The sequence below is a fragment of the Lactuca saligna genome, chromosome 8, assembly GCF_052625555.1.
Source record: "Lactuca saligna cultivar CGN05327 chromosome 8, ASM5262555v1, whole genome shotgun sequence".
NCBI classification, from domain to species: Eukaryota; Viridiplantae; Streptophyta; class Magnoliopsida; order Asterales; family Asteraceae; genus Lactuca; species Lactuca saligna.
The window spans coordinates 69,716,799-69,860,977 of record NC_136424.1 but is presented as its reverse complement, the minus strand read 5'-3'; the positions used below and the strand labels follow the sequence as shown (position 1 = coordinate 69,860,977).

The window sequence follows — 144,179 nt, the reverse complement described above, 5'->3', positions numbered from 1 at the left end:
ATAGAGTCCGAGATTGCACAGACTTAGAATGAATATTAGAGGTAAAATGGAAGAAGATCTTAGAGGACATATTTTAAACAGATTTTTAGGTTCCGAGACGAAAAGTGCCAGATCTCATACAGGGGTAAGAGGTGAAGGCTCATTACCATTTTGGACTTAAAGTTTGAGGTGAACTCCATAGCACACTTTTTGAGATAGATTCTGAGGTGAGATCTAAGCAAAGTACCAATGTAACTATATTGGTCATATAAACTTCAAAGGATAAGGTGAATTGCACAAATTAAACTGGAAGAAGAAGTTAGACAAAAAGATACATAAAATGATCCTATATTCTCCGAGAGGAATTGATTCAAAAATGAGAGAGATTTTGACTTCGGAATTAATTTACTTTCCAATGTTTCCATTAGAGAGTACAAGCCTCTTAGAAGAATTGAGGATCAAGCAACATCATAACCATTTTGTTCAAAAAACCATTAAATTTGGTTTCGTCTAATGCCTTAGTAAAGACATCAACAATTTCATTGTCAGATGAAATAAAAATAAGTTTAATGTTTCCTTTTAAAATATGATATTTAATGAAATGGTACCGAATATCAATGTGCTTAATCATGGAGTGTTGAATTCGATTGTGAGAAATCACAATGGCACATTGAGAGTCATAGTAGATTGGAATTTATTGAAATCGATAACCGTAGTCCAGAAGCTATGATTTCATCCAAAGAACTTGAGAACCGCAAATAGCAGTAGTAATGTATTCTGCTTTGGCTGTTGAAAGTGCAATCCATTTCTGTTTCTTGGATGACCAGCTACCAAATCTTCCACCAAAAAATTGACAGCTACCAGAGGTGCTTTTTCTGTCCAATAGAAGACCACCATAATTTGAATTGGAGTAATCTTGTATGAGGAAACTCTTACTTGTTGGGTACCAGATTCCGAGACTCTTTGTACCTTTGAGGTATCGAAATATTTGCTTCACAGCCAAAAGATGAGACATCTTTGGATTGAACTGAAATATGGCACACAAACATGTAGAAAACCTGATGTTCGGATGGCCTGTTCTTAGGTAGAGTAACGATCCAGTCATTCCTTTGTACTTCTTTTCATCAACAGCAACACCTGATGGGTCCGAAAAGATCTTGTTTCTGATACCCATAGGTACCTTTGTAGAGGTACAAGTGTCCATTGAGTATTTCTTAAGGAGCTCGGAAATGTATTTTTCTAGGTGAATAAAGATTCCTCGATTGGTTTGTTTGACTTGGAGACCAAAGAATAAACTTAGTTCATGATTCATACTCATTTGGAATCGACTAATCATAAGTTTGGCAAAATCATCAACCATTAATGAATCCATAGATCCAAAAATTATATCGTCAACATATATTTGGACAAGCATGAGGTGATTTCCATTTGATCTTCGGAATAGGGTAGGATCAAGAATTACTCTTTGAAAATTGGAACGCTTTATAAAATTGGTAAGAGTCCCATACTAGGTGTGTGGAGCTTTCTTGAGGCTATACACAGCTTTTCAGAGTTTGTAGCAATGGTTCGGATAAGAAAGATGATGAGTTATTAGCATAACATCAATCCTATAGTGTACATGCAACCTTAATTGCTTTGATCTAGGTTTTTCTAAGTAAACATATAACATTAAATTCCAAAGCAATAAACCCTAATTGACTAGCATATAACAATCAAATTGACATATAAAATAGGGTTTAGATCTTACCTTGATTTTTATGTAGCAATAACAATCACAAACCTTCTTGATCTTGACTCTTGAAAGCTTAGCCCTCAAATGTTGTACCTCTAATGGACTCACAAACACCATGAGCAACAATGACTTAGAAGAGGGAGGAGGAGCACCAAAACATCCAAGATCTTCTAGAGAAAGCTTAGCCATGTTTTTGGAATCCCTAGGGGTCTTTTTATACTTGTGTGGGCTACTAGGGTTCCAGGTGAAAACCCTAATTCTATGCTTAGGCCTTAAGCAACCCATGGAGTCCCTCTAGAAAGTGAGTCCCTCTAGAAAGCCCTTAGACAAAACTCATGTTGGCTTCCCATAGATTTCGTCCAATGCCCTTTCCATTAGGAATCCATAGCCCAATTTTCAACTATCATATAATTGCAATATCAGTCCCATTTATTTAATTAATCTTTTTAAATCACAAAATTAATTCTTGGCTAATATTAATTAACAATATGATTTCTCTTTTAATATATTATTCATATAATATATTAATAAATCATAATTAATCCTCTTTCTCCTAATTCATCCTATCAGTTGCTATGGTGAAGGCAACCCAAAAGGACCATGCTCATAATCGGGTCAAGTACATACCAAAATAGTTATGGGATTAGACACCTAATCCAACAGTCTCCCACTTGGATAAGTCTAATAACTATTTTTTATATGACTTCAGAACCTGATTAGCAATTGTAGCTTTCAAAAGCCACTGTCAACTCTGATCTTATTAGTAATGAGTCCTTTAGATAAAGGAACATATATTCCTCCATTCTAGATATCGTATGAACTGAGACATGGATTATAATCATTCTCTATGTTCATGTGTTGTTTCTCGATTTCCGATTTAAGACGGCTGACAACAGACTACAATTGAACACATCAACTTAGTCCCGGCTTGGCCAAGCGCTTAGGGTGTCATCACTAAATCATAGAGGGGGCCACAAATATTGCTTTTATCCCACTTTGGGTAAAAAGAATGGATAAACTTCAAATCAAATGCTCGCTTATACCTACTCATCAAATCACACACAACAATATGTTTTATAACACCAAGTTATTGGTGCGTTTACATATTAACAATGTGCAACCAACTTGTAAATTACAACTCAAACGTCTCCATTTCAAGAACATAAGATATTATCATCTCACATATCACCCGTGATAAAATCCATGAAGTGATTCAAGTGAGCGTTGGTTTAATCCAATACTCAATTCTTATTTCAGGAATATTCATGAACACTGCAACAGACTTTTGCTATGTCTAAAATGCTTCAGACAATCTACAGTCGGATTCATGACAGTCTAGCTTCATTACCTACTTCCAAAGTATTTATCAACTGTGGATGGTTTGAATAATCTTATTATTCAGGAAGTCAAAACATGCAAAGTGAAACACAATAATAATCGAATCTAATATGGCCCCAAACTTCTGAGTATAAATAAAACACCTTTATTTAATCACCATATTAATTACTCGTTATTCATTATATAATGTTTCGGATAATCAACTTATTACTTGAATTATAACAATAGTTGTCCCATGCTCCAAGCATGCACACTCTATTATCCTATGGTCCATACTTTGTGAAATAGATCAATTGAAAATATTTCCAATGATGCTCATTTCACAACTCCTAATCCTTAACGTTGGTGTAAGAATACAAGATTCTCGTCGCTACTAGAATATGTTATATTCTGACATTTTATGCAACGATCCCTTTGTAATGTCACATCATCAAAGCCACCAAGACTTTGCCAATGATATTACAAAGTGCTCCATTGGAGATTGCTACAAGGCAATTCCATAGATATGAAGTCTCACATTCAAAGTACATTCCTTTGAACATCCCTCTTGCATAAAAGTTTCTAATCTAGACATAGATTCTTGATATCCAACTCCCAATATGGAAAATTTTCCATATTTTCCATACGACAACTTGTTATTAATAGAATCATATCTAATCATAATAATATCATTATGGTCCATTTGTTACTATACTTCTAACTGCCCACAAGTGACCAATCTTTGGCGAACCTTAGATTGTCCTTGACAATTGTTTAATTAATTCAGTCAAATTCGGTTCTAGTCCTTTTTCCCTCTTAATGCCCTAGGCATTTTGAAAATTTTAGAACGTTCGAATATTACAGCATATGCAATCGATCCTATACCGGAAGCGTATGGGACACGATTCATAACAAAAAACATGATACTTTACCAGTTTCTTGCAATAATGCTGCCATATATAGAATGCCCCTATTTTAACCCTTTTCAACAAATCATTCTTATATGTCTTTTGGCTAGTTTCAATTAAAATTTCTCGATCTATGCTTTTAGATTTGAAATGAAGCATAATATTCTCTCCCTTAATTATAGCAAAACAACTTTTCAACCCCTACAACTTTGCAAAGTGAAACTTTTGTTTTCTATAATTAATAATGTTAACTTGAAACACTTAAAATAATACTCATGCTCCCACTAACATGATAATTATATCCATACTAGCATAATATTTATGCTCCCACTAGCTTTGACATGTATCCAGAAAACAATTGGACTTCTAGGAATCAATACTTATTGATTTCCAAATTTCATATTTCTAATATGATATGCTTCGATAAGCCTTTATCTAAGCTTCTCAAACTCATACACCTTTCCTTAGACAGCTCACATATGTGTCTAAACTATTTCAGAACCTACAACAGTAAGTCCCTAATATTCAGACTTATTGCCATTTCTCACAATTCGAACTATGAAGAGGGATGCCATAATCATAATCGAATTTGAGAACGAAAATATCACAATTGCTATCTCCTTAAAATCTCTCTTAGTGAAAGCGTTTCCTCACAATCATTTTCATGAAGCGGAGAGAACCTTATCACTTAGATTTTATGGTGTATGTGTTCTTATCCATGTGAATTTGTCATAACCATAATCATAAGAAAAGGTTTAAGACAAATCCAAACTCATACGGACTGAACTTGTTCATTCTTTAATTTCTTGCCATAAAGGGTCCCACTATTGCTTCCAAGTTATTTAGCAGCTCACCTATACTAGTCAATGTACTTTCATTGAACAAGGTGTTTGCCTTTATGTAGTCTATTGAGAACTCGTAGAACTCATATGCATAAGTAACTTTATTGGAATGGCACAGAAACAAGAATATGTCAACACGATAGGTTACAAACCTCAAGTCGTGTGCTAGTGTCTAATAGGTTTAGTTTCGATTAGTTCTTGAACCTTTTCAAGATTATTTAGACTCCTACTAACCTCTTGACATATAAGATTCTCTTGTCAAGAAACATTTCTTGACAAACAAATATTCAAGAGTTAGTGAGCATTCTGATCAAGACAAACACTACACACAATTGGTCTTAGTTAGTATTTGTCTTATCAAAGACATCACAACTTACCAATTTCAAACGTGCAAGAGTAAGAAAAACATTTTTCTACTCCATATTTGATGAGTGTGTTAAAAATTTCTTAAGATGTGTCACTCAAGTCACAATCTTGGATTATGACTCTAAGACTTGATTTTGGAACGAAGTATGATTCACCTTTTAATTTAACCATTTCAATAATTTCATATTCCTCTTCCTAGTCACACTAGTGCACTAAGGTGCCCTTAGAGGATCAATTGTGATATGGTTTCATAATCAATAAGACGATAATAAAACATGATACTAAAGTACTCTCCCTTCTTTTTAGATTGGAGAAACTTTTATCTTTCTGCCTAATTGATTCTTCTTATTCGTTCTGTCATTCATTGAAACTTTTCAATTATTTAGAATTATACTTAATCTTGTAAGCATAACCACATTAACTAGACTTTTAGTAAATCATGACGAATAATCTTATTGTTATTTGTGGTGGACTTGACCAGTGCACAACAATGCATACCAGATCTCCTTAGTCTTTCACTTAACTCACATACTTATGTGAACAAGGAATTAATCTTAATTTTCTAAATACCAAGATTTCCATACATCACATGACTCAAATCATATGATTCCAAGCTTCTATCCAATTGAAACTTAGGCGATGGGAATCTTTCCTTACTTAGAAAATTTCAACACTACCATAAATAACATAGCTAAGAATCACATCCACTTAATATTGTTTATAATAGAAACACACAAGCATCAATTTTCACAAATGACATTGCAATGAGATATAAATAAGACAAAACTCAAAATTTATTTTATTTGTAAAAGGTGCGGAAAACATGTCCTTACAATGCAAATTTGAATAAAAATTATGCTATTACATATTCCTAAGCAATCTATCATAACTCTAAGTGACAGCTCAAAAATCCGGTCATCGAATCGTGCGATCGAAATCCATTTCTTCGCGATCAGACTCAACTCACTTGTTCCTTTAAGCCTCCTTTCTTTTCTTCGATCCTACAAAAGATCAAAACGTAATCATATCACATCAGTATTTAGAATCTAAAATAGAAAACTTAATAGAGTTAGATAGTGGATTTTACCTAAAGCAGAGTCATACATCTTGACTCTCCTATCTCTTAGATCTCTCAGGTAGTCAGGTCATCTTCATAACCAATGCCCCCTCTTTTGGCAGTAGAAACATATGGATTCTTCTGAAATGGTACACGAGACTATCTCAAACTCAACCTTTCTATTGCGTAGAGAAAACTTTTATGGACTTCCAATGTTGTCATTTCCCTTATAAGGTTGGGATATTGATTTATCAGAAAATTTTACTCGAGCAGTGCGCCAAATCATTGTTGATTCAGCAACAATAAGCAAATAAGTCAAATCAATGAGGGTCACGTCGTGGTCCATCACATAGTACTCTCTAATGAACTCACTATATGATTCAGGAAGTGACTGAAGAACCAAGTTAACAGCCAACTTCCTTGAGACATCGACACCCAACATTCTTAATCTATCAATATGCAACTTCATATCCAATACATAAGCACATACAAACTTTCCATCTTCGTGTTTGTTTGCCAACAGGGCTTGAGTGACCATGAACTTTTCAAGTCTTCCAACACGTGGGTCGAGGAGAATTATTGGACGAGGTGGAGGAAGCGAAGAATGATTTCCATTTCCACAATCCACTTGTGAAACATCATCTCCAAGCGAAAAACTTTTTCCAACGGATTCAGGAAGATCATAGTTGATAGACTTTGACGTCTACAAAACGGGAGAAATTCAAGTTAGTTGATAAAATCCTCAATACAACGCTCAAATGAAATATTAAGGCTAGGATCCAACAAAATATACTACAATTTGGAAAAGGGATGCCGTACTCCAAATTGCAGAACATTTGAAGGTAGGTAAATGACAATTTACCAATTTCCACCATGAAAAACGAAAATTGAAAATTTGGTTTTAAATGAATTGAAACCCCTAGATCCTTTGAGATTCATTGAACTTTACAATGGCATGTTTAAATCTCAATTGTACCCTTCAAGTTTGTGATTCGGATGCCGAAGATCACAAACAATGTGTGGATAACCATGCAAATTAGCTTGGTACTCCCGAAGATGCATATCACTTAATCAATGTGTCAGTTAACCACACACGCTCCATTGATCTATGATAATCTACGAGCTACCCATTGCAATCCTTCATTGGTCCCATATTAGTGTGTCGGTTAACCACACATGCTCCACTAAAGACCAACAAGGTGCAATGTGCAATTTCACGGATTAGCACCAACTCCACATTTTTCCTAAAGTAACTAAGATTTGAGAATTTGTAAAAGTGTTTGTGTACTTCGTATTTCAATATACTTATAATGGAAGGTTGTTTCCTATCCTACCCATTCAGCTAACGACCCTCCACTAGTCAAGACTGTGGTGGGCAAGAGTGGATACCCATTCAATTGCCATTTTATAGGCAATTTCCTTAAACACCCTTTATAGACCAACTTCGTGAATAAGGTCTACTAACAGTAAGACTGACATTTAGTTATACATATATAATATTAAACTTTTAATTATATATAGTATAAGGGTGTATTTTATACTTTTAAAATACTAGGTGGTCTAATTTAATAAAATTATACCTTTAATTTAATTAAACACAAACCATATCATTATGGATTTATTAACTCTCTTTTAATTATACACTTAGTTAATTTAATAAAACCATAAGAGTGTAATTTGAACTTTTCGAAATACTAGGGTTTTTAGAATTTAATATTTCAAAATTAAGACCTTTTAATTAAATTTTAAATTCCAAACTTGAGGACATGTTTTGAAACCTTTCAAAACATTAGCGTTTAACTATTTAAATTTCAAAACTAAAGCCTTTAAGTTCTAATTTAAACTATAAAATCTAAGGGTGTAAATTGAAACTTTTTCAAACTTACTAGGTCAAATATTTCACTTATACTAATCCGATATTATCCATATTTAACCAAATCCATCAATTTTGACGAGGATAACCATTCCAAACTTAAAAAATCAGATTTTGGCAAGAAAAACAAGTTTTGGCAATTATCCGCAACAAAATACGGCAGGAAAATCGAAAATCCCGGCACCAGAGCCCTGGACTCGTCAAGTCAACAATGGAACTCATCGAGTAGGACCTACTCGGCGAGTCCATTCATGGACTCGGTGAGTCTGCCAGTCAGAATGAGAAAATTTTCGATTTTCTTGATCTTTGGTGGTTCACTTTTGCATCTATTCACTAGAAAAACGACCTAGGCTTTGATACTACTGATGGATTCTTAGCATAACATCAATCCTATGGTGTACATGAAACCTTAATTGCTTTGATCTAGGTTTTTCTAAATAAACATACAACATTAAATACCAAATCAATAAACCCTAATTGACTAGCATATAACAATCAAACTGACATATAAACTAGGGTTTAGATCTTACCTTGATTGTTATGTAGCAATAACAATCACAAACCTTCTTGATCTTGACTCTTGAAAACTTAGTGCCTCAAATGTTGCACCTCTAATGGAGTCACAAACACCATGAGCAACAAGATGACTTAGAAAAGGGAGGAGGAGCACCAAAATGTCCAAGATCTTCTAGAGAAAGCTTAGCCATGTTTTTGGGTGCCCTAGGGGTCTTTTTAAACTTGTATGGGCTGCTAGGGTTTCAGGTGAAAATCCGAATTCTCTGCTTAAGCCTTAAGCAACCCATGGAGTCCTTCTAGAACGCCATTGGATGAAACTCATATGGGCTTCCCATAGATTTTGTCCAATGCCCTTTCCATTAGGAATCCATAGCCCAATTTTCAACTATCATATAATTGCAATATCAGTCCCCTTTATTTAATTAATCTCTTTTAACCACAAAATTAATTCTTAATTAATTCTTGACTAATATTAATTAAACAATATGATTTATATTTTAATATATTATTAATATAATATATTAATAAATCATAATTATTCCTCTTTCTCCTTAATTCATCCTATCAGTTACTATGGTGAAGGAAACCCAAAAGGACCATGCTCATAATCGGGTCAAGTGCATACCAAAATAGTTATGGGCTTAGACACCTAATATAATAGAAGATTGACACACTTAGGATGGAGATACACTTTAGTATCCAATTCACCATTAAGAAAGGCACTTTTGACGTCTATCTGGTAAACCTTTAAGCCTTTATGAGCTGCATAAGCAAGAAAGATTCTGATGGCTTCAAAGCGAGCAACTGGAGCATAGGTCTCCTCATAGTCAAGTCCTTAAATCTGAGTGAAGCCTTTGGCCACCAATCTTGCCTTGTTTCGAATGATTACTACAGAATCGTCTAGCTTTTTTCGGAAAACCCATCTTGTGCCAACAATAGGGTGATCCTAAGGAGGAGGGATGAGACTCCATACTTCATTTATGCCAAATTTTGCCAACTCTTCTTGCATGGTTGTAATCCATTCGGCATGTTCTAATGCTTTCTTGATGGATTTTGGCTCAACAATTGAGATGAATGCCTAGAAATTACATTCATTTTGGATGTAGTGGCAGAGTGAGTTTGTACACCGGCGTTGAGATTTCCTATAACTTGGTTCGGAGGATGATCTTTTTCCAGATATGTAGTCTCGGAATCTCTTGTGCAGCTGATGATCTGATATCTACGATAGGATTATGTTGCTCCCCCTGAACAACTTGAATTTAAGGATAATGATCACCCTTAACTTCTGAACCGGAGATATCAACATTCTCTTCATTCGGAAAGTCAAAGAAGTCAGCATCACCATCATTGTGGGTTGCAATAGGATCGAATTCAGCAAACTGATCCGTTGCATCTTGGAATCCATCAACATTTGATTCAAGAGAGGAAGAACCATCCTCCCCCTCAAACTGAGAAGGTTGAAATGGATCAGAATCAAAATTGAGGAAAGGAGGCGGTTGGACCAGAAACATTTTGAGAAACTTAAGCTAAAGTTGAGGACGATCTTGATCGAGATTCCGAATCAAGAGTTGTTTCTGATTGTTCGAACAAGGTTTTAAAGTTAACCTCATGAATGAATTCAGTATTCATACATCCTGGTGCTGGAGAATCGAACTCCATGATGTGGGTTATGACATGAGTTGGGCCAGAATTCTGAACATAATTGTCATCAAAGGTGATATTAAAACTTTCTTCAAGAGCACAAGCTCAATGATTCAAGACTCGGTAAGCTTTTGATTTTGCTGAGTATACAAGGAAAACTGCTTCATCAGTTTTAGGTTGAAATTGCGTGAGCTGATCATATTGTTTTTGATAAAGCACCTACAGCCAAAGACTTGTAAAAATGAGATACTCAGCTTACGACCATTCATTGCTTTATACGGTATCATGTTGAGGCATCGATTGATGATGCCTCGATTCTGAATGAAGCAAGCAATGGACATGACTTTGGCCTAGATATAAAGTGGAAGATTTGCGAAATTGAGCATTGATCGAGTAGCTTCATCTAGTGTTCTGTTGCGTCTTTTTATCACACCATTTTGTTGTGGGGTGTAGGGAGCTTAGAAATTATGGTCAATATCCTTGTCGGTGAGGAATTTCTCAATGGTGACAATCGTAAACTCCGAACCATTATCACTTCGGATTTGTCGCACCGGTAGTTTGATCATAACTTCAATTCCTTCGATGAATTTGATGAGTTCAAAGGTTGTCTCAGATTTCAACCTGAGGAAGAAGACCCAAGTGAACCTTGTAAAATCATCCACAATCACAAGAATTTACTTTTTATGATGTAGACTTTCTACAGTGGAAGGTCCACAAAGATCAATATGAATGAGTTCTAATGGTTCCGAAATAGATTTTCTATGATGACAGGATGACCTTTCTTAGACTACTTACACAATCACACACAATGCCCAAATGATCATTTTCAAACTTGAGGAGTGGCAGACCTCTAACCATTTCACTGGAAACAAGATCATTCATATATTGGAAGTTTAAGTGAGAAAGCCTCTGATGCCATAACCAACGTATGTCAGGAACAGCTTTTCAGAGTAGACAAAGTTGAGGTTTGCCAATGATCATGTTGATGTCTAGAGGATATATATTCTTGTTGTGATTAGATTTGATGAGACGTTCTTTCTGGTCTTTTTTCATAACGTAGTTATCAACTCGACGATTTGCATCAATAAGTTTAGCCACACTAATCAGGTTATGCTTCATGTCAGCTACGTATGCCACTTTTGAGATAGAGAAGTTTCCATTGGTGAGGATGCCATAACCTCGGATCTGAGAGTTGGAGTTGTTGTCAAATGTCACATATCCAACATTTGGTGAGAGTTTAAGATCATGCATAAAATCTTTCCGACCCATCATGTGCATGAAACAAGCGCTATCAATATACCATATTGTATCTTGTTCCGAAGCACAGAGTGCCTGCAAAAATTAGTGAATTTTGGAGTTTTTAGGCTCCGAGTTAGGTTTTGGGACATGGGCACGGGCTTTTTACTTATGTTGTGACTTTTGAGCAACATATGTCTCATAGGGCTTGTTCCAAGATCCTTTTGGAAAGAAACAGAAAGCCATGGTTTTTTCATTAATCCATAAATCATATTCAACAACAAGGTGTTTCGGAACAACGTTTCTCAGACCAACAGTTTTTGGAGCTATAGGAATCACAATGCTACTTGGAGTTGTAGTTTCTTTTTTGATATTTCTAACTTTCCACTCAAATTTTTGTTTCAAATCATTAGAAGATTCTTGAGTAATAGTGTTTTTGGCAACTCATTCTTTGGTTGCTACTTTTGATGGCAAAATTGATTCTGAAAGTTGTTGTGGTTTAAACATCGTAGCATCATATTTAGCAATGAACACTATAGAAACTGACCGAGAAGAGATAGTATTGGTAAGATGAGAACCAACAGACTTTTTTAGAATGGGAATGAAAACTTTTTTTGAGCTACCGAAGTTGGAGGATTAGAAGGCCTTTTAATAATCTTAACAGGCACAAAGGTGTTGTGGTTCCTAGTGAATGGGTTCACAGTCCGAGATACTTTCTTCTTAGAATTCTTAATGAATCTGGAATCATGTCTTGACCTAATTTCCTTTTTAAGGGAATTTTTTGCTTCTATCTTAGGATCAACAACATCTTTATATTTAACGAAGGTTTCTTCCTGGAGTCAGATGATGACTTGGAAGTTTGGCCTACAGGTGGGTTGTTAAACTTAGGTGTGATTGGTACTAAGGTGGTTTTTGAAATCACTTGAGAATAGGAAACACAAGAATCAGATGAGTATTCTACTATGATTTCTTATTCAACGTCACTATCAACAGATGCCTAGACAAAATCTGGTTTATCTGAGTCTGGTCTAATTGTCTCCAGAATTATTTCCTCAATGACACAATTCTTAAGAGGACTATGGTTTGGAACTTAAACTACAGTATGGGTGATGCTCGGGAGGGATTCCAAGGTCTGATTTAGGACCAGGGGTATCAGAGGCAGGATAGGTGTGGAATCAGTACACTTGACAACTATTGGTTGAAACTCAAGAATTAGGGATGAAAATCGGTCCAAGGTCTCAAGAAGGGGTGACAATGATGAGATAGGGGTATCCGAATATGTGTGGTTCAAAATGTCTCCCATAAAAGTTAATCTCGTAAATCCTTCAAGGGACAAGCAATCGGTTTCGGAAACACACTTCTGAGACCAAGTGCTTTGGACCAAGGATGACAAAAATTATGAGTTATCTGTTCATTAGCTTCACGAATGTCTATGGCATGAAGTAAAGCATTGTTTTTTTCATTTAGATGGTTGTTATCAGAAATTAAAACATTTATTTCAGAATAAGTGATTTCACATTTTTCTTTAATAATGATACATTCATCTTGTGACATTACAAGTTCATGTTCTATTGACTCTATGTTAAGCTTCCTATCCTTAAAACGTAATTTAAGACGACTCAGTTCACTTTACATCTTCTCATTGGCTTCTATGGTAGACTCATAGGCTTTATAAATGATATTAATATCTGATTGGATCTAGGTTAGATATGGTTCACAAAGAGATCAATCAAATTTATTATCAGTAATCATAGATTTTACCTGTTGAACGATGCTTCGACCTGGTGGATCGTTGGTAGCCATGTAGCAGTAATTTGGCTCAGCATCTTCATCATCTCTTTCTGATCCAGATGACCATTAGCCTTCATCACATTCGATTGTTTGTCTAGCCATAATACACATGCTTCTACTAGTACTCACATCATCTTCATCTCCAGATAACCAATATCCTTCCACATCTCTCGACACAGTGGTAACAAATGCTTTCTCTCTAGCAGCCATCTCTTGGGCTCGACGTGCATTGTATGCAGAGTCCTTGATCTTAGGTTTTTATGGCAATTCAGCCAAAAAGTCTCTGGCATAGTGATTTGCATGACCACACTTGTGACAAACGATCTTTGGTTTTTCTAACCTCGGAATCTCGTGGGGTTCCGCAGGATGATGTGGTGTAAAGATGTTGGGTTTATAAGCAGGTGGATTTTTTGAAGTTTTGGGAAATGGTTAGGGATTACTTTGATGAGGAGCTTGGAAACGGTTGTGATATGGTTTGTGAGTGGGATTGAAAGGATGCTTATATTTCATGGAAAGTAAAGCAAACTCTTGTTGAAAGTGAAGTTCGGAGTCCATTGCTTCAGGGTCAAGGTCTCCATCAAACTGATAGTTTGAACTAGTAGGAGCAGGTAAAGTAAGTCAAGAGGGTTGAACAAGAAAGATAGATGGGATAGTGGATTTGAAAGGGTCCAAAACAAAGGGGTTTGATGCATGAGGATCAAAAGAACTAACAAGAGAAAGAGGGCCTCCTGAGAGTTCTCTCAATGTTTGAGCAACATTTGATTCATTTCCTTAAAGTTCATCAAAAATTTGGTGAAGCTTTAGCTTCTTCAGAGACCTATTACTCTGAAGACACGATACTACATTTCCCCATCCTTTACCAAGACTATTGATAAATTTGAGATTGTATTCCAGCGGAGGTCGCACAATCCCTTGAGATGTCATGTTGTTGACTATAATTTGGTCTCTGTTGGAGGCTAAGGTAACAAACTCACCTGGAGTTGTGTGAAAGTATTGAACTCGTTCACGACCGAGGTCAACCGTTTCTCCTTCATATTTTCTTATCCCTCGAACAGGTCTTGGATAGTGTCCCAAATCTCTGTAGCAGATTTTCACAAGTTAATATCCTCAAATAGAGAAGGAGGAACACCAAACATCATCTTTGAAAATGAAACTTGGTCTACATGTAGTTTCTCTAAGTCGGCAGCAGTGAGAAGTGCATGACGTTGTCTGACCAGAACATGTGGACCTTCTTTCATAGATCTCCAAATTTCTTCACCTTTTTCCTTAGCAAGTAAGAACCTTTCCATTCTGACTTTCCACTGATCATACTCTTCAACAACTAGTAATGGGGCACGAGAAGGGCAACCCATGCAACTTGCTATTTTTATTGAATACATTTGTTGAGATTGAGGAGCATCCATTGAAGTTAAGATATTAGAGCAGAAGTGGAATATCGAAGAACTTTTATCTTGAACACAGAGATGACTGAAAAACCAAGGTAATTTCAAATCAACTATAATATGTTCTTATGGATTCAAAGGGCAACTACTCAAGCTTTGATAAAAATTGTGAGAACAAGTAATCAATGCGCTAGGACAAGGTTTGAAAACTCAACCTTCAGTGGATCTTTAAGATCAATGTCTGCTCTTAATTAATGGTTTCAGCCGAATCTGGTAATACCAGTTAGGACTTGAAGAGAAGATTCAACAAAGTACTCAATATTAAATGAATTAAACTATGAGTATAATCAATGTAAATACATTTAATGAACAAGAAGAATGTTGTGAAAGATCTTTATTTGAGAGGAAAGTGAAAGTGAAACAAAGAGAATTTTTTCTATCTTTGGAGTAACAATGCTTGTTTTTCTTTTCACTCAAATCACTCCTTAAATAGGCTAAGGAGGAACATCATACAAATTGGAAACATTCCTAGGACTAGATAATAATCAGTCACTGACAATATGATTATCTAAAAGATACATGAAGGAAAGTCCTATGAAACGTTACATCGATAATAAGACAAGAAACATTAAACGCTGGAATAGACTGTGGATCTCGGAACTGCCTTCCATCTCGAAATGATCTCCATCTCAAACTCCATATCTATCACGGACTTCACTAATCTCGGAATCAGCTGAATTCGGATCTTCATTACTTGTGATTGCTAGAGGTTCACTTTTTATGTTTCAACAACATCCAGTTTTCACGACCAAAAATTTTTCATTTTATTTAAAGTAAAACTTCCTAATTATAAAACCATTCTAAGAAAACCATTTGTTCCTAATTATAACTATTAAAAATCAGAGTATTATCATGAACGTGAAATCATCAATGTTGTTGATGAGTGTGTCCAGTCCCGCCTTCGCCTTCCCATAGCCACCGATGATACCTGAAACAATAAACGGTTGGGTAAGCATAAAGCTTAGTGAGTTCCCCCAAAATACCCCTTATGATAAACATAAAAGCATGCATAATGGCCCACAACCTCCCAGTTGAAATGCCCAGGACCAATAAGTCCTTGGACTTGATTGCCAACATGAAACGGGTCGAATCAACCACCGGGATGGAATACCCAAGGTTTGTTGGCCTACCACCTCAACCCAACCACTCTTCCTAAGCCTTCGTGCCTACGACTTACAGTCGGCCTGCACCGAGTATCTTGGACTACAACACAAAGCAGTGCCACCTTAACCCAATACTACCATATGTCGACATATAAACAATCAGGATCAAGTAGGCACATAATACAAGCAAACAGCAATCATACAGCTCACTACCGCCTACTGGTCCTCTCATAGCACACAATCCTGCTACCATCAAACCTCCATGAAACGCGTAACCATAAGTACCTAGATTAGATAACCACCCGAAGAGATGATCCTACTCTAGAAACACAACCAAACAAGGAACAAGCAAGAAAGTCTGGACCAATAAGTACAGTTAGACACACAAATCTAACAAATCACTACAACATAGCAACATCCTATATACCAGGATACAGTTCTAACAGATCACTACAACATAGTAACATCATATATACCATGATACATATATAACTGATCACTATAACATAGCAACATACTAAGTACCAACAATCCAAGGAATACATGATCGTATATACTCAGAGTCGATATAGACACCCAGACAGGTGATCCTACTCTAGAGCCACAACCAAACAAGGAACAGGCAATAAAGCCAAGATCAAGAGTCATCAAGCTATCCAAAATGACTATATGTAGTCCCTATGTCATCCTTCTACTAAAGGATAACCAAAACTAGTAGGTCGGCATTGGTGCCTTCGACCTATAGGTATAATGAGGCAAAACTCACCTGAAATGAAGAAACCCGATAAACCGAGACGTGTTTCTCTTTTTGCACTGCGTGCTCCCACGAATCCACTAATCACCAAGAACCAAGTAAAAACTTAATCAACAGTTCAAAACTCTCAAGTTTGACATAAATACAAACTTGGTCAAATTTCAACGATCAATGAAAGTCAACAAAGTTAATGTAACATTCGAAAATATTGGTATGTTTCCTTTAACCCCCTTTATGCAAAAACCCTTCATTTTTGGTCCCTAACTCAGTACGTGGGGCGTACCCTATGGGTACGATGAGCACACTGGCTCTCCGATGGATCATGGATGCACCTACATACGTTGGGCGTACGTGGGAGAATGACGGGCGTACTCCGATCAGCTAGAAACCCAAATGTTTAGGGTTTACCCCTATCATACTACATACCATACAATAAACATACTTCCAGGCATATATGGGTGTCTGACCTACCCTGCTGAGCATATCTGGGTGCTCAACCTACCCTTGTCATGCATACCGGGGTGCCCGACCTACCCCTGTCAAGCATATCTTGGTGCTCCCCTACCAGGCATATCTGGGTGCCCGACCTACCCTCTGGTTTATTTCAACCGGTTACGGGGACTATTTCACCCCTGCCACTACCACATAATAACATATCATAAACATACTTGTAGGCATATATAGGGTGCCCAACCTATCCATGTCAAGCATATCTAGGTGCTCAACCTACCATCCGGTTTAGCTCAACCGGCTACGGGGTCTAACCTACCCCTACTACCCTTATCACATAACATCATAGCATACTAGCACATATATCATAACAGATACTAGCATACCATAAAATTATCACAAAGACAAACATCTAAACTATAATTAACTACTAGTAGACCGACATTGGTGCCTTAGACCCACTTCCACTGGAAGGTAACTCACCTCACACTGTTGAAGTCCATTGCAAGAAATCCTTAGCTGCCGCCCTTGAAACTCCCCGAGCTGTTAACAGCATAATATCACCCAATTAGCAACTGGGTCTCAAACCCTGATCCATAATCCAAATATTAGGGTAAAATAACCATTATACCCCTGACCAACAAAACCCATAGCTAAGACCCAAGTCCAAAACCAATAAGGTTCAAAACCATAAAATCCAAAAAAGCCCAATATATGGCCCAATTTCCAATTGGGCCTAACCCTTACATGGAACTACTCTTTAGAACCTATTACATACTTCATAGCCCTACAGGGTTTGGTCAAAGTCAATGTCCCGAGTTGACTCAACGCACCGAGTTGACCCATCAACTCGTCAAGTTCCATAACTCATAAAACTCAGAAAGCTCAATCCAAATCGCCGAGTACTTTCACAACTCGTCAAGTTCCTCCTGTCCATAGTATCAAGACTTCTCGCTTTAACTCATCGAGTCCTTCCTTGAAATCGTCGGGTTTCCCAATCTTCAAAGCCTCAAAAACTTAGCCAACTCACCGAGTCATCTCCTAGACTAACTGAGTTTGCTCAATAACAAGAGAAGGTTGGGGCCACGATCCAACTCATCGAGTTCTTTCATGAACTTGCCGAGTTCTTCCTTATGACAGAATCGAGAATATTAGTTACAATTAAGGAGATAAAATAGGAAGAAAAATAGGATGAGAGAAGTTGTAGAAATTAAAAAAGATAACATTATCAAACGTTTAGAGAATAAATAAAATATCTTCAAAGAGTTAAAAGAAAAATAAGTGAAAGACAAGGAAGAAGATCCCCTTCCACTAGAGAAGTGATGCTAGCTATCGGAGAGCAACGACCCTTCCCTATCTCACATTTCCTGTCGCCTACCTTCACCCAACCATTATCGCTGCAACATGTATGCATTCTTCTTCGTTAGTGGTTGTATTTTTTTTTCTTTTGAGGATTAGATTTATGATGTTTATATTTATTTTCTTTTATCTGTTACAATGTTTAGATGAACACAAAACAAGTAATGTCATAATAGAGTCATTGTGACCTTAGGCTTTAGGACCTCCAATGACTTGTGTGTCTTAATTGTTGTTTGTTTTTTCTAAAAAAAAAAACATTGACCACTTATTGATGCGCCACGCAGCACACGTGCAACACTTGGTCATTCGAAGCTGTTTGTTTTCCAGAAGACTTCTAACTTAAAAATTGTTGCGCATGTGATGTGTGACACATCACTAGACCATCTGCTTCAAACATCTTCACACCTTACTTTAACTTATTGCAGCTGTCTACAGACGTTAAAAAACAAACAGATTTTTTATTACACGTTGTAGCCGTTTGGTCCACCTCTTCTGCTACAGAGGGCTGCAGAGGTGGTTCGCAGACTTCATATATTTTCGCTTCAAAAAAACAAACAACACCTTAATGTCTTATGTTTATTATATTTGTTTATAATGAGATTTGTAATATTGGTAAAATTACTAAGGTCTCCCAAAGTGCATCTCAATTGAATTTATTTTTTATTTTTTACTTTTTTATGTTATACATTTTCTTTATATTCTAATTTTTAGTTAATGTTATCATTTGTGTTTTATTATTTAATTAGTTTTCAATAGAAACTTTTAATATAAGTGTAATATTTTACTTAATTGTATAATTTATATTACTATATTTATATTTATATTATTAATTCCTATTAGTGTACCAAATTATATGAACAAGATACATATGTATAATACCAAATTATATGAACAAGATACATATGTATATATATAATCGTAAATCCATTACTTTCTTACCTATTGATATATTATTACATATATCTTTTCTAATAAATGAATGTTTTTTTTTTTTTTTTTGTCATTTGTCATACTCTCATTCAATTTGTCAAATATCATTTTATTGTTATTTTGAATTAATTTCTTTTTCCACATATCATTTTATGGGTTTTTTCCATTTTATTAAATTTCACATAATATTTTAATATAATAATTGCAATAAATATAGTAATAAATAGATATTAATTTCTATTTTGACATTTATATTTAACTTTTTTATTTTAAATTAACTCATGTGATACATGGGATCTCACAACTAGTTATATAAAACATTAATTTTTCATGAACCACATAAATATTTTATTGTTAGCGGTGATATTTGTTTTAATAAAAAATATCATACAAGTTTAATTGCATTACGTATATTTTATTACAACAATATTGTTTTATATTTATGGATTTCAAAAAAGATTTATCGGAAATTACTTCCTTCCTTTGCCGAAAACTCATTAAAACCATGAGACTGAGACGAATTACGCTTAGAAATCTCAAATTTCTCACCATCACCCCACAATGCATACGCACCTTCTCCATGCACCTCTTCATCCCCAATCTCCAACTCCTCATCACTTAATCTAAGAGGCATAAAGACCCTAATCCCAACACAAATTAAACTAGTTACAACAACATTCCACCCCACCACAAATAATATTCCTAATAACTGAATCCACATTTGATTGAACCCAGCCCGAACCTGGCCCATTTTCAACCCATAAACAAGCCCAACATAATGTTGCCACCCGTCTGTTATGTCGAAGAAAAGACGATTTAGCCTTGGCTCTGCAAAAAAGCCCGTTAGAATGCCACCTAACGACCCCGCCACCGCATGAGTGTGGAAAACTGCCATGGTGTCGTCGATTTGTTTTAGTAGGGAGACTTTCTTGTGTACCACCATCATTGTGAACCATGGTATGCTACCCGATAATATTCCCATTATTATTGCCGCCCAACCTTGCACCACTCCTGTCAATAAATCAGTATTAGTATCAGTATCGACATAAATAAAAGTATCCGTATCAAGTATTAGTATCTCTTCTGTATCATATCATAGGTAACTACCTGCGGCTGGGGTGATGCATACTAGACCGGTGATCATGCCTTGTGTGGCGCCAATAACCGATGGTTTTTCAAAGAACACGATATCGAGCATGAGCCACGTCAGCAAGCTTGTGGCAGCACACACGTGCGTGTTAAGCACCGCTAGAGATGCATCCCTACTTGCCATGTAAGGATCGCCTCCGTTGAACCCGGTCCACCCCATCCATAGTAGGCCCGCCCCTAGAAGCATTAACAATATGTTGTTGGGTGGAAACCTCTCCCTGTCCTTACTTTCCCTTGGTCCCACCTATATCACCACATCATAAAATCTCAGAACATTCACTACAACAAAGCAATCGATTTTGTAGTTGATTGAATACGAAGTTATATATATACCCAATACGCGGCAGTGAAACCAGCAACTCCAGAAGAAAGATGAATGACATAACCACCGGAATAATCAATAATACCTTTCTTGGCCAACCATCCATCAGGACACCATATACTATACGCACCAACAGTATAGGAACACGTCAGCCAAACCGGAACAAACAACATCCACGCATAAAAATTCATCCGCCCCAACAAAGCTCCGGCGATCAAAATCAACGTGATCGCCGCAAAAACAAACTGAAAAAAGATCATCGTCGCATTTGGCAACTTCCCGGAAAATGCTCTTTCGACTAAGTAGCTAGCACGCAGTGACGCGACGCTTGGTCTTCCTAAAAAAGGTAGAAACTTTTCTGAACCAAAAGACATCTGGTACCCCCACCCGACCCAACATACTAAGACTGCCGCAAACGCGAAAAGGGCCATGAAACATGAGTTTACGGCCCATTTCTTTTTCACGATGCTGCCGTATAATATGACTAACCCTGGTACGCTTTGGAGGCCGACCATTGTGGCGGCGGTCATTTGCCATGCGTTGTCGCCTTTGCTCATCCATTCTGGGCTCGAATCATAGGGCGTGAGATTTGGTGGAAGCTTGAACGACATATTCTTTGAATTTTAGATTAAAGTATCAGAGTTATGTGTTTCGGATTCTAGAGAATATATATAGTTCAGGAAAATGTGAACTTACTATAATGCCTCTGTGTGGTGTGTGTTTTGGATGTTGATATGGATAAAAGAGTAGGGGTGAAAGTGGAAATTTGAAGAGCAAGAAAAGCGATAGGAGATATGATGTTTTGGGTGTGAGTTGTTCGGTTGTTTGCATTTGATGAGAACGGAGACGCCAAAGCCCGAAAGATGTGGATGTATTCAATTGTCAATTGTAGGCTAAGAAATCAATGAATCTTTGATGCCCTTTGTATAAAATATTGTTTGATGGAAACAAATAAGATACTATTAATGTTTCTTAAATATGTTAAAACGGTATATTGTGTAGTTTTCCGCTGACATAGGGATCCTTAGTGGAATCTCTAGTTATATGATTATGCCATCACATTAAAAATTGCTAAAGATGCATCAACAAACGGCCAACAAAACTCCTTAACATAGGGATCGATATTCGATAGCTGGAATATCCACTTTCATGTCAATACACTTTAAACAGAAACAAACCACATATAAATGTGACATGAAACTTTTGTTACACTTTAAACAGAAACAAACCACAAGCGTCTTGAAGTTTAAACCGAAAACAAGGCATCATATCATATCATACAAACCAAAATGCAACTCAGACTTGAACCATCTCACAAGACTTAGATTGGTTGACCTTTGGGGACAATTTGGTCCTTGAGCCACATGTAAATAGGGATCATGGCATAGTAACCACTAGCCATCACACCCACAAGAAACCGGGCTAGGAACACAAGCGGGTTCACCGGCTTCCTCAACTCCTCTACTTTGGGGCCCAGCTGCAACGGAATTATTTTCAGTGGTATAATCGGGTAGATTTTTCAAAGCTTACAAATTTATGCAATAAACCTTTTCATTTTTACCAATCTATCCGATATAATTACAATTCTTTTCCAATATAGTAAAATATTGCATCTTTTGGTCCAAAAACGAAACCTTTTTGCATAAATTGGCATTACCTGCAACAGTGAATCCCCTGATACGGGTTTGACTCCGGTAACAGAGCAGCCGATGATAAGACCATGGCGACGGACCCCACGATACCATTTTGGGCCAATCCTTGTGATCTTGACATCTTTGAATCCAGCCTTTTCGAACCACTCGATGTACTCTTCCTCCTTTGGAAACAGCATAAACATGTCTGCAAAGAAACGAGACAACCAATAGGTTGGATATACAGGCCCGATTATACATGCCTTTCCTCCTATCTTTAGAACCCTGTATGCTTCTTTGATGCCTCGTTGTGGGTCAGGCCAGTACTCAATGCTGCAATCAAATAAGAACAAAGTCATTTGGAAGGAATGGAACTGAAAATGGAATGGAATTCAATCTCGTTCCTTTGTTGTTTTCTGTTTGATTTGTGAATATGTGAAAGAAATTGGAATGTAAATTATGTTAAAACCAAGAATTTGTTTGTGTTTAATGATAGAAAATTTTGGTCTTTTATGAAAACAGTGTAAATTACAAGAACCTTAAATAAGGATCAAAATTGACAAAGCAAACTTTTTGAGACCAAACAAAAATACATGAGAAAACTTTTAAAGACTAAAATTGCAAAAATCATGTAATTTTTATCCTTATTTAAGGTTTTTGTAACGGTTTTGGTCCATTTTCCAAGTAAAATGATTAATTTTGGGACTAAATTTACAAAATCAATTATATTTGGGACCAAACCTAGACATTTTACTCGGGGGACCAACAACGTTACACGGACCTTAAATAAGGACCAAAATTGACAAAGAAAACTTTTTGGGACCAAAATTACTAGAGAACTTTTTGGAATGAAAATTGCAAAAACCATTTACACCCAAGTACTAAAATCATATTTCACTCTAGAAAAAATGAAATTTGGCACTCAATACTGACCATCCACCTTTAGGAATAATAAAATCCCTCAAACATGGATTTTGAAGTAATCTCCTGGAATTCAGTTCCATATGTTTGGCAATCAAATAATCTACATGTTATGGAATGGAATTCAAGATTCCATTTCTTTCGGAATCCAGCAAAATCCGCGAACCAAACACTCCGTTTAAGTTCCAATCAGTTTCCATTGTTTTATGTGTTTGTAAAATTCTAATTATTTAAAGAAGTAAGAGATAAAATAACAGTATAAGAATAATTTTCTCTTTACCCTTTGCTAGTATCAAATTGATTATTGGATCCATAAATAACCAAATAATCTAGGCAAAATGATCCAAAATGGCAACCAATAACACAAATATTAACCGTTAGATCATTGAAGTTTTAATTGTACCCAATTGACTTGCAAACTTTTTTTTTGTACTATATATCATTGTTACCGGTGATGGCTGGTTACCAACCCACATGGAGTCCACATCACCGATTGTGTACACGTAATTGATGGTATAATAAAATCGAAAAGAAAAGTTTGTTGGTCAATTGGATACACTTATATAAGTTTAGTGATTTAAAAAGCAAATAAAATGTTATTGGTTGCCATTTTATGATATTTTTATAAAAAATATTAAAAAAAAACTTTTAAACACAGTTTATATAACCAAAATCGTCGATTTTGCCTCAACTTACCGGTCTTAAAAATATTTAGACCATCCATAAGACAATTAAGATCCTTTCAACGAGAATTTTTCATTTTCTTCTAACTTTATTGTTAAACCCACATAACCATTTATAAGACTTAACAATTTATATGTAGTGGATTGTTTTGGAAAAGAAATAATATAATAAACAAAATAAATTTTAATATATTTGAATATATAATGCTTAAATTGTTGAGTCTTATAAATAGTTATATACGTTTAACAATGAAGTTAGAAGAAAACGGAAAATTATCGTTGAAAAAGATTTTGTCTTATGGCTCATCTAAATATTTTTAAGACAAGAAAGTTAAGGCAAAATCGAAAATTTTGAATATATAAATAGTGTTTAAAAGTTTTTTTAATATTTTCTATGAAAATGTTATAAAATAGCAAACAATAACATTTTATTTGCTTTTTAAGTTATTTCCAATTGACCAACCAACTTTTCTTTTTGGTTCTATTATACCATCGATTACGTGACATGAACTTCACGTGGTTGGTAACCGACTATTATGGGTATAAATGGTATAATAGAAAAAAAAAAAAAAATTACTAGACAATTGGATACAATTAAAACTTCAGTGAGAAAATTTGATGTTATTAGTTGCCATTTTAGATCATTTTCCCAATAATTTATGCGGAAGTAAGTTAAAAAAAATGAGTACGGGAACTTTATATCTCCTATTATAATAAAAGAGTACATTTTTTGGCATGTGGCGTCTCCTCAAGTCTTTCTAAGCAAAAATAAAGTACCAAATATACCCCTCAAACCTATTACAAGTTGAAGATTTGATTTTTGGAATTTGAATTTCAAATCATATGCATAAACTGGTTACTTTCCATGTTAATCCCTTCAAAATATTCGTCCCAAATCCCGATACCTTGAATCGCTATGGATTTGATTTTGAAATCCCTAACTCCCTTCTTCTTTGTCATTTTCATTCTTTTTTGACTTTGAGAAAGAGCTTAAGAAAGGACTATTTGATTTCTTGATTGGTAACTTCGATCTTGAAAGAGGTTAAGGTTTATAAACATTTGATGCAAAACATTTAGGTGAAGACAATGAAGTCGAAGAACTACTACAATCGTCTGGATATTGGAGTTGTGTTGCCTCTAGTAAACATGTTACGTTACTGGTAGATTTCCTCTATATTTAGTTTTTTTTTTTTTTTTTTTGAAGTTCAATATAATTTTAAGTATTTATCGTTTGTTTGTTTAGTTTGTGTTTCAAAATAATAATGCAAGCTAAGAAGAAAGCCCCTGTTGACTTGCAAATTGCAATGTATGATAAGTTTCTAATTTAGAGTGTAGTTGTAGGTCCAGGAGCAACCACAAAAGATGTTACCCCTGAAATGGTAAAAAGATGAATGAAAAATATTAAAATAATATTCGTAATTTAAAGCTTTTAGCTATTGTGGTCTTGTGTTTATAGGTCAGTAAGGAGGCATGGGAAGTTGTTGAAGCGTGCAAATTGAGAGTTATTTATCTTGCTCCTCTCCAAAGACCTTCACCGGTTCCATAAGCCGGTTTTTATACCTATTTTTTATGTATCGGCAACACCTACCATGTATTTATGCGTCCGTCCCTGAGAGTTATAAGCCGAAATTATGAGGCTGCTTGATTTGGAATCAATTGTTTAGGTGATTATCGACTATATTGTGATTGTTGAAGACCAGTAGTGACAACCTTTGGATGTGAGTATTGGACTCACTATGATTGCATGGTCCGTAAGAAAGTCAATTTGCTAATATTGTTATCATCATATAGTCACTAGAACTATTTATGTTTTTCATATACTAATTAAGGTTTCATTTGTTTCTTATTATTCTTTTAGTTTTATCTATTTTTTGTGTCTTTATGTCTATTGTTACATAAAAGTGCACTTATTAATGTGACATTTATTTTGTTAACTTGATTTCTACCTCTGAATAATGTTTTTTGCGATAATTGTCCTAAAACATTTAGTTTGCATCCAAATATGTATAAGGAACACTAAATGTATATTGCATCAAAGTCATGATTTTATCAAATATATGAACTTGCAACGCATAAATTAGATATTCATAACTATGTATATATTTATTTTAAAACAAAATTAGTAACTTACATACGGAACTTCTATCTTTGTAAATTAATAACTTCTTTTGTAAATATTTGATTAGTGGTTACGATTTCGAATTATGAATAATGTTTTTCTTTCTCAATCGTGGTTTCCAAGAGTTTAAACCTAGTAACAACTTATAGAACATACATCCATAAACCCCCAAAGATGATAAATTTTGAGAAAAATATACCTTCCGGCTGATACATATCTATCTGCATAATCTGTTTCAAAAGGAAGATCCTCAGCATCTCCCTCGATGATCTTGCATTCCGTCAATGGCTCCTTTTGCTTTGCTTTAGCAAGCTGATGTGGCGATTGATCCAAAATGGTAACATTCTTAGCATTAACATGTTTCACAATACCCAAAGTTGTGAAGCCGGTCCCACCACCAACATCCACCACTATCATATCGCGGCTATTGAGATCAACAGGTTCCAAGGCTTCATCTCTCATGTCTTCAGTATAATGACCCGGGTTGAACACATTATCATATGCAATTGAAAGAAACCTATAAAACCAAAACGCCTCTTTTTTGTGTTGGATGAACCTAGGCTGTGAAGCTGGCCTTGGTACAGACACACTGCACTTGGTTACAACTAGCCTCTTACTTATACCTCTCAAATTCGAATTCCCACTAGCCAGATTAATTTTCAGGAAAGACTTTCTGCCATGCAAATCTGACCCGTTAAACTCTAATCCGTTTGGGTATACTCTTCCTCTTATATTTGCGAGATTCTCAGCTCCACGCAGCATTGAAGAAGCCATTATTGCTCAACAAACAAAAAAACAGATTTTGAAAACTTGTGATTTTATGCTCAAACCACCAATTTCAAGATTTGAACGAGGCCCTGGAGGCAAAAACTTGTAAATGTGAGTTCATATTCACAAATTTGACGAATTTAACAAAAACCCGGATGGAAAAACTAGTAATTTCAAGTTTAAACTAAAAAAACTGCACAATACCCAGGTGGGAAATTGATTAAAATCCTGATCTTCTAAGGGGTTTAATTCAAGTTACTTGCATTCAGAACGGGACATTTGGGTTCGTGACAATTTGAAGAATTTTAAGAAAAGGGACTTACCAGTTGAGTTAAATCACGATTGATGATGAATGATCGAAAACAATTGATGAATGACGAAAAAGAGAAGCAGAACTTGTGGTGAGGAGAGTGGGAAGTTGTAGTCGGTGTTGGAGAGGAACAGGAGTATGGAGTATGGACATGGGAAATAATGCACAGCAGGAAGGGTAAGGTACTAAGGTAGACAATTCGCGGGAGAAACGAATTGATGTGGTGAATGCATTATCAAATCAAAATATATGGAGTAAATTTAGAAATGGTCCCTTTGGTTTGGTCCACTTTATGTGTTTGGTCCAACCTAAAGATTGATAGTAATCATGGTGAAGAAATTACATTACTGGTCCAGTTATTCGGTTTATTTATTTATTTATTTATTTATTTATTTATTTGTTTAAAATAGAATTTTAAATCATAAAAAGAATATGATTTTGGAAGGGAAATGCGTAAAGCTTAGATATGTAATCATGCAGTTAAAACAAATAAGATGGGGTTCTGTGGCGCAGATATGGATCATCCATACCAAAAATGAAAACAATATTTCAAACTGGTCCTTATCAACTTTTCAAATATCGTATTAAACATATAGAACAAACTATAAACAGTAGAACCCACATGGCTAATTTCTAAACCACCCATTTTGTTAAGGACAATAACCTCAAACGTCATCTTTGAAAGTGATGCAATTATGTGTGACGTATATCCGTAGAACGTAATATAGACTCAAAGATATATGATTGTATTCGAGAAGCTCCCAAGGAGCGTCATTTAAGTAGGGTTTTCTCTTTTCATTTTTTAATAAAACCAAACTCGGTTTTTTTTCTTCAATTTTTTTATGTTTTTAATTCATTTTTAACGTTGTTTATATTTTTGGATTATACCATTTTAAATCATATCATTTAAGTTTTAAAATATTTTGGATGATATTATCGTGGATCAAAAAACATTTTCAACCATATAATTCAGAATCATAATAATTATCAACCAAAATATTTTAAATCATAATATTTTAGATTATGCCATTTTTCATCATGGTATTTTGCATAGAATATATGTTCATAATATAATATAAAAAACCATTTAAATGACCATTTATTTAGAAAAGAGTAAATTACACGAATGGTCCCTATGGTTTAGGGTAATTTGCACGTTTGGTCCCTAACTTATTTTTTTAACTCGGAAGGTCCCTACTGTTTGTTTTTGTTACACGCTTGGTCCCTATCTTACCTAAAAAGTCTATTTTGCCCTTGATTTTTTAATTTATTTAAATAAACACACTCCTAACCCCACTCCACTCACCTTACCCTATCTATCCCATCATCTTTCCTTAATCAAATAATAGTCTTTTTAGGTAAGATAGGGACCAAACGCGTAACAAAAACAAATAGAAGGGACCAAACACGTAACAAAAACAAACAGTAAGGACCTTCCGAGTTAAAAAGGTAAGTTAGGGACCAGACGTGCAAATTACCTCAAACCATAGGGACCATTCGTGTAATTTACTCTTTAGAAAACAACATTTTCATCTTTTATTCTATAAAAATATGGACCTTTTAAAAAAATACAACACATCTTAACAGCAATATTTTTGAAATATTTTATTGAAAACTCATTAAAATGGTAAGATGAAGTTCCTCTTAACGTTTTTTTTTTTTTTTTTGAATTTTGAAGACCAAAAACGGTGATTGTCGAGGCCAACAAAATTAATAACCCTAAATATTACATACTAAAATAGTGTATAGTGGTAAAGTGATCATGTCCACGGAAATTGGTTCAATTTGAATCTCTATGGAAATCACTTGTTCAAGTACTTGTAAAACAAAAGTAAAAGTAAAATAAGGGGTTTCAATGTTTTTGATTGTTTGACAAAATTAAAACTAGCTAAAATGTAAATATGACAAATAAACAAGTAAAATATTTGATTTCAAGAGTAAATTACACGAATGGTCCCTGTGGTTTGGGGTAATTTGCATGCTTGGTCCCTAACTTTTTTTTTAACTCGGAAGGTCCCTATTGTTTGTTTTTGTTACATGCTTGGTCCCTAGAATTTGTTTTTGTTACACGTTTGGTCCCTATCTTACCTAAAAAGACTATTATTTAAATAGGAAAAATGGTGAGATAAGTAAGGTAATGTAAGGTGGGTATGGTTGGGGTGTGTTTATTTAAAAAAAATTAAAAAAATCAAGGGCAAAATAGTCTTTTTATGTAAGACATGGACCAAGTGCATAACAAAACCAAACAGTAGGGACCTTCCGAGTTAAAAAAATTAAGTTAGGGACCAAACGTGAAAATTACCCTAAACCATAGGGACCATTCGTGTAATTTACTCTAAATTCAATGAAGTGAAATTGGTTGATTTTGGGATACACCACATGGATAACATAGTTGACTTATCTTTAGACTAAAAGGAACAAAACTTGTGAATTGGTTTAACTTGGCTATAGCAATTAATAAGCACAAATTACCTCAACCCTTCTTAGATTTTAAAATGGTTAGAGGAGCTCTAACACATTCCCGTAATTAAAGACACAAAATCAATGAAGCATATAATCTTGTGAAAATCAATTAACTTTGAGTTCTAAGAGTTACCAAGTCCATAAGATAATCAAATGCTTACATTATCATTATGGAGGAAACATTCTCATGGTTTAAATGAAATGAAAACAAACATAGAAGCCATTTGTTTCTTACTACCTTCAAAGTCCATTACTTAACCAAGAAATTGATCAACAAAAATAAATATTTATTCATCCAAGCTAATGATCAAAGATAAACAAACATAACAAGATGTTCAACTAGAAAATATTTCCATAAACATAAAACACAAGATAGCATTTAGTCTTCAAAGTAACCAATCATCCATGGGATTAAAGCCTAATAAACCACATGAAAATCTAGCCAAGCATGGACAAAATAAAAGAAATACAAGAAAGTTTAGAAATATCAAACATTGTTCTAAGTGTAAGATGGAAAGAAATACCACCAATCTTCAAATTCTTCAAAGTGTTCTTGAGAGAAAAGATCAGGTTTTCTCCAAGTGATTATGTTGAAAAATGCTTCAAATCTCCAACAAAAAAGGGCTTCATTTCCGGATTCGAAAAGTTCCCAAAAGCTACCCACCAACCTTCCAAAAATAGATTCAACAAGTCAAAATTCGGGTTCACTTCAGCACCATTCATGCGAACTGCGTATGGATCCACGCAGATCGCATGGGTCTCGCTGATTACATGCCTTGGCCCATTAAAAATACAATCCAGCCCAATCTTCTAATTTACACTCAAGCCCACATGCACAAATCTTGAGAGCCCAATTGTGTTATTCCAAAGCCTCCAGTGATTCAATGCTCCTTCAACCTTTCGTAGTGAATAGTCTTAAGTAAATCCTGCAAAATAAGCTCAAAAGACTGGAAAGCACCCGGTAAAGGAAAAAAATAATAAAAAGAGAAAATATGCATGAAGCCTAACTAAAATGAGATGGTTTTAACTAAAAATAAACTATGAAAAAAAGTAATAAAAATGAAACTATCATATCACCCCAAGCTTGAACCTTACTTGTCCTTAAGTAAGACAAGACTAAAATGAACGTGGGATGAACTATCCTAAAAAGAAAAAGGAATGAACATCTTAGGTAGAAATTTACGACACACCCTTAAAATAAAAACAAATAATCCATTTTTAGGGTAAGAATTACTTTAAGTGACAAGCCTTTATTACCTTTCTAGCAAGGGATACATGTTGATCAAGATGCAAAACGAGCACTAGTATGGTTTATGTGACATGGTTTCGTGGTCCAATCTAGCCTACTAGCCATAAGAAAGTGTCCCTCGGTTAGAATGTTCCTTACTCCTCACAACTTTAACCCCATGTCAAGAAATAAAACCTAAAAAAATAACTCAGGCTAAAAATGGGAAGCAACGAGCTATGTACAAGGGTTGGCAAACCACAATCATCTAGAAAAGTAAGTGCTTCCACCAAAATAAGATCCATGTAGAGCAAAGAGTTGAGCATGTGATGAGTGAAGGGTGTCATCGTAGTTGCCAACAAAAATGATATCTAACTAGAAAAACATCAAACTAGAAACAAATTACATGAGCTAAAATCCGAAAAATGCTAAATATCTACAAAAGCAAACAAATTGATACAACTTCGTGGCCCGGCCTTTTCTTTTTTTTTTTATTGTATTTTTATTATTTTTTTTTTTTTGGATAACAAAACCCCAAAGACATGTTACAAATACAATAATTTAAGACACAAAGAGGAAAGCACTAAAAAATATAAAATTACATTCCCATTTTATGATTGCGATAAATCCGGTTTTTCAAAACCTTTTTTTACTAGACTTCTAAAGACTAGAACCAGCAAACATAAGGTTCAAATTTCACGAAAGATCAAATTTTGACTTCTCCAAACAAGTTGGTTACATATGAAATTTCACGTACACAAACTAACTAATAGACTTTATTGAAATTTTTGGTAAATTGATGCAAAATTTATTTCGAACGACACTTTTGAAACAATTTACTTTTGACTCACAAAACAAAATAAAACTGGGAAAAAGGGGTAATTGTATCTCTCTCTCTCTCTCTCTCTCTCTCTCTCTCTCTCTCTTTCTCTATCTCTCTTTTGCTGACTTTTTTGGTTTACCACAGGAGTTTTACAAGTATAGCTTGAAAATAAAAATACAAAACTATATACAACTATAAGCAGAATTTAAGTCTAAGTCAAACAAGAGGCCAAACGAGCACAACTACACCAAGGTTAATTCGAGATCAAGTGGGAAAAATGTGTCTAAATCATAAATTAATGAGATATTATGTGAATTGTAGCAGTTAGATACTAAAGATCTCAAAATAGCACAGTCTAGTTTTTATTCCTTTCTTTGGGGTTTGATTATAGCTTGTGAGGAAAATTCAGGTGAGGGACTAGTCAGCTCAAGGCTAAGTTGTCCCCCTACTTATGCCACACTTGACATAGGTCGGTTCGCGTTATGGTTGAGGTGGCGGACATAACGACGTCTTAAAGCAATGAACACCACCCCCAACTTCTTGTTAAGGGGCGTTTTGATGTAATACGTTGTAACGGGGAGGAGATGCAACAAAATTTATGATTGGTTCTTTTTCTTTCTTCCCTATGCTTTTCTTCTATTTTGGTTTCAGCTCAACGGCGTTATGGCTGAGAATACCACCCCCTTCTTAAATTCCTGAGGAGAAGAAGATGATGTGGCAACTATTGTGAATGAGTATGGTTGTGACCCATATCGAATGCTCTAAAGATCTCTTTTCAACTTTGATGGCATGTAACAGAGTTTTGGCTAAAATTTTCAATTTTGTCGACATATAACATGTTATGACTTAAATAATGATATTAGATATTTGGGCAATCAGGTTTTCTTCAGTTCTTAATTTATTTTGCAGAAAGCGGTCGAATTTGGTATTATTAATCTCACAAAAGGCAAGTCTCATTTCTCTTTTAACATATGCATTGAGTTTAATAGTAACTTGATTGTTTCTTGTCTATATTTGTTTTTAAAAAAAAATGTTAAATCTTGATTTAAGGAACGCAAGTCATTAAAGGTGAAAGAAGTGCAAAGTATTAAATATGAGATGATCATGGTTATGTCAAGCCAAAATAAAATTCTAAAGTAACAAATCTTAAATTCAATAGATAAGCACTTGTAATGCAGAATACATATTATACCTTCCAAATAAATAACCAAAACTAACATCATCCCCAAATAAATTACATTTTAACTAACATCAATACATTATGATTATAGTGTCTTGATTTTTAATTATACATTATAGAGACTCGGTTAATATATAGTCAATATTTTTATATTTGTATCGGTTTTGAACTACAAAAACTGTATTCAAATAATAAAAATGAAATGGAGCATATATGATGGTAATAATACAAAAAAAAAAACCTCAAGTTTGGTCTGATACAAAAAAATAGTCTAAAACTTATTTCTAAAAGCAACAAGAAATAACAACGAACTTTCAAAAAGAAATGAGAAATTGCAGTGAACTTTTCAAAATTATCAAGAATGTATAATATAGGATGATAATAATGCTAAAAAAAACACCGACTTTGGTCTAATGCGAAAAAAATAATTTTATATGAAAATAGGATTGCAGTATTACTAAAAGAACCTATATGTTTTTTATCTGATGCAAAAATGGTCGAAACATACTTCTAAATCGGCAAGAAATAGCAATGAACTTTTAATACATATTGAACAATCATTTAATATCTATATATAAATGATATAAATACTCAGCAGTTAAGACCATAGACCTTACTCAAACGCCTGCAAACGTCTTGAAGTAAGCATTCATTTTTCTATTATTTTATCATTATCATAAAATAAAATAAAAAGACATCAGCATGTGTTTAAATTGTTTAGTTCGTCTCATAATAACAAGTAAGTTGTGTGCCAATTATGTATTTTTGACATTTTCAATGAGTCACGGGTAATATCTAAATCGAGCAAACATAACTACTTTTTTATTTATTTGTTAGAGTTTCTTTATATTTAATATTGTAGGGAGTTAATGTGGTGCATTTAGAATAAACATAAATAAGTTGCTATTTTTTGAAATAAATAATTCTATTTTGCAATATAACCATGAAATAACAATGTATTTTGAAAGTACATTGTTAAATGTTGGATTATATTAGGGTTAGCTCAATATTTAAGCACCTTAAGTTCTAGGTGTGAGCCTCCCTTTCATCCTCCATTGCCTTAAACCCTAATTTCAAGTGGTAGCTTCATCCAAAAATGTTGTGAGCCTTGTATGTGCATTTTTGGTGGATTTTAGTGTATTTCCAAGAAGTGGTAACTTGGTGCAAGGTGGTGGTTCAAGGAAAGGCTTGTGGATCTGGACTCCGTGTTTCATTTTCAGCTCGTTGAAGGTAAAAAGTTCTTAACTTGATCATTAGAAGTTGAGATATATTATTATATGGGTTTTGGTTCCATTTTAACCTCATGAGCAAGGTTTAGTAGTTGGAGATCACTCTTAGCAGATCTGAGGTTATATGTTTATAAAAATGCTTGCTTGATGCTTAGATAAGGTCCATGCATGTTCTTAATTTGGTTTTAATGTATTAGAGTGGTTATTGGGTCCCTTTGGGTCATGCAAATGCATAAAGGTGCCGACTTTATGCATTAAGAGCTTTAGTTGGTGGTTCCTTGAAGTTTAGACGCAAAGTGCTTAATCAATTAAGTCATAAATGGAGTTTAGGGGATCTGTGGTTACGCCCCGCGTAACTAAAGGTATGACCAGCGTACCTTATTTTGGTCACGATCTAGGTTTCCTCGATTGTGCCCAGCTTAAGTTGAGTGTATGCCCCGCACGTGGTTCTGTGGGCTTTTGGGCTTGTTTAATGTTTGGCCTTCGGATTTGCGTTGGGTTTTATGTGTTGGGCTTTTGGTCAGAGTGATTTGAGAGTTTTGATACTTTTGGACATGTCTAGTTGGGCAAAGATTTTGTATTGGGCCTTGGTGGGCCTAATGGTTTTGGGCTTTAGTGGGCCCAGTGGGTTTGGAGCTTTGGGCCAGCAGAGAACTATTATTTGACAAGGAATTGTTGGGCTTTAGTGTAAGGGGCATGTGGGGTTGTGCCTAATTTGGAAAATTAGGCCATTAATGGGCTTTTGGATCTTATAGTTTTGGGCTTTGTTGGATTCAGGTTTGGGCTATAGTTTTGGTTCATGATGGGTCAGGGGTAAATGTAACGCCCGTAGATCCAGGTTCGTCAAATTAGAGACGATAAGCATCAAAAATGACTTTTTGATAGAATATTACTTAGAAGGATTAATCTTAACCAAGTATTAGTATATGTCACAAGGTTTCCGTGCATATAAAGAACGCCAAAATCCGAGTTATAACGAAGAAGTTATGACCTGTCGAAGTTTCGCGACAGGACCGGCATAACCCAGCGCGACCCAGCGCGACGTAAATAGTGAATTTAAGGTAGATAGATATCTATCCTTAGTGATCTAAACGAGAGTCGAATATTTGTTTGATAGTAGTCCAACGATAAAAAGACAAACGAAAACGGAGTTCAGATGAAGGAGTTATGAAGTTCGAACGGAGTTTTCCTGTCCCGTCCTACTAAAGATAATATATAAGTAATATGCTTATAATATATTAAAAATAAAGTCAAAATTAGCCAATGGAGTCTAAACAAGAGTTGTAGTGCATAATCTCACATTCGCGTCGATATAAAGAACGTCAAAAATGGAGTCCGTATGCGAAAGCTATGAATTTATGAAGTTCGGCGCACGTACACCAAAGTTGTGTCAGAGACCACAACGTGGCAAGCAGTGCCACGACGTAGCAGGTATTTCGACACCTTCGGGAGTCCCCCAGATGCAACTTGAGATGACGCATGCAATGACGACCAAGCCCGCGATGTGGCAAAAGGTGCCACGACGTGGCAAGGGCCAGTTTTGCCCTATAAATAGATTTGAAGGGCCAATCGAGTTTGGTTGCTCATTCTCTCATCCCTCACCCATATTACCTCGATTTACGTGCAAAGAAGTACCCCTAAAGCCCCGGTATCATCCCGAGACCCGAAGCGAGTCCCGAAGCCCGAAGATCCCGAGAAGAAAAGAGTTTCCGAGTCGAAGCTCTGCCTGCGAGGAGTCCGGTTTTTTGTGAAGGTCTTCCAGATCTACCGAAGAATACTACTTCTACAAGCCGTAGTGTTGTCTGATCATCTTCTGATCAAGTGAGTGTGTAGTTACTTTCTTCCAACACATAGATATGAAGTATCTCTATAAAATATGTGTTATGTGTTATATGTATATTATCTCGTTATTTGGAATGGGTAAGTGTGTGTGGTTGTTTCTATTAACACACATATATAAATTATACTCTATAAAATACGTGCTATGTGAATATATACTATTTCTCATGTGATATGAGTGTCGAAAGAATTTGTTATATAGGTTTTATGTTGTATATAAACAAATATATTTTATCTGAAAATATAATAGGTAGAACATGGGTAGATAGTGATATGTGATGAAATAAAAATGTTGAGATGCCTCGATGTCATTGTGATCCAGTCATCTAGCGGAATTTAGATAACGACCACAGACTCTTTCTAGACAGTCCCGTGGAACACTATCAGGCTCATAACCTGTAGGTGTTAATGAACTTGGGTGTTCATTTGTTGTATTCCATCCCCTCATGGTTGCCTTATTTGACTTATATTGTTGAGGAACCCCCGAAGCATGTGTTGTCGCCCCGATGAAATATTCTTAGACTAGGTCCCTTGTGTTAGTTGTCTTAGGGACATAAAGTGAGAATAACGGGAATGGGTAATTGGGTTATTATTGGTTAATGAAATTCAATATAATTTATTTATTGTGGGTCGAAAACCCTATATGCTCACCAGACTCTCAAGCCTGACCCACTCAGTTTTCTTTGCATTACAGGTAATGGCACAAGAGTATAAGTTGGTGGACTTGATGAGAGGTTTTGGATTATAGATCATTAGTTATAAATAACTGTTGTAATGTCTATTTTATATTGTTTATGCTTTTGGTCTGTATCGGAACATCGCATCCCGAGGTTTTTATTATGAATAAAAATACATTCTCTTTGATAAATGGTTATCATATTTTGTTTTAGGAACAAATTCTGCAACCGTTTTCTTTAAAAGATTTACTCTTATTTTATAAAACAAAGCATAAACAAATCGGTCTTTTATGGCCGTGAAATTGGGGATGTCATAGTAAAATGGTCATTTTACCCCAAGTTTGGATTATGGATCTTGGTTTGGAATTCATTTGCTAATGGGTTAGTGTTTAGGTAATTGTTAGTTGGGAAGTTTTCAAGGCAGCAGCTAGGGATTTCTTGCAGTGAGCTTCGGCATTTGAGGTGAGTCTCCTCACTGTTTGTATGGTTTGAAGGCACCAATGCCGGCCCATTTGGTTTATGTATTGTTGTAAGACCCGAGGGGGTTATCCCTTGGCATTATGTATGAAAGACCAGGAGGCAACTCCTGGCACACTGTAAGCAAGACCAGAGTCTGAACTCTGGCAATTATTAGTTAAGTAGCTATAGATTGTATGCTAGTTGTCTCTGTGATGTTTGAATGGAAGACCCAAAGGTGGCTCCTGGTACATGTATGTAAGACCCAGGGTTGTGGCCCCTGGCCTGGCAAGAAAGACCACAAGGTGGCTCGTGGTATAATGACAAGACTATGCGCGACACATAACACCTTTATTGATTATGATATATGAATGATATGTATGGCTCGCGATTATGTATGACCTGTATGGATCGTTGGATATGGATGGTATGTGGTATTTGGGGAACTCACTAAGCTTTGTTCTTACGGTTTTCAGTTTTTGTTTCAGGTACTCCAGTTTTCAAATAACGGGGCTAAGGACGATCACAGTGCATACACCCGTGTTTTCCGCAATACATGATCTTTGGGATTAGACTCTGATAATTGTTTTATTTGAAATTCTTTCCAATGTCTTGAACAAAGTTACAATAATGTTTTGGTTATATTAAAATGGAAATTTTACCTTGGATTTTTGGGTCGTTACAACCTAAAACATAAACTAAAAATCATAAGCACGAAGCTTGGTGAGTTTCTCAAAATACCGCATACCATACATACATAACAGTCAAAGAAAACATATTAGGTCTATTTCACCCCACCCCCCCCCCCTTCGGTTGGCTCCTCCCGATATGCAAGAGTTTCTACACAGGTGTAGGATCTGTTAGACAAGGTATTTCTCAGGTCGAGCAATTCGCCTTAGGGAGCCCCGATCCTGGTTGTGAGGAAGAAGGACGGGTCACATCGGATGTGTATAAATTGATGGGTGCTAAATAAAGTAATGGTGAAGAACCGTTACCCACTCCCAAGGATTAACGATCTCTTCGTCCAGCTTCAGGGAGCATCTTAGTTTTCCAAGATTGATTTGCAATCAGGCTACCATCAGACGAGAGTCAGAGACGAGGATGTTCAGAAGACCATGTTTCGAACTCACTATGGCCACTATGAGTTCGTGGTGATGCCATTTGGGCTCACCAATGCTCTTGTCGTGTTTATGGATCTCATGAACCGCGTATGCAAACCGATGTTGGATCGATCTGTGATAGTTTTTATTGATGATATCTTGGTTTATTCCAAGACGCAGGAGCAACACGAGGAGCACTTGCGAGAGGTGTTAGATACCCTGCAGAGGGAGAGTTTGTATGCCAAGTTCTCCAAGTGCGAGTTCTGGTTGCGCGAGGTGCAGTTTCTAGGGCACCTTGTCAACCAGAACGGTATTTTGGTCGACCCGGCCAAGGTGGAGGCCGTGAGATTGGGCTAGGAGAGTAAGCCCAGTTTCAACGACATGCCGATGTCGTCTTTCAACAGTACTGTTTTGTGCACTAGTATAGGGACATGATAGTCGGTGAATAATACCGAGAAACGAGAAGAATTGGGAAAGGCCTCGAAATTCCCCACCCCAATCGGTTTGAACTGCCTTGAGTTTCGATTGAGATTGTCTTTCAACCATGGCTATTGTAACATCCCAAAAATACAAGCCAAAAATTTCATTTTTAAATACATCATTATAAAACCAACAGTGTAATAAAACATCCGTAATATCATGTCATGTCAAAACCAGAGTAGAAATAATCAAACGTGTTATAATAAAATAATATCAGAGTGTAATCCCAAAGATCTCATGTGTGGAAAACCATAGTGTGATGCGCTGCAATCGAGCCAGCTCCTCTCCTTTGAAAACAAGTACCTGAAACCAAAACTGTAAACCGTAAGCACAAAGCTTAGTGAGTTCCCCCATCATACCAAATACCATACAATCACATAGCATACATACTGCCGGGCAATTCTGGGGTGCCCGACCTACCCGTGTCAAGCCATTCTGGGGTGCTGACCTACCCGTGTCAAGCCATTCTGGGGTGCTGACCTACCCGTGTCAAGCCATTCTGGGGTGCTGACCTACCTGTCGGTCCTAACAACCGACCCTCGGGGACTATTCCACCCCCTACTGCTACTATCACATATATCATAACATAAACATACTTTCAGACATATCTGGGGTGCCTGAACTACCCTTCGGTCCTAACAACCGAACACGGGGACTGGTCCCCTCATACTACCTCTATCGCATATAACATAACAAGCCAGCATGCAAACATATCATCACATATTGTCAGACGTATCTGGGGTGTCTGACTACCCTTCGGTCCTAACAACCGAACTCGACTACTATCACATACAACATATCATGCTAGCATATAACATATCAGGTAGTAGCAAACCTAGATGATATCACAAAGACAATCATCTATCATACGTCTCCTACTGGTGGGCCGGCATTGTGGCCTTAGACCCACTACTACTGAAAGGTAACTCACCTCACACTGCTGAAGTCCCGAAGACACAATCCCACACTTGTTGAAGTCCCGCAGACTCGACCCCAGCTGCTGGATGACAGATTCCCGAACTGTCAACACCAAAATAACACCCAATTAATAATTGGGTCCCAATACATAACCATAAGTACATTCTTTGGGTAATTACTACATCACCCCTAGCTTGGCTTATTCAAGCCCAAGGCCCAATCCATAGGCCCAAAGTCGACTAGGAATCAAAGCCTAACGCATGGCCCAATTTTCCAAATTAGGCCCAGGCCTATACATGGTCTTATTCTAAGGCCCAACATCATACAATCATTAAGGCCCAACTATGGTCCATCTATGGCCCAATTTTACAAATTGGGCCCAACCCCTTACATGGGACTTACCCTAGGCCCATTAAATCATTTTAGACCATATAATTATTCTTGGATGGCCTATTATTAATCCAATCATCAAGGCCCAATAGAAAGGCCCAACAATAAACCCAAATGAAATTAGGGTTTCACATAAAATGATGATTAGGGTTAAGTTTCCTACTTAACCCATTAAGGACTTAATCCATTAAGTCCATTATCGCTTAGATTAATCTTTGCCAACGCTTATTATTTAATATCTCAAGTTATTAAATAATTCTTGTGTGACCCGAATAATTATTAAAGTTAGGGTTTTAATGGCATTAGGGTTTTCCAATCCAAATATTAGCCCATTTATCAATTTGTTGGCCTTTTATGTTAATTAGGGCTTTATCGGGCCTATCAAGCCCACTAACATATTACTAAGCCCATTAGGGTTTTATTGGGTCCATTAGAGCCCCTTAAGCTTTGTTAGGCCCAATAGGGTTTCAAGGCCCGTTAGGGTTTTAGTCCTTTGTCTAATCATCCAAACGAGTCCAAACACCATCAAAGCACACCGCCACCCGACATGGCGGCCGGTGGCGACAGCCACCACCCTACGGTGGTGGTTTCGAGTTTCATTCCATTATTCTATTTTTGATACAAATTACAATGCTAAAAACTCAAATAAACACACACCCACACACTAAGATAAACACACACATATGGCGGCACATGGTGGCAGCCACCACCTCACGACGGTGGTGGTGGACTCTCCGGCCACACAAACACCCATACAACTCCAACGAAACTGGTAGCAGCAATTTCACACAAACATACTGTTGGATTAATGTCTAAGTCCATAACTATAATTGGTAAAACTTGACCCGACCCGGCATGGTCCATTTGGGTTGCATGGCATCATGCACTTGGATAGACTAAAATGAGAGAAATAACACTTAAGGTTTGTTAATATATTATAAGTTCTAATATATTAATAAGGTTATTTAATTAGTATTGATCAAGAATTAATTTGGAATTAATTAAGTGATCAAAAGGAGACTAATTAAATATATGGGTTGATTGTGTAAATCATTCATTCTTATATATGTGGGCTTGTGATCCAAGATTCCTTATGTTGGACTAAGTCCATGGGGTGACCCATGGATACTCCATGGAGGTTAAAATCCATGGAGCATAAGGAATGGGTAAAGTCATGAGTTACATGGTGTAACCCTAATAGCCACCATATAAAAGAAACCCATGGCTCAAGAAATCGTGACTATGTATGTGTGTGTATAAGGGCTAGACGATTTCATGAAGTGTTCTAATTTCTCTCTAAGTTATTCCAAGTGCTTATGGTGTTGTGTGAACCATTTGAGGTGTCACACTTGGGGCACTAGGCACTCAAGCTTCATGAAGACAAGCACTATCAAAGAGGTATGTATTCTATCTTGTTATATCCATTATTTTGTATGCTAGATTAGGATAATACCTTGGATGTTCATATTTGCATGTATAATAGAGAAAACATAGATCCAAGGTATTTAGGGTTGCATGTACACTTAGGAGTGTTAGAATGCTCATAACCCAACAGTGGTATCAGAGCCTAGGCTTGTTTTCTTGTTATACTTGCAATAGAAGCTGAAAAATCGAGTTTTGTTGCTGTCTACCCAGCAGACTCGCCGAGTCCATGAAGGGACTTGACGAGTCCAAGGCAAAATGCATCCAACTCGCCGAGTTGTGTTCATGCACTCGACGAGTTGGACCCCATACAGCATATCTTCGAGGTTTTTGGCCAGAAATGGACTAGGAACATTACCCTAAGTTGTTTTGAACTTATAAACTTGTTTTTTAATGTGGTAATGTTCATGCTAATCCATTTTCAAAGATAATTGTCAATAGATTCATGTTTTGTATTAGTTTAAAGGTTAGACTAATTACATGAAAAAGTTTGATTTGAATTATCTTGTTCTTATGAGTTTCTTAGATTAATTGAAAAGTTGAATGAAATAGTTGATTTCAATCCATTTTAATCTAAGAGTTGAGTATAAAATGTGTTTGTGTAACTTATCCTCAAGTTACATAAAGAGTCACATTAAAGACTCATAAAACTCATAAAGTTGGCAAAGGTTACAAAAATGAAGAGTCTCTTCATCAAATAAATATAAAAATAAAAAAAATAATGTAACCTTAATTAATTTCATAAGTTATAAAATAAAGAAAAAGTTAATTCTTTATTAGTTTAAAGTCTTCCATAATTTGTCCTCAAGTTATGGAACTTGAAGAGTTTTTGGATTAAAACTACTTTAAACACATAAGTTATGGAATTAATTAGTTTTGAATAGTTTCAAAACTTGCCCTCAAGTTTTGGAATTTGTAAAGTTTTCTCTTATGAATACTTTAATTCCAAGTTAGCCCTTAGAATTTTAAAAGTTAAAATTCAACCTTTATACTTTATAATATTATAAGTTAATAATATATATATATATATATATATATATATATATATATATATATATATATATATATATATGTATAAGAGTAAAGTCGGTCTTACCGCTAGTACGCCTCATTCACGAAGCCGTTCTATAAGGTGTGTATAAGGTTGTTGCCTATAAAATGGCAACTTAATGGGTGTCCACTCTCACCCACCGCTTGCTTGACTGGTGGAGGGTCGTTAGCCGAACGGGTTTGACATGACTATAATTCTCCCTTCATTAAAAGTATTAATGATAAATACTAAGTAACTAAACTCTTAATAATTCCCAATCTTAGTTACTTAGGAAAATGTGAATAAGGTGCTAATCCATGAAATTACACTTTGCACTTTGTTTAAGTCGGTTAGTGGAGCGTGTGTGGTTAACCGGCACACTAACTCGTATTTAACAAGGTAGGCAAAGGGTAACTTAATGTTTATCATAGTATCGATGGAGCGTGTGTGGTTAACCGGCACATCGATTGAGGGGTAAACACTTAAGGGTACCAAGTAATTTGCATGGTTACTTCACACCTTGTTTTGTGATCCTCGGCATCCCAATCACAAAACCTGAAGGGCACACTCGAGATTAAAACATGCCATTGAACAGTTCAATGAATCTCAAAAGATCTAGGAGTTTCAAATCCGATTAAAACCTAATAATACATTTCGTTTATCTTGGTGGAAATTGGTGAATCGTCATTCACCTACCTTCAAATTGTTTTATAGCTTGGATTACGGCATACCTCTTCTAAGTTATAAGATAGTTTGTTGGGTCCTAGCCTTAATATTTCATATTGGGTGTCATATTAAGGACTTTAGATCAACTATCTTGAATATCTCCCAAAAGATGTCTGGTTTAGACATTTATGATCTTCCCAAATCTCTTGAAACAAGCATTCCTAATGAAGATGATGTCCCATGGATATCATACTTCTTTCTCCTCCTCCAATTATTCTCCCTAACCCACAAGTTCTTGAAAAGTTTAAGATCACTCAAACCCTAATGGCAAGGCAAGGTCTAGGTGTGATCACATCTTGGAGATGTAGTCACATATTGACAAGCCAGGAGAGTTGGGTGTCAAAGTCTTGAGAAAGTTAGTGGCTCAACTACTTTCTAAGTCACATAGTGAGTTCTTTTGGAACACCTATGAAACAGACTATGACAAGACCCTTAATGATCTTATCTATTTGCTAAGATCAACTTCCTGAAACTTTATGGACATTGACAATAGTGACACAGGAAATCCAGAAAAAGCATTCTCTTCCCAATGGAAAGGGATCAGCCATAGTCAACTCGGTTTAACAAATGGTAAAGAGAAAAGCTAAGTCTGTGATAGTCCTGTGTACCATTATCAAAGGGTCCATATGTTTATATTGCCAAAGAAAGGGTCATTATTTGCGAAGCTGCCAAATTTACCTAAAGGTGTTAAAGTCAATAAGGTTGACTCTACTTCAGGTAAAGTCCACTACTCTAACTCTGTTAAGTTTCTATTCTGATATTCTTGATGCATGATGTGACTGGGTCACATGGTGACGTTTTAAGAATCAAAGAAAAGTGAAGAAACTTAAAGAAAGAATATGCTGAATCTGATCGCGTAGATGGATTTCTATCGCGTAGTTTGAAGATCGGATTCTTGAGCTAATTCTTAGGAGTTATGAGATATTGCTTAGGAATAGATAACAACAAGTTTCCATATGGGTTGTAAGGATAAGTTTTTCCGCATAGTTTTAAAATAAAAGAAAAATTTTGGTTTTATTTATTTTAAAATATCCTTACAATGGCATTTGAGGAAAAATTGTTGCTTATATGATTCCATTAATAGCAAGAGTGGAAATATGAAATTGATTCCTTCATTTGTGGTAATGTCTAAATTTACCAAATAAGGAAAGACTCTCATCATCCAAAGTCTCAATTGGACCGGGACTTGGAATCATGCGAGTTGTATAGCATGATGAATGAGAACTTTCAAGTATTGGAAAAAATTAAGACTAATTACTTATTCACATGGATGTGTGAGTCAAGTAATGGACTAAGGGATCGAGTACATAGTCATGTGCACTGATTAAGTCCACCATAAAAGATGTAAGGCTATTCCTCATAGTTTACTAAAGCTCAGTAAATATGATTATACTTACAAGCTTAAGTGTAACTCTGAGACATTGGAAAAGGTTTCAATGCATAGCAGAGCGGATAAGAAGAATCAAATTAGGCAGAAGGATAAAAGTTTCTCAAATCTGAAAAGATGGGAGAGTACTTTAGTATCAGCTTTGTGATCATCTTAATGATTAAGAAACCATATCAAAATTTGTTCTCTAAGAAATTCTTAGTGCATTCTTATGACTAAGAAGAAGGGATCTTGAAATTGTTGAAATGGTTAAATCAAGAAGATGAGTCATACTTCGTTCCAATACAAGTCTTAGAGTCATACTCCAAGATTGTAATTTGAGTGACATGTCTTAAAGAAGGTTTAAAAACACTTATCAAATGTAAGAGTAAAAGTTCTCTACTCTTGTACATTTGAAATTGGTAAGTTGTGATGTTTTGGATAAAACAAAGACCAACTTAGGCCAATTGTGTGAAGTGTTTGTCTTGATTAGAATCCACACTATCTCTTGGATGTTTGACAAGGGAGTCTTATAGTTCAAGAGGACAGTGGGAGTCTTAAAGGTCTTGAAATTCTCAAGAACTAATCAAGAATGAAACCTGAAGTTCTTCACTAGCACACGACTTGAGGTTTATAACCTATCGTGTTGACATATTCTATGCCCATTCTAGTTAAAGTTGGCTTTGCATATGAGTTCTTAGAGTTCTCAATGTGTTGCACAACAACTTGGAAGCAATGGTAGGCCCTTGAGCTGCCAGGTGGCAAGAAATTAAGATTGAGTTCAATCCATATGGTTTTGGATTTGTCATTATCCTTGTCTTGTGATTATGGTTTTGACAAATTCATATGGGTAGGAACTCATACACCATTAAATCTAAGTGTCATAAGGTTTCTCTCCGATTCATGAAAATGATGGTGAGGAAACACTTCCACTAAGTAGATTTTAGCTAGATAGCAATTGTGATCTCAAAGTCGTTAGTGGAGCGTGTGTGGTTTACCGGCACACTAACTTGGACTTGTGAGAAATGGAAAAGGTCAAAACGATCAAGACTATGATTACGGCATCCCTTTTAATAGTTCTTAAAATTGTTTTGACACACCCATAAGCTATCTAAGGAAGGTGTATGTTTTTGATAAAGTCTTATCAAAACAATCTAGTATCAGAAATCTGAACTTTGGTCAGAAAGTCAATAAAGTATTGATTTCTAGAAGTCGAGCTTTCTGAGTACATGTCAAAGCTAGTGGGAGCATAAGTGTTATGCTAATAATCATCATGTTAGTGGGAGCATGATAATTATGATAAGTATTGCAAGTTAGCAATGTTAATTATAAGAAAACAAAAGGTTTCAATTGGGAAAAAGTTGTTTTGCTATAATTAAGGGAGAGGAAATTATACTTCATCTCAAATCTATAAGCTTAGATCGTGAGGTTTTAATCATTTAGTCAAGGATATATATGAATTTCATGTTGGAATGGCTCAACATAAGGAAATTCTGTATATGGGTCCATTATTTGCGTTCTTAAATTTGATTATGATTACGGCATCCCTTTTCATAATCTGAATTATGAGAACTTGGCAAATTGAAATGGAAATGTTATAGCAAAAGACTGGTTTAGTCTTTATGTGAGACATCATGAATCGTGTCCCATATGCTTCGGATATAGGATCGATTACATGTGCTATATTCATCCTTTCTAAAATTTTCCAAATGCCTAGGGCATTACGAAGGGAAAAAGGTTTAGAACTGGATATGACTAAAAGGATTAAACAATTATCAAGGACAATCTAAGGTTTACCAAAGATTGGTTTCTCAAGGACAATTGGAAGTATATTGATAATTCTGGAAGGACCATATTGACATAATCTGTAAGGAGGCAACTCTTGTTCGGAAGTGATAGTCGAAATGGAATCTGGAAATGTTTCAAAGTTAGAATTTTCAATCTGTGTAAGATTAAGGAAACTTAATGCAAGAAGGATGGTTCCAAGGAGTTGATCTCCTTTGGAATGCTCTGTAATGATTGTTGTTAAGTCTTTCTGACTTTGTGCATAATCATTACAAGAGGATCGATGCATATAAGTTTAGAATCTAACAGATTTCAGTAAATTACATGAATTTGGAATTCTTGCATTTGCAGTAAGGATTTGGGAGTGTGAAAAGAGAATCATTGAAGTTATGTTCATTTGATCTAGTTCACAAAATAAAGATCATAGACAAACATATTATGCATACTTGGTGTATGGCATGACTAGTGTTTAGAAAAACATAGTGTACATGCTTGGAGCATGGGACAACTATTGTTTTAAATTCAAGAATAAAAGTTGATAGCTGAAACAGTATACAATGAATAATGTGTAATCATATGGTGATAAATAAAAGGTGTTTTATTTATGTTCATAGGTTTTGATACCATATTGGATTCAATTATTATTGTGTTTCACTTTGCATGTTTTGACTTCCCGAATAAACTAGGTTATTCTTCCGAAATGACTAAGTTATTCAAACCATCCACAGTCGGTCATATGTTGGAAGTAGATATGAATTAAGACTGTCATGGGTTGGCTTGTAGAGGTCTAAGATGTTGGACAAAGGGCTACAACACTCATGAGTGCTCATAAGTTCTGAGTATTGGATTCAACCCGCGCTCATTGGAATCACTTCATGGGTTTTATCACGAGTGATCATGAGACGATAATATCTTATATTCTTCAAACCTAGAGATATGAGTTGTTACTATGAGTTGATAGTACATTGATTACACGAAACGCATTGGTAACTCGATGTTATAAAACGTGTCTTTGTGTATGATTCAACAAGTAGTAGAACAAGCCATATGAGTCGAAGTTTATCCATTCCTTTTACCTTCGGGATAAAAGCGATATCTGTGGGCCCCTCAATGATTTGATGATGACAAATGGAAGTGCTCGGCCGGGCCAGGACTGATTTGATTTGTTCAATTAGTCAGTCGTCATAAATCGGAAATCGGGAAACAACTAATGGACAGAGAGAATGATTATAATCCATGTCTCAGTCCATATGATATCTAGAATGGAGGAATATATGATCCCTTATCTAATGGACAAGTCATTGACAAAGGTCAGAGTTCATCTACAAGATCAGAGTTCGACAGAAGCTTTTGAGAGCTACGATTGCTAGTCGGGTTTTGAAGTCATACTTGCAATAATAGTTTTAGACTTATCCAAGTGGGAGACTGTTGGATTAATGTCTAAGTCCATAACTATAATTGGTAAAACTTGACCCGACCCAGCATGGTCCATTTGGGTTGCATGGCATCATGCACTTGGATAGACTAAAATGAGAGAAATAACACTTAAGGTTTGTTAATATATTATAAGTTCTAATATATTAATAAGGTTATTTAATTAGTATTGATCAAGAATTAATTTGGAATTAATTAAGTGATCAAAAGGAGACTAATTAAATATATGGGTTGATTGTGTAAATCATTCATTCTTATATATGTGGGCTTGTGATCCAAGATTCCTTATGTTGGACTAAGTCCATGGGGTGACCCATGGATACTCCATGGAGGTTAAAATCCATGGAGCATAAGGAATGGGTAAAGTCATGAGTTACATGGTGTAACCCTAATAGCCACCATATAAAAGAAACCCATGGCTCAAGAAATCGTGACTATGTATGTGTGTGTATGAGGGCTAGATGATTTCATGAAGTGTTCTAATTTCTCTCTAAGTTATTCCAAGTGCTTATGGTGTTGTGTGAACCATTTGAGGTGTCACACTTGGGGCACTAGGCACTCAAGCTTCATGAAGACAAGCACTATCAAAGAGGTATGTATTCTATCTTGTTATATCCATTATTTTGTATGCTAGATTAGGATAATACCTTGGATGTTCATATTTGCATGTATAATAGAGAAAACATAGATCCAAGGTATTTAGGGTTGCATGTACACTTAGGAGTGTTAGAATGCTCATAACCCAACACATACACCCATAAACACACCCACAGCAACCTTTTACGGTGGCTAAGGGTGGCAGAAAAGGAACTAGCGGCGACAGCCACCATGGTTGGCAGCCATGGTGGTTTCCTCGGGTTTTCCGGCCAACCAGCACACACCAAAAGTATTGAAACGCGCACAAACCCACGGACAAAACACCCACCATACATATATACTTCGAACATGGAGGAGGATGACGGCGGCAATGAAAAGACCGATGAAACAAACCAGCGATTGCGACTGTGGTGCTCCGATTCTCGACTTCTTCTTCTCGTCAGAAAGCCAACAGCGACAGCAGCAAGGCGGCACGGGATGCGGCGGCGGATGAACAATGGAATAAGAGGGTGGTGCGGCGTCGGAAACTGAAGAGACGAGAGTAGTGGTCGCAACATCCCGATGAGTGGCAGCGACGATCCACAACAGCAACCTCCAACGACCTTGCTTACTTTCCGGCGTAGGGGAATTGGCTCCGGCGGCTGGAAGTTGAAGATGTGAGGGTGGCTGCTGGAGATCTTCCGATGATGGCGGCTGCCTTCATGCCAGGGTTAGGGTTATCATGCGATGGGTTTTATACTCCCGTAGCCCATCAAATGTTTCTCCATAACAACACCTTTGGTCCCTCCCTTTTCTTATTCTTTCAAAATGAGGCCATATTTTACCCTTTCTACCCTAACCTCGGAAATCCTTTTCAAATTCGACCCTTAAATTACCAAACAGCCCCATAGTCTTAATTACAACACAATCGACCTCTCCACCTCATTTCCTTTTTAAAATTAATTCCAAGTAATTACCACGAAGTCCCTGTCTTCATAAATATTTATAAAATGGTTCCCAAACACACACTATTAACCCCCGACTTATAGAAATGTGGAAATTAACTCCTCCAACCCAACACCCTGCATATAATTATTTATTTTAGGCTACCATTCGTTCATTAATTTATTTATTTAACTAATAAATAAACTGGGTTTTACAGCTATATAAGTTTTAAGTGTAGAAGACACATCATATTATTTTTGAGGAAATATCCACATAAAGCTAGAAAAGTGGTCGACATATAAGAGAAAATAATGGTGCCCTTCAGAAGATGGAACAGGTGTTGGTCCCCACACATCACAAAACACAAGATCAAGTATGTTGGAACTTTTAAAATTAGAAGAAAGCAAATGCAATTTAGATGATATCGCAATAGAACAAGAATCACAATCAAAAGTAGAACATTTATTCATTAATGGTAAATTTTATTTAGATAACATAGAGTTCAAAAGTTGGGGATGTGGATGCCCGAGTCTTTGATGCCATGTCTGGGAGGAAGCACGAATAGTAGAAAAAAGCAACTTTTGGAAGAGTTTGAATGTATGGTAGACGAATAGAGTAAAGCCCATAATTACTTGGACCCATGAGGAGGGTATTGTGTGTAAACATGTCCTTCACAGAAGAAAAAAAAATATAGTGAAATTCAAAATAGACATCGTTATCATGACAAAATGGTTGTAAATAAAGAAGGTTACGCTTGATTTCGAGACCATGAAGAATATTTGTCATTGAAAAAAATTTAGTTGGTGAATAAAGTTTTGAGGAACCAATGTGAAGAATGGGCAAGCCCTTACCATTGCCACATCGAAGATTGTCATTTCCATAGTATGGTTCAGAATTCCCAAATCCTGATAAATCTGAGGCAACATGGTAACCGGAACCCATGTCAGGAAGCCAGGAAGACGATGTTTGTGATCGATAATCAGCATAATTAGCTAATGGTTGTGACCATTTAAATGTTAATAGATCACGATTGGGACATTGAGACGGAATATGCCCAATACCGCACCTGTTACACGTGCCAAAAAACAGTGTTCTGGTTAGAAGCCCAAGGAAATTGACTACTATTATTACCTTCATTGTTTTGGTTTTTGTAATTGCTGTTCTGATTGTTATAATTGCCACGATTACTTCCTGCTGAATTGCGGTTTTGACCACGCTTATGATTGTTGTTGTTGCCCCTGTTAGCATAAACGGCATGAGCCAATCCTCCAGGTTGTGGTTGAACTTTAGACCAATTTGAGACAAAAGATTGGATAGGGCCTAAATTTGATCAGAAGAAGGAATAGGGATAACAGTATGTGGGGCAGCCATGTTGCAGCTGCTACCAGAATATGCAACAAAAGCTTGGACCGGAGTGACATCAGTGGGTGTTTTCTTCACCAAATATTCATGATCAACAAGTAAACTATGAAGTTTAGAAAACATTACAAGAGGATGTCGATGAAAGATGGTTGATTTGATACTGTTGAGTTCTTCACGGAGGCCTAAAATAACTAACATAACAATATCCTTGTCTTTCATTGGCTCACCAATATTGGCAAGCGCATCTGAGTATTCTTGAGCTCTAGTCAAGTATGCAGATGAAGTTTCATCACCCTTCATCTCAATTTTCAACAGTTGAGTCTTAAGGGTATACTCCCTAGAGGACGTATGAGGAACATAGGCACGTTCAAGGGATAGCCATATATCATGTGAGGTATTACCATGTACATGTTGAAAAGAGGCTACAAAAACAGTAGAGATGATCAACATCCTTACGTGGGCATCATTGGAAATCTTGACCATGTATTCTGGATTGATTTGTGGCTGTGGTACTCCGGTTTTTACTTTATCTGACATCGATGTTATTGGAGCATACATTGATGGACAAGTGTTGGAACCATCAACATAAACAAAAAGATTGTTGGTTATTAAAAAAGGTTAAATCATGTTTTTCCAAAAACCATAGTTTGTAGGAGACAAAGTGAAACCAAATTTCTGGGAATTATGGGTTGTTTTCTCAGCTGTGGCAAAAGCAATAAGGGGGCCATTGTATAGAACTGATCGAACTGTAGTGGAAGAATATAGATGATCGATGACTGCCTTGTGGTGGCAGTTGCTTGTATGCGGCGACCCTTTTTAGGGTTTTACAAGAAGAGGCTCTGATACCAAAATAATCTTTGGTAATCAGAATATTGTATTTAGTAATATGTGTTGTACAAGGAGGGATATAAATAGAACATATAATTACATTCTGATCCCTGTAGTATAGAAAATATATTAATTTGTCTAATATCGTGTTATTGTTGGTTTAAAAATGAAATTAGCTTGTTTTTGTCAAAAAAAAAAAAAAAACAAAAAACAAAAAACAAAACAACAAAACAACAACATAAAAGAAGCTACTAAGTTGATATTAGATGATTCCTGTTACAAAATTTTAGGATTAGAAAACAAAACGATCCACATAAGCAAAATAACGAAGAAAGAAACCAAAGCCACATCAGCAAAGTAGAGTCAGAGGCAAAATCATCCAACTTAGCAAAAACCAACAAACATTGGAATAGGATAGACCGACCCAAATATAGAGTTGTAGCTAAATGAAGTAGGGGTAGAACTGTCAAAAGGGGGCAACTATTATGCCTAAATTTATCAATTACGAGTTATTCTTTGTCCCTTTTCAATTAACTATTAACATTAAATTACACAAAAAATTAAGAAATGCACTAATAATGCTTAAATAATATTTATATCAATACATGCTTGCACATGTAGGGAAAAAAGAGCAACTAAGTCGATTAGAGAAAGAGTTGATGCTAAGATGAAGTAGAAATCAGATCCACAAGCTTCTCCCTACTCCAAGCTCCTTAGACTTCAAGCTTTCTTCACAAATTCACAAAAGACACTCTTTTAGACTCACAAACACAAGGGAGCGGTAAAGAACGGCTAGGGTTTCCTCCTCTGAGTAATGGGGTGATAAGGGAGGCCAAAGGATGCTATTTAATTACTTTAAATAGGGTACAAACCCTAAAAATTAGGGTTTTCCTCATTCAGCTCCTACTCGTCGAGTTGGGGTCCTCCAACTCGTCGAGTAGGCCTCATAAATCACGCGAATTGGCTACTCTCTACACGACGAGTTGGATCCTCCAACTCGTCGAGTATGCTTCCTTATTTGCAATAAAATCCCTAAAATCAACTCCTGAAAATCGGGATGTTACACACAATATCATGAGAATGATTAGAGATTGAAAAAATTGAAGGGTTGTCATATAATAATACTAATGTAAAACCCAGACTTCTATGTATAAATTTTAAAGTTCAATATTCATTTTTTGCACCTACTCGATGATTTGGTTGCCCCCAACACGTCGTGTAGAGACGGGATATGTCTGCGTGGTTTATGGAACCTACTCGACGAGTTGGAGTACCCCAACTTGACGAGTAGAGGTTGTGCATGAAAACCCTAATTTTTAGTGTTTGCATCCTATTTAAAGGCTCGTTAGCCACCTTTTTCCTCTCTTATCGTCCCCCTCAACCTCAGAAAACCCTAATCGTGTATTACTCCTTATTTTCTGTTTGTAAAAGCTTGGAAGGTGGTTTTAGTGAAAGAAACTTGAAGACTCAAGAGCTTGGATCAAGGAGGAGCTTGTAGATCCAGTACCTACTCCGACTTGGCTTCCATTTAAAGGTAACAACTTTTTACCTTGATCATTTTAGTGTTAGATCTTTTCATTCAAGGGTTTAAGGCTATTTTTAGCATAATTGTGGGTCATTTCTGGTATTGAGCATGATCTGAAGTTACAACTTCAGATTTGGACCCCACTAAGACCTCATAGTCATAAATTTATCGAATTTATCAAGCTTTGGCCCTTCTCTTTGGCTTAAACCTCTTCCTTAGCTCAGTTTTGGTATTTTGGGCCTTGTATGCACGTAAAGTTTGCAACTTTACGTGGAAACTATACCCTAGGAAACTAGATCTACAATTTGGAGCTTTGGTTTTGCTTAAAAGCATCTGAATAAGAAGAGGACTGAAGGGACTCGACGAGTTGCATGGTCAACTCGAAGTCGGATGAAGATTGCTCGTTTTTGGTTTCTGCATGGACTTGGAAAGTCAGTGAGACGACTCGACAAGTTGGTTAGGGTTTTCCCGACATTTTAGACACTACATGGACTTGACGAGTTGCCTGGAAACTCGGCGAGTTTGACTGGGGAATTCGCAATTTTCTGAATTCTGAAGTAACTCGCCGAGTCTGTAGACTGCACTCGACGAGTTGGGTCAACATGAACAGTTGACTTTGACTTTGACCAATTTGACTTCGGAGGGTATTTTGGTAAATTATGTATTTATATAAGCGTATCATTGGTGGTTTTAGGTGTTAGTGTTTGGATCTGTTTTTCGGGAGTTGACATTTCAATTTCGATCGACATTGTTGTTAGTGTGATCTGTTAGATCGGTATCCTAGTAGATAGGATGGTTCTATGTGGTTATGATTAGTTAGATCAGTATCCTGGTAGATAGGATATTGCTATGCTTAGTGATCTGTAGATCGGTTTGTCTATCTGTAGACTGCTATATGATTATCTGATATATGTGCACACGATTGATTGATAGTTGATGCTTATCTGTTTTGTGCGAGAGCCAACAAACCAGGGCATTCCAACCCGATGGTTGTGGGCCAAGAGTATTCCATCCTGAGGATGATTGGACTCATAGTATGTGGGCATTCCAACCCGGTGGTTATGGGTCAAGTGTATACCATCCCGAGGATGATTGGACCCATAATATGTTGGCATTCCAACTCGATGGTTGAGGGCCTGGGGTATTCCTACCATATGGTTGATTGGACCATAATATGATGTTTGTTATTATACGTGTTATTTGTTGTGCGGGTATATTTTAGGGGAAACTCATTAAGTTTGGGGCTTTACAATTTTGGATTTGTTTTAGGTATTTCGGATAACCGCGGGAAGGCGAAGGCATGACCGTACACTTTCTTATTTTATGATCCTGGTTTCTGGGAAAACTCTGATATTGATTTATTTTGAAAAAAAATTGTAAACATTACTGGTTTTGGATGATGTTGCAAACAATTTATGAACTTGGGTTAGTTTTGAAAAGTTTAAATTTTTTCTGAATTTTTATGGATATTACAACTAATCAATTCTTGAAGATTAAACTAAGAACCACGCATCATATCATACAAAAACCAAAATGCAACTCAGACTTAAATCATCTCTCAAATTCAGATTCAGGTTGGTTGACCTTTGGGGACAATTCGGTCCTCAAGCCACATGTAAATAGGTAGCATGACATAGTAGCCACCAGCAGTTGCACCCAAGATAAGGCGGGCAAAGAACACAAACATGTTCACCCGCTTCCTCACGTCCTCTACTTTGGGGCGGATCTGTAACCAATAACGGAACTGAATGGTTAAAAGCAAGAAATAATAAGAAAGAACTAGAAGTGCAATGTTATTATTGGTTAGATATTTCAAAGTAAAGTGAACGGATTCATTGGCATTGGCATTTTAGTTACCATTGGAATATTCTAAAATGGTTAAATATTTTATGCAACAATGTCTCATATTTTACCAACTTATGCAACAATGTTTCATATCTTTGCCAATTTATGCAACAACCTTTTATCTTTTTATCAATGTATCCAACATTATTACAATCCTTTGCTAATATATGCAAATGATATGAATTATACAACCATGTTTCAACCGATTTAACATGTTACCAGTAAAATATAGCATCTTTTGGTCCAAAAATGAAATGTTGTTTGCATATTTCATATACAGACATAAATTTACATTTAAGAAAACACGTCCTTTAAAATATAGCATCTTCGGTCATATGCCTATGTATGAAGCAGGAGACGAAACGATGTGGTGAAACATTTTTTTGTTTTGCCTTTTTTCTTTTATTTATGTGTTAACTTATTTTGAACTATTTTTTATGGATTATATTGAATATTAGGCCATGAAATATAAAATGTGGCTTTTAATAATCTTGATTTATACATTTTTTTTTTCAAAAATATAAAATTGATTTAAAATGGTTTCACTTTAAATATTTAAGATATATTACAATTTATATATACCAAATGAACTCAAGAAAAAGAAAATTAGGTGCGTGAAGAGACTCACCTTCAATACATGTAGACTCGTCCATGTTAGCAAGGAGTCCAACTCCTAACTTGCGTGTGTGTGTGTGTGTGTGTGTGTGTATATATATATATATATATATATAACCTAGTGGTGGACCCGTGCAAAGCGGCGGCGGCGAATAATATTTTTAGATGATATGTTTCTTTTACAAAAATATTATGTTCCAAAGATAGTACATTTCTAAGACAATAAGATCCAACTTTGACATAATTTGTGCCATGATACATCAAATAATTGAGAAAAAGAAGCGGTTCAAGACGACACAAAATATGAAATGTTTTAGTCATTCAAACAAAAATAATAGAATTATATATGAATACACAAAATATAAAACTGTGTAATAGCGCATGACCGGTTATACATTATTAATTGTGCAGCACTTGTTTATAAACCACATTTGTTGTATAGATTCCGTCACCTTTCTGAAATTTTCGTTAGGCTTCTTGTTTGAATCTTAGAGAAGGTTTCGGGCGATGATTAATACGTTATGTTTTTAGGTTAAAAGTAAAATATGTTTTTATATATTTGGTAAAATAAAATTACGTTTTCAGTTAATAAAATATATCTACTATAATAAATGAAGATTTTTTTTACCACATGTCATCTTCTCATTCATTTGGACACATGATATTTTCTAGAATTTTTAAATTTTCTATTTTCCACTTGTCATTTTGTTGTATTTTTCATTTTATAAAATTAAAATTTCACATTTAATATGTAAGGTAATATATATGTAAAGTATTTATTAGAAATGGTTTATATATGTAATGTATTCAATACATTAAAATCTCATTAATTTTAATAATTCAAAATTTTTCTTATTTTTCTTATAAATTCAAACTATTTAAATTATTAAAATTTCATATTTATTTTTTTTAATTAAACTCATGTAATACATGAGTCTCACACCTAGTGTTGTATTCAAATAAGGTGTCCTGAATCTAACAAATCTTGTCATATATCAACAAATAACACATTGCAGAGGTCGGCGATTTGTTGCGTTTTGACTATTACTTTAATTTCATGGTGGGAAATTGTTTTTTCTTACAATGATTTGTTATAAACATGTCATATTTTAAATAACGACCGGATTAATATGAAAGGGGTGTTGTTTGAGGTTAAAAATTGAAGTTAGGTTGTTTTTTATTAAAAAAAATACATTGTTGTTTTGGGGTAAATCAAAATATGTTAATGTTTTTCGGTAAAAAAATATATAAATATGATTAAGTTTATGTTACACGTTCTAACCAATTTGATGTTAATCTAAAATTATATATTAAGTTAGGTTTTGGAAAACATAATGGCTTGTATTACTCGATAAGTTATTAAAATGTCAAAATTATTAATGATTAAATAAAAAGTTGGTTGCGATTAAAAACATAAAACACTAAATTATCATGTGTTAACTTCCTACAATTATAGAAGTTGGGCTGACATACAAAAAAAAATACAAAAGTTGCTATTATTTTCTAATTTAGCCATTACTCTTGACAAAACACAAAAACTCATTATATTTTTCATCATGATTTAGCTTTCATTAATAAGCAAATGATTTTTTATTTATTGAACACATTAAAAGTCTTCAAGGATTCATTGGGTGATTTTATTCGTTATCGATTCAAAATATTAAAATAACTTGAATTTTTAATCATCAACATGAAAATTAAAATAAATAAATACAATATTGTATATGTTTTAATTAAAAATATGCAACAATTTATATAACAATAATAACGATAACAAATAATATTTAATGAAACATGATCATATAAAAATCTGATAATAATAATAATAATAATAATAATAATAATAATAATAATAATAATAATAATTTAAAAATATCACAAAACCTATAAGAAAATTTATATCATTTCTACAAACTGATTGTAGATAGTTATAACATAAAACTCTTCAAAATATTAATGCCATCATACTATACTTTTTGATTATTTTTAATAGATTAACCCAAGTAGTAAAGTCTTTGGATTTTCGGTTCATGCTTTATGTCAAGCATGGTTAAAAGATCAATGAGTTTATATATTAATGTTTATACCTAATTTGATTTTTATAAAAAAAAAAAAATTAAAAAAAAAAAAATAATGTATGCAATGTTATAAAAGAGTATTAAAATGGACATAATGCATCAAAGTCATCTGTGTGGATCATTCTTTAGCTGTAATTTTACTATTTTAGGTCATAGACATTCCTTAGCTGCAATAGGAAAAACTAAAACCAAAAACTAAAACGGCATAAGGAAATGTATTTTATAAAAAGTAAATTTGTAAACTAATGATGTGGACGGTTACTCGTTTTCTAAATTATATAATAAATTAGTAACTATGATTCACGCAATTCAATACTACAAATCATTCCATTAATTTGAGATAAATTTAACAATAAAGGATCCATATATGTATGAGCATGCTTCATTTGACGCCCATATAGTGAGTAAACCAAAGTAAGCAACTACACTTCTCTCAAATCCGATGCATGTATTTGCATTAGCCACATAGGTATAGTTCCCAAACTACTCCTTCCTACTAAACATCATAAAAACTAAAATTTCTTTTCTTGCAATTTTTTTTTTAAAATAAACCAATTAAACATTGGCTACAGCCTAACAAACCAAAGTTTCCTCATTACCAAAAACTTCTTTAAGTACTCGAACAAATCTGATGCAACCCAACTTTCTACATAATACACACAATGACACAATACAGTCACATACACACATATATAGTTTCACATACAGTAACATACACATACACAATCTCAATCACATAGTTATATACATATCACTGTCACTTCCATTTTGGCATAGAATTGGGTAATAGTTAGGAGGAAAGAGTTACTTTTGAAGAGTGCTACAATGGTTATGGCTAAAAAGATATAAATTAACAAAAACCATTAAATGGCCGCTTTAAAAACCCATTCCAGTTTTTTTTTTTTTTTTTTTTTTTTTTTTTTTTTTTTGAATCGGGTAGATGTTTTGAGTACCATGCTAGATTAGGAAGTAATGAAACCCATTATTTGACATTAAGTTATAAGAAAAGAAATTCGTTTAGAATATATACCTTCATTTTAGCCACAATGTTTATTAGCCCCACATTTGGCTTTTCATCCGGTTAGCTCTGATTCAGTTGTTGAAACAACTATCTATAAAAACGTAGCAGAACATAACATCAGGTGGCAAATCGGTAATTTTCCCTTATCAAATTGTTATAACAAAACCATCAAGTAGCAAAGGATCATGTAAGAATATGTCATTATCAATGTAGATTGAGGTAATTAACCCATCAAGTGGAAAAGCACTGTTAAAACGTAAAATAGCATCAGATGCTATAGCGGATGCCTTTGGTAGTGAAATATAATCCACTCATTGATGGGTATTATAAAAATATGGAGTTTGTAAAATGTATAAACCTGATGCCTAAATTAAGAAAATGGTAACCAATCAAATTACCTATAATGCCCCTCATTGATCAGTTTTGTAAAAATGAACATGCCTCTACTACACTTGTCCCATTGATCTCATACTCAACAGGGTATTCCACTTCTCCTCCCTTGCCTATAATATTGTTATACCTCTGATATTAGGCAAATAAGTTAGTTAAGGGTAATATGGGAAATCATCTAATTAAAGAATATATTATTAGTGGGAGGGGCATTTTAAGCATTTTATAGTATTAGTTGTTTTGTCAGATAGTATAAGAATAGAGTAGTGGGCAGGGAGTGATCTATCTATCTTTTGTGTGAAATTTGGAATTATTTCCTCTGGGAGATTGGCTATCTCGAATCAACTAAACTATCTTCATTCTTGTAAACATTTGGTATTATTGAGTGTTTTCCATCAATATTAGAATCATTTGCTTGTTTATTTGTTATTGAATCTGTTATTACAAACCAGTTCATAACAAATTGGTATCAGAGCAATGAACCTGGTTCCTGTGGATCAAAGAATAGATGCAGCAGAAGAAGGATGGGAAGGAGTGAAATCAGCTCTAACTGATTTGCAGCAACTAATGAACAATCAGTGTTCTCTACTTGTGGAAAAGATGACTGAGATGGCCACTGAGAACAAGAGAGTTTGTTCCATTTTTTCAGAGAACAGAGGTAAACACAACAGCTATAGACTACCGTCGCCGCCACCACCACCGGAAGTTGAAACAAAGAAGAGAGAAACGGTTCTTAAGGAAGGAGGGACCAATCGGAGGTTTCACAAACTTGAGATGCTCTTGTTTAATGGAACTAACGCAGAGGAGTGGATTTTTAACGTGGAAAGGTCATTCTACACGTACGAGGATGAAGAAATGATGAAGGTTGCTGTGAGATCTCTAGAAGGCGACGCCTTACTTTTCTACGAATGGAAGCATCGGAGGCGGCCCATACGAGATTGTGAAGAGCTTAAAGGATTAATACGTCGGCGGTTCAAATCTTCCAACGACGCGGCGGAACATATTTTGGCGAATTCTGAGTTTGGATCGCTAGAATATTCCGACCATGACAGCAGCAAGAATGCAGTTCCATTCCCAGGAGGTCCCAAGCTGCCTTCCGAAGAGCTAGAGATGCCCTTGTTCGATGGTAATCAGTCGGACTGGATCCTAGAGGCTGAATGGTATTTTTGTTTTTACGGATTGAGAGAAGAAGATAAGCTCGATGTTGCAGTGATGGCTCTTCAAGGCGACGCCCTATTGTGGTATGAATGGGAGCACCGAAGACGACCCATTAAAGACTAGGAAGAGATGAAGAGTCTAATTCGTCGTCGGTACACACTACCACTGTACCCGGAATGCGAAGCAAAGAAGAGTGGGGAGACGAACTCGACTATGAACAAGGAAGAAAGGATCGGGGACCGCCGGAAGGTATCGACGTCGTCTCAGGTCACAGCAACGGTGACAGAGATCAAACCAAGCCTCGATAAGGTAACGGCTCCGTTAAAAGACATAACAGAGGCAACATTACTAGGGTTTCACAAAAATGGGCTTAAAAAAAAAAGACTGGGGCCGAAATTAAAGAGCTGTGCCAACAAAAATTATATGAAGTGGACTCGGTTATAAAGGTCCAAAAGAAATTAAGCCCAAGTGTTATTAACGCAGACACAACTCGTCTAACCTCACAGTTAACGGCGATTTCACCAAAATCAGACACCGGTTCATCACTTCTTAACTACACAACACATACCTTGACTGCCCCCTTATGCACCGACTACCTCAAGCAACGGAGGTCTTGTTCAATTCTCAATCAAGTAATAGTGGATGATGAACACCTTATCCTTGCTGTTAAGCCGGATGAAAAAATTCCATGCAAGGTTTTATTGGATGATGCGAATGATGGGGCGAACTATAGGAAGGGAGCACCTACGAAATTCGTCGGTGGTGATCCGATGACAAAACATAGTCGGGAAATCAGACATCTGACCGAGAATGCTATCATCAAAGCGGAGAATACGAAGGAAGGACAAGTTGAACCGTCAGAACTAGCCACTGTTGATTTCCTTGTGAGCACAATTGGTCTTTTCAAAGATCTTCCTCTAATCACTACTAACATGGTACTTTCAATCCTAACTGTTGATTATCCTAAGAATTTGGTCTCTTGTTATGTCTCTCATGATGGTGCTGTAACGCTTTCATTGGAATCTCTTGTTATAATCACCGAGTCGGTGAGGAAGTGGGTCACATTCTGTATTCGGATCTCGATAGAACCGAGTGCACCAGATTTTTACTTCTCTCAAAAGATCGACTAATTGAAAGTTAGAGTACAACCATCCTTTGTGAGGGAAAGTAGAGCAATGAAATGGGATTATGAGGAAAAAGTGCTAATAAATGCCCTGGGAACAAAAGATCAGAAATCCATGGCTAATTCTCATTTTCCTTGGTCTGTTTATGATGTTGCTACTATTATAATTAGAGAATTGATCATCAGATGTGTCTTTCAAATGATTCAGTATCATGTCAATAAGGTCAAGTCTGGATTGAAAAACATGATCGTGGTCTTCATAGCAACAACTTATGATAACCATAAAAACATTGTACACAAGGCGTTTGAAATGGTTGAGAAGATAGTGCAAGATTATTTCTTGTTGTGTACAGAAGAATTGGCTACAATAGATACTGGATCAGCTGCATACAAAATTCTCATGGAGCTTGTACTAACAATTGATGCGGGTAGAAAAGCATTAGCCAAGAACATCACAAAAATTATACCTTATTTTGGATATGTTGAAACAGATAGAAAGACTCAAAGGCACGAATCTATTGCTATAAAACAAGTATCAAATCTCATTATGGAAGAAGGTGCGGATCGTGTTCTTGCTTGTGATTTTCATTCTGGACAGTCAATGGATTATTTTGATATTTCAGTTGACCATGTTTACTGTCAGCATGCTATTCTTGATTATCTTGTCAGCAAGTCAATTTGCTCAAATGATTTGGTAATGTTGTCGCCTGATGTTGGTGGAGTGGCTAGGGCGAGTGCTTTTGCCAAAAAGTTGTCTGATGCACCTTTGGCAATTAATAGAAAAAAGGGTTGCAGACGCAATGTGGCTGAGATGATGAACTTAACTGGTGGAAATGTTTTTATATTGGGTGACATGATTGACAATGTTGGAACTATTTCAAAGGGTACAGCTACTAAAATTTGGCTAGGGAAAGAAGGTACTAACTCCTTAGCCATGGAAAAGCAAAGTATGAGGACGAATGCGAAGTTCCTAGAGAAGTTTGGAGTTGAGGGATGGTATTTTCAAGCGGTGACCGTACGAAGAGGAAAGAATCAAGATGAAGATGAAGACGAAGAGCTAAAGAATTTGCGTATTGGCAATGTTGAGATTGCTGATGTGGCCTGCAAGGCTGATGAGGAAGCTGTTAAAATGATCATGGGGGCAATGGAACAAATGGGTGGAATATATAGAGTGATTGTTGTGGTTGTTGCAGATCATGGTAAGGCTAAGGGCATGAAGAAGAAGCCACTTGAGAGAATTTGGGTGTTATGCATTATTTTTTATCCACCTTGAGGACAAGGTGATTCTTTTTGGGGTGGGGTATTGTTATACCTCTGATATTAGGCAAATAAGTTAGTTAAGGGTAATATGAGAAATCAGCTAATTAAAGAATATCTTATTAGTGGGAGGGGCATTTTAAGCATTTTATAGTATTAGTTGTTTTGTCAGATAGTATAAGAATAGAGTAGTGGGCAGGGAGTGATCTATCTATCTTTTGTGTGAAATTTGGAATTATTTCCTCTGGGAGATTGGCTATCTCGAATCAGCTAAACTATCTTCATTCTTGTAAACATTTGGTATTATTGAGTGTTTTCAATCAATATTAGAATCATTTGCTTGTTTATTTGTTATTGAATCTGTTATTACAAACCAGTTCATAACAAATATAAACACAGAAAATGAAAATTCCAATTTAGAAAAAATAGAAGTTCAATGTAGAAATGAAACTAAAATTCTAACTAAAGCAATCAACTAAAGTTCATTTCTACCTCTTGCTCCTTCTATGTAGTTGGAAATGGTTAGATTCAGATATTAATTGTTCTCAATATAGTCTCTCAATAAGGAATTGATACCCTACACAATAAGATGATTTAAAATTAATTTTGAGAAACAAAATACATACCTGTTGTTTTCTAGAAAAAGAAATAGCATTAATTTGGTAATATAAGCCCTTCCTATTGCAAGTATTCCAATGCTAAGGAGAAATATGCAAACCACAAAATCTTGTCTTTAAGTATCAATAAAAGCTAAACAACCATATATAACAGAAGTGGTATGGAAAATCCACACACAAAAACCTTGTATGCTGAAAAAACCACAATTGTGTAGCCAATCTCATCACCTTCTTCATCACTCTTGGATCCTAATATTTTTTAACATAGTGGATTTATAATGGAACCATCTTATAGTCCGAGACTTTGAGTAACAATAACACAAAATTTGCCTTGAGAAAACATGGTATAAGGTAAGAGAGACACGAACATTTTTTACCGGGAAATTCTAAAAAAGAATAGAAGTTTCGGCTAACTTTGTTTCATTATGGAAGAAACTATATCAACAAAATCAAACAAACATATTGAAGATGAGAAAAAGAAAACGTGAACTTACTTGACAATAATTAGAAGATATTCATAAATAACGAACAATCACAAGCCACGAACGGTTTAAGAAACCTTAAACAAGTTTGGCGATAACCTACAAACAAATACGAAGAACAAACGGAAGCCATGAGAGGATTTCCTCAATACTTCAAATAGAGAAAGTCTAACTTGACATCGATCAAAACAAAAGAGTCGTCGTCTGCATCTTTAACAGGTGGGCTGAATGAGAGAGTTCAGAATTTTAGGTTTTTAATTGGTTGGAAGAGGAGATGCTTTTATATAATGCGTATATAATTATTGTCAAGTAAGTTCACGTTTTCTTTTTCTCATCTTCAATATGTTTGTTTGATTTTGTTGATATAGTTTCTTCCATAATGGATTCTGATTGATGGTGTGTTTGACCGATTCAATTGGTGAAAGTTGCTGCAAGCGAGCGAGGGTTACGATTCAATCCCTACAAGTAAGGCATACTAATTCAAAGGCGTTGTTAAATACATGTATGCATATGGATTGTAGTTTATTCTTAATGTTTTGTACTATTTAAAAAATATTATTATTTTATTGATGATTACGTGTATTATTAGGTTAATGATTTGAACGTTTTAAAAATATATTATTATTATATTTAATCTATTTATAGAAATAGACAGATTTTTTTTATAAGATAGTATATATATATATATATATATATATATATATATATATATATATATATATATATACTAGGTTAAAACCCGTGGAACCCACGAGTGCTGTTTTTGAATTGAATTTAAAAATTAATTATTTAATAAAATATTATATCAATAATTTTGATAACTTATAAATTGTAATATTGAATATTTAAATAAATTTTTTTATTGGTAATTATTTAATTACTAACTAAATGGGAAGTATTTAATTAGGAATGAAGATTTTTGAAAACTATTTTTTTTTATTCATCATTCTAATTGGACATATGCAGATGATACAATACCAATGTGTGTAATAAAATTAACATAAAATACAACAATACGTAATTATAAAAAAATACAGTAATATTATGGATTAAGTGTGATTTCCTAAAATTGAATAAAACGACGTTACAAAAAAGTTGGCTACAAATTTCGAAAAACTTCCTTATAAACAACATTGGAAGTTTTATTTCTGAGTTTGCCATCTTTATCTAAAATTAATAATTTTAATCCCTCTCTACTCTGAACTCTAGATAAGGCAACATACAATTGTCCATGTGAAAAAACTGGATCTTTCAGAAACATGGCGATTTACAGTCTAAAGAAGAAAACTGAAACAACCATCCAGGAGCTCAGGAAACTACTCAAAACACTTCCAGAAGATGATCAGCCATATATGGAGTGATACAAAACAAAAAAATCTCCAACTCTTTTGTCATCTTATTATCCATGGTCTCTTTAAATCGTTTTCTCTTTTGATACTATGCTTATGAACAGATGCATGGTTAAGCCTTGTATTCACCTTTAAAAAATATAATCTATCGTTTAGGTCTATTTTGTCATTCCATATATAAAACATAATGCAAACACAGAATAAACCACATGTCAAGCACGTTTATGAAGTTTTATTTTCCTGGAAATTGTCTATTCTGTGTCAGGTACTAAACCGTACCTTTTGCTTTTCAACATAAAGTGATAATTTTGTCACATTAGCAACTCTCTTCAACATAAATATAGATAAGAAAAACTAATTATGTATGTATTCACATTTGCATCTGTTTTATCTCCTCAACATAGAGAAAACAACAAACCAAAAAGGTTTCATCCGACCTCCGCATCGCGGGGGCTCCCCCTCTAGTTTATGATATTTAGAGGTTACATAGAAACCAATGAAAGTACATTGTCATTAAAGGAATGTTCCATTAATATTAAACCAAAAAACATTTTAAAGTACAATGGTATAACCATAAGATTTAAATGGTAACAAATGAAAAAAAGTAGGATTCATCAATATGATGAAAAAAATTATTAAGTAAACAGCCGTTAAAGGGAATGTTCCATTCTAAAAAATTACATAATAATGATTTTTACTAGTTAAAGGGAAACCAATGAAAGTAAAATGTTGTAGTATTGACTATTGAGTAGTTATTTTTTACTTTAAGAAGAATACCAACAAAGTTTTCATTTTTTTTTAATACAAATTAGATAAAGTACAAATTAAGCACCCTCAATCACAATATAATTTCACCTGTAAAAGTATCAAAGTATCAAGCTCAAGATAGCTTTAACATTTGAACAATAATAACCACATATGCAATATCGGCCAAAAATTTAAAATATTAAGAAAAAATTTAAAAAAATTTTACAAGCAAATATAATTAAAAGTTTATAAAATAAAATGAAAAACCTTTTGAACAGATTCGTGAAGAAAAATGCGAAGTCAAGAAGGACTGTGAAATGTGATTTGTTCAATATTGGAGTCAAATGCAGTTCACGTGTAAAAGCAAAAATGTCCGCATTTGGTAATACAAATCAAAATTGGGTTTCGCATATGAGGTTGTATGGATTGGGGTTAAAGATGCGAAGGTGATTATGGTTAATATTCATTTCGTATTTGGTGAGACAAACAACTCAAATGCGAATGAACTAAAAAAAAAATGACTGGAACATGCGAAGAAAGAGGGTGAATGAAGAATGTGAATTTTACAGTAGAATGTGAATTGGGGAAGAAAGCTAAGAATTTCGAATTTTTATTATACAAATTGATTTATTTATTTATCTGTCTTAATTGTTAACTGCGATATATCAAATACTTATCAAGTTAGGGGCAATATGGTCTTTACATATATAGCAATATTTTTATTATACAAATTGATTGATTGATTGATTTGTCTTAATTGTTAATTGCGATATATCAAGCAGATGAAGTAAGATCGATTGTTTTGAAATGCAATGTCAAATCTGTTGAAGGGTGTAATGATTATTGTTTTCGAATGGTATGTGTTCGATTGGTTATTGGGTTTGTATACAGGGATCGATTTTAAACGGAGGTTAAAGATTGTGGGAACGAATAACTGTTAAATTCGATGTTTTCTGGAACGAAGCCTTGGTTATTAAATGAATCATACGAAGGATCTGTTATTTGATTTTGGAATTGGGGCGAATAATCGAACGATTTGGAGTTGCGAATTTGATTTTGAAAAGCCAATCAGTTGGGTTCGCATATGAAAACAGATAAGTTTTGATTTTGGATTCGCAATTGGGTTAATTGGGTTATTGATTGAGGGACGATTCGTGAAGAAAAACGCGAAGTCAAGAAGGACTGTGAAATGTGATTTGTTCAATATTGGAGTCAAATGCAGTTCACGTGTAAAAGCAAAAATGTTCGCATTTGGTAATACAAATCAAAATTGGGTTTCGCGTATGAGGTTGTATGGATTGGGGTTAAAGATGCGAATGTGATTATGGTTAATATTAATTTCGCATTTGGTGAGATAAACAACTCAAATGCGAATGAACTAAAAAAAAATGACTGGAACATGCGAAGAAAGAGGGTGAATAAAGAATGCGAATTTTACAGTAGAATGCGAATTGGGGAAGAAAGCTAAGAATTTCGCATTTTTATTATACAAATTGATTGATTGATTGATTTGTCTTAATTGTTAATTGCGATATATGAAATACTTATCAAGTTAGGGGCAATATATTTTATTTGAGTTATAACCAAAATCAACTAACTTGTCCAATTTAAAACAATAAAAGTATCCAAAAATATTCAAAACCAATAATATTTGACATCCTAAATACCCCAAAATAAAAATCATACCAAGCAATTAAAATATCTTTATAACCAAAACAAATGATCAAAATATATTAAATGTGTCTTATAACCGATAGAAACTCACTTTTCAATTTTTGGAATCAAGAGTGGAGTTTCCTCTGCGGTTGACTTTCTTTTAGCCTTAGTTGAACTTAAATCATATCCAGAATCAACATCATAAATTTCTTGGAGGTTGCGCTTCAAATCACCTGATATTTTGCAAGGACTTGTTGCGGTTGACTTATCAACTGTTGAGGGTGTAAAACTTTCGTCTGTTTGTGAGATCACATCCTAATTTAAAAAAAAAAAATGTTTGATTCCTAAAAAAAATAACTAATATAATTAAAAGTTTATAAAATAAAATGAAAAACCTTTTGAACAGGCTGTACAACATCATCGGATTCCAAAGCAACTTGATTTAAGGAGACAGATTGAATACTCTAAAAAATAAAATGGAAATATGTTAATCGTTATGTACTTTAACATTAAAGAATTGTAAATTTTCAACAATAAAAAATTACATACCATAAGTTCTATTTTACTTTCCAATTCACAAACAATGGACATATCTTCTGTAACTCTGAGAACTGTGTAAATATTATTATAGTTGTTGACATTGTATTCTGTAATATCTACAACAAAACCAAACTTGCGGTTTTTCAACACGTTAAGTTGCATTGGAAATAGGGCATCACTGTCTCCGGCCTGTAAGATATATTTTAATAAATTAAAAAAATTAAGTAAATGTTTTCTGATTTTAAAGGTATGAATAATATACCGCATCATGTATCTTTTTCAACTCGTAGGCACTTATATTTAACAACCTCCTTGCTTCCCTATCAAAAAGAGTCAATCCAATGGTTCCAGTACAATCTTGTACGTTAATTGGAATTATATACTTAAAACAAAAAATAATTATGTCATTGTTAGTGTTGTTTTAAGATTGACAAAATTAATAAAAATAAATATGTCTATACTTTATAACTGACTGAAATTCAGATTTTTTGCATTGTGCATTTGTACACTCGACAACCATAGTTTCTGAAATTCCCTCAGGGTTGGTATACGAATGATTGGTTTTGGGAACAGGGATAATTTTTTTTCCACATTTTTTGCATGCTTCATAATACCATGGTAGATTCTGCCTTATATTAACAATGGAAGCAACTAATAAAAACTTCATTTCCTGTATCATATCAAATGTAAAAATTATTAAAATAAATTATGCAAAAAAAAAAATGTAAAACATATAAAATAATGCAATATACCTTAATTGGTTCGGTGATCTCACAGATTGTTTTTAATGGAAAATTGCCCTTAAAGTCATCTGTATATGAAGAAGAGTAGCTTTGAAGTGTAGTTATGCTTTTTTCAGTTATACCGAAATTGTCATGACATTTCAACCTGTAATGTTTAATTTAGATTCATGAATATTAGGTTTTGTGTTTTTTTAAAGTTAAAATACATTATAAAAAATAAAAAACAATTGGAAACTAACTTATTTTTAAACTCATTTATTTCATAAATGTCAGAATTTATGAACAATTTCGTTACTTCAAAATGACTTTTAGCTTCACCAAGACCTGTAAAAAATGTATATCCAATTATTAAAATTTATATAAAAACAGTAATTATAAACATCTATATATAAAGACTGAATACAAACCATTCCAAATGTTTAGCTTCAAAAACTGCATCACGATAACAACAAAATTAACAGTCGGGTTATTTTTTAGGTATTCTGAAATTTGATATGCTTGACTTCCAAAAATAGTAACCTTCAGATGTACAGAACTAAATAAACCATAAAATAGTATATTAATATTAATTTGTGATTAATTAAAGATAATAAATAATAAATAAATAATACAATATAATCTCACTCTAGGTTGCTAAGAGTGACTTTTATATAATGCTTGGATGGTACTGGATTTGAAGTTTCAAGAGGCCAAAATGATACGATATGTCCAATAACATCTACACAACAGATACCACAAAAAAATAAAAGTTTAGGATTAAATTCGTAATATTTAAATAATAAAATGTATAACCAAAAAAACAAATGATAAAAAATGATTTTATTAATATTTTATGACTAACCAAAGAATGTGTCTTTTGGGCATGTTTGTTCTATGATAGAATTAAAGTCAACAAACATAAATCCATTGACCGGACCCGAGAAATCATCACATTTTTTTAGGATGCTTTTCCAATCCAAAGTTAAGGTCTGTTTATGACCTGTATAACTAAAACCATTAGTAACAGCAGCCATATTGGGTTTTATAACTATATAACTTTCATCTTCCTTTAAAAGATGACGAAATCTGGAGAAATTCTGATTGAAGACACGAGCTTGGTATTGTGTACCCTGTTTAAAAAAAATTAAAAATTATTATGTTCATGAAACATGTCTAATATTGAATGATGAATAAAAAATATATCAAATACAACAAACCTCCTCATCCATGATGATCATTTCAATGGAACAAACTTTATTATTTCTGACAAAGTTCCAAATTTTAAGCACCCGAACCTTGATATGCGATTTTTCATCTATCTGATCAATGTTATTTAGGTAAACCTTATTTCCTATTTCCATTTTCTGCAATAAATTTAATCATTATAGAATTGTTAGGAAAATTAGCAACCTTTTAAAATGTACAGAACATCCTAACCAATAAGTAAAACAGAAAAATTATAAATCAACACATGACAATAACAACTGACTTAATGTACTCATAAATTTTTAAATTGAATAATTCATTTTATAATAAAATGGAATACAAACAAAAACAAATAATTCATATGAAATAATGTTTTAGATTGAATAAAAGTTTATATAATAAGATGGAACACAAATATATAATAAACATGAAAACGACAATTATACCGAAAATGCCCCTGCAACATACTAACACTAACAGATAACATAACAATGAGTAAAACAGAAAAATTAAAAATCAACACATGACAATAACAACTGACTTAATGTACTCATAAATTTTAAAATTCTAAATTTTTTTGAGATTGTATTTAGATAAAAACAAACAAATTTTAAAATTTCATACCATAAAAAAAAGTTACTGTGCACATCTGAAAAAGACTATTTTTAATTTTTTTTAAAGAAAATGAACTTGTAATGTTCATTAGTTTTTCGTCTTTTAAACTGAAAAGGTAGAAGAAGTAGACGATTAAGAAGAATTACAAAAAAGAAGAAGAATAGAAATCATACAATGAGAACGTGATAGATACAGATAAATAAGAACATGGAGGAAATAGAAATATTGGTAATTCTGATTTTTGAATACACTAACCTGATATTTAATTCTTGAAGCGTTGCAGAATAACAAAAAATGAAGAAGAATACGTTTGCTGTGGTTTCTATGGAGCAGAATTGTTATGGAGCAAAATGGTAAAAACAAAATAACCGTATAAATGATATTTACGTTTGCTGAAAAATACTGCAGATTTTTAGGGATTTAATGATTGCAATATATTGAATTTGCAATCAAAATAAACAAACTTTCAAATTTAATCGTGATTTTCGAATCTGATTATTCATTAACATATTTTTTCAAATTATTTCCATAATCTTTATTCATTTAAAATTAATGCATGAATATTTTGAATGCAGTTGACAGCTAAAATTTCCTGATATATTGCATCAGTTTGAACTTTTATTCAATTTTCGGATTCAATGGCATTTACGTAAATATAGAAGAAAAAATGAGCGGGAAAACTCTATTTTGGGGCAGGGAGAATGCCACGTGGCCGAGTTCTACTTATTTATTAGAATTAGGATATATATATATATATATATATATATATATATATATATATATATATATATATATATGATGAAAATATACCTTCCGGCTGATATATATCTATCTGCATAATCTGTTTCGAAAGGAAGATCCTCAGCATCTCCCTCAATTATCTTGCGTTCCTTCAATGGCTCCTTTTCCTTTGTTTTAGCAAGCTGATGTGGCGATTGATCCAAAATGGTAATATTTTTAGCATGAACATGTTTCACAATATCCAACGTTGAGAACCCAGTCCCACCACCAACATCCACTACTATCATATCATACAAAAACCAAATATTATAATATGATCGTACAAAATTGACATAAACCTATAGAACCAAAATGCCTCTTTTTTGTGTTGCATGAACCTACGCTGTGAAGCTGGCCTTGGTACAGACATACTGCACTTAGGTACAAATAGGGTCTTACCTATTCGTCTAAAATTCGAATTCTCAATGCCCAAATTAATTTTGGGGAAAGATTTTCCCCCATGCAAATCCGACCCATTAAACCCTAACCCGTTTGGTGACACTCTTCCTCTTATAATTGCAAGATTTTCAACTCCATACAGCATTGAAGAAGCCATTATTGCTCAAGAAACGAAAAAACGGATACAGAAAACTTGTAATTTTAAAGCTCAAACTCACAAATTTCAAGACTAACCAAAAACTTGTAAATGAGAGAGTTCACATTCACAAATTTGATGAATTTCAAAAATAACCCAAGTGGTAAGGTTTCGATTCAAATTTGCTAGATGCAGAATGGAGATATTAGTATTGGTGACAATTTGAAGAAATTCAAGAAATGGAACTTAATAGGTGAGTTAAATCACGGTTGTTGATTGATGATGATGATCGGAAATAATTGATACATGACAAAACAGAAAATAGTAGAAGTAGCAGGTGTTGGAGACGAACACGTGTACACATCCACGGAGCTGGTGATAAGCACATATCTATTAGCTAGATTACAGAAAAGATGTGGAGGCGACTGAAATTTACTAGAAAAAAATCGTATATAGATATATAAATGTTTTTCTCACTGTTTCCAAATAAATACAACGACGTTATTCAGTCTGGTTTAATCGACTTTTAACGATTTTAAATTAACCACAACCAAATTGAATAAGTTTCGGTTTAATTGGCTTTTGGTTATTTTATGTCAATGTTTAATTCATTCACAAATTAGGAAGCCTAACAAACGACACGTCTTGAATCTTGAAGTTTAAACTGAAAATAAAAACCAGGCATGGAATTATATCATATCATAGCATACAAAACCAAAATGGGAAAATGCAACTCAACCTAAACCAAACCAAACCAAACCAAACCATCTCTGAGGACTCAAATTGGTTGACCTTTGGGGACAATTTGATCCTTGAGCCACATGTAAACAGGGACCAGAACATAGTAGATTCCAGCCATCGCACCCACAAGAAACCGGGCTAGGAACACCAACGGGTTCACTGGCTCCCTCACGTCCTCCACTTTTGGACCCAACTGCCACATATAACCCAACAAAAAAGTTAAATTCTAGAAATACCAATGTACTCATGTTTGATTTGTTTATCATTATTTACATCATTCTACTTTCAATTCTTCTTATTACAACATTCTTATTACCAATTTATGCAACCTATCTTTTGGTCCTAAAATGAAATGTTGTTAAAAAAAATTCAACCCTTTTTACCTGTAATGGTGAATCTCCTGATGCGGGTTTAACTCCGGTAACAGAGCAGCCCATGATAAGACCATGGCGGCGGACCCCACGGTACCACTTTGGGCCAATCCTCTTGATTTTAACATCTTTGAATCCGGCCTTTTCAAACCACTCGATGTATTCTTCCTCCTTTGGAAACAGCATCCACATGTCTGCAAAGAAACGAGACAACCAATAGGTTGGATACACAGGCCCAATTAAACATGCCTTTCCTCCTATCTTTAGAACCCTGTATGCTTCTTTGATGCCTCGTTGTGGGTCCGGCCAGTACTCAATGCTGTAATCAAATAACAACACAGTCATATATGGAATTGATCGATACGTGTTTAAATAATCTAAATACCTTTACGGCAGATAAATATATTCAAACACTAGATACTAATTATTGTAACTTCATACTCGCTTATAAAAGTAATAAATGATACATCAAAAAAAATCACAACAACGTGAAATTTTGAGATGATATATACCTTCCAGCAGATATGTATCTATCGGCATAGTCTGTTTTGAAGGGAAGATCCTCAGCATCTCCCTCGATGATCTTGCATTCCTTCAATGGCTCCTTTTGTTTTGCTTTTGCAAGCTGATGTGGCGATTGATCCAAAATGGTAACATTCTTAGCATTAACATGTTTCACAATACCCAAAGTTGTGAAGCCGGTCCCACCACCAACATCCACTACTATCATATCACGGCTATACAAGTCAGCCGGTTCTAAAGCTTCATCTCTCATGTCTTCAGTCCAATGACCCGGGTTTATCACATGATCATACACGATTGAAAGAAACCTATAAAACCAAAATGCCTCTTTTTTGTGTTGGATGAACCGAGGCTGTGAAGCTGGCCTTGGTACAGACACACTGCACTTGGGTACAATTAGGCTCTTACTTATACCTCTCAGATTCGAATTCCCGCTGGCCAAATTAATTTTCAGGAAAGACTTTTTCCCATGCAAATCTGACCCGTTAAACCCTAACCCGTTTGGGTATGCTCTTCCTCTTATAATTGCGAGATTCTCAGCTCCATACAGCATTGAAGAAGCCATTATTGCTCAACAGAAAAAAAACGGATACAGAAAACTTGTGATTTTAAAGCTCAACCTCACCAATCTCAAGATTTCATCATAGCCCTAGATGCAAAAACTTGTAAATGTGAGTTCATATCAACAAATTTGACGAATTTAACAATAACCCAGGTGGAAAAAAGTACTGATTTCGAGTTTATAGTAACAAGACTCAATATTTACACAATACCCAAGTGGGAAATTGATTAAAACCCTGATCTGGTAAGGGCTCGATTCAAATTTGTTACATGCAGAATGGGGATATTAGGGTTCGTGACAATTTGAAGAAGCTCAAGAAATGGGGCTTACCGGTTGAGTTAAATTGATAATGAATGATCGGAACCAGTTGATGAATGACAAACAGAAACACAAAACTTGTGGTAAGGAGAGTGAAGTAGTGGAGCAGTAGGTGTTGGAGAAGAACAAGAGTACACAGCCGCAGAACTGTTGATAAGTAAATATTGTTAAAGCTAAGGCTGGTTGCTAGATTACATAAATCATGTGGTCTTGAAATTTTCGCAAATCTGCCAAATATCGTATATAAATGTCATTCTTTTTTCTCTATTTAAAACAACTTAACAAGTGATAATGACTTAAAAAATGTAATATATTTTTTAGTTTGTACCTATTTAATCACTATCACTTTTTTTTTTATATATATTTTCTTATTAAACTTGCTGTAGTGTTCAAATTATATCTTTATGACATGTTATAGCAAGTTTAGCCGGTTTTCGACATATTTGGCAGATCCGATGATACGTCGGTCATTTTCTCCGACGAAACTCCGGCCAACATGAGTTTTCCAGCGCTTTCAAACACATCTTGAATTCCTTAATCGGATTTACAAATGTTGCTCTTTAAGACACCTCTATTTTCCTCAATCTTGAAAATTATGAAATCCCAAAAAAAAAAAATGGAGCCTAAAGAAGATGCATCAAACAAAAAACCTACTAATTAATGGTTTCTTTCAAATTTGCAGATCTGATTAAGGATTCAGATTTGCAGATCTTATGAAGATTTGTGTGTGAGTGTATGGGTGTTCGATTTGAAAACTTAAGAACTCAAACCTATAAATCAATTATTCATCTTCATCTTCTTCTGTTCAAACTCAAAAACACATATCATTATTTTTCTCTTTAAAAATAATTTTTGAGTGTCTTCAAGCTTAAGCATGATATGAAGACAAACGAATTTCATGTTGTTCATTAACTTCGAACACAACTATTGATTTATGGGTTTGTCTTCATGTTCGTTATCGAAGTGTTGTTCCAGAGATGTTTTTCATCATGTTCATCTTCTTTATTCTTAGAAGTCAACAAAGTACAAACAACAAAACACAATGTATAATTTTGTCGATGCATTATCCCTTTGAACCAGCTCACATAAAATCGATTTCTTCTATGTGCTTGGAAATTGTTTCTGGGAAGAAGAAGAACATGATCGAACATCAAATTTGGGAAGGAGATGAAGACGATGGAGATCTACAAACCTTGAAGATCATTGTGTGTTTGTGTGTGTTCATCTGAATACTTCTTTTGTTCAAACTCAAGCCATATATCATTATTTTTCTCTCTAAAAATGATATTTGAGTGTAAGGTGTTTAATCTTCAAGCTGAAGCACGATATGAAGACGACCAAAGTTCATGTTCTTCATCAACTTCGATTTTCCAATTCTGTTCAAGAACACAGCTTTGATTTATGGGTTTGCCTTCGTGTTCTTCTTCAGATTTTTCGATTTTTGTTCTTAAGTTCATGTTTGTTGTAGATTTCTGGTTTAGAGATGAAGTATTGTGTGTGTTGTTGATCAAAAAATAAAAAATTAAATTATTTTAGATTTATGGTCGGATACCGGCTTATTCTTTGATAGCAAATCATAAGGATGTATTTTAAATAGTTCAATGAGAGAATATGGACAAAAAAAAAAAAACTCAATAACTAAATATGTGCAAATTAAAAAATATATTACCCTTTTAAGTCATTATCCCTTAAAATAACTATATGTTCTATGGGGTGTTATGTGCTCGATTTATTTGGTTTTGGATCATTTGGTCTAATTTGATCGAAATTTTAAATATTTTTAAATCAATCATAATAGGTGATGTGACTTAATATGTAACACCCAAAGTTTTGAAGGCCAAGAAAAGAAAGAAAACCCTAATTTTAAGGGCGACTCGGCAAGTCCAAGGATGAACTCGGCAAGTCCGAGCGGGACGGGTCGAGGAGTAAGTGACCGACTCGACGAGTCGGGAAAGGGGACTCGGCGAGTTTGGTCTGTGCGAGGAAAACCCTAAAATCGGGACTTGGAGCCTATTTAAACGCCTCATTCTCTCCCCTAAGGTTCCTTTACTGCCTCTTTCACCCAGAACATCAAACCCTAGCCGTCATATCCATTGATTGAGCCATTTGTTGCCTTGGAAGGTGCATTAAAGCTTGGAGAAGGAAGAAGGAACTTGGAGGAGCAAGAAAGGACTATAGATCTGGGATTGTGAGTTCATTCTGAGCATTTAGAGGTAATAAACTAGTTCTTGGACCCTTTTTGCACCTAGATCTATGTGTGGTTGTTGGGGCTTTTTAGCCATAATGTTATTCTTTCAAGTTAGAAGCCAGATCTGAAGTTGCTACTTCAGATCTAAGCATATTATGGTATTGAGAAGCATAAAGTAGCAGCCCTTGAGTTGATTATGGAGCCTCTTTGCCTTAAACCCTAGTTTATGGTGTATTTTGCCTAGATCTCCTTCTCTACACGTAAAGTTTGCAAATTTACGTGAGGAATAGGCTTGGGAAGGGTAGATCTACAGTTTGGAGTCCATGCATGACTCAAAAGTCCTCTGCATGTAAGGAGATCTGAATGGACTCGGTGAGTCCTTTGAAGTGGACTCGGCGAGTAGCATGAAGGTGAGGAGCAACTCAACGAGTGGGATGAATAGCTCGTCGAGTCAGATGAAGATTGCCTTATACTTGGCGAGTTAGGTTGCGAAACCCCAAACCCTTTGAGTTGAGACTCGAATCAGTGAGTCGGGTGGAGACTCGGTGAGTTGGACAGGTCAGGACTCAAAAATCGGTAGACTCGGCAAGTCGAGACGCGAAAGGAAGGATTATGAGTATATGAACTCGGCGAGTCAGTAGGGTGACTCGGCGAGTAGGGTTGACCTGGAAGGTTGACCTTGACCAGGACTTTGACTTGGACCAGGGTTGACTTGGTTGTCTTTCGGGGGTCAGTTAGACTCAGTGTTGCATTGATATTGGTAGTTCGGGGAGCAAGGGGAGCAGGAGTTCAGTGAGTTGTCGGGCAGCAACTAGTGAGATCATCAGCAAGTTCAGCCAGTGCAGGTGAGTTTCCCTCTGTGTGAATGGGTCTAAGGCCACAATGCCGGCCCATGTAGTTATGAGTAGAAGACCCGGGGGTTAGCCCTAGGCACAGTATGCTAGTATGATATTCAGGACGAGGTCCATTAATAGCGGGCGGGTGCCCAAGGATTTGTTTATATGATAGTTTATACCTGTTGTCTGTGTGATACATGTATATACCTGGTAGGGAGGTGAGTGTGCGCAAGGTCTCGTATCTCACCAATAGTAGAGTGTGGATGGGGTTCCATATCTCATTAGTAGCAGAACAGGGGCGAGGCCCAAGTTAGGGAACGAGTGAGAGTGGGTTGGGCCCGTATCTCACTACCAGTAGGAGCTTGGACGGGATTCCATGACTCATCAGTAGCAGGACATGGGCGAGGCCCAAGATAGGCGAGGCCTTAGGACAGAACCAGTTGTATGTGTTTAGTTATGTGATATGTTTATGTGTTATTATTTGTTGGCGAGCGAGGCCCTGTGATCCCCGATACCATCAAAATCAGGAGGTTTAGTGTTATTGATCTCTCGGTAGGGAATTTCCTTGTCTCCAGTCGGTGTTGCGGCAGAAACAACAATGGTGGCTACATCAACCACATTAATATCAACGTCAACATACTGCTGATACTATCGCCTCTATCCAATCGCGTATATCAATCTCGTTCGGACCTGACTCATCTGATCCAGAACCAGAACCACTTGCTCCATTGATCATCATCATGCTGAAGATAGAGATGAGAATAGTTTAATACAAATTTTTAAACCCTCTTTAGTTCCTTAGTAACGTTGTGACTTTTCTTGAGTCTCATATGGATCATGTGCTTCGCGTAGTACGGACCATACTACATTTTACACCTATCCATACTAGATCCAATAATTACCCCAATGTTTCTAGTTCACTGCGCTCTGCTACCGTTAGGCCTTTACGCACACCTAGTGTTACAATGACATAATTACTCACATTCCTAAATTTTATTCTAGGATTCATGCTACTACACTCTGTTATTAGCCGGGAGAGAACTACAAATATTAACTAATTATGTGACGAATATGATTGCATGCCACTAAAATCAAACACTCTATCGACCGAAAGATCCAACACTATGAAAGTTATGCAATAACGTCAAATCAAACAATATAAAATTATTTAATTATGAAAATATGCAACCTGACGGACTTGCCAATTAACAAGGTTATAACACATCTCTATATCTTGTAATTCCGGAAAAAGTTCATTGTGACAATAAAAAGAGCTAATAAGTAAATTTAAATTATCCTAAAAGTAATAAATATATTTTTTTAATATTAAAAATTAATCCTTACAAATTTAAATTATAACGGTTCTAAAAAGCACTTAATTTTTTAAGTATATTCCCATAAAAATCACAATATATTTTATAATCTTTAATATTGATAAAATAGTCCGTCATTAATAATTAATAACCAGGAAAAGGAGAAATGCTATTTTGGTATTGAAACGAAGACGGAGAATTTGGTAGTTCTTCCGAAATCCAAATCACCGTCCAAGTATCAGAGAACACTTGCAGTCGACGTACTCATCTCCATCGCCGATCTCCGTCGCTCTTCTGCTAGATCTCTGCGATCAGGTAATTTCTTTTGCGTAACTCTCGGCGACACTACCGATGTGTTCTTGATTTCGTTCCTGCTCAATTCTTAACGAGATTCAACATTTGCTCGGATTCTTGTTGCCTAATTGACGGATACTTGGCTTAATTGCACTAAAATTGAATTTACCGGTGAAGATCAGGTTTAGGTTTATGGATTCACCACTACTAAATTGAGAAATTCGATTATGTTGTGCGTAATCTATCTTCATTCATATTTGCAAGCCTTGAATTAACACTGGTTCTGTTATTTTAAACTGTCTGTTTGGATGTCAAGTTCAATGACAGGTGTAGTGTATCAGTAAGCTAACTAAAACATAAGAAAATTGATTTTAGTTGGAATTGAAACTTGTTTAGTTCAGAAAGTGAACTTATTTGCTTCTATTATTTGTAAGTCATGGGAAATATGATCCCAGGTTTAGGTACATGGTGAACCGACTACTATTTCATGACAATTCTCATACCCCAGTATCACTGATTCACTGTAGCAAAGCTTTGTACATATTGCTATTGGCTTTATCCACAATGATGTGCTTCAGTTCCATGTTCTTGCAGATCACTTACAGAAGCCAAACAATAACCTATGGGGACTGAAAATCCCAACCATGCTAATAACTATCCAAGGCCAGCTGCTACACCTTTTGCCCCTCCTCAAAGCAACACACCTTTTTCATCATCTCGTCCAGTAGCTAGCTCTGCTTTCAGGCCAATGTCTCCCCCAAGTACAGCTCCATCTTTTCCTTCTGGGCCTGTGGTTGGACCAGAAGCTCCTGGTTTTAGACCCATGCAAACTGCTAGACCTACTCCTCCATATGGCCCACCAACCACCGGACCTTTCCAGCGGTTCCCAACTCCACCATTCCAGGCACCTCCACCACGTACTTCACCTGTTGGACAACCAATATTGCCTCCAACAACAATCAGACCTCCAAGTTTCCAAAATCATCAACCCCAAATGCCACCACCAATGCCTATGGGTTCTCCACCTCAAACCATGAATGGTATGCTTTCCAATTCAAATATGCAGCAACCCCAACCTTCAATGGGGCCAGCTCATCCTGCTGCTGTCCGTGCCACCTCATCATCTCCTTGGCCTGGCTATCCGGGTATGCAGAGTAACACAGCAACCCCAACAGCACCAGGAGGCTACGCTCCACCTCAGCCCACCACATCCACCCCCTTTCAAGGTGGTTATGGACCAACTCCACCAGGAGGTTATGCTCCACCTCAGCCCACCACATCTGCCCCCTTTCAAGGTGGTTATGGACCAACCCCACCCCCACCAGGAGGCTATGCTCCACCTCAGCCCACCACATCTGCTCCCTTTCAAGGTGGTTATGGATCAACCCCACCGGTTGCATCTCCTCTAGGAATGTATGTAGGAGGGTCCACACCTCCAACAGGAGGTATGCAAGGATTGGTAGAAGACTTCAGCTCACTTTCTATTGGGTCTGTCCCAGGATCTTTTGATGCTGGGCTTGATACTAAAGTTTTGCCAAGACCATTGGATGGTGATGTGGAGCCAAGTTCTTTTGCTGAAATGTATCCAATGAACTGCAATTCTAGATATCTGAGGCTTACAACTAGTGCCATACCAAATTCTCAGTCTCTTGTTTCCAGGTGGCACTTGCCTCTTGGAGCAGTTGTTTGTCCACTGGCAGAAGCTCCTGAAGGGGTGAGCATCCATACAGTCAGAGCAATTACAATAAAAATATAATCTTTATTTATTTATTTATTTTCTCAGGAGGAAGTGCCAATTGTTAATTTTGCCACAACAGGCATTGTGCGTTGTAGAAGATGTCGTACATATGTGAACCCGTATGTGACTTTTACTGATGGTGGAAGAAAGTGGCGATGCAATATATGTGCTTTGCTCAATGATGGTAATGCTATAAATCCATTCTAACAAAGTAACAATATATCTACTGTTTCCCATAACTGAAAGTGTCAAGATATCGTCACATAGACTAAATGAGTATTGAGTAGGTCCAAACTGACTTTATGAAGAGCCTTTTATTACAAAACCAACAGCCTAAACTACCAACATGGCATCATCAAATCTAACATCATAATAGCGAGACTAACAAGTTCCCTTTTGTTAACTGAGGTTCCTAATATGGTCATGCTAATCAATTTCTATCATAATGTACAGTGCAAAATGACTATTTTGCCCATTTGGATGCCACCGGAAAAAGAGTTGATTTAGATCAACATCCTGAGCTTACAAAGGGTTGTGTGGAATTCGTTGCTCCAGCTGAATACATGGTGCGGCCACCAATGCCACCACTATACTTTTTCTTAATCGATGTGTCAATATATTCCGTTAAAAGTGGAATGCTTGAGGTAATGCCTGTTATAATCTTGATGTGTTTATAACTACATATATGTATATTTTTTATATCTTATGTAAATTATCATGTATATTTTTTTAGGTGATTGCACAAACCATCAAGTCATGTTTGGATAAGTTGCCAGGCAGCACCAGAACACAGATTGGGTTCATAACTTTTGACAGCACAATTCATTTTTACAATATGAAGGCAAGTAATTTACAGATCAAATACATGTTACCCTTTCTCTAACATTTTGCTAACTGATGTTGATTTTTTTTTTTTTTTTTTTTTTTTTGGATTGCCAGTCATCTCTGACACAACCTCAAATGATGGTTGTCTCTGATTTGGATGATATATTTATTCCGTTGCCAGATGATCTCCTAGTGAACTTATCAGAATCCAGAACTGTGGTGGATGCATTCTTGGATAGCTTGCCATCCATGTTTCAGGACAATGTGAATGTGGAATCTGCTTTTGGGCCTGCACTTAAAGCAGCTTTCATGGTTATGGTTAGTTTCCTGAGTTGTACACCACTTACAAACTTGTAGTTTGTATTGACCATGATAGAGTTTTTTTTTTTTTTTTTTTTTTTGTTTGATGCAGAGTCAACTGGGAGGGAAATTGTTAATTTTTCAAAGTAGTCTTCCATCACTTGGTGTGGGTAGGTTAAGGTTGCGAGGAGATGATATTCGGGCATATGGGACAGATAGGGAACATGCTTTGAGAATACCAGAAGATCCCTTTTATAAACAAATGGCTGCTGATTTTACCAAGTATCAAGTTGCAGTCAATGTTTATGCCTTTAGTGACAAGTACACTGATATAGCTTCCTTAGGTATCTATTGATATTAACATACCTTTTGTTTTTGTTTTTAGTTGATAAGGAAAAATATTAATTTTTATTGTTTTGTTTTTAGGTACTTTGGCGAAATACACAGGTGGTCAAGTCTATTACTATCCAAGCTTTCATTCTGCCATCCATAAAGACAAATTGAGACATGAGTTGGCTAGAGACCTCACTAGAGAAACTGCTTGGGAAGCTGTAATGCGCATCAGATGTGGGAAAGGTTAGTCTCAAGTTTTTTTTTGGTTTCTAACTGAATTGGAATTTGAGATTCCATTCCGTAGCATGTTTGGCTGCCAAATGGATGGAATTGAACTCCATGTTTGATTGATTTCACCCTTCCTAGGGTTGGGTGGAAGGAATTCAATCTCATTGGTTTTATAAAATTTTGATGTTGCAGGTGATTACTTTTAGGTAGAAATTAATTTATTTTTCTTAAATTGTGTTATATATAGGAGTTCGTTTCACTTCATATCATGGGAACTTTATGTTAAGATCCACAGATCTATTAGCACTTCCTGCTGTTGACTGCGACAAAGCTTATGCAATGCAGTTTGCTCTTGAAGAGACATTACTCACAACTCAGATTGTCTATTTCCAAGTTGCTCTATTGTATCCTTCACTTCTTCCAAGCTTCCACATCTTTTGGAATATAAATATAAAACATAAAATATAATCAACAGACAACAATGTAGTTATTTACAAATACTTAACATGAATTGAAAAGACACACCTCATCTTCGGGTGAAAGACGTATCAGAGTACACACTGCTGCTGCATCAGTGGTTGCTGATTTAGGAGAGATGTATCGCCAGGCAGATACCGGTGCAATTGTTTCTTTGCTTGGTAGATTAGGTAACCAGATTTTTCCTTTTTTTAAAAAAAGAAAAAGAAAAAAAAAATATGTTATATGATATTTATTTTAATTATGTGTTGTAGCGATTGAAAAATCTTTGTCGTACAAACTGGAGGAGGCGCGTAACGCGATCCAACTAAGAATCGTGAAAGCGCTTAAAGAATACCGTAATCTGTATGCGGTTCAACACCGTGTGGGAACACGCATGATCTACCCAGAGTCATTAAAATATTTACCTTTATACGGATTGGCTTTATGTAAATCAACAGCACTTCGTGGTGGCTATGCGGATTCACAGCTTGATGAAAGGTGTGCAGCTGGTTTCACCATGATGGCTTTGCCTGTTAAAAAGATGTTAAAGCTTTTGTATCCCAGTTTATTACGTGTAGACGACTATCTCGTCAAGGTAAACCTCTTTTCTTCCTTTTTTTTTTTTTATACTTCACTCTTGCTATCAACAGTGTATAGTTATATTTTAAAATAAAGTTGGATCCTGTTATTTGTATATACATATATATTGATTTTGGGAGTTATGTTATGCTATATATGCAGCCGAGTGGACATGGTGATGAGTTTGAGAAAGTTTGTAGAAGGCTGCCACTTGCTGCAGAGAGCTTGGATTCTCGAGGGATTTATATATATGATGATGGTTTTCGTTTGGTTGTGTGGTTTGGGCAAATGCTGTCCCCTGATATTTCCAGGAATCTGGTTGGGGAAGATTTTGCTACGGATTTCTCAAAGGTATGAATGATGATGTTTTTTTTTTTTTTTATGCGGGTGTTATATTTATAGTCAAGTGAAGAGACTAGGGATGTGCTGTTGTTGTCTGATACTGAAATTGAATGATGCCCATCACCCACTCCCACAGATGTTGTATTTAAAGAATAATAAAGAGTAATAGTATGTATGTATGGATAAAAATTTCAGGTAAGCCTTGGTGAACGTGATAATGAGATGTCAAGAAAGCTGATGGGGATACTAAAGAAACTCAGAGGTGCGGATGCATCATATTATCCTTTATGTCATCTTGTGAGACAAGGGGAACAGCCTCGTGAAGCTTTCTTTTTGCTTTCAAATCTTGTTGAGGATGCGGTTGGTGGTATGAACGGCTATGTAGACTGGATACTTCAGATACACCGATCAGTCCAGCAATAATCCAATCAGGTAACAACAAATTCCATTCCCAATTAATTCTTATCATCCTATGCCAACATTTTACTTTATGCCATACATATTACATTAATATATACAAACCAACTTTCACTGCTATAGTTATATTTTATTTTGGTAGATTTTTCAAACTAATCGATTCTAAATCAAAGTAGGATGCTATTCTAAGTGAATACTCCTTTTGCTCAAATCTCTTCCATTTTAGTAATTGGAACACAAAACTTCCCAAACCCTTTTATTAAAAAAAAGGTCAAACTCAACCAAAATGCATACAAACTCATAAAGCATTTTTTAAAATAAGTAAATAAGTTATTGTTGTTATATAACAAGACATGTTCATGTTTTTAAATTTTAACAAACAGGAAAAAAGTTTGCAATTGGTTTTACTACTTAACTAAGGGCAGAAGCAGATTTTGAGGTAAATTGGGTGGGGGAAGAGATGTAATATCCCTACAACCTTTTTGGCTTGGTTGATTGTTAGAAGAAGAAGAAGAAGTTGGTTCCATAGAAGAGAAGAGAGAATGGTTATGTCAAAGCTTTCATAGACTAGTGCTATATTTTTCCAAAAACCCATCTATAGTTTTAATTTGTTGTTTTTTTTGGATGAAATTTACCTCTTGATAGATTTTTTTTTTTTGATTTGTTTTAGAAAAGTTTTAAGGTGGTGTGGTGTGTGTATACATAATAGACATGTTTGTATATTTGGGTTGAATACTCGTATTTTTATTCCTAAGCAGTGGAACCGAATTCCTTAGTTGACCCACCCGTGGGCATGGCATCAACCTCACCATACTTACTTTTTTTTTCGTAGAAAAAAAAAATACTAATATTATTTCTCTGTTGTTTAGTTGCCGTTAATTCTTTTTTTTTTTTTTTATATATATATAAATCATTCTTGCTCTTGGTTGAGGCGCGATTAGCATTGCTTTTGCTCTGGAATGATCCACTTCAGTTTAGGGCCAACATTTGGACCAAACTGGACTTGTGGACGTCTACGGATTCTGGGGCTGGTTCCGGGTTTGGGTACCAGTTTTCTTTTCTGGTTCTTCTATCCACAGGATCGTTACAATTTTTACTTGCACCCTATCAAAAGTTATGTATTTTTTTATGTTAAAATTTTGTTTATTATGAGGCTTAAAACGAATATGTTTTTTTGTTTGACTTTTCATTTAAAATAAAAATACAATTGTTTTTTAATTATTCATTAAAAAAAAAAAAAAAACTGTGTGATTACTTATCCTAACTTTGGAAAACTCAAAATCATTGAATATGAAACCAAAAATGATAAAGTTATAATCTAAAATCGTGGACAAATTCTAAACTATATATTAAGAAAAAAAAATGTCAATTTAACTTCAAACAAATGAAATGAGATATCCATATTTTAAAGTTTTTATAGAATAAAAAAAAGAAAAAAAACTAATTTTGGTCCAAACCAATTTGCACTAAAAACCGGTTGGACCGAAACGGTATTAAAAAAAATCCGAATTTAGATAATACTAAGAACAAATAACCAGACCTTTTGTAATCAATAGTAGTCCTGGTCCAAATGCTCACTTTGTTTTTTTTTTTCTATGAAATGATACAACTTTAACATCGAATCTCCACAAACCCATATATTTTTTATACATATAATTGGCTTTTTAACAAAATTTATGAGACCTTTAATTGTTCTCCATGATCTTCATTTTCTCATATATATATATATATATATATATATATATATATATATATATATATATATATATATATATATATATATATATATATATATATATATATATATATATATATATATATATATAGCCAACATGAATTTCCTTAGAAATGGCGTAAAAATCTCATTCTTCAATGATCAGTTGATCACTACATTTAGTCGAATGCGAGAAAGAAATCAAATTTGCCAAGGCTAAGTGGTTAACAATACATTTCTTTGTATTCATCTGTTGAAATGCTTTAAGAGGTCAATACATTAGTCATAAGGAAAGCTCTTTAGGAAGAAAAAAAACGACGTATCAGCTCTTCTTGCTTGTGCACATTTTCATGGTAGGTATAATTGTAAAAAAAGAGGACACAATCACATTCATTATCTCCTCTTGCTGCTCTCGAATAGTCTTTTTCCGATCCATTTCTCCAAATGTAGATGGCAATAGTTATGTGCATAATACATAATATGTGCTATTGAAAAGGCATTGCAAAAAGGAGATCTGTTTGGAAGATAGCTAGAATCTGGTACTTCTAGATTACCGGTCAACTCTTTCTTTTGCTTATGTAAATTCTTTCTATCTTAGGCTTCCGTAGGGGTGTTAATATCTTGTCTCTCTTTCAAGTTCATGCTACTTATAAAAAGAATAAAATAAGGAATTAATTTATCTCTTTTGTGAAGCTCCTGTTCTTTAGCGAATATTTTCTTTTGTTATCTATGTTAACAGTCATAGCATCATGTTTAAGTCAAACTTAACATTTTGTTAGTCTTTAGTTGTATTTTGTTAATGTCTATTTTGTAGGGTTAATATGATAAATTTTGTAAGTATATTTTGGTTCAAGGGTACCTCTTGTTAGATTGGTATTTATGTGGACTGCAAAGCATTATTCTCAAAGTTGTTGTAAAGGATATTTTTCCTAAATGGGTATTGACCCAGTAACTTCAAGTCTCGAGAGCAGATGAGAGATCATTTCGAGTAATTCTTTTCTTGCCTACAATCCATCTGCTCTGTCTTTCTTCCCTCTCTGGTTTTAGGCTTTCACCATTGTTTCAATCTGTTCTTATAATCGTTTTAGATTATGACCGACTGAGAGTAGATTAGGCTTTTGTAGTGAGACTTCTTATTGTAAGTAACTGAAAACCTTCTGGTTTTTTGTCCTTAAACATATCTCATTAATATTAGGAACATCTTTTTCTTCAACTTTTTCACATGGTATCAGAGCGAACGATAGGACTCTAATCTTCAATTGTGTTCATATGACTCAAAAGGTATCTTTCATTTCTTTTTTAGAGCGAGCCGTAGGACTCCAATCTTCTTCTCCAATACTCAATGGTGTTCATATCACTCGAAAGGTATCTTTCATTTCTTTTTTTGTGTTTCTTTCGTTCTAGATCCTTGTAGATCTTTAGATTTGTTTGATCTAGAGTTTAATGTTGAAATTTCTGGATTAGTGCGTAACCTGCAACAATGCTAATACACTTGATGTTTCTAATGTTAGCCTCATCACCCGTTAAAAGATAAAATATAAACCAAAATCAAACTTACTTTTTGATGAAGTCGTCAACTCTAAAAAAAGAAAACAAATAAAAAAAAATATTAGGTTGATTTGTTTGGCTAAAACACATGTAAGAACTAAAACAAATCCATTCAACTCTTGAAACTTTGATTTTGGATTGATAACTCACAATCATACAACTCTAAGAACTAACATAACTTACAAAATCGAACAATGGCAACTGTACATCCCTTGTCAAAACCGGTGCATTACCCTTAATAACATGTGCACCACTCATAGTCATCCGAGTCAATGCATGCATCACATATTTCGTGATATACAACAACCACTACCACTGACATCGGTTTCAACAACATCCGCCCCTTCTATGTACAACAAATCATTCATTCACTTTCACACATCAACCAGTCACCAAACTTCAAAATTACCAATATGCCCCCAACCCAACCCAACCCAACCCCGAGCCACTTCCCGCCAGATCTCTCCCACCCCGACCCTTTCTTGTCCATTCCCGCCAACCCTTTTCATGCTGTCTTATCGAGGATGGACACCATACCCATTTCAGGCTCTCCACCAAAAACACAACTCAAGTCACATCTCGTTTGTTAAATAGTTAATAATATCCGATTCAATCCACATCATATCACATCACCCCCATTTAATAGAATTTCTTAAGGTCTCATCGGGCAAAGTCCAAGAAAACAAATGCCCTTCTGAATCACCACTCAACAACAACTTCAAGTCACTTGAAAGGTGAAGTGCAGTAACCGGGTGGTTATGCCCCTTAAGCACCTTGTGCAGCACCAACGTATATTCAGGCACTTTACCCCCTCTAAGCCCTAACCCACAATGCACTTGAGCAGAAGGATGCTTGTGGGCAGTTCGGGCAGTCTCTGAACAGTTATGAACCATTTGCCATACCTTAATCGCCCCACTTTGATGACCCGATATGTACCAGTTCGTTTCTACCCAATCGGAAAATGTACAAGTCGCCACCGACAGAATCAAATCAGACGGAAGCTGAGACGTGTTCACCACCGCTAGACAGTCTCCGTTCACACTCCAAACCGCCAGCAAAACACCGGCGGCAGTCACGATTTCTCCGGTCAGATCGTTCATGTACAGAGCAGAGATCGGGAAGGGAAATTCCGGAAGCTGCCGGAGAAAAACCAACGAACTCAAATCCCACATGATGACGGTGCAGTCGTCGGAACCGCTGACAATCATCATGTAGGGTTGGGAGACGTAGATCCGTGTGATCTTAGCGGTGTGGGCGCAAAGCGACTGCTGTAGATTTAAACTTCGTGGAGAGCGGGGACCACCGTAGCTTCCAATCCGCCACACGCACACCATCCCGTCGTCGGCGCCGGTGACTAACAGTTGACCGTCGTGGCTGGCACTCGCGCACTGGATCTGATGGCCGCCGTGAAGGTTTTCATGGGTGGATAGCAGTCGGTCTTGATCGTAGCTCATGAATCTTAAGCTCCGATCCGGGAAACCCCAGGCGACGTATTTGGTGTAGGTTCTGGGCTTGATAAAGTTGTTTGGGCCCACTGTTAGAATCTTATCGTTTAGGGTGACGATTTGGGCGATTGGTGACGTCATCTTACGGATCTCGTGTGGGTTGAGACGTGGGGAGAATTTGAGGGGATTAAGGGGGTGTTTTCGATCGGTTTTTCTTTTCACGTGAGGCCTGTGGAAAATCTGCTTCGGTGTTTGACCGAAGTGGTTAATCTGAGCCAGAATTGCGGCTTTCATCGAGGGATCGGCTACTGCGTCTATGTCTACGCTTCCCTCGTATGTGTAATGGTAAAAAACATTAACTGCTTCCTCAGCCGCCTGTTCAAAAAACCCAAGTGAAAATTTACTTAAATGCTCCCTTATCATTGAAGTTATTAGTATTATAATATAAAATACACACAAACGCACCTTCCCTCGTTGTTTGTAACCAAATATAAGATCGATCCAGTGATGTAAATTCTCTGAAACATAATCAGATTCCAGAGCCTCTCTATGCTTCTTGATGAACTCTCTAGCACTACCTTTGGCCCAAGGAGGCAATCCCACGTCTCCAATCTGGGAAAGTAACCAGTTGTTAAAAATCACCTTCCTGACCTCGACATTTGCATTTATCAAAACTCAAAATAACGAGAACAGACCTTTTCTCCAGATTGTTTCTCCCCAAGGTCAAGATGAAAACGGTTTTCCAAGAATTCTGGCAGATAAAAGAATTCGGGGATCAATTCCTTAACATCTGAGGTGTTGGATTTTCCAGCAGCACTCGACCAAGTATCATGTATGTTATGGAAAAGTCGGTCAGCATGGTCAAACTGCCCCCCCTGAAGCTTTTGATTTTCTGAACTAAATGGTGGCAGCCTTATCAGATAGAACAGCACGATTCCGGCACTAGAATAGTGAGAACCGTAATGAAACTTGGGAATCTCTGGATCATCCCAGCTGTCAAACCTGACCAACAAAACCATATCATGCTTTCATTTCTTTCTATTACACCAGCTTTTACTGTATTTATGAATTATTATTTTTCCTTATTAAGGTATTGTACTTTCACCTTTTTTTTTCTTATTTAGACATTGTACTTCGAAAGATCTACCTGACATTGCCATATCCTATAAATGGGGTAGATTTTCAAAGTATGAAAGTGCATTGCTATTTTGAAATTCCAAAATACTAAATTATAAAGGAGGCCAACCTTTTCTTGAATTCCAATTCCCCCTCCATTGTTTGGCATCCCATAGGCTTGTCAAGCTTCCGGAATGTTTCCGGATTGGTGAAGTCCAAATTCTCATTCTCATAATCCGACAAAATCCAAGGGAAAACCGGATATTGAGTAAGATCACTATACCCCCGGCCCGCAAGTGTATTCACATGCATCAAGTACTGGAAATTACTAATTTCCCCATTTTGCCACATCTTGGAGAATGATTTCTCCATAATCTTAAACGTGCTTTCCTGTTTCACTGCTCCCGAAATCGTTGGGTCCAACCTATATATATCATTTAATGAAAACAAATTTCCACAAGTCAGCAACCAAAATAATAATAATACAAAGATTTTATTTTTATGTGGATGAAAAAAAAAAAAAAAAACAACATACATGGTGTTTTTCGGAAGATTGATTGCATTCAGATTTTTAAAAACTTCCTCCCTCTCTTTTTTATGGAAAACAAGAAGATCATTACATCCATCCATACTGAATATTTCAACAGCAACAGGACGTAACTGGTAATCACGTTTTGAAATCTCATGGACAGTATTAACCTTCCACATCCGCCATAAATGAGGTACATTGCTACTATTAATGGCCTTGTCCCTCCCCCATGCCCCACTATTGTGGGCCCACGCCCTTCCCCCAGTGGACACTTTCCCATTTGTGTCCCATGACATCATCGAATTTGTCATGCTTAAAGACGCGTCTTTTTTAACCCCCAAAGCTCGATCGATAACCGAGATATCATCTTCACTTTCTTTTTCACATATGCATCCGGAATCATCGATGTAGAAGTTCTCGATAATGTAAAGGGAACGTTCTCCTATTAGAAACACCCCATCATGTTTATCAAGACTCACGACTCTTTCGCAATTATATTTTGATTTTATTTTCTCGTTATGTTCAAGATAAGGTCTAATCAAATACTCCCCATTGTCACTTACTTCTTTCTCAACCTTTTCCTCTACTGTTGATGTTATTCGAACGTTTTCAGAAACTATCGAAGCATCCCTTCTCAATGAAGGCGGAGCAACTGTACTTGATTTGATACTGAATTCTGCAGCTGAATGTACGCTTGCTTCATAAACACTGTCATCTCTATCTCTTCCATCATTCCACCCGATTCTAGTGGACCCCGCGTCTTTCACATTGTCAGATTCTTTAAAAACCGAATCATCATACAACTCCTCATCGAACAATTCATGAGGTAAAAAATCAGACCCACCGAGGTCAATTTCGTCTTTCTCCCTAGTCAACAAAAACTCTCTTCCACCTTCAAACTCCCCGTTTAAAATCATTTCAATCATGTCGAATTTTAATTTACAGCGTTCGATTTTTTTCCGCATTCGATACGGGCCTTCTATTGGACAAAGCTGCCAGTTGGGCTCTTCGATTGAAACCGATTTGAGAACTGGGAAAATACCACGTTCATGTACAAGTTGTTGTAAATGTGTCTGCCATTCACTTTCAGCATGGAGCACCCATCCGTATTTATCTTGTCTCACAACTCTCAATTCTGTACACATTTGATCACAAACCGATTCCAATGCGATTCTTCTTTCGTTTATTTGTTCCCAATGTCTTTGGTCAAACTTTCTCGACTCCTTTGACTTTTTAGCAATCTCTTTTTTCCGACGAGCATCCATGTTTTTTATTCTAACTCCCGGGAACTTTACAGACCCCGAGATATAATTGACCCACATGATTGCAGCACCTTGTTCTAACGTCTTGCTAACGAGAAGCTCAGATGTGTTGAACCAATCGAAAAAAGACGATGTTGTCCCTGTCACAAGTCTGTCAAAACCACCATGAAAAGCATCCAAAACCGGGCCTTGATTCGGTTTCGAGGCTAGAAGGTCTTCCAAAGCGGTTTTCCGATAGAGCAGAAGATATTTGAGAATCTCAACTGCTGAGTTTTGTGCGTTTTGTCTATGATCATGTAAAAGAGATGTTAAGTTTATACACAGACAGCAATTTAGATCATTGTCGGGGTTACTAGGGCAGAAGATTAATCGTTTATGAGCCACGAGTACTTGCAACACTGTGCTGATATCAATCACTCCATCTTCAGATCCATGGAAAACCAATCTTTGTTTCTGTTCGATTTGCAAACCCAGGCGTGATAAAAGTTCATCTTCTCCAACTGATATCAAGAACTGTGGATGAAAACAGTACATAATTGTTCGATTCATGTTTTTAAACATCGAAAGTATATAAGCATCCAGTTGTTTTGATCTCCCTATTGATAAGATTCCTTTCCCGGGTGGGCCCGCTTGTTCGATTCTACCGTCTTTATTTGCTAACTGCAGCATTGACAACAAAAACTCAAGGGTTTTGAGTACTCCGGAAGGTTCCGGAAACGCGCCCATGTAAACACGGTCAACAATCATAACACACAATGCGTCTAAATTCGATGACCATCGCACCTTGTCAAGTTTCTTATCGTCTTCTTCATCGTCACGCAAGATTCGTCTTTCTAGAAAGTTCATCAGTCTGCTGAGACACAGACCTTGAAAAACTAATAAAGATTCAGCATCAATGTACAAAGGACCGTTTTCCAAAATGGTTTCGATTGCTTGTGTTGCTTTTAATTGGTCGGTTACAACATCGGAAAGAACTTCTGCCATGAAATCCAGAATGGCAGTTGCTCCTGCTGAACAGGGCCCACCTCCATAACCAGAATCATCTGCATCAAGTAACAGAAGCGGGTTGATTGGGAAGTATGTGTCTGTGGGATTTTGTAGTTGGGTTGTTCGTTTGGAGTCTGAAGATGTGTCGTATTCGTTTAGAGATAGAGTCATGGATACAGAAGATGCCATGGAAGGAGATGGAGCTAACTTGGGTTTTGATTCGTTGAAATTGGGACTTTGCCATGAACTCATAGCAAAAAGTTGCGATGATGATTGTGCTTTGTGGACCCCGGTGGTTTTTTCTGATAAATATGGAGAATCAAATATGTTTAGCGATACACAACTCAGGGAACTTCCTTGGCGAGTAGTTTTGCGACCATTGAAATCTTTAGTGTCGGGTTCTGCAGTGGACGCCTGATTAACTTCTCCAACTGGATTCTGTGATTCCAGAGTGGTTTTGGGTTCAGGGAAACTGAAATCTTTTGTGTCAGATTCTGCAGTGGACACTTGGTCAACTACTTCAACTGGATTGTCTGATTCCGGGGTGGTTTTCTGATCATCTAAGCTGAAAATTTTAGTGTCAGATTCTGCAATGGACACTCGGTCAGCTACTTCAACCGGCTTGTCTGATTCCTGAGTGGTTTTCCGATCATGGAAACTGAAATCTTGAGTGTCGGATTCTGCAATGGGCACCTGATCAGCTTCTTCAACCGGCTTGTCTGATTCCGGAGTGGTTTTCTGATCTTGGAAACTGAAATCTTTAGTGTCAGATTCTGCAGTGGACATTTGATGAACCACTTCAACCGGCTTGCGTGATTCCAGTGGGGGCGAGGTTATGTTATTCGGTTGATATCCATCGGAATTGGTTGTGGCAGCAACAGGAGCATCTTCAGAACTTGTGCCTGGAGGGAAGCTTCCAAGACTTATGGAGGTTTTAGAATAGTGTTCCTGATCAAGTGGCAAGCTATTGTGAGAACTAGGACTTTCATCACACTCATTTAGATTTTTGTCTTCTGACTTCACTGTCAGCTTTTTTGCCATCTTCACAGCATGAGCTGACCTACAATTTACAAACACACGATTATTAAGGTCTTCGACACAAGCTTACTAAATAATAAAACAATGAGCAGATTGCAAAAAATAGCAACGTACTTTACTCCAAACATACTTAATATGTTACAGATAATGGCAATATGTAAACCCATAAGAGCAACATACTTATATCCTTTTACCCATGATAGCTACGCACATGCAAATTTTTTTAGAGATATGAGCAACATGTGTAATGAAACTTGTAATCATTTTGCAATGTTCAGGTTAGAAGTAATTGTCATTATGGATAAAGATGCAAAATATAAATTTTGGGCATTGCCCATATTGGTGCTGAAAGTAAAGTAGGTTGTCATGCCATGTAACAATCCCTAATATAATACACACAGATAAGCCAAGGGGAAGATGTAGAACCTGACACAAGAGAAATAAAGATCCACACACTTCTCAAGAAATTCAGCTCTCCTGCACACAGCAGAGAAAGGTGGACAAATTTTGGCTAGGTCAACCATGAACCTAAGGACAGAAGTCGCAGCAGCAGGAGCAGAAGCATCTCCACCCATAAGCCTGGCAGCATAAGTTTTGTGCATCAAGGCTTCACCCTGAAGCTCTCCTGTCATCTCTGTACATGCATCCACAAGCTCTGCAACAAGCCCAGCAGCACCAGTTTCATAGGCAATCATTGTTCGAATGGACAGCCTATCAAATGTGGATTTCGCCATAGCAATCACAGAATCTAAAAGTTCTAGAAATTTCAACTCTGTATGACTTCCATCACTTGGCATAAGGGCATGAAAGTCCAACAAACGGACTTCAGGTAATCTTGGATAAACGGGTTTCCCAAATATGAGACAAAACAGTATGTAATATATGTCAGGGGAATCATAGAAGCTAGGAAGCACCCTCACCAGACCTTGGTACCCGCCACCTGTCCGAAACTTGACAGAAAAAGTAGGAGAAGAAGTGAGACACACACCAAGAAGAGTCATCACCCACCTCATGGTTGTAGGATGAACTGCTTCATCAAAAAAGTAAGTTATCAACTTGGAGGAGACAATCTTATGCCACTGTTCAAGAAGCTCTTCTGATGTAATGGTCACTACTAGATCAATTAGCATCTCAAGCAGCATGTTTCTAACAATAATGTGTTTCCCCATTGACTCTCTTAAAATCTCATTTCTTGATGTCAGCTCCGGTGGATCAAAGGTCATGATCACAAATCTAACAACATGTTCCAGTTCAGAAACCAAAAACCCATCTTTCAAAATCACTCCTAGCAGAGTGACTAACTTTTCTAACACAGGAACTTCAACATCACCCCTGTGAAGCGTCACTAACAGATGCTGAAGGAGGTTTATCCTACGCAAAACTGTAAGATTATGGTTTCGATACCAATGCATTGAAACTAGATTTTCAAGAAATCCCAGAAGAGAAATTTGTATTGGAACTGTTGCTGCTACCCACAAAGTCCAATCTAGTAACACATGTTCAACCATATCTGGATTTGAAAGAACAACACAGTTTGATGTTTCTGTTGGTAAGTCAACATTTATATCGAGTTCTGAGATATGACTGAAAGCATCTTTATTCCCTAGAAAATCATCCATATCTCCATGAGAACCACCAGAAGAAGCATCATCATGAAACTTTGACAGGTCCTCAAAGCTGGCTTCTTTGACAGGCTCAACAGGTGACATATTATTAGTTTTTTCCAACTTTTTTGGTCCATGAAACGAAGCCTCACAAGCAGCTATCTGGAAAAAGATGTCGAGTGAATGCATGTCAAATAGTGACATTTTTGGATGTAGTAAAAGTGCTAGCAAGTGGTATCCTCTATATGATTGCATGTCTCTGACATTCTGAGGATTTTGGAGAAGTGCACAAGAAAAAAGGGTTAGCGCCATATGCAGCATGTCTCTGGTTTCAGCTACTTGAACAAGGGCTAAAATAAGAGCTATTCCACCAATGGGACGCATTGTTTCGCCTATTGTAGAATGTTTGCATACATAAATATCTCCATGAAGGCGTCCATATCGGGGTATACCTGGAGGAAGAAAACACTAGTGAAAATATCGACTATGAAGATGATGAAGTTGGGTTAAATTAGGATTTATGTCATAATTTAGCAACCAATTATTTCGTGTGTACTCATTTAGTCACTATTCTCATTTTGATGTGTCTGGGATGGTAACCAACTCTAATGTCTGTTCAAAATATACCATTTTGACCTGCTATTGCAGGTATCCAGTTGAGGTGGCATCCAAATTGTTGCCTTTATTTTATATTGTTTAAATAATATAAATCACAATAAAGATCCATTAATCGTTAGTTGAATAGATCACAAAAGCAAGAAAAAGCCATATATCAAAGTTGAGTCCTATGCACTTAAGTTGTTGGAACAAGTTAAACACAGATTGTTCTCGATATAACAATTTGGATGCCACGTCAGCATCACATGTCACCTCAACAAGACATAAAAGATGCTATAGCAGGTTGGTACATTTTGAACAAACATTAGAGTTGCTTACAGAATAATTGGTTGTTAAATCATATATTCATGACATAAACTATATATATATATATATATATATATATATATATATATATATATATATATATATATATGGAATCATCAATTTATAACAAACAAACCTCCAATTGGAGAAGCAGCAGCTGACAATGGATCGACTAAATTGAGCATTGACAAGGTTCCGGATACTTTAAAAGCTTCTGTACATGTTCCATCGAATGAAAATATTAGTTTTTTTCCAGAAAGCTGTAGCGAGAAATTTCTTAATATTTCAAGATCCCAAACAATGCCACTGCGATCGGTTTTAGAAGTGTCCTGCTTATTAGCACTCTCGGGCTTCTGTGTGTTGGAAGAAGAAGCCAATGCCAAATCAGTTTCAAGGGAATCTAAAATGGACATACTTCCACCACCACAAGCCTGGTTTGGGAGATACTGTAACAAATTTGTGTCTTGGAAAAGACCCCTATACCCTCTGCCAAGAATGTACATAAAGAAAATAGAACCAGGTGTCAATACTTCTTCAAACAGATAGCAAGACCGGATTTTCCATGACAGGTCACTGACCCTTGCACAAGCAACCGGTGTCCCGATTGTTACCTGGAGAGACTTCCCAGAAGATGTTGGAGAGTAGCCTAATCTACCTGTGTGTCTAAGTTTTCCATTAAGATACACATGTGAAACACTAGCTTGAAATAGTCCAGCTAGTGCATTCGGTTTGCTGTGTACCACAGCAAGATGATGCCATCTGTACTCATCTATATCTAACCCTGAAAAAGATAATGAAGACGAATGGCTGGTTGCTAGGGTTAATGTTCCATCATCTTGAAGATAAATCTCTGCATAGAATGTATTGTTACTGCTAACATCTGTACCACCAACAGAGAATATTCGCATGACTTGTTGACCTGTTGTTGTACTTGTGGCATCTGATTTCAACAAGTTTTGATACTGAAACCAACAAACAAATGAGTAACCAGCAGCAGGGGGCCATGACCTCTCGCCTAATGGTACTTGAATACAAGCATGCCCTGATTTGCTCATATCCATCTCTATAAACGCTGCAAGTGGAATGCTTTCTGAATCTGTAAACCTCTCCATCATATCAACAAGAGTCTGACCCAATTTCATCTGTTTCACTTGCAAAATATATCTTATAATCACTCGCAGCTCTGCTGATGTCAACCTGTACGCCCCAAGTACTTCAATGATTCTTAAAGCATGGGGAAGTAGAGAGGATGAACCAGAAAGAAAAGGATATATTGTCTCAAGGAGAAGTTCCACACAACCTAACAACAAATACCAAGGTAAGATGCTACTTAACTATTTAGATAATTACAAGGCAGTTTATCAGAGATCAGATTATTACAAGTTAAGTCATCATCAAGTATTTAAAAAAAAAAAAATAGAATGGGACTAACAATTGACAAATTATGTGCAGGAATACCTGCAGAGGTAAGGCTTTCCTGGTTAAAAGAGCCAACACGAGCAAGTTCTTCTAGAAGTTTTAAAAAGTCCACTTGAAGTTTTGGACTAAAAAGCAACAATAAACGGATGAGAACCTTCACTGCAGCAGCATTATATATGCGGTGCTTATCAGGATGAACAGAGGCTGATGGTGTGATTATTCGGAAAGTACTAGAGACGTTGTCAAGATCATCAGATGCTTCACTAGTTTCTGGTTTGAAGGAGGGTGGAAGGAGAATCTCAAGAGCAAGTTCAAAGAACAACTGCATCACTTGCTTTTCATAATCCATACAGATCAATCCAGATTCGGATAGAACATCACAGAAAGTATGTGAAGATATAATCGCATGCAGTTTTATTCTGTTAACAGCATTGTTGGATGTTCCACAAGTTATGACACGTAACATATATGTGAAAACTTTCATGCAGACTGTTGATGAGGACTGGCTGATGTGGCCTTTATCTCCATGGAAACTATGAAGTGTTGTTAGGATAAGGGAAAACCCAGAGGCTTCACCAAATACTCTTTGAGCAGAGCTGTTGGCTCCTAAAACTCGCCATACGGCTCCAAAAATATCACATTTTGCATCATCTGTGAGCTTGTATTGAGCTCCTGAAGTGCTGATTACCATCCCACTCTTTGAAGCTTCAACCAGTGCACCCAATTCATCTGGATGAGCCTATGATTGAAGATTACAGATTTGATCACTTATTAAGTTCCAATCATAGAAATAAAAAGCATGCAAACCAATGCCTTGAATATTCAAAAAAAAAAAAATGCTGCTTCGTATCTAACTTGATTATACAAATAAGGTTGTTACACCTACACGTGAGGGGTTAAAAGCAAGTAGAAAGTTAGGGACTGATTCTTTTTTTTCATTAAGTCATGTATGGTTAAAGTGGCTGAATTGGTTATGATGTTGTAAGGATAAAGTGATGTAGAAATAAAGTATTTTTCTTTTCTAGACTGAATAAACCATCTGAATGAGACTAAATGACCATTTTACCCTTACATACCAAAAAACAAATCATACGATATTCATCAGTTTTAACATGAGAGGAGTTCAGGGAAAAAGGACAAATAGGTAAAAGGATAGTGTCTTAATCTATTAAGCCATGTTTTTTTGGCTTAACCCATTAAGTCAAAACAAACAGTCATGTAGAGGTGTCCTATCTCAAAAAGAAACAGTCCCTTAGAAAAGCTAAACATTGCCAACCTGTGTAGAGTCCTCAATGATTAAGCATGATAATACCCTTAGGACACCAGCTCGGTGGACATCAGATGCCAAAAAAGGAAGAGCAGTAGTAACACCATCACCAGAACGAAAGATCGCTTGATTATGTTCAGCTTTCCTCAATAAAGAAAGCACACAATCCCAAGCAGCTGGAATTATACATTCAGCTTCAAAAAGAGGAAAACTTCCAGAGCCAGAATCCAATAACCTAGGAGATGATAGAATCACATCTTTACTGTCTAAATGTTTCATGAAACCGTTTGGGTTGGACTTCCTTTCCATCTCATGAGGGCTATCATTGTCATTTTGCTCTGGGCCCACAAGAAACTTGTGCTGTTTAAGATCATCTAATAGAACATCCAGCACACCCACTTCCCGTAAGAACTTTTTGTACTGTTGATCAAATGATACGAGTTTCACAAAGAATGATAAGATGGTGCGCTTTAATTCGGATGTTACTGGTTGTTGCAACAAGCAGCAAAGTGAAAGCAACTCTTGCTCTGGTATGCAATTTACAACAGTCACTGCATATTCAAGAATCTTGAGGATAATTTCTTGAAAGGAAGAAGGGAAGCCACCCATGTTTAGGATCAAAAGGGGAACAGTTCGCAGCTGTTGACATAACATGTAGTTTTCAAGATGACTTGAGAAGATTTTAAACATTCTATTTAACACCTCAGCCTGAAGCTCCCTGCTATTTGCTTTTAGAAATATGTCCTGAAGCATTTGGACAGCATCTAGGTCTTTAACTTTGTAAGTGTCATCGGGATTTAGACGGTTTTTTGTACCCTTTGAGCCAGGGGTCCCGGTTGACTCAGTTGCACCTGTTTGAGCTAGATTAACAACAACATCAAGCAACCTGGAAAGCGTGGGTGTGAGAGATTCTGATGAGGTGTCATAGGTGTCCATGTCATTTGTTGATTTTGACCCTTCTGAATCGGGATTTTGTTCAGAGTGACTGATTTGAGAGCCCTGATCTCCTGAAAGAACTAATGCGAACTGAATCAGAAATTGGTATCCATGAGCATTGTGAATGTCTTCCCTGAGCCTAATACCACCGGCCTCTACAAATCAAAATTATTTCCAGTCAGCATCAATGAACAACTTATCAGCACTATATATAATCAGGCTTCAATCCAAAATAAAAAAAACAAATAACTGACCATGTCGATATGACAATTCCACACATTCAAGCAACAAGTCCACAATACCCGTTGTATAAGCAGGGTCTCCAGATTCAGGACTAAAGCCCTTCACGCCCATTAACAGGACTTTTATCTGCACATGACAAATTATTACACATCAAAAGGGCTGTTGTAAATTGCATGTTGCATATATATAAGGTATGTTTCTTTTCTAGACCGAATAAAGCATCTGAATGAGACTAAATGATCATTTTACCCTAAGATCCCAACAAACAATTTTCATAATTCAGCAATTCCAAAAATATTCATCAATAATAACATGAGAGGAGGATTTGGGTGGGAAAAATAAGAAGGGTGAATAGGTAAAATTTAAAACATTAAGCCAAGTTATTCAGTCCAGATTAAGCAACAAAAAAATAGCCATGTATAGTTGTCCAGAAAAAGTGGTTAACCCATAAAGCTCATTAAGTAAAAAAGAAACAACCCCTAAGAGCGTATAGAGTAAGGAATAATGTAGTGGCTAACCAACTACTCAAATCTTGCCACATGGCATCCACAGAAGTCTTAAGTTCAAATAATCAAGAAAAGCGACATGGTTACTCAAGAATCTTAAACAACCTAATTTTATTTCAGGATAACAGAATGTGATCATTACCAGCTGGTGCTTCCTTATGTATGCAGCAGTGCTTCCATTGTCACTGGCCAGAAGAAGACCCAGTACCTGGATAAGAGGGAAAGAACAACAATTGTATTAGGTTAAAATTAAGACAGAATTTGTAGTCATGAAGATGTGGTGACAATAATTAGGTGCTGAGTTGGAATCTATACAAATGTTTTAAAGATCACCTGCATTGCATGCCTATGAAGCTGAATGGTGTGCAAGGGTACAAGACCTTCCTTGTATCTTGAAAATAGAACCAAAGACCCGTTGGCAACCACCTCAAAGAGCTGCTTTAGAGAATCATCTTCAATCAAACCTTGAGCAGCTGCAGAATGGCTTGCCAATGCCTTCATGATATGCAGAATACTGCCCTCTACCTTCAACAACAAAACTAATCATTAGCAAACTTATCAATATTTTCATTTAAATATAAAATGATAACAAATGGCATACCTCAAACCGCTTATCTGGAGCTACATTCTCTGTTACCTCCGAATCCTCAGTAGTGACAACATGTTGCCTCGCATTCCCTCCATCAGAACCCAAAAGAGCATCAAGAATATGAACAAGACAACACATGATCCCAGAATCAAGGAGAGACTGTTTATCAATAGGCTGCAAACAATGTGATAAAGATTCATTATTGAGAATTGAGATAGACCTAACAATAAGTTAAAACCACAAAATTATTTATTTCTGAAAAGGAAGGCTTAGAACGTACCCCAGAAACAAGAAATCCAACTGCATGTAATAGATTTGAACCATACAGAATTCCATCCTGTAGAAGTCAAGCATAAATGTATGTACACATAAAAACCAAGTTCATAACTCCACATTGAATAAGCAGGTGAGAAAGACAGAAAGAAAAGAAAACCTGAGTATCCTCAGAGAAAAAACGTATCACACTTTCAATCTCTAAGGATCTTGTCTTATTGCTAACTTTTAACCTTTCGATATCTGAGACAAATGCTCTACCCACCACAAAAGAAAATATGTGTGTCTCTACTAACCTGTGGATCAACAAGAATCCTTGTGAGAATTACAGTTATTTCCTTTATCGTATTTAATCACCAACTCTACATGGTTGTAGAGCAATTTAACGATTCTTAATTAAGGAATATCAAGGCAATATAAAAGGACAAGGGGAGTCGATTTCATACAAGGTATTTAACTGTGCTATGTTGGAATGCTGCTCTACTAATCTACAGAAGACATCAATAGTGACATTCAAGGCTTTTTCCTTCTCCTGCATGGACAAATTGAAACCATGAACCACAGTCAGCAGTTATTCTAAAATTAAATAATGATAATGAAATGACTTATAATTGAAACATGCACCAACCGTCTCTGAAGTCGATGTTCTAAACTCTTCCCAAGATCTTTTGAAGTCCAATTCCAGTTCATATCTTTCTCTGCATTAACCAGGTAAAAATAAATGAGATACAAGGTGAATTCAATGTATCCTGAGTGATTGAGTGGTTTACAACTTACATTGATAATAAATATCTAGAAATTAAGATTTAAATAAATGATTTCGCCTTAATAGGCAAGAATACTCCATCATACGCCAAAACACGTGAATACGCCCAAGCATGTGAAATTATCATTGAACTTGCATGTGTTCAATATATTTGTTTTGACATTAATGTCAAGACCTCACACGGACACAGTCACACATGATGACACAACTGCATATATCTCACAACTCTTGAAACCACATCCATCTCACATCAACTGCGACCCTTTATAGATGACAAAAAATGCAAGCAACTTGGTTTTGGTCATTTTGAGCATTTACCATTTTCATTATGTGGGTCATGTGGAGTGATAGAAAACAAAGATTTGAGTATTCCATCTACATTTTGTTGAGGTTGTATTTCTTAAATCATCTAGTTCCCTTTCTTTATTGTCCATGATTTTCCAGTTCCAAAACATCATCCAAACACTTTAGTTTGTTAACTTCATATAGATTACTACAGGAAAAACAACGCAATTCCAGGATACCTACTGCTCCGAGTTCTTGACAAGTAAAAATAACATGTATCTCTTTAAATGATCAACAGACATCGTTTCCATACTAATGTGTCCCGTAATTGAAAAGAAAAAACGGGAAACAGAAAGAAAAAAGAACTGACCTTGACAAGGGGTCATCGTAGCTTGAAGAAGTGGCATTGTTACTATTCTGGTCAGGATAAGGGGATGAAGAAGATGCAGCTGATGTAGGCGCTGAGAATCCTACCTTATCTTTGATGTCTTTAAACAATGATACCCATTTCATCGTTTTAATTAACACTCATCGGCCGGAAAATAAATTAAACAAAACAACCAATCAATTTAACGGCACACCAGCACCGATTATATTTAATATCCGGAGAATCTCCGAGCTCATAAACCCTCCGTCAACTAGTTTCAAAATCGGGATAGAAAAATATCGAAGTGAGCTGATCGATCGGAATCAATTAGGGAAAAAAAAATAAAGAAATCAAGATCTAAGATGATAATATTCAATTCTTTTTTTGCTGATCTGTCTGCTAATTTTTCCCCAAAATCAGTGAAATCACATTGCCTTAATTTACTCGTGTTTTAAGATTTTCCTTTTACTTTTGGTGCCCTAACTCTAAACTCCGAATGTTTTCGGACGGCAACTCCACGCCTCGTTTCTCGCTCGGTTTTTCCTTCTCTTTCTTTTCCGCCGCTTAAGATTTTGAAATTAATAATATCTTTTTGCCCACTAAACTTCTCTATAATGACAAAATTGACTCTTTTTTTTTTTGAAATTGAGTAATCTAACCTGTTTTATATTTTGATAATAATTACCATTTTTCCTGTAAAATTAACATTTTTTTGGAATATCGTACTCCATAGTACTTACAGTCATTCTAAAATTGGTGTCATTGGTAGGTATCCGATCCAGAATTTAACAATCGTAAGTTCCGGACTATCAAAATGAATTATGGACTATGTTTTCCGGAATAAGAAATTCCAAAGTATCTATGTTCATTTTGGAGTTGATGGTAATTGGTAGAATTCGAGGCTGGAATATGACACTCGTACGTGCTAGCCTTAAAAGTGTATTTCGGACTGTACTCCGGAATGTACGACTATTTCGAAATGTCCCTTTTCAAAGTGGTAAAAATAGGTTATTTTGTGTTCTTTGTTCATCCCAAGCTAAATGCAGTATATTTGTGTATTTGTTCCCCTAATTCGTTTACAATTAACGTTCTTTGATAGTTTTCTAAAAGAATGTGTATGTATGCAGATTTTTTTTTTAGTGTCAATTTCTAGTGGAGGGCAATGGCAACGTATCAAGGCGTATATGGAGTATAATGCTCCAGCCTACACATGTTTTTGTGTATATATAAGTTGCAATATCAACTTTATTGGGTTGTGATATCAACGTATCCGAGACCACTTTTTAATTTTCGCATCGCGACCAACCTTGGTCGCGTCGAGTTTGTGGACATCGATATTTCTTCTTATTAAGCCCTTAATCCATGAAGATAAACGTCTCATACTTTCCATAACCCATTGATGAAGTAAAGTTGGTTGATTTTTTAATACACCACATGAATGACATAGTTGACTTATCATTAAACTAAATGGGACAATACTTGTGAATTAATTTAATTTGGCTATAGCAATTCATAAACACAAATTACCTCGACTCTTCTTTGTTATTAAAATGGTTAGAAGGGCTTTTAACACACTCCCTTAATTGACGTCACAAAACCAATGAAGCATATAACATTGTGAAAATCAATTAGCTTTAAGTTTTTAAAGTTACCAAGTCCAAAAGATAATAAAATGCTTACATTTAGCATTATGGTGGAAACATTTCTATGGTTTAAATGAAATGAATACAAACATATAAATCATTTGTTGATTACTAATTTGAAGGTTCATTACTTAACCAATAAATTAGTCAACAAAATAAGCATTCATTCATCCAAGCTCATGATCAAAGACAAATAAACACAAGAAGATGTTTGACTAGAAAACATTTTCATAAACTTCAAACAGAAGTATTCAAAGAAAATAACCATCCATTGGTCAAACCCTAACAACCAAACATAAATCTAGCTAATGATAACCAAAATGAAAGAAATACAAAGTAGTTTAGAGATACCAAACATGGTTTAAGATGCAAGGATGAAAAAAAAATAACCCAAGCTTCAATTTCTTTCCAACCTTCTTGAGAGCAAAAGTGTGTTGTTCTTGTATGTGTTCTTTCCTCTCTCTCTCTCTCTCTCTCTCTCTCTCTTTCTCTTTCTCTTTCTTTTTCTCTCTTTCTCTTTCTCTCTCTCTCTCTCTTTTTTCTCTCTCTCTCTCTCTCTCTCTCTCTCTATATATATATATATATATATATATATATATATATATATATATATATATATATATATATATTCAAAATCTCCAGTAAAAAAAAAGTCCAATTTCTAGATCCAAAAGCACCCCACCAACTTTCCCCTAATAAAGGTTCATAGCAAAAAGTTGGGTCCTTCACAACATTATCCACGTAGACCGTTTGTGGATCCACACGAACTGCGTGGGTCTTGCTGAATGGACTCCTTGGCCCATATAATCAGCATACCAGCCCACTCTTCTCATCAATGACTCAGCCCATTTGTGCAAGTTCTCGATAGCTTAATTATGCCTTCCAAAGTCTTCAAAGATGCTCCAATGCTCCTTTAATCTTCTATAGCTCAAATTCTCTTTACCTCGTATCATTCTCGTCCAAAGATTAAGTCTAACTCGCTTTCTTTGTTCATGTTGACACCAAGCTCAATCGCACCACTTCAATTCCACAAGCAAACCGCAAGCATCCAAAGCTCACACACTCCTTCCATACCTCCATGTTGAATAGTCTGCGATAAATCATGCAATTAAGCTCAAAAGACTATAAAGTACCCGATAAAGGTGAAAAATAACAAAATGGAAAAATATGCATAGATATTGACTAAAATGAAATGGAATGAATTAAAAACAAATTAAGAAAAAAAAAGTAATAAAATGAACCTATCACGAGTATTAACCTATAATGTTTTAACTTACAAGTCCTTATGGTAATTTTGTAATGGAAACTAGATCTTTCACTAATCCCAATGAATACCGAGAGTTTTATCAAATAAGGATCAACCAGTCTTGACAGTGGGGAAACATAACCATTTAAGCATATAACCTTTCTAAAATCCAACAACCAAATCAACTTGACCATTCTAGACACTTCTTCCGTAAGTAGGGATTTATAAGTGTAACTTCTATCAAATAAAAACTATAACTATATATATAAATTACACTTAAATCAGATCAAGTGCAACTTAACTTACAATGCTTTCTAACGAGAACCGGTAATTGGGTGGGTAGAACTCTGGCCCAATTATTTCTATTCTTCCGGCTCTCTAATGTTGAATGGCCTCACTAAAGTAGTTGGGAACTAGGGAGAAAATAGAGTAGGGTACAAAAGAGTTCCAAGAGGTTTATGGGGCTGAAAGGTGTGAGAAATAAGCTGAGAACGAAGTCTATTTATAGAAAAAATTCGGGAGGCGTGTCGTGTACATGGTCGGTGCGCGCCACACACCTGTTTGGGTGTGATGACGTAGCGTCGTTTAGGTGGTGACACGTGGCGAAATGTTGGTGGAGTGTCAGGGTGTGATGCACCTGTTGTCTGTGTGCGTGGTTGTGCGCGAAAAAAAATCATATTTTCTTCATAAACTCATATATTCTTCATATGAGCTCCCTTTTTGACGCATTTTATATCCATGTTTAGCTATCAACGATATCTACAACTTTCATTTAGACTCTAGCGGCTAATTCTCACTTTATTTTTAAAGCTATAATTTTAATATGTTGAGACTGTTAAATTTCGTATAAAAATCATAACTTGTCCATACAAATTTCGTTCTCGATTGTCTTTATATTTATAGACTCCTATTATCGAGATATTTAACCCCCATTTAGATTGTTTTTCTTAACAATCAATTGATATTGATTTCAGTTGTTATGTCGCACACTGTTATGCTGAAAGTTTTAAAAATCATAATGTTCTCATGCGAAGTCAAATTTGGATGGTTTCTATATGCACACTCTTGGTTTTATGATTACTAAGACTTTCGTTTGGATTGCTTAGGCTAATAAGTCATCTATCGATGATTCGTATTTTGCGACACACATAGTCATATCAGTTTAATCATGAAACTTCGAAGAATCATATCTTCTTCATACAAAGTTGGATTCGTGTGTTCTATATATGTACAAAAAATATATTGATGTTTCCTACATGATTATGATGATTACTTTGGCTAAAAAGTAATATATATCTACTTCAAATTTTATAAGTGACGGTTTATATCAAATTCTATTGGAATGCGAAAATATGGCATTACACAAAGAGGCTAGGGTATTGAAGTTTAGGGTTTATGGGGATGGAGGTTGAGCAAATATGGAAACCCTAGGAGTTAGTGCCTTTAAATCGGGCTCAATGTATGAGATCAAAGTGTGGCACATGCGACATGTCACGTGCTTCCATTAAACACGTTGCAAACTAGAGCTTTTCCAAAAACCTCCTTTAATCATTTTCCTTTGAATGACCAAATTATACGGCATTTTTTACGAGGGCATTTGGTGATCATAATTTAAATATAAAGAGAATGAAACCTCCACATGGATATTCCAAAACTAAACCAATAATAGCATTGAATTTTCCTTTTAAGTTTTAACCATAAATACCAATGTTTTTTTTAAACCAACAATAGCATCATACTTATCCTTTTAACTACAAAGTTTTGTAACCCTAATCATGTAAATCTTATTTAGCATTGTACTTTCATTTGATTATTTGAAATAGCAATGTAATTTCATTTGGTTGTGAGAAGCTACATTTATATGTCTTTTAAACAAATAATTTTATGTAGATATTATGTTGAATATTGTGTATCCACGTCAATTCCGATGAATGGTGTACCCATCAATTCCAATGCATCATCAAGAATATATATAAAATCCACAATATATATATATATATATATATATATATATATATATATATATATATATATATTGTGGATTTTATATATATTCTTGATGATGCATTGGAATTGATGGGTACACCATTCATCGGAATTGATGTGGATACACAATATTCAACATAATATCTACATAAAATTTTTTGTTTGAATAGATTTATTGTAATAATACTATAACGAAAATAAATTAAATAAGATGTTATGTAAAATAAAATCGATCGATTATTTTTATATCCATCAACTACAGGTTAAACCGGTTGTTTCATATTTACCTAAAATCCGTAGAAGGTTCATTAGTTTAGGCTGTTTAGTACTCTACTTACTATGTGGCATGTAAATAGATAAGCTATTCGAAGCAGTTTTAGGAACACATAAACCCCGTTTCCAGTTTTCATTGCAACTCGTAAGCAAAAAATGGAAGAAAATTCTGTTCGAATCACAATCACCATACTAGACGCAATTCCATCAGCTGAAGAATTTACTTCCCTAATTGAACCTAAAAATGTCCTTGCTGTAATACTCATTCTGCGGAGGTAGCTCCGAGGAATGGATCTCTAGTGGTTTTTTTTTTTTTTTTTTTTTTTTTTTTTTCACATCGATTCTTCGAGGTTTATATTCATTTCCCAAACTAATTATTTTTAAGAAAAGATTATCATACTATTATAATCTTTACTTGAAAATAATTAGTTGGGGAATTAATATAAACCCGAAGAATCGATGTGAATAAAAAAATATTAAAAAAAAAAAAACTAAGATCCATTCCGCAGAGATGACATCATTCCGCGGAGGGTCCTCCACGGAATGTATGTCTATAGCTGGAAAAATCAAATTTTATGAATAAATTTAGAAATTCACCCCCATTTTTTTTTTGTCTATTTGTGGTATTTTCCTTTGATATATACTATTGTTCCACACCATATTCGATATCACGAATTTGTATACTACATATATTCCTTCCATAATCGTATTGAGAATTTGATATATACTATTTTTCACTCATGATCAATTATATGTAACTGTTTTTTCACGTAACAAGTAAAAAAGACTTGAAGGAACTCATATATGACTAGGAATGTCGTCTAACCAATAAAACAAAAAATGTTATCTACAAAGAGGTTCTTCACAATTTTAAATAATCAAACATTTTGTTTTATTTTTTTACACATTATAATAATCCATAACACGTAATCTATCTTATTTTTTTGAGTTTCATCACGTTTAACGCGGATCAAAATCTAGTATATATATATATATATATATATATATATATATTTGAATAGATTTATCGTAATAATACTATAACGAAAATAAATTAAATAAAATGTTATGTAAAATAAAATTGATCGATTATTTTTATATCCATCAACCACCGGTTGTTTCATATTTACCTAAAATCCGTAAGGTTCATTAGTTAAGGCTGTTTAGCACTCTAGTTACTATTAGGCATGTAAATAGATAAGCTATTCGAAGCGGTTTTAGGAACGCATAAACCCCGTTTCCAGTTTTCATTGCAACTCGTAAGCGTAAGCAAAAAATGGAAGAAAATTCTGTTCGAATCACAATCACCATACTAGACGCAATTCCATCAGCTGAAGAATTTACTTCCCTAATTGAACCTAAAAATGTCCCTGCTGTAATATTCCAATCTACGAATAACCAGTTTTAGTTACTCATATTTCCTACCCGATCTCACTCAAGTTAACTCTTCTCTTTTATTGAATTTGTCTGGCTAACTAAAGGTCTTTCATGGATGCGTCAACGATTGGAAGGCTTCCAGTAAGTGGAATCCATCCACTGGGGGTCTTGATTACTTACAGGTCTGTCTTCAACACTCGTTTCGTATTTCCGCTTCATAGTTAGTTGTATAGTGAACCAACAGCCATATTAGGGGTTTGGATGGAATTGATGAAGCGACAAATACGTGTGTATTGCATACTGTAACATCTAAGTGTCTCATTGTTTGATAACAGCTTCGTTTAGGAGTTTATTCTCAATTCATCGACTGGTATGGTTACTTCTCCAGAGTGGGATGAATACATTTCTACATATGTCTTCCAATAACAACAATTATGCATCTATTATACATGGTTTTATGAAGTATGTTAGCATAGACTTGAATATAGATTCAAAATTTACCATTGCTTATATATATAGGGACTAGCAGGGCCATCAACCGTGGAAGTAATGCTGTCTAAATCTGCACCAGTCTTTTATGGTGACATTAGAAATCATGAGAGGGTATTTTTCTTAACAAGTTATACATGATTTTGTTAAATATAGAGGTTATGATTCAGATGCCACTTAGTTACTGCAGTTGTTTTGTTCCTTTTACAGGTGCAGTTGCCTTTATCTACCTTTATCGAATACTGCAAGGATGTTTCAAATCCAGCTACCATTGAAACAGAGCAAGATCAGATTTATTTAGCACAGGTTGCTATTTGCTTACACTGAGTGATAAGTATATTCTATACTTTTTTTTTAAGAACTTGCACTTTTTCTCTTATTAGTTAACTTGGGGGTATTTATGTATATACATATGATGCAAAGTATGTGTATACTGATATAGGTACCAATTATGAATAATGAGAAAGAAGAAAGGGTTCAGTTAGGAAATCTTATAGAAGACATTCAGACAGTAATCTACACCATTCATCCATCATCTCTGATTTCCATAACAATCTTTCCACCTAAGAATCCTCATATCTTGACACCTGTTCCATTTATACAGCCTCGATTTTTGGAGACAAGGACCTTGGCTTCTATCAATCTATGGATGAATGGTGCTCAAACAAGATCAAGCACTCACTATGATCCACATCATAACCTTCTGTGTGTTGTCTCTGGTACCAAACAAGGTTTTATTTTTATTTTTAACACTGCTTAAGGTTTTGTTGTTTTGGGTGCTTTTCTAACATCTTTTTTTTCTTGTTTGGTCAAACTTTAGTTGACCTATGGCCCCCTTCATCAACTCCTTTCTTGTATCCAATGCCTTTGTATGGGGAGGCTTCAAATCACAGGTATTACATTTAAACTAGTTATGTGTTAAAAAAGATGATATTTTTGTTTCTATTAAGTATTGGTGTTCATTATATAGTTTATGTGTTCTACCAGTGGTGTCCCCATGGATGAACCTGATCTTTCTCTTCATCCAAGAGCAGAACACTTGAAAAAGTATTCACAGAGAGTGATTCTGAATTCAGGCGATGCACTTTTTATTCCTGAAGGGTGGTAAGATTTGGAATTTCATACATTCTCATATTTTCATTCCTTGTTTTTAATTTTATATCTCTTTTATTGATCAGGTTTCACCAAGTTGACAGTGAAAGTTTAACAATTGCTGTTAACTTTTGGTGGAGGTCTGAAATGATGTCTGGCATGTCAGAACACATGGATTCGTATTATCTGCGCAGGATACTGAAAAGGTTTTTTTTTTTTTTTTTTTTTACATGTTTAATTAGAATATGATAAAGAAACTTATGTTTATCTTTCATTCCATGTTTCATGTGTTGATAATCTTGAAGACTGACTGATAAAGAAATGGTATAAGTAATTAAGCATAACCCTTTTCAAATATTATGTATTGTGCATTAATTTTACTTCAACATTGTATCTTCTTTTATGATTTTGTACAGAATCGAATGCTGTGCAAGACTATCCCTTGTGTGAGTGATAATCTTAATCCTTCTTCTGAAGAATCAGGTTAGTTAATACTTAATAGTATTTTCTTTTTTACCTATTTATATCAAATCATTAACAAAAATAATAAATGATTTATTTACCAGATAAGAAAATGAAGGTTTCTGGTGGGAATATGCTACATGATCTGGAGCCTTGTGCTCTCAAATCTCTTCATGAACTTGTTTCTTTAGTACATGATCGTGTGAGTGCTGCTGATTTGAGTAATGTAGTGGATTCAATTTCAACATCTGATATTGAGAAAACAAAGCCCAAAAAAATTGAAATCTCAGAATTGTATTACTTGGAGGAAGATCCAGTTGCTAATATTTTATGGGCTCTTGAACCACTTAATCTTCAGAAAATGTTTCTTGCCATGCTGGTGGGTCCACACTCTTATTCCACATTGTCAACATTTCTTTGAGTTTGTCATTTTTGGCAGAATTACTCATTTTCTAAAAATTTGGTAGATATTTTCTAGCAAATGCAAAATAGGGCAGATTTAAGACTTTTAAAACCATATTCGTAACAAATTTTAAAGTTTGGACCAAATTTGTAACAAAATTTAAAACCTGGGCTAAAAGTGTAAAGTAGAATTTTGAATAGTCTCTTTCCTAAAAATAGTGTTAACCCTACATTATCTATATAAGAGTTAAGAATCTATATTCTTATTAATATTCAAGGCTTTTTATATGGTATTTCTTCATAAGTTGATAAATTTGTATATGAAATATTTAAGAATCTGTATGATTATGTATACTAATTATTCGTATTTGATAAAATTTATAATTTGTTAGCATCACTTTCCAAGGACTTTGGAGGGTTTAGTACTGCACTTGCTTTCACCAGTAGGGGCTGAAGTTCTTACTAGAAAATTTGATGAGATGGATCAGTTGACTAATGAACAAGACAGGTATATATTATATTCTAACCATCAACAGTTTGTTTTTTTATTTTATTGAGAGAAGGTTTGATTTGATTACATTCATTTTGGGTCTTAGGAATGAATTCTACACAGCATTTTATGGTGTATTTGATGATCAGTTTGCTGTAATGGATAAGCTTCTTAACAGAAAGGAGTCATTTTCATGCCAGGTTCGTACTTTTAATTATATTACATAAGATGATATGATGTAACACAGTGTAACATGTTTTATTATTTATAAACTTGCAACAGGCTTTTAAAAATGTTATGGATAGATTTTTGGGAGTTAAAGTTCAATGACAAAGATAGTTGAAGCAGTAAGGTGTTTGTTGCTTTTTGACTTAATGGTGAAGCTATATATGAGTGTTTCTTTTTATGGGCTTGCTGTAGAAACAAAACCGAAGGGTCTTTGGCTTTCCTACTTATTCTTATAGCATTTTTTTTACCATAGCCTTTTAAAGAGGCATTGTATCTTTGAACTATTGTGCTTGTTATTTTTACAAAACAAAATCAGTGTTGTAGCATTAAGAATGTGGGAATCTATAAATAAAATTTCAGTTCGATGATTAATTTGTATTCAAAATCCAAATACAAAAGTAGTATGTTGTTGTTAGCACCTTGTTAATGGCATTGATTTCGATTCATAGTTTTTTAGTTTGTTTTCTTGTGAATTTTTAAACAAACCTATATATATATATATATATATATATATATATATATATATATATATATATATATATATATATATATATATATATATATATATATATATATATATATATATAGGGTTAAGTTCAAATGAGAACACTATTTAATGTGAGAACGTAAGAACACTACTTTATGTTACTATTCTAATATAAATTTAATATGTATAGTATTGTAGTAATTATAATATGAATATATTTAATTTTATATTGATATTCTACTATAAAATTTAGATATATATATATATATATATATATATATATATATATATATATATATATATATATGTATATGTAGTAATTTAGTAAATTCTAATGTGAATGTTAAATATGTGATTGTTCATATATTCAATGATGAATAATGTCATAAAGTTATATATACAAAATTTTAATGTGAATATTAATATGTGATTGTTTGTATATTTGTTGATAAATAATATCATATCGTTGTATATACAAAATTCATAGTAACATAAAGTAGTGTTCTTACGTTCTCACATTAAATAATGTTCTCATTTGAACTTAACCCTATATATATATATATATATATATATATATATATATATATATATATATATATATATATATATATATATATATTCACTTCATCATTTACTGAATAAAAAGTTACATTGAAAAATTTAGGTGGATCTGAACAAGACTAAATGGATGGAGACCATCAAACTTGTAGTTCATCTTTTTGCTGTTTCAGAAAGAGAATTAGAGGGGAAAAAAGCTGTAGCTCTTTTCTAAAATCTTGAGATATATATATATATATATATATATATATATATATATATATATATATATATATATATATATATATATATATATATAATTTATTTGAAATAATTGATTAATAATATTGAGTTTTTACTATAAAAGTTTAATTAATTTCATAACCGTGTTTCTTACGAGTTATAAACTAGTATATATATATATATATATATATATATATATATATATATATATATATATATATATATATATATATATATATATACTAGTTTGTGATTTGTGAATCCGTATATTATACAAGTTGATTAAAACAAAATGTTAAATAGGAACGATTAAATGAAAAGTTTATTTGAATTTGAAATTTGAAATAAATGAAAATTATATGAAAAAAAAACATGCAAAAAATAAATAAATAAAAATTATATGTTTAGTTATCAAACTCGTGTAATAAACGGATTAATTATAATAAAATGTTAAACACAGATTTAAACTGTAAATTTATTTGAAATTGAAATTGAAAATTTAAATTTGAAATTAATAGTCATTAGGATAAGTTTAATTTGTGGAAACTAAACTAATAATATATTGGAATTGAAAATTGAAGTAAATAAGAAGTGAAAAATAAATATATCTCAAAATTATAACAAAATGATAAGTAGTTAATTGAATAAAAGGATATATGATAAAATCATTCTTATTTATTAGATAAGATAGATATATATTAAATAATATGAACAAAAAGTGAATACGTGTTTGGCATCAAATGACGATGATTCATATATGAATGACCCGTTACCAATTGCATTTGGAAGAAAGAATGACATTGGCTAGGGATTGTATATTTGTATTGTAAGAGGTCAAAAAACATGTCAAAATCTGAAGATTCAACGTCTATAGAGAAATTCATAATTACGTACCCTCCTTTATTCTCTCTCCAAACCCACAAAAATTATGAAGCTTTTGCTTTTCCATCCAATCTCTTTCAAACCCAAACCTTCAATCTTTCTATAACGATCTTCTATTCTTGGGTTTCATATGTTTTTCTTGGTAAATCATCATTATGGGAAGCAGAGATGGCAGACAACGGGAGGCTTCAATTCATGATAATGGTTGTGCTAATGATGACATTAATCTTCATAACTTATCCCCCTCCAATAAAAGCTCCGATTCCGGAATCTACGGCGCGGTGTTTAACTTAACCACAACCGTAATTGGTGCCGGAATCATGGCATTACCCGCCACCATGAAAGTCCTCGGCTTGGTCACCGGAATTGTTCTGATTTTGTTGATGGGGATTTTATCAGAAATCAGTGTTGAGTTACTCATTCGTTTTTCCGTTCAATGCAAAGCCACATCCTACGGGGAGGTTGTGGAACAAGCCTTAGGTTCACCAGCAAGAATCTTGTCTGAAATTTGTATCATTTTGAACAACGCCGGTGTTTTAGTGGTTTATCTTATCATCATGGGCGACGTGATGTCGGGCTCTCCCCGACATTCCGGGGTTTTCATTCAATGGTTTGGAGCAAATGGGTTCTGGGAAAATAGAAGACTCATCATCTTGATCGCTTTGGTTGTGCTTCTTGCACCACTCTGTGCATTAGACAGAATCGAATCCTTAAGTGTAACTTCAGCCGCATCTGTAGTTCTTGCAATCATTTTCGTGATTGTTGCTTGTGTTGTCGCGTTTATTATGGTGGTCGAAGGTAAAACCGACCCGCCAAGATTGATTCCGGATTTCAGTTCCGAACAAGCGATTCTTGATCTTTTAGTTGTTATCCCGATCATGTCGAACGCGTACGTTTGTCACTTCAATGTTCAACCGATTTACAATGAACTCGAAGGTCGTTCGCCTCAAAAGATGAACAAAGTTGGGAGGCTCACAACTGTGATATGTGTTTTCATCTACTGGTCGACTGCAGTAGCTGGCTACCTTCTTTTCGGGAACAACACAGAAGCAGACGTTCTTACGAATTTTGATAAGCCTCTTGCGATTCGGTTTAGTGAAGGTTTGAGTTACATCGTTCGTGTGGGTTACATTTTCCATTTGATTCTGGTGTTCCCTGTGATTCATTTTTCATTAAGGCAAACGGTTGATGCGTTGGTTTTTAAAGGAGCAAAGCCATTGTCCAAGAGCAGGAAGAGGTGTTTGGGGTTGACTTGTGTGCTTTTGATGCTTATATACATGGCATCCACAATGATTCCAAGTATATGGACTGCTTTTAAATTCACAGGTGCAACCACGGCCGTGTCGTTGGGGTTCACTTTTCCGGCTCTTATCGCGCTGCGGTTAGGGGGTGGGTCGAATGGTCTGAGCAGCCGAGAGAGGTTGTTCTCATGGGTGATGTTGGTCCTTGCCATCATGGTTAGCATTGTTGGGGTTGTTAGCAACATTTATAGCATGCAAGAGTAGTCCAATTGTGTTATGTGAGTGGATTCTTGTCCTTTAGCATCCATACAACCACCTCGTTAGATTTATGTACATTTGTATATTGACAAGTTATTTGTATTCAAAATCCAAATACAATGGTAGTTCGTTCAGTTAATGTCATTGATTTTTTTTATTTTTTTTTCCCATGACTTTTTAAAGCAACCTAAACAAAAACACCATAATAAATCGATGGAGACCATCAATGGATTTTTTTAGTTAATCTTTTTGCTGTTTTCAAAGAGACATGTGGTCGGTTTCCATCTTTAAACCGACTGTAGATTTAAGAAAGCTTTATAAAAAAAAAAAAAAAACATTGGAGAATGGAGATAATGGAGTAATAAAAGAAGCAAGCACCTGAAAGGCCTACTACAATAATCTCATATATCTACTCATCAACCCTAACAGGCTAACACTATGTCCACTTGAAATATACATGCATTTACCTTCTCCTATTCTGATTTCCTTCCTGTAAGAAATAAATAAATAAGGCAGTTGACGTGTAAGGAATGATAAACTCCTAAATCCTAATGTGGTAAAAATATAAAGTTACCTGGGAAAATAGGTTAAAATTCCCATTTAGCTCAAACCGGTTGGTTAGGGGTGTCAGGTGGTGAAGTCGTGGTTGACAATGACTGCTCGTTTTGGTTGTGATGGGTTAAGAAAACATGATGGAAGCTGCTGCCACATTCACTTGCTTTTAGTTTGTTCTGCCTCTTAAACCTTCAACTAACACTCAACAACATCAGAAACAACTCAACAACCACACCACACAAACATTCACTTGTTACCTACCTATCTTTCCGCTTCTCAAGATACCTCTGCACTGATGCTTTTCTGCTTCCTCTTCCTGAAACTTCTTCACCTGTCTCACCATATCACATCATATCTTTCCCATCAACACAACAACAACAAACAGATGCTAATAATCAATTCAAAATTAAAAGTCACAATCAATATGATTCCTCAAAACTTATGGATCAATTCCCCCCAGATGTTTCATCCTTTGCATGGGTGGTCTTGCCTGCACTTTGCTCCCTGGCTTCGAATAAGTCCATGTAAAATGACCATTTTGCCCACCCAATTTAAATATATTCCGCATATAAACGGTAAAATTAAACCAAATCAAAAAGACATGGAACAGATGAAGATGGGATGGGGGCACAAATAGTCATTTTACTTGGGGGCTTAAACTCCATCTTTTAAATGTCTTTCCAAGCCAGGGACAAAAATGTAGCAGACCTATGCAAGAAAAAGAATAAAAACATCTGGATTGAATTCTTAACTTTTCTGAAAGAACAGGGATGAAATTTGTAATTTAGTAATTTACCCTATAATCTATTTAGATTGTTACTTATGCATAAAGAGGAAGAAATAAGACTTTTGTGAAATATGATATTTACCAGAGTTGTCCTCACGATATATGCTGATTTCTTCTCTATGCATCCTAGAGTTATCTGTCTTTCTTACTGTAGAACATACCATACAGTGAGCAAGGTATTTATCATTAACTTTACAGTGTCCTAAATACTACCATAATTCATAATTCTTATCTTCTACCACCAACATATCAAAAGCTTTAATGTTTGGTTGTTATCAATTATAATTGGAAAACTCAAATAAAACAGTAAATCAATTAAAAGGATGAAATTTTCTAAAATTTAGTCATTAGAAATTCATAGATAAAGTGGATTACATTGCAATTTTTTCATTTCATTCCATTCCACGCTGGAATGAAAGCAAAAAAAAAAAAAAAAAAAAAAAAATTCATTACAAAGGAATCAACCATTCCGTTCCTTCATCAACTCCATCATACCAAACACTATCTTAAAAAAGCTAAAAATATACAGGGCTTCACAACATATGACACATTCAGCATTAAAGAATTAAAACAACACAAATGGTAGTACCTGTTTGCAATGTGGGAAAATGCATGACAGATGATTCTGTGGTTGTTAATATAGTTGGAGCTTGCAAATGGCATGGAAGTGGAAATGTGGTCATATTTCCATCATCCTGATGAAACTGTAGTGGGCTTGCAGCAAGCTTGAATAGAGTTTGTGCCTAAAATCACTCAGTCAGTGATATTAAAAAAAATTGGAAAATAAAATGGTGCAAAATATTATTACTGTGCACCTTGTCAGCTGGGACATCATCATAGACATTCACCTTGCCACTATAGAAAATTGTCATCTGTCCTTTTCCAGTAATCCTGAAAATGCAAGCAAAAAAATTGATCTCTAAGAAGAACAAAAGAAACCAAGCTTTCATATGAAAGACATGTTCATCAAGACACAATGTAAAGAAAGATAACACTTTTTGCTTGAAGACAGTTACGTGAACATTTTCATTATTCATTGAATTGAAATTAATCTTCATAGTTAAGTGCGGATATCCAGCTAAATTTTCAACACGTGTATCAATTGAAAAACACACTTGGCAGATTTTATGCTAACTAATTAATCATTATTTGTATTGCTTAATAGGTTCATATTGATTGAAAGGTACATAAGTTTCAAGATTATACAGCAACACTGCTTGATGTCATGGTTTTCAAGAGGTTCACTCTGCTCAAAAAGGCTACAATGTCTCCATGAAATGATGTTTCCAGTGGCACAAAAAATTACTATAACAATGGCAGTTATGGCATAAGCATATCTATTGGAGTATGCCAAATCCTTGGGGGAATTAGTATGAGAAGCTATATCGACTAAAATAAACATAAATAGAGATATTCCATATATATCCGTTTGTATTGCTCCTAATTTCCTATTGCCACATAAGGTAGCTCTAATGTCGAAAATATAATAACTGGAAATTTGAAAAACAAAGACACCTTAGTGACTATTTATTTGTACAATAGCTATTTAGTCAGCCAAAAAATAAATTTTAAAGTCTTTATGAGGCATAAAATGCGGGGACTTTAAATCTGATAGATTTAATGATGTTTTGGTATCACTCATTTCAAACTGGTGTCGGATAGCTCATAAAGTTTAAAGCACATTTCTTACTATTAGCATTCTCTAAGACAGGTAAAACCATACTGAATACATTTGAAAATGTAGTGTGGACACATAATTTATTGGATTCAGGAATATATATATATATATATATATATATATATATATATATATATATATATATATATCCTTGAATAAGAAGATGCTTCAGAAAACACTCCAATTCCCACTAATTGAGATGAGGGTTTATGTGACCTTTGACCATTAAAGTTTTATCCATTTACCCTTTGACCATTCATATTTTTGAAGTGGCTCCAGACATGTGTAATAAACTAATATCTAGCAATGTAACCTTGATCAAATTAATACGAATGATTCACATGCACAAAAGGAAATAATAGAACTCCATGATCATATTTAACTGCTAAGACCACATATTAATGGCAGCTGGAGCTATAAAGAACACTGAATGTAAGGGCAGGGGATACAAACATATTAAGTTGTAAGATAACAAGGCCAACAATTGTAACTCAGTTGTAAGAAGATGTTTAGAGAAATGTTTCAACCAACCCCAAACTAGTTTCAGATAAATTACTTGTTGAGTTGAGGCGAGAATACTTGCATGAGCCCTATCTTTTGATGATTAGAGTCCCTCAACATTTGGGTGCGCAAAGCATTGTATCAACATGAACTACAAGAAACTAACTTTAAGGTTGCTAATATACCTAAAGAAGAAATTTAATAGCACCAGCTTGCAGTCTTCCTAATGACAATACAGGAGTGTAATTCAATACAACTTAGAAGAGATCTTCTTTCCGGATAGTCGCATCAATAAATAAATAATAAAACCATAAAGTAATGCAATCTTTCTGTGAATATTTAGCATCACACGCCTCATTCATGCATCATCAACCAAATGCAGTAAGTATACAATGAGAGAAAGACAACATGACACAGCTCACAAGTCAAGGTGAGGTGATTTGAAGATAGAATGGGCAAGAAGAAAATAGATCTTGGTTAATACATCAAGGCATTGGCCTCAAACATCTATGGTTATTACATTGATAGGGTAAAATGACTCAAGAAGTTACCCAGGAAGAACAAAATCATTATCACCAAAAAGATCCGATTGATCCATGTCATGACGCTGACCAGGTACTGATTCATCGGCTGAAACAGAGACCTCCGTATCACCACTTGTTCCTTTCTGAGTCTACATTTTGTATATTAAATTGATCAAAATTAGAACCAAAAGCAAACTAATCGAGGATCAGATAATAATATAATATGCAAAAGCACAAAACGACAAGCATGCTGCTAACTTTGTTAACAGTTTAATAATACTACTACATACATTATATTAAAAATTAGGGAAACGAGTGGAGATGATTAATTAATCCAAACGTACACGCGTGTTTGGGGTTTCCTGTTGCAGATGGGTAATGTGGAGCTTCCGGCTGCATCCGTCCGAGTCCGGCGTACGTTCAAGTAACGCCTTGAGCATAACTACTTGCTGGATCGCCTGAGATTTATTCCACGACGGACGTCTCATTCCTGCAGCGGCATCAAACAATCCATCTAAAAATACAAACACACCAGAACACAAATAAAATAGACCAAACAACCACCGGAAGGATGTAAACCTTTCTGTTTGAGGTACCGGCGGCAGTCTTCGCGAGTGAGTTGGGAAATGTCGTCTTCTGTGAGTTGGTGAAGAGGTTTATCTAGAAGTGACGTTGTTGAAGCGGAGAGCGGTGGTTCCTCCGTCGTCATGGCGGTCGTCAGAGGTCTAGGAAAGTCAAGAGATATCAAAAAGAGGTTTTCAATTTTCCCCCAATTTCGAATTACTATTTGGTTGAATAATTTCGTGGAAAAAATGGGGAGGTGGAGTCGAGAGCGTGTGTGGGACAGGTTAGCCGCCGCGTCACCTGAGCGGCTTTAGCGGCTCCTTTTTCCTCAACGTCACTGGAGCTCACAACTAGCCACCCCATGGTGCCTTGTATTATATCCGTCTTATTAGTACGAGTAAATTATACGGATGACTTCTTTTTTTTTTTTTTTTTTTTTCTACTCGGTATCGAGATTGAACAATTTTGATTTGACTATTTTTTTGAACGGCGGATTTTATAAGAAAACTAGCAAGAAGCTAGAAAAAGAAGGTCATCACAACAAATTACAAACTGAAGAAGGTTATGTAACCAAGAGGTCCAACTAATTTTAGTTTTTCTATACTTATTAGAAATCCAAAAAAATGATCTATAAATGGTTTCATCTAAAATAAAAGATTTCTTAGGTTGCGTCGTTCCAAAAATGATAGAATTACGAAAATTCCATAAACACCAAAACGTAGTGAAAATGACCGCATCAAAGGTTTGATGTTGCACTCTTTTTAACGAAAGAGAATCGGGCTACGAAGATGATCAATAGAGCACATAGGAGGAGTTTGGACGCCCCACCAAATAGCAACACGAGTCCAAATCTCAATGAGCTGATTACAACTGGCAAAAAGATGATCAAGAGATTCAACAGTATTAGAACAAACCGGACAAATGATCGAATTCATAGTGATCCCACGTACAGAAATATTCACTCTAGTAGGGATACTTCGAAGCTGCAATCTCTAAATGAAAATATTCACTTTGATTGGCACCCAAGAATTCCAACCGGTCTGAGATCTCCCCGATGATAACATATGAGTATCCAAAAAAGTTATGAGGGAGGAAACAAAAAAAGAATCAGAAGCGTCTATAGTCCATCCCAAACGGTCCGGTTGGGAATAAAGAGAGACATCCGACATCAAAGAAGTAAAATCAACCCATTGAGATTCCTTAATACCTCTTCTAGGAGTTCGCCTGAGAAGAGCAGAATCCCATCCGATAAGAAATCTATCACAGACAGTGAGCGATTTATGAGAGTCAAGAGCAAAAATCCTGTGAAAAGAAGCAGCCATGGGAACATCTCCCTTCCACACATCTCGCCAGAACGAAGTTCTATTCCCATCACCAATCCTAACAGGACAAAAAATTTGGAGATCAAGACCACAATTTTTTAACTGAACCAACATCTGAATAACACCATTCCACGGACCAATCGACCCTCTCCTCTGAGATAAGGAGTTGCACCCACCATCAGGACCATAAATAGCTTTGACAAATTTAACCCAAATCAAGTCTAGGTTGTGAAAAAATCTCCATCGCCATCTAAAAAGAAGAGCCTGATTGAAGGAAAACAAACTACCAATACCGAGCCCCCCTTCCGTTTTTCGAGCTAAAACTTTATCCCACCGAACCCAATGCATGCATCTCTCATCTAAATCAGCACCCCATAAGAACCTAGCCCGAAGAGACTTAAGGGTGTTAACAAATGAGATTGGAACCATGAAGATAGACATTAGGTAACTATCAAGGCTTCCAAGAACAGACTTGGTCAAAGAAAGACGTCCACCAGACGAAAGGATTTTAGCTTTCCAACTTGAGGGTTTCGAACGAAAACGATCAACAACAGAGGAACAAGCAGAAATTCGAGTCATATTCTGGCCAATAGGGACTCCAAGGTGAAAGAAAGGATATGAATCGGGAGCACACCCAACCTTACGAGCTGCCACCTCAACGTCAGCAAAAGGAACTCCAACTCCAATCAACTTACTTTTTTGCAAATTGATTCTGAGACCCGAGGCTAAGTAAAAACATCACAGGATAGGAATGATACGGGAGACATTAACGGGGTCCCAATGAGACATAATGATAGCATCATCAACATAAAACAAGTGAGAAATATCGATCCCACTGATAGAAATGTCAGGTAACACATTAGCAGTATGAGCTTTAAGCAAAGCAACATGAAGACCTTCCATCACCAAAATAAACAAGAAAGGAGACAAAGGATCTCCTTGTCTCAAACCACGTTGTATTTGAAATTCATCAGATGGGGACCCATTGACAAGAACCAAAGCTCTAGCATATCTAAGAAGCTCCATAATCCAGTCACACCACAAGTTGCCAAAGCCCATAATCTGCATAATCTCCAAAAGGTACTCCCACGAGACAGAATCAAAGGCCTTCTCAAAATCCACTTTAAAAATCATAAGTGGATGGTTCGTAGCTTTACTCCAGGAAACCAACTCATTAAGAAGAAACAGACCATCTAAAATTTGTCTACCTTTGACAAAGGCAGATTACTCAAGACTAACAATAGAGCCGATGATCGCAACCAACCTATTAGCTAAAAGTTTACCAATAATTTTGTATTGGCAACCTGTTAGGCTAATAAGTCTAAAATCTTTGATGATTTTAGGGTCTCGAACCTTAGGGATAACCGTGAAGAAAGAAGCATTACAACCTTTTGGAATGGAGCAATGATCATGAAAATGTTGAATAAAAGCAACCAAATCATCTGAGATAAGGTCCCAAAATCTCTTAAGAAAACCAAAATAGAAACCATCCAGCCCAGGAGCTCTATTATAACCACAATCCCAAACAACCCTTTTTATTTCTTCTCGAGAGAAAGGAGCTTGAAGAAAGAGAACCTGATCTTCCGTGAGAGAATGAAACTTATTAGAATTAGTAGAGGGTCGAATCCCTCTTTTCTTCATGAAAATATTTTGGTAATAAAGTTGGAACTCCTTCTTAACTCTCCCGTGATCATCAACCCAAGTACCATCAATCATGACGCCTTTGATAGCAAGTTGCCGCCTCTTCCTGTCACGCCCGCAGATTCGGGCTAGTCAATTTAGAGACGATAAGCGTCAAAAATGACCTTTTAATAGAAGATTATTTATAATAAATAATCTCAACTAAGTTTTAGTATATGTCACAAGGTTTCCGTACATATAAAGAACGTTGAAATCCGAGTTATAACGAAGAAGTTATGACCTATCAAAGTTTCGCGACAAAACCGGCACGACACCGGGAGTCATAAAAAGTGAGTTTATGATAAAATAAATTTTAGCCTTTGTGACCTAAAAGAAAGTTTTAGAGTACATCTCTACCTACACGTGGATATGAAGAACGTCGAAAACGGAGTTCATATGCAAAAATTATGACCTTCCGAAGATTCAGTTGTCTAAGGGCATGACACGTGACAGAAACCCTAGCCGCCTTAAGTCACAACGTGGACATGAAGGCCACGACGTGAAACATGTCCAGGACACTAATCGGGGCTAGAAAACACGTGTTGAAACTACGGGGTGACTCGTGGATGTTCATGACGTGACCCTGGGTATGCCATAACGTGAAATGGCCCAAAACACCCTATAAATAGCAGGTCCAGCCCTTGTTCTCCTTACACCATTTCTTTTCTTTTTCTCTCGTTTTTTGAGGCCGTTCTGCATCATGAGCCTAACGATCACGAACCGCTGACCGTTTTTAGCTAGATTATGTCAACTCACGCTACTAAAGTGAGTGTATATTATTTTCATCTTACATATAGATATGAAGTATTCTATATAAACTACGTGCTATGTGTGCATATTATCTGTATACTTGCTACCTATGATGGATGAACCATATTATACATGTTTTAATTTATTTAAACTGTATATGTATTTTATATCTACAAATATGTTTGGTAAAACATGAGTAGATGAATTAGATGATGTGTGATGAAAAAAATTGATGAGAGGTCTCGATGTTTAAGATGATCTAGTCATCTAGCAGAGTATAAACATAGTTATTCGTTATTGATCTGGGAGTATGGATCATACATACTAGATCCGGGAGTATGGATCAGGTAGAGGGGTTAGTTTTAGATCTGGGACTATGGATTAGGTATTTTTGAACTGAGTGTTTAACAGATGTTTTGAATTGTGTGTTTATCAGGTGTTTTTGAACTATATGTTCATTAGATGATTGCATTCACTAGGTGTTCATTAAGTATTTTTGAAGTACGTGTTTACCAGATGTTTTCAACTACGTGTTCACCAGTATTAATTTAAGAACCCTGGTAGCGATGGACTTCGTGCCTATTCCTTAGGTCGATCCTTAGGAATGAAGGATGGATGATTCTTAGAGTAGATCATTAAGATTAAAAAAGATAATGGGGATGGGTAGTTGTGTTGATTGCTTGATGATTAAATATAATAATTATATTATTGTGGGTTGAAAACCCTATGTACTCACCATGTTTCCCAACCTGACCCACTTAGTATATTTGTATAAGAGATGTCGATATGAAGCTACTTTGCACTGAGAGATTTAAATGAGATGTAGATCACTAGTGTAAATAAATGTAAGGTCTATTTATGCTTATGTTTAAGTATTGGCGATGGCATCCCAAAGTTTTAATATGAACAAAATACATTTTTTCGGAAATGCTTTGATAATATATTTATCATGTTTTTCTGCGAACAAATTCCGCAATATATTTATTTAAAAATATACTCTGATTTTCAAATAAAGCATAAACAAAATCGGTCTTTTCGGACCGTTAAATTGTGGATGTCATAGTTCCTATTAATAATACCATGGAAAATAAAAACCAAATAGTCCAAAAAAATCGAATAACAATTTATTATTTATTTATTTTTAAAATATCTATAATGATTTATTACTTTTGTAATTTATTTTCTCAAATAAATTTAAAAAAACCATCTAATAAAAGACATTAATATGCATTTTATCTTAAAAGTTTTTTATTTATTAATGCCACTTAAATATCGTATTAATTACAAAGGGTAATAATAAACCGTTGTTAAGTTTATGAAGCATGAACACTTGTAGTTATCATATTTATCACAAATTAATTAATATGTATATTATGAAAACATAAACTTAAAACCATGTATTTGCAAGGATGCGTAATTTTGGATATAAGGTACGACGTTTTGGGGTTTTCGTAATTTGAATAAATTTATTTTTGTAAACATAATGCTTTCACGATACATTGTATTTAAAAATTATTATATAAAAAGGTGTATTAGTATATGAACTTAAAACGTATACTAATTTCGAAAAGAATCTCAATACAGTAAAGAATTTATAAAATACGGTAATTAAGGAAAAAGTTTAAATGCAAAAATCTTGTGATTAATGTTTACGTTAACTAAATATATCTATAAATTGTAGCAATATCCAACATTATTGTCTCATATATTCGGTTCATTTCATTTAAAATGAAGATGATGTCAGGTGTTCTTGTTGTTGCAACCATGGTAGCAGTGATGGTGGTTCTCGTGGCGGCAAATGAGGCAAATTGTGATGTGAACCTGCTACTAGGTGCATGTGAAATACAACTAAAGGAAGGAGGAATGCCATCGGAAAAATGTTGTGACATCTTAACAAAACAATTACCATGCATATGTGGTTACCCAGAAAGACATGATTGGCCCGGTATTACCAAAACATGTGGTTTCTGTGATGTCCCATTTCCACCTTGTCCCTGAATTGTTTTTGTGTTTGCATTGATTACTCGAGGATTTGTAGTCCCAAAGAGGATGCATTTTGATTTTGATATGTCTCTTGATTACCAAATATACTACGTAATATGTGTTTGCATTACAATATATTGACTTGATTATATGCTTTTTTTTTGTATCTTTTGTCCCTATACGCGTGATTATTATTATTTTTTTTACTAGCTCATCAAAGATTGAAAATTATAATCGAATACTACTAGCTACTATGTCATCTTGATGGCATTTTTACACATTTGAATTTTGTATCGGATATACAGTCTTTATAACTAACATATCCCACACAAGGTGAGGTGAGATTATATATTTGAATTTTAATTTAGGCATAACACTTAAAAGAGTTATGCTTCAAAATTTTGTATATATCTTGATGTAAAAAAAACGTTGAAACAATGCTAAACAATTTTGTTAATCTATATCTATATTTATATTATCTTATAATTGAGGTCATTGAAATGAATATGGTTCAAGATAGGTCTTATTTTTGCACCATATTCAGTTGAAACTTCAAAACTCTTCAACTTATACTACTTAAATATTCAATTTCTTCAAGTGATATTAATTAATTTTGATTGATTACTAAAATTGTTTTGCCTATATAACAACAATTTCATACATACTTCTCTTCTCATTTTGTTTTAGTATCTAGAGTAATGTATGAATATGGAAAGAAGGTACGTTACTTATACATACATGTATATATAAACAAGATTTAAGGTGATTATTTACTTTTGTTAATTTATATTTCTATTTTAGAGTTGGTATGTGATCTTAGATCTCATAATTTGTATGCATTTTCTTTAAATTAATAGATAAATTCACTTTCATTATGACTGTATAATAGTTGGTATGTGTGTTGTGTGAATTGAAGTTGGGACGTGAAATGCCCAAAGGTTCTTTGTAAGTAAACTACACCAATTTGTTGTTATTTTTTATTTTGGCAAACCATTGTTTTGGAATCCAATATTTTAACCAATGATTACCATCACGTCTAATATGTCTTTTTAGAATTGATTATAGGTAGATGATGTTGTTTTTTTACCTATCAAACATTTACAACAAACACAAATAAGGGCACAATAGTTGCTTATATTACTTCCTTAAGCTGTTATATAATTTATAACACTGGTAGCGATGGACTTCGTGTCTATTCCTTAGGTCAATCCTTAGGAATGAAGGATGGATAATTCTTAGAGTAGATCATTTAGATTAAAAAAGATAATGGGGATGGGTAGTTGGGTTGATTGTTTGATGATTAAATATAATAATTATATTATTGTGGGTTGAAAACCCTATGTACTCACCATGTTTCCCAACCTGATCCACTCAGTATATTTGTATCAGAGGTGTCGATACGAAGCTACTTTACACTGAGAGGTTTAAATGAGATGTAGATCACTAGTGTAAATAAATGTAAGACCTGTTTATGCTTATGTTTCGGTATTGACGATGACATCCCAAAGTTTTAATATGAACAAAATACATTTCTTCGGAAATGCTTTGATAATATATTTATCATGTTTTTCTGTGAACAAATTCCGCAATATATTTATTTAAAAATATACTCTGATTTTCAAATAAAGCATAAACAAAATCAGTCTTTTTGGATCGTGAAATTGTGGATGTCATAGTTCCTGTTAATAATACCATGGAAAATAAGAACCAAATAGTCCAAAAAAATCGAATAACAATTTATTATTTATTTATTTTTAAAATATCTATAATGATTTATTACTTTTGTAATTTATTTTTTCAAATAAATTAAAAAAACAACCATCTAATAAAAAACATTAATATGCATTTTATTTTAAAAGTTTCTTTATTTATAATACCATTTAAATATCGTATTAATTACAAAGGGTAATAATAAACCGTTGTTAAGTTTATGAAGCATGAACACTTGTAGTTATCATATTTATCACAAATTAATTAATATATATGTTATGAAAACGTAAACTTAAAAGCATGTATTTGCAAGGATGCGTAATTTTGGATATAAGGTACTATTGTTGTACGTTTTGGGGTTTTCGTAATTTGAATAAATTTTATAAACATAATGCTTTCACAATACATTGTATTTAAAAATTATTATATAATAAGGTGTATTAGTATATGAACTTAAAACGTACAGTAATTTAGAAAAAAATCTCAATACAGTAAAGAATTTATAAAATACGGTAATTAAGGAAAAAGTTTAAATGCAAAAATCTTGTGATTAATTTTTACGTTAACTAAATATATCTATAAATTGTAGCAATATCCAACATTATTGTCTCATATATTCGGTTCATTTCAATCAAAATGAAGATGATGTCAGGTGTTCTTGTTGTTGCAACCATGGTAGTAGTGATGGTGGTTCTCGTGGCGGCAAATAAGGCAAATTGTGATGTGAACTTGCTACTAGGTGCATGTGAAATACAACTAAAGGAAGGAGGAATGCCATCGGAAAAATGTTGTGACATCTTAACAAAACAATTACCATGCATATGTGGTTACCCAGAAAGACATGATTGGCCCGGTATTACCAAAACATGTGGTTTCTGTGATGTCCCATTTCCACCTTGTCCCTGAATTGTTTTTGTGTTTGCATTGATTACTCGAGGATTTGTAGTCCCAAAGAGGATGCATTTTGATTTTGATATGTCTCTTGATTACCAAATATACTACGTAATATGTGTTTGCATTACAATATATTGACTTGATTATATGCTTTTTTTTTTGTATCTTTTGTCCATATACGCCTGATTATTATTATTTTTTTTCACTAGCTCATCAAAGATTGAAAATTGTAATCGAATACTACTAGATACTATATCATCTTGATGGCATTTTTACACATTTGAATTTTGTATCGGATATATAGTCTTTATAACTAACATGTCCCACACAAGGGGAGGTGAGATTTTATATTTGAATTTTAATTTAGGCATAACACTTAAAAGAGTTATGCTTCAAAATTTTATACATATCTTGATGTAAAAAAACGTTGAAACAATGCTAAAGAATTGTGTTAATTTATATCTATATTTATATTATCTTATAATTGAGGTCATTCAAATGAATATGGTTCAAGATAGGTTTTATTTTTGCACCATATTCAGTTGAAACTTCAAAACTCTTCAACTTATACTACTTAAATATTCAATTTCTTAAAGTTATATTAATTAATTTTGATTGATTACTAAAATTGTTTTGCCTATATAACAACAATTTCATACATACTTCTCTTCTCATTTTGTTTTAGTATCTAGAGTATATGTATGAATATGGAAAGAAGGTACGTTACTTATACATACATGTATATATAAACAAGATTTAAGGTGATTATTTACTTTTGTTAATTTATATTTCCATTTTAGAGTTGGTATGTGATCTTAGATCTCATAATTTGTATGCATTTTCTTTAAATTAATAGATAAATTCACTTCCATTATGACTATATAATAGTTGGTATGTGTGTTGTGTGAATTGAAGTTGGGACGTGAAATACCCAAATGTTCTTTGTTAGTAAACTACACCAATTTGTTGTTATTTTTTATTTTGGCAAACATTTGTTTTGGAATTCAATATTTTAACCAATGATTACCATCATGTCCAATATGTCTTTTTAGAATTGATTATAAGTAGATGATTTTGTTTTTTTTTTTACCTATCAAACATTTACAACAAACACAAATAAGGGCACAATAGTTCCTTATATTACTTCCTTAAGCTATTATATAATTTATAACCCTGGTAGTGATGGACTTCGTGCCTATTCCTTAGGTCAATCCTTAGGAATGAAGGATGGATGATTCTTAAAGTAGATCATTAAGATTAAAAAAGATAATGGGGATGGGTAGTTGGGTTGATTGTTTGATGATTAAATATAATAATCATATTATTGTGGGTTAAAAACCCTATGTACTCACCATGTTTCCCAACCTGATCCACTCAGTATATTTGTATCAGAGGTGTCGATACGAAGCTACTTTACACTGAGAGATTTAAATGAGATGTAGATCACTAGTGTAAATAAATGTAAGGTCTGTTTATGCTTATGTTTCAGTATTGACGATGACATCCCAAAGTTTTAATATGAACAAAATACATTTCTTCGGAAATGCTTTGATAATATATTTATCATGTTTTTCTGGGAACAAATTCCGCAATATATTTATTTAAAAATATACTCTTATTTTCAAATAAAGCATAAACAAAATCGGTTTTTTCGGGCCGTTAAATTGTGGATGTCATAGTTCCTGTTAATAATACCATGGAAAATAAGAAGCAAATAGTCGAAAAAAATCGAATAACAGTTTACTATTTATTTATTTTTAAAATATCTATAATGATTTATTACTTTTGTTATTTATTTTTTCAAATAAATTTTAAAAAAAACCATCTAATAAAAAACATTAATATGCATTTTATCTTAAAAGTTTTTTATTTATTAATACCATTTAAATATCGTATTAATTACAAAGGGTAATAATAAAGCGTTGTTAAGTTTATGAAGCATGAACACTTCTAGTTATCATATTTATCACAAATTAATTAATATGTATGTTATGAAAACGTAAACTTAAAACCATGTATTTGATGGGTTTTTGGTCATAAGACATCCTATGTGCTCATACAAACCCTAAAGCTTGGATCTAGGTTTCTCTATTGTACATGCAAGTTATCCAAGACTATAAACCCTAATTCTAGCATTCAAGTAATCATATTAACATAAGAATAGGTTTATAATGTTACCTTGATTGTTATGTAGCATTAACAATCCCAAATCTCCTTGATTTGACTTTGGAATGCTTAGAGTCACAAGTGTCACTCCTCTAATGGCTTACAAACACCATAAGCAAGAGGATGAAGAGGAAAGAGGTTGGAGGCTGCCAAAAACGTGTGAAACCCTAACACAAAGCTTAGCCACGTTTTTGAGCCTTAAGGGGTCTTTATATAGTTATGCTATTAGGGTTATCTAACAAGGAAACCCTAATTTGGATGCTTAAGCCCTAAGCAACCCATAGACTCCTTTTAATCAAGCCCTTGGACGATTTCCTTATGGGCTTCCCCATAGAATTCGTCCAACCCTTGATATAAGGCAATCCATGGCCCAAATTGCAATTATCTTATAATTACAATTCTAATCCCTTAAGTTTAATTAATCTCTTTTAGTCACAAAACTAATTACCAATTAATTATTGACTAATATTAATTAAACAATATGATTTCTCCTTTAATATATTATTCCCATAATATATTAATAAATCATATTTAGTCCTTTCTCTCCAAAATTTATCCTATCAAGTTGCTTTGGTGAAGGCAACCCAAAAGGACCATGCACCATCGGGTCAAGTACATACCAAAATAGTTATGGACTTAGACACTAATCCAAACAGTCTCCCACTTGGATAAGTCTAATAACTATTATGCGTATGACTTCAGATCCTGATCTGCAATCATAGCTTTCCAAAGCCGATGTCAACTCTGATCCTATCAGATTCGCGTGTCCTTAGATAAGGGATCATATATTCCTCCATTCTAGATATCGTCTGAGATATGATTTCTAATCATTCTCTTTGTACTATATCTCGATTTCCGTTTTATGACGACTGACTAATTGAACAAATCAAATTAGCCCTAGCCCGACCGAGCATTTACGTTTGTCATCACTAAACCATCGAGGGGCCCAAAGATATCGCTTTTATCCTACCTTGGATAAAAGGAACGGATAAACTTTGATACAATGCTTGCTTTCACTCACTAACCAAATCACACACAACAAAATGTTTTATAACACCAAGCTACTAGTGCGTTTACATATTATCAATGTGCAACCGATTAGTAAGATACAACTCACACATCTCAGTTTCAAGAATATAAGATGTTATCGTCTCACCAATCATTCGTGATACAATTCGTGGAGTGATCCAAGCGAGCGTGGGTTTAATCCAATGCTTAAATTCATATTCATAAGCACTCATGAACGTTGCCGCAAACGTTTTCTTATGTCTAATACTCTTTTAGACAATCCACACACCAATTCACGACAATCTTCATTCATATCTACTTCCAACATATGAATGACTGTGGCCCGTTCGAATAATTCGATTATTCTTAATAAACTCAATTATTCTGGAAGTCAAAACATGCAAAGTGAAACACAAGAATAATACTAATCCCATATGGCCTCAACCCTTTGAGTATAAATAAAACTCCTTTTATTTATCACCATATCGATTACTCATTGTTTGTTGTTTCGGGTAATCAACTTCTTACTTGAATTATAACACTTGTCCTATGCTCTTAGCATGCACACAATGTTTACCTATGGTTCTTACTTTGTGAAATAGATCAAATTGAAACACATTTCCAATCACTCTCATTTCACAACTCCAAATCCTTTTCATAAGTGAAAGAATATCAAATTCTTGCTACTTATAGAATATGCTAGATTCTAACATTCTATGCAATCATCCTTTCGTAATATCACTGCACCAAAGTCACAAAGACTATTGCCAATGATATTACAAAATCTTCTATCGGAGATTGTTACAAGACAATTCCTTAGATATGATGTCTCTCACTCAAAGTACATTCCTTTGAACATCCTTTTGCATAAAAGTTTCTAATCTAGACATAGATTTTCAATATTCAATTCCTAATATGGACATGCTTCCATATTTTCCATATGACAACTCATTCTTAATAGAATCTTTTCTATTCATAATAACGTCGATATGGTCCATTCAATACCATGCTTCCAACTACTCATAAGGAACCCATCCTCGTCGAACTTTGGATTGTCCTTTGATAGTTGTTTAATTATTTTAGTCAAAACCAATTCTAGTCCCTTTTCCCTCTAAATGCGCTAGACATTTGGAAAATTTTAGAATGGTCAAATATTAAAGCACTTGCAATCGATCCTTTACCCGAAGCGTATGGGACACGATGCATAATGTTTTATTTGCTATGTTCTCAAAATTCGAATTGTGAAGAGGAATGCCGTAATCATAATCGAAAATTTTAAGAACACACTATGTACCTTTGACTAAATTTATTAACATTTCTCAACCTAAGCCTTTAGATTTGAAATGAAGCATAATATTCTCTCCCTTAATTATAGCAAAACAACTATTCCATCTTTACAACTTTGCAAAGAATGACTCTTGTTTTCTATAATTAATATTGCCAACTTGCAATACTTTCCTTAATAATCATACAATCATAACATTTATGCTCCCACTATCATGATGATTATTATAAAACATAACACTTATGCTCCCACTAGCTTCGACATGTATTCATAAACATCTTAACTTTCAGAAAACAATACCTATTGAATTTCTTAAGTCAATGTTTCTAATACTTAGTACTTTGATAATCCTTTATCAAAGCTCCTTGAACTTATACACCTTTGCCTTAGATAGTTCATATGTGTGTCTAAAACACATAAAACTAATTGCCAAACCTCGCAATTCAAATTATGGAAAGGGATACCGTAACCATAATCGAATTCGAGAATGCAATTTTACAATCACTATCTTCTTAAAATCTTTCTTAGTGAAAGCATTTCCTCACAATCATTTTCATGAAGGAAGAAATCTTATGACACTTAGATTTAAACAGTGTATTTGTTCCTATCCATGTGAATTTGTCAAAACCAAAGTTTACGACAAATTCAAACTCATATGGATCGAACTTTCTTAATCTTGATTTCTTGCCTTATGGTAGCACAGCTGCCCACCACGTCTTCCAAGCAGTTAAGCAGCTCACCTTTTCCTATCAATATACCTTTCATTGATTAAGGTGCTTTGCCTTTTATGCGTTCAAAATGAGAACTCATAGGACTCACATGCATAATTAACTCAATTGGAACAACACAGAATCAAAATATTGTCAACACGATAGGTTGCAAACCTCAACTCGTGTGCTAGTGATGATCGATAAGGTTTATTTGATTTGTTCTTGAAACCTTTCAAGACCATTAAGACTCCCACTGACTCCTTGACATATAAGATTCTCTTGTTAATAACCATTTCTTGACAAAACAAATATTCAAGAGTTAGTGTAGCTTTTATCAAAACACTTCATTAATTGGTCCTAGTTGGCCTTTGTCTTATCCAAGACATCACAACTTTCCACATTTGATGAATGTTATAAACCTTCTTAATACTTTTCACTCATTGTCACAATCTTAACTCTAAGACTTGTTTTGGAACGAAGTATGATTGACTTCTTGATTTAACCATTTCTTCAATTCTTGATTCCTCTACTTAGACATACAATTGTACTAAGACTCACTTAGAGGATCAATTAAGATATGGTTCTTAATCATAAAGACCTATCATAAAGCATAAAAGGTACTCTCCCTTCTTCTTAGAATGGAGAAACTTGTATCTTTCTGCCTACTTGATTCTTATTCGTTTTGCTATTGATTTAAACCTTTTTAATCAATTCCGAATTATACTTAATCTTATGAGTATAATCATATTTACTAAACCTTTAGTAAATTATGACGAATATCTTTGTTTCTCTTATGATGGACTTGATCAACACACAACTTTGTGTGCTCGATCTCATAGTCCTTTCACTTGACATTTTGTCAACGAATTAGTCTAATTTCCAAATATGAAAATTCTCATTCATCATGCAACCAAGTTGCGTGATTCCAAATTTCTGTCCAATTGAAATTTGGGCGATGAGAAACTCTCCCTATTTGGTAAATTCTTGACATTTCCATAAATAAGAATCATATCCATTTGTTGTAGAAATATTTAAACATCAATTTTCATAACAATTTCATTGCAAGGAAGTAAACAAATAAATAAGTCAAACAAAATTTATTTTATTTATAAAAGCAGCGGAAAATATTTGTCCTTACAATGCAAAATCCATTGAAAACTATGTATTTCAAAAGGAAAATTTCTAACAACTCTATCATAACTATCTAAGCTCAAAATCTAATCTTCAAGTCCATGCGATCAAGATCCATTTTTTGTGATTAGATTCATCTTGCTCTTTCACCAAGCTTCCTTTCTTTTCACCGATCCTACAAAAGATTCAAATGCAATCTTATCACATCATGTATTTTGAATCAATGAATAGAAACTTAACGAAGTAAGATAATGGATTTTACCTGAAGCGCAGTCATACTCTTTGACTCTCCCATCTTTGGAATTTTCAGGCTCTTGGGGCAGACTTCTATCCAACGCCCTTCCTCTTGGCAGCAAACGCAGGTCGCTTCTCTTAGAACGTCCTCGGAAGCATGGTCGGTTGACTCTCCCAACAAATACGCTCCATTGCTTCGCCAAATCATTTCTGATTCAGCAGCAATGAGCATGTAAGTTAGGTCAATGAGGTTGTTGTCATGATCCATCATATAATACTTTCTTTTGAACTCATTATATGATTCAGGGAGTGATTGCAGAACCCAGTTCACAGCCAACTCATCGGGAAATGACACACCCAACATAATCAACCTATCGATGTGTGATTTCATTCCTAAAATGTGGGCACACACGGATTTACCATCTTCATGTTTCATTTCCAATAGGGCCTTAGTGATATTGAACCTTTCAATTCTTCGATCTTGTGAGTTAGCGAGAACAATTGGAGGAGGTGGAGGAAGTGAAGCATGATTTCTTGTTCCTCGATCGAATCGTGAAATAACATCTTCATGTGGAATACTTGTTCCATGGGATTTGGGAAGACCATGGTTGTCGAATTTTGACATCTACAAAACGGGAGAAAACAATTCAAGTTAGTTGATCTATTGAGTCCTTAGTAAATCACCCAAATGAGATACTAAGGCTAGGATCCAACACAATACGCTACAACCTAGAAGAGGGATGCCATAATCTAGTTGCAGAATATTTGAAGGTAAATGAATGACGATTCACTAATTTCCACCATGAAAAACGAAAAAGAAATTTAAGTTTTAAATCTATGAAAACTCCTAGATCCTTTGAGATTCATTGAACATTTCAATGGCATGTTTAAATCTCGATATGCCCCTTTTGTTTGTGACTGGGATGCCGAGGATCACAAAGCGGGTGTGAATAACCATGCAAACTTACATGGTGCCCTCACATGTTACAGTCACCTATTCGATGTGCCGGTAAACCACACATGCTCCACCGAACTATGACAAACATTGAGTCACCCTTTGATACCTTTGCTTAGAACCATTTAGTGTGTCGGTAAACCACACACGCTCCACTAACGTCTTCGCAAGGTCACAAAGTGTAATTTCATGGAATTGCATCAATTCACTTTGCCTAAGTAACTAAGATTGGGAATTTGTAAAAACATTTAGTTACTTTTGTATTTCATTATACTTATAATGGAAGGTTTCGTCCTATCCTACCCGTTCGGCTAACGACCCTCCACTAGTCAAGAGTGTCGTGAGTAAGAGTGGATACCCATTCAATCGCCATATTATAGGCAATTTCCTTAAACACCCCTTATAGACCAGCTTCGTGAATGAGGCCTACTAACGGTAAGACTGACTTTTACTCATACATACATACATATATATATATATATATATATATATATATATATATATATATATATAATGTTAGATCTCTAATGTTATATATATATATAGTATAGGGTGTATTTTACACTTTTAAAATACTAGGTGGTCTAATTCAACAATTATACTTTTAATTCAATTAAATTGTAAACCTAAACTTTTATGGATTTATTAAACCTCCTTTAATTATACACCTTAATTAATTAATAAAACCATAAGGGTGTCAATTGAACTTTTCAAAACATACTAGGGTTTTAGAATTTAACATTCCTAATTAAACTCTTAATCAACTTTTAAATTCCAAAACTTGAGGGAAAGTTTTGAAACATTTCAAAACATTAGGGTTAGAATTTAAATATACATCAAAATTAAACTTTTTAATCAAAATTTAAATTCAAAAACTTGATGGCAAGTTTTGAAACCTTTTTCAAAACATTAGGGTTTTAACTATTTAAATTTCAAAACTTCAAAACTTTTGGGTTCAAATTTAAACTATAAAACCTAAAGGGGAAAATATGAAACTTTTCATAACAACAAGGATCAAATAACAAATAATTCAAATTAACATTTAATCACATAATTATCCATATTTGATTTATTTAATGATTTCTTGCAAAACAATTTATCAATTTACTCAAAATAATTAATCAATTATCTTATAAGGAAACAATTATCTTATTAATTGATAAATATCTTCATTTAGATCAAAAATATAGTCAAATATATCATATAATCGGATTAATATTGATCTAACATGATAAGGTAACTATCCATATGCAAAAACAGCAAGAAATCCCGAGATAAGCACTATCTGACGAGTTGACTCGTCGAGTCAAGCTTGGACTCGGCGAGTTCAACTATAGACTCGGCGAGTCCAGCCTCTAGAACACCAAAAATCAAATTTTTAAGATATACAATGCATCAATACAATTGAAACCATCCTTGGCTCTGATACCACTGATGGGTTTTTGGTCATAAGACATCCTATGTGCTCATATAAACCCTAAAGCTTGGATCTAGGTTTCTCTATTGTACATGCAAGTTATCCAAGACTATAAACCCTAATTCCAGCATTCAAGTAATCATATTAACATAAGAATAGGTTTATAATGTTATCTTGATTGTTATGTAGCAATAACAATCCCAAATCTCCTTGATTTGACTTTGGAATGCTTAGAGTCACAAGTGTCACTCCTCTAATGGCTTACAAACACCATAAGCAAGAGGATGAAGAGGAGAGAGGTTGGAGGCTGCCAAAAACGTGTGAAACCCTAACACAAAGCTTAGCCACGTTTTTGATCCTTAAGGGGTCTTTATATAGTTGGGCTATTAGGGTTATCTAACAAGGAAACCCTAATTTGGATGCTTAAGCCCTAAGCAACCCATATACTCCTTTTAATCAAGCCCTTGGACGATTTCCTTATGGGCTTCCCCATAGAATTCGTCCAACCCTTGATATAAGGCAATCCATGGCCCAAATTGCAATTATCTTATAATTACAATTCTAGTCCCTTAAGTTTAATTAATCTCTTTTAGTCACAAAACTAATTACCAATTAATTATTGACTAATATTAATTAAACAATATGATTTCTCCTTTAATATATTATTCCCATAATATATTAATAAATCATATTTAGTCCTTTCTCTCCATAATTCATCCTATCAAGTTGCTTTGGTGAAGGCAACCCAAAAGGACTATGCACCATCGGGTCAAGTACATACCAAAATAGTTATGGACTTAGACACTAATCAAACAGTATTTGCAAGGATGCGTAATTTTGGATATAAGGTACTATTGTTGTACGTTTTGGGGTTTTCATAATTTGAATAAATTTATTTTTGTAAACATAATGCTTTCACGATACATTGTATTTAAAAATTATTATATAATAAGGTGTATTAGTATATGAACTTAAAACATATAGTAATTTAGAAAAGAATCTCAATACAGTCAAGAATTTATAAAATACGGTGATTAAGGAAAAAGTTTAAATGCAAACATCTTGTAATTAATGTTTACGTTAACTAAATATATCTATAAATTGTAGCAATATCCAACATTATTGTCTCATATATTCGGTTCATTTCATTCAAAATGAAGATGGTGTCAGGTGTTCTTGTTGTTGCAACCATGGTAGCAGTGATGGTGGTTCTCGTGGCGGCAAATGAGGCAAATTGTGATGTGAACCTGCTACTAGGTGCATGTGAAATACAACTAAAGGAAGGAGGAATGCCATCGGAAAAATGTTGTGACATCTTAACAAAACAATTACCATGCATATGTGGTTACCCAGAAAGACATGATTGGCCCGGTATTACCAAAACATGTGGTTTCTGTGATGTCCCATTTCCACCTTGTCCCTGAATTGTTTTTGTGTTTGCATTGAGTACTCGAGGATTCGAAGTCCCAAAGAGGATGCATTTTGATTTTGATATGTCTCATGATTACCAAATATACTACGTAATATGTGTTTGCATTACAATATATCTACTTGATTATATGCTTTTTTTTTTTATCTTTTGTCCCTATACACCAGATTATTTTTATTATTTTTTTTACAAGCTCATCAAAGATTGAAAATTGTAATAGAATACTACTAGCTACTATGTCATCTTGATGGCATTTTTACACATTTGAATTTTGTATCGGATATATAGTCTTTAGAACTAACATGTCCCACACAAGCGGAAGTGAGATTATATATTTGAATTTTAATTTGGGCAAAACACTTAAAAGAGTTATGCTTCAAAATTTTGTATATATATTGATGTAAAAAAAACGTTGAAACAATGCTAAAGAATTGTGTTAATATATATATCTATATTTATATTATCTTATAATTGAGGTCATTCAAATGAATATGGTTAAAGATAGGTCTTATTTTTGCACCATATTCTGTTGAAACTTCAAAACTCTTCAACTTATACTACTTAAATATTCAATTTCTTCAAGTTATATTTATTAAATTTGATTGATTACTAAAATTGTTTTGCCTATATAACAACAATTTCATACGTACTTCTCTTCTCATTTTGTTTTAGTATGTAGAGTATATGTATGAATATGGAAAGAAGGTACGTTACTTATACATACATGTATATATAAACAAGATTTAAGGTGATTATTTACTTTTGTTAATTTATATTTCTATTTTAGAGTTGGTATGTGATCTTAGATCTCATAATTTGTATGCATTTTCTTTAAATTAATAGATAAATTCACTTTCATTATGACTGTATAATAGTTGGTATGTGTGTTGTGTGAATTGAAGTTGGGACGTGAAATACCCAAAGGTTCTTTGTAAGTAAACTACACCAATTTGTTGTTATTTTTTATTTTGGCAAACCATTGTTTTGGAATCCAATATTTTAACCAATGCTTACCATCATGTCCAATATGTCTTTTTAGAATTGATTATAGGTAGATGATGTTGTTTTTTTTACCTATCAAACATTTACAACAAACACAAATAAGGGCACAATAGTTCCTTATATAACTTCCTTAAGCTATTATATAATTTATAACCCTGGTAGTGATGGACTTCGTGCCTATTCCTTAGTTCAATCCTTAGGAATGAAGTATGGATGATTCTTAGAGTTGATCATTAAGATTAAAAAAGATAATGAGGATGGGTAGTTGGGTTGATTGTTTGATGATTAAATATAATAATTATATTATTCTGGGTTGAAAACCCTATGTACTCACCATGTTTCCCAACCTGACCCACTCAGTGTATTTGTATCAGAGGTGTCCATACGAAGCTACTTTACACTGAGAGATTTAAATGAGATGTAGATCACTAATGTAAATAAATGTAAGGTCTGTTTATGCTTATGTTTCAGTATTGATGATAACATCCCAAAGTTTTAATATGAACAAAATACATTTATTCGGAAATGCTTTGATAATATATTTATCATGTTTTTCTGGGAACAAATTCCGCAATATATTTATTTAAAAATATACTCTGATTTTCAAATAAAGCATAAACAAAATCGGTTTTTTCGGGCCGTTAAATTGCGGATGTCATAGTTACTGTTAATAATACCATGGAAAATAAGAACCAAATCGTCCAAAAAAATCGAATAACAATTTATTATTTATTCATTTTTCAAATATCTATAATGATTTATTACTTTTGTAATTTATTTATTCAAATAAATTTAAAAAAAACCATCTAGTAAAAAACATTAATATGCATTTTATCTTAAAAGTTTTTTATATATTAATACCATTTAAATATCGTATTAATTACAAAGGGTGATAATAAACCGTTGTTAAGTTTATGAAGCATGAACACTTGTAGTTATCATATTTATCACAAATTAATTAATATGTGTGTTATGAACACGTAAACTTAAAACCATGTATTTGCAAGGATGCGTAATTTTGGATATAAGGTACGATTGTTGTACGTTTTGAGGTTTTCGTAATTTGAATAAATTTATTTTTATAAACATAATGCTTTCACGATACATTGTATTTAAAACTTATTATATAATAAGGTGTATTAATATATGAACTTAAAACGTATAGTAATTTAGAAAAGAATCTCAATACAGTAATGAATTTATAAAATACGGTGATTAAGGAAAAAGTTTAAATGCAAATATCTTGTAATTAATGTTTACGTTAACTAAATATATCTATAAATTGTAGCAATATCCAACATTATTGTCTCATATATTCGGTTCATTTCATTCAAAATGAAGATGATGTCAGGTGTTCTTGTTGTTGCAACCATGGTAGCAGTGATGGTGGTTCTCGTGGCGGCAAATGAGGCAAATTGTGATGTGAACCTGCTACTAGGTGCATGTGAAATACAACTAAAGGAAGGAGGAATGCCATCGGAAAAATGTTGTGACATCTTAACAAAACAATTACCATGCATATGTGGTTACCCAGAAAGACATGATTGGCCCGGTATTACCAAAACATGTGGTTTCTGTGATGTCCCATTTCCACCTTGTCCCTGAATTGTTTTTGTGTTTGCATTGATTACTCGAGGATTTGTAGTCCCAAAGAGGATGCATTTTGATTTTGATATGTCTCTTGATTACCAAATATACTACGTAATATGTGTTTGCATTACAATATATTGACTTGATTATATGCTTTTTTTTGTATCTTTTGTCCCTATACGCGTGATTATTATTATTTTTTTTACTAGCTCATCAAAGATTGAAAATTATAATCGAATACTACTAGCTACTATGTCATCTTGATGACATTTTTACACATTTGAATTTTGTATCGGATATACAGTCTTTATAACTAACATATCCCACACAAGGTGAGGTGAGATTATATATTTGAATTTTAATTTAGGCATAACACTTAAAAGAGTTATGCTTCAAAATTTTGTATATATCTTGATGTAAAAAAAACGTTGAAACAATGCTAAGGAATTGTGTTAATCTATATCTATATTTATATTATCTTATAATTGAGGTTATTCAAATGAATATGGTTCAAGATAGGTTTTATTTTTGCACCATATTCAGTTGAAACTTGAAAACTCTTCAACTTATACTACTTAAATATTCAATTTCTTTAAGTTATATTAATTAATTTTGATTGATTACTAAAATTGTTTTGCCTATATAACAACAATTTCATACATACTTCTCTTCTCATTTTGTTTTAGTATCTAGAGTATATGTATGAATATGGAAAGAAGGTACATTACTTATACATACATGTATATATAAACAAGATTTAAGGTGATTATTTACTTTTGTTAATTTATATTTCTATTTTAGAGTTGGTATGTGATCTTAGATCTCATAATTTGTATGCATTTTATTTAAATTAATAGATAAATTCACTTTCATTATGACTATATAATAGTTGGTATATGTGTTGTGTGAATTGAAGTTGGGACGTGAAATACCCAAATGTTCTTTGTTAGTAAACTAAACCAATTTGTTGTTATTTTTTATTTTGGCACACATTTGTTTTGGAATTCAATATTTTAACCAATGATTACCATCATGTCCAATATGTCTTTTTAGAATTGATTATAGGTAGATGATTTTGTTTTTGTTACCTATCAAACATTTACAACAAACACAAATAAGGGCACAATAGTTCCTTATATTACTTCCTTAAGCTGTTATAAAATTTATAACCCTGGTAACGATGGACTTCGTGCCTATTCCTTAGGTCAATCCTTAGGAATGAAGGATGAATGATTCTTAGAGTAGATCATTAAGATTAAAAAATATAAGGGGGATGCATAGTTGAGTTGATTGTTTGATGATTAAATATAATAATTATATTATTGTGGGTTGAAAACCCTATGTACTCACCCTGTTTCCCAACCTAACCCACTCAGTGTATTTGTATCAGAGGTGTCCATACGAAGCTACTTTACACTGAGAGATTTAGATGAGATGTGGATCACTAATGTAAATAAATGTAAGGTCTGTTTATGTTTATGTTTCAGTATTGATGATAACATCCCAAAGTTTTAATATGAACAAAATACATTTCTTCGGAAATGCTTTGATAATATATTTATCATGTTTTTCTGGGAACAAATTCCGCAATATATTTATTTAAAAATATACTCTGATTTTCAAATAAAGCATAAACAAAATCGGTCTTTTCGGGCCGTTAAATTGCGGATGTCATAGTTACTGTTAATAATACCATGGAAAATAAGAACCAAATCGTCCAAAAAAATCGAATAACAATTTATTATTTATTTATTTTTCAAATATCTATAATGATTTATTACTTTTGTAATTTATTTTTTCAAATAAATTTAAAAAAAACCATCTAGTAAAAAACATTAATATGCATTTTATTTTAAAAGTTTTTTATATATTAATACCATTTAAATATCGTATTAATTACAAAGGGTAATAATAAACCGTTGTTAAGTTTATGAAGCATGAACACTTGTAGTTATCATATTTATCACAAATTAATTAATATGTATGTTATGAAAACGTAAACTTAAAACCATGTATTTGCAAGGATGCGTAATTTTGGATATAAGGTACGATTGTTGTACGTTTTGGGGT

The 144,179-nt window shown here is 34.7% G+C and overlaps 11 protein-coding genes, 1 long non-coding RNA gene and 2 pseudogenes across 18 annotated transcripts; 5 read left to right on the top strand and 9 right to left on the bottom strand.

Moving 5' to 3' along the window:
- Positions 1 to 19,756: 19,756 nt before the first annotated feature.
- LOC145011712 (ammonium transporter 2 member 5-like) lies at positions 19,757 to 21,426 on the bottom strand. Its single transcript, XM_078970443.1, has 3 exons — positions 20,779 to 21,426; positions 20,404 to 20,689; positions 19,757 to 20,307 (listed from the first exon to the last, which is right to left on the bottom strand). The coding sequence occupies exons 1-3, from the start codon at positions 21,376 to 21,378 to the stop codon at positions 19,757 to 19,759; spliced, it is 1,437 nt and encodes a 478-aa protein (XP_078826569.1). The 5' UTR covers positions 21,379 to 21,426.
- Positions 21,427 to 21,891: 465 nt separating this feature from the next.
- Positions 21,892 to 27,414, bottom strand: LOC145011970 (2-methyl-6-phytyl-1,4-hydroquinone methyltransferase, chloroplastic-like). The gene is made up of 4 exons (XM_078970725.1): positions 27,213 to 27,414; positions 26,321 to 26,978; positions 22,425 to 22,731; positions 21,892 to 22,244 (listed from the first exon to the last, which is right to left on the bottom strand). Exons 2-4 carry the CDS (start codon positions 26,893 to 26,895, stop codon positions 22,089 to 22,091), a joined length of 1,038 nt encoding a protein of 345 aa, XP_078826851.1. The 5' UTR covers positions 26,896 to 26,978; positions 27,213 to 27,414; the 3' UTR covers positions 21,892 to 22,088.
- A 23,169-nt stretch (positions 27,415 to 50,583) lies between these two features.
- On the bottom strand, positions 50,584 to 51,162 carry LOC145009739 (uncharacterized). Its single transcript, XM_078968378.1, has one exon. It carries the CDS (start codon positions 51,160 to 51,162, stop codon positions 50,584 to 50,586), a length of 579 nt encoding a protein of 192 aa, XP_078824504.1.
- Positions 51,163 to 59,317: 8,155 nt separating this feature from the next.
- LOC145008685 (uncharacterized) lies at positions 59,318 to 62,812 on the top strand. Its single transcript, XM_078967281.1, has one exon. It carries the CDS (start codon positions 61,261 to 61,263, stop codon positions 62,479 to 62,481), a length of 1,221 nt encoding a protein of 406 aa, XP_078823407.1. The 5' UTR covers positions 59,318 to 61,260; the 3' UTR covers positions 62,482 to 62,812.
- Positions 62,813 to 67,334: 4,522 nt separating this feature from the next.
- Positions 67,335 to 67,963, bottom strand: LOC145008687 (uncharacterized). The gene is made up of 3 exons (XM_078967282.1): positions 67,866 to 67,963; positions 67,712 to 67,780; positions 67,335 to 67,631 (listed from the first exon to the last, which is right to left on the bottom strand). The coding sequence occupies exons 1-3, from the start codon at positions 67,905 to 67,907 to the stop codon at positions 67,422 to 67,424; spliced, it is 321 nt and encodes a 106-aa protein (XP_078823408.1). The 5' UTR covers positions 67,908 to 67,963; the 3' UTR covers positions 67,335 to 67,421.
- A 2,908-nt stretch (positions 67,964 to 70,871) lies between these two features.
- On the bottom strand, positions 70,872 to 71,735 carry LOC145009738 (2-methyl-6-phytyl-1,4-hydroquinone methyltransferase, chloroplastic-like; annotated as a pseudogene).
- A 644-nt stretch (positions 71,736 to 72,379) lies between these two features.
- Positions 72,380 to 74,404, bottom strand: LOC145011969 (2-methyl-6-phytyl-1,4-hydroquinone methyltransferase, chloroplastic-like). Of its 2 annotated transcripts, XM_078970723.1 has the most exons (4): positions 74,241 to 74,403; positions 73,339 to 73,997; positions 72,839 to 73,145; positions 72,380 to 72,648 (listed from the first exon to the last, which is right to left on the bottom strand). In XM_078970723.1, exons 2-4 carry the CDS (start codon positions 73,911 to 73,913, stop codon positions 72,493 to 72,495), a joined length of 1,038 nt encoding a protein of 345 aa, XP_078826849.1. In that variant the 5' UTR covers positions 73,914 to 73,997; positions 74,241 to 74,403; the 3' UTR covers positions 72,380 to 72,492. The 2 variants fall into 2 exon arrangements, with proteins under 2 accessions (XP_078826849.1, XP_078826850.1); XM_078970724.1 differs by having other exon boundaries at positions 73,339 to 74,404.
- Positions 74,405 to 78,711: 4,307 nt separating this feature from the next.
- Positions 78,712 to 84,862, top strand: LOC145008727 (protein transport protein SEC24 A-like). 2 transcript variants are annotated; one of them, XM_078967329.1, is made up of 14 exons: positions 78,712 to 78,880; positions 79,454 to 80,573; positions 80,643 to 80,781; positions 81,051 to 81,241; positions 81,331 to 81,438; positions 81,537 to 81,740; positions 81,835 to 82,066; positions 82,149 to 82,298; positions 82,531 to 82,687; positions 82,803 to 82,930; positions 83,015 to 83,337; positions 83,484 to 83,672; positions 83,859 to 84,095; positions 84,464 to 84,862. In XM_078967329.1, the coding sequence occupies exons 2-13, from the start codon at positions 79,482 to 79,484 to the stop codon at positions 84,084 to 84,086; spliced, it is 3,141 nt and encodes a 1,046-aa protein (XP_078823455.1). In that variant the 5' UTR covers positions 78,712 to 78,880; positions 79,454 to 79,481; the 3' UTR covers positions 84,087 to 84,095; positions 84,464 to 84,862. The 2 variants fall into 2 exon arrangements, with proteins under 2 accessions (XP_078823455.1, XP_078823456.1); XM_078967330.1 differs by having other exon boundaries at positions 79,438 to 80,573.
- A 2,591-nt stretch (positions 84,863 to 87,453) lies between these two features.
- Positions 87,454 to 103,423, bottom strand: LOC145008580 (protein SPIRRIG-like). Its single transcript, XM_078967171.1, has 18 exons — positions 102,902 to 103,423; positions 102,109 to 102,178; positions 101,927 to 102,012; positions 101,641 to 101,776; positions 101,488 to 101,544; positions 101,220 to 101,381; positions 100,952 to 101,143; positions 100,761 to 100,826; positions 100,124 to 100,238; positions 98,943 to 100,024; positions 97,706 to 98,405; positions 96,384 to 97,547; positions 94,146 to 95,775; positions 90,439 to 93,741; positions 90,034 to 90,327; positions 89,483 to 89,789; positions 89,253 to 89,399; positions 87,454 to 89,162 (listed from the first exon to the last, which is right to left on the bottom strand). The coding sequence occupies exons 1-18, from the start codon at positions 103,042 to 103,044 to the stop codon at positions 87,972 to 87,974; spliced, it is 10,845 nt and encodes a 3,614-aa protein (XP_078823297.1). The 5' UTR covers positions 103,045 to 103,423; the 3' UTR covers positions 87,454 to 87,971.
- Positions 97,429 to 98,690, top strand: LOC145008581 (uncharacterized). The gene is made up of 3 exons (XR_013663549.1): positions 97,429 to 97,565; positions 97,700 to 98,052; positions 98,155 to 98,690. It is a non-coding gene; the product is annotated as an uncharacterized LOC145008581 (long non-coding RNA).
- A 5,795-nt stretch (positions 103,424 to 109,218) lies between the features above and the next one.
- On the top strand, positions 109,219 to 112,958 carry LOC145013042 (2-oxoglutarate (2OG) and Fe(II)-dependent oxygenase superfamily protein). Of its 3 annotated transcripts, none has more exons than XM_078971842.1 (15): positions 109,219 to 109,421; positions 109,528 to 109,605; positions 109,943 to 110,026; positions 110,123 to 110,218; positions 110,355 to 110,423; positions 110,517 to 110,631; positions 110,733 to 110,805; positions 110,900 to 111,016; positions 111,091 to 111,210; positions 111,310 to 111,328; positions 111,421 to 111,487; positions 111,571 to 111,845; positions 112,261 to 112,376; positions 112,465 to 112,558; positions 112,641 to 112,958. In XM_078971842.1, exons 1-15 carry the CDS (start codon positions 109,323 to 109,325, stop codon positions 112,686 to 112,688), a joined length of 1,470 nt encoding a protein of 489 aa, XP_078827968.1. In that variant the 5' UTR covers positions 109,219 to 109,322; the 3' UTR covers positions 112,689 to 112,958. The 3 variants fall into 3 exon arrangements, with proteins under 3 accessions (XP_078827968.1, XP_078827967.1, XP_078827969.1); XM_078971841.1 differs by having other exon boundaries at positions 110,517 to 110,643; XM_078971843.1 differs by adding an exon at positions 109,759 to 109,793 and having other exon boundaries at positions 109,264 to 109,605; positions 110,517 to 110,643.
- Positions 112,959 to 114,662: 1,704 nt separating this feature from the next.
- Positions 114,663 to 116,348, top strand: LOC145011112 (amino acid transporter AVT6E pseudogene; annotated as a pseudogene).
- An 89-nt stretch (positions 116,349 to 116,437) lies between these two features.
- LOC145011113 (protein TIFY 4B-like) lies at positions 116,438 to 121,136 on the bottom strand. 3 transcript variants are annotated; one of them, XM_078969747.1, is made up of 9 exons: positions 120,859 to 121,136; positions 120,624 to 120,769; positions 120,307 to 120,428; positions 118,392 to 118,467; positions 118,166 to 118,301; positions 117,659 to 117,724; positions 117,051 to 117,120; positions 116,809 to 116,978; positions 116,438 to 116,724 (listed from the first exon to the last, which is right to left on the bottom strand). In XM_078969747.1, the coding sequence occupies exons 1-8, from the start codon at positions 120,986 to 120,988 to the stop codon at positions 116,840 to 116,842; spliced, it is 885 nt and encodes a 294-aa protein (XP_078825873.1). In that variant the 5' UTR covers positions 120,989 to 121,136; the 3' UTR covers positions 116,438 to 116,724; positions 116,809 to 116,839. The 3 variants fall into 3 exon arrangements, with proteins under 3 accessions (XP_078825873.1, XP_078825876.1, XP_078825875.1); XM_078969750.1 differs by having other exon boundaries at positions 118,166 to 118,319; positions 120,859 to 121,092; XM_078969749.1 differs by lacking the exon at positions 116,438 to 116,724 and having other exon boundaries at positions 116,848 to 116,984; positions 118,166 to 118,319; positions 120,859 to 121,132.
- Positions 121,137 to 122,903: 1,767 nt separating this feature from the next.
- LOC145009737 (secreted RxLR effector protein 78-like) lies at positions 122,904 to 123,299 on the bottom strand. Its single transcript, XM_078968377.1, has one exon. The coding sequence runs from the start codon at positions 123,297 to 123,299 to the stop codon at positions 122,904 to 122,906; it is 396 nt and encodes a 131-aa protein (XP_078824503.1).
- Positions 123,300 to 144,179: the final 20,880 nt, after the last annotated feature.

Excerpts from the sequence above, each read along its gene's own strand:
- LOC145011970 (XM_078970725.1), bottom strand. The coding sequence starts at position 26,895 with ATGGCTTCTTCAATGCTGCGTGGAGCTGAGAATCTCGCAAATATAAGA. Across the intron at positions 22,732-26,320 it reads AGATATGTATCAGCCGGAAG|CATTGAGTACTGGCCTGACC; the intron begins GTATATTTTTCT and ends ATTTGATTGCAG. Across the intron at positions 22,245-22,424 it reads CAGGGGATTCACTGTTGCAG|CTGGGCCCCAAAGTAGAGGA; the intron begins GTAATGCCAATT and ends ATTCCGTTGCAG.
- LOC145011113 (XM_078969750.1), bottom strand. The coding sequence starts at position 120,988 with ATGACGACGGAGGAACCACCGCTCTCCGCTTCAACAACGTCACTTCTA. Across the intron at positions 120,429-120,623 it reads AGGAAACCCCAAACACGCGT|ACTCAGAAAGGAACAAGTGG; the intron begins GTACGTTTGGAT and ends TACAAAATGTAG. Across the intron at positions 118,320-118,391 it reads ATGATGTCCCAGCTGACAAG|GCACAAACTCTATTCAAGCT; the intron begins GTGCACAGTAAT and ends GAGTGATTTTAG.
- LOC145013042 (XM_078971841.1), top strand. The coding sequence starts at position 109,323 with ATGGAAGAAAATTCTGTTCGAATCACAATCACCATACTAGACGCAATT. Across the intron at positions 110,219-110,354 it reads ATCAGATTTATTTAGCACAG|GTACCAATTATGAATAATGA; the intron begins GTTGCTATTTGC and ends ATACTGATATAG. Across the intron at positions 111,017-111,090 it reads CTTTTTATTCCTGAAGGGTG|GTTTCACCAAGTTGACAGTG; the intron begins GTAAGATTTGGA and ends TTTATTGATCAG.
- LOC145009737 (XM_078968377.1), bottom strand. The coding sequence starts at position 123,299 with ATGATTTTTAAAGTGGATTTTGAGAAGGCCTTTGATTCTGTCTCGTGG.
- LOC145011712 (XM_078970443.1), bottom strand. The coding sequence starts at position 21,378 with ATGTCGTTCAAGCTTCCACCAAATCTCACGCCCTATGATTCGAGCCCA. Across the intron at positions 20,690-20,778 it reads GTTTCACTGCCGCGTATTGG|GTGGGACCAAGGGAAAGTAA; the intron begins GTATATATATAA and ends GTGGTGATATAG. Across the intron at positions 20,308-20,403 it reads ATGCATCACCCCAGCCGCAG|GAGTGGTGCAAGGTTGGGCG; the intron begins GTAGTTACCTAT and ends ATTTATTGACAG.
- LOC145009739 (XM_078968378.1), bottom strand. The coding sequence starts at position 51,162 with ATGTCAGATAAAGTAAAAACCGGAGTACCACAGCCACAAATCAATCCA.
- LOC145011969 (XM_078970724.1), bottom strand. The coding sequence starts at position 73,913 with ATGGCTTCTTCAATGCTGTATGGAGCTGAGAATCTCGCAATTATAAGA. Across the intron at positions 73,146-73,338 it reads AGATACATATCTGCTGGAAG|CATTGAGTACTGGCCGGACC; the intron begins GTATATATCATC and ends ATTTGATTACAG. Across the intron at positions 72,649-72,838 it reads CAGGAGATTCACCATTACAG|TTGGGTCCAAAAGTGGAGGA; the intron begins GTAAAAAGGGTT and ends TATATGTGGCAG.
- LOC145008687 (XM_078967282.1), bottom strand. The coding sequence starts at position 67,907 with ATGTCCATTGTTTGTGAATTGGAAAGTAAAATAGAACTTATG. Across the intron at positions 67,781-67,865 it reads AAAGTAAAATAGAACTTATG|AGTATTCAATCTGTCTCCTT; the intron begins GTATGTAATTTT and ends TTTATTTTTTAG. Across the intron at positions 67,632-67,711 it reads TTGTACAGCCTGTTCAAAAG|GATGTGATCTCACAAACAGA; the intron begins GTTTTTCATTTT and ends TTTTTAAATTAG.
- LOC145008727 (XM_078967329.1), top strand. The coding sequence starts at position 79,482 with ATGGGGACTGAAAATCCCAACCATGCTAATAACTATCCAAGGCCAGCT. Across the intron at positions 82,067-82,148 it reads CACTGATATAGCTTCCTTAG|GTACTTTGGCGAAATACACA; the intron begins GTATCTATTGAT and ends TTTTGTTTTTAG. Across the intron at positions 82,931-83,014 it reads TTCTTTGCTTGGTAGATTAG|CGATTGAAAAATCTTTGTCG; the intron begins GTAACCAGATTT and ends TATGTGTTGTAG.
- LOC145008685 (XM_078967281.1), top strand. The coding sequence starts at position 61,261 with ATGAAATGGGATTATGAGGAAAAAGTGCTAATAAATGCCCTGGGAACA.
- LOC145008580 (XM_078967171.1), bottom strand. The coding sequence starts at position 103,044 with ATGAAATGGGTATCATTGTTTAAAGACATCAAAGATAAGGTAGGATTC. Across the intron at positions 101,545-101,640 it reads TTTTCTCTGAGGATACTCAG|GATGGAATTCTGTATGGTTC; the intron begins GTTTTCTTTTCT and ends TGACTTCTACAG. Across the intron at positions 93,742-94,145 it reads CTTTATTTCTCTTGTGTCAG|GTCAGCTCATGCTGTGAAGA; the intron begins GTTCTACATCTT and ends TGTAAATTGTAG.